General features: G+C 45.3%; 2 protein-coding genes across 15 annotated transcripts; both read right to left on the bottom strand.

The window, feature by feature from the left end:
* Nucleotides 1–74336: 74336 nt before the first annotated feature.
* On the bottom strand, nucleotides 74337–89734 carry Npepl1 (aminopeptidase like 1). Its single transcript, XM_028855786.2, is given in 13 exon segments — nucleotides 74337–74920; nucleotides 75351–75461; nucleotides 75823–75999; nucleotides 76225–76348; nucleotides 76586–76686; nucleotides 77614–77691; nucleotides 82282–82424; nucleotides 85633–85714; nucleotides 86139–86228; nucleotides 88390–88560; nucleotides 88924–89109; nucleotides 89571–89668; nucleotides 89671–89734. Coding segments are annotated over 13 exon segments (1572 nt in total). The 5' UTR covers nucleotides 89720–89734; the 3' UTR covers nucleotides 74337–74758.
* A 215-nt stretch (nucleotides 89735–89949) lies between these two features.
* On the bottom strand, nucleotides 89950–128557 carry Stx16 (syntaxin 16). 14 transcript variants are annotated; one of them, XR_003732982.2, is made up of 11 exons: nucleotides 127661–128557; nucleotides 118106–118117; nucleotides 111765–111872; nucleotides 110765–110905; nucleotides 109740–109905; nucleotides 108773–108864; nucleotides 108209–108352; nucleotides 107150–107230; nucleotides 102900–103046; nucleotides 92273–92350; nucleotides 89950–91497 (listed from the first exon to the last, which is right to left on the bottom strand). XR_003732982.2 is itself a non-coding variant. In XM_037205436.1 (11 exons), the coding sequence occupies exons 5-11, from the start codon at nucleotides 111855–111857 to the stop codon at nucleotides 102942–102944; spliced, it is 822 nt and encodes a 273-aa protein (XP_037061331.1). In that variant the 5' UTR covers nucleotides 111858–111872; nucleotides 111975–112090; nucleotides 112226–112392; nucleotides 118106–118117; nucleotides 127712–127762; the 3' UTR covers nucleotides 100111–102941. The 14 variants fall into 14 exon arrangements, 12 of the variants coding, with proteins under 12 accessions (XP_037061328.1, XP_037061331.1, XP_037061330.1 ...); XM_037205436.1 differs by lacking the exons at nucleotides 89950–91497; nucleotides 92273–92350 and adding exons at nucleotides 111975–112090; nucleotides 112226–112392 and having other exon boundaries at nucleotides 100111–103046; nucleotides 127712–127762; XM_037205433.1 differs by lacking the exon at nucleotides 89950–91497 and having other exon boundaries at nucleotides 92254–92350.
* Nucleotides 128558–144179: the final 15622 nt, after the last annotated feature.

The raw sequence follows: 144179 nt of genomic DNA, 5'->3' as shown, positions 1-144179 counted from the left end.
GTCTTAGTGACCCTCAGTGGCAGCATCAGCTCTGACTGGCTAGGATACCCATGGCAAACTGATCTCCTGTGTTCCTGGAAACACCGAGACGTCACTTGTGCCTGGCCTATGCATTCCCCAGGTTTCTTTGCCTGGAGAGATTCTTTATCATCCTGCCTCACTTCTGGGGAAGTCACCTCCAATCTGCCATAGGCATTGTGGGAAAAGTTGGTCCTAGACTCTGTGTCCTTCTTTAGGACTTCTGCACCCCACCTTGCCTGGGCCCCAACATAGACAAAACTTAGACCGATCCCTCCTTGGGTCTCTGCTGTTCAGGTCAAGGTCTAGAACACAACAGACTCTCCAGGTCTGGCAGTAGACTGGCTGAACAGCTTGCCATATTCTTCATTGATCATGCAGGAATAAATTTCAGGCCAGCACCAGCGATTGTGAATTCCAGGTGGGAAGAGTCTGGAATCAAAATTCATGAGGTTCATTTTTTTTTTTTTTTTAGAATGCCCTTTGATGCAAATGTAATCGATTGGTCATCAAAGGTTTTAAAAAATGATGTCTTTGGGGTCCAGAGAGGTCACAGGGATGATAATGCAAAGTTGTTGTGGGCCAGCCAGGAAGGAGGAAGGGACAGGCAAAGGATACTCCAGGGAGGGAAGAGATCTCTGCAGTCCTTTCTGCAGAAAGAGAGAAAGAAAGCGGCTGACTAAGACAAGAGTTATGATGGACATTCAACTTTGTTCTATCCCACTCATTCAGAAAACAGGAAGACCCATAGCTCCCTCAGAAGAGCTTCTAAAACATTGCCAGCCAGCAACTGGTTCCTTCCAAGGCAAGAATGATGTGTAAACCAGGTTTGACATTGGCACATTTTTCTTGCTCGGTGCGGCAGCCCAAATTGCTGTTCTTAGGTTACCAAGTTAAGCTAAGAGGTGTTATGTAGACACTCTGGGAGAGAAGGCAATTGGTTCTTTGAATTTGATTACTTGTTTGAAAATACTTTACTCAATAGAGAAATTGTGAGCGATTGAGCTGCTTTGCAAATCACATATATTTTTTTAAATGCATCTAGGGAGTGCCCGTTAAACGGAAAACCTTGTGGCTGAGTGCTCAGAAAAGTGAAAAATTGTTCCCTGTGTAGAGTTTGGAAAAACTGAGGGTGTTTTTTCTTCTTACTATTGGTTTTGCTCAAGGCAGAACTACATCTGCCCATCCAAGGCTGCCGGCTGTTCCTCCCCAACTTAGAAAGGCTTTCTTCTCTTCGCTCCCGTGTGTCCCGAGGGACTCTGTGGAGGTGCTACAGAGTTTGTGGGAGCCTGCTGCTCAATGAAGCTGATCTTCAGTGACCTTTGCTCTGCACCAGATGGCCATGGCTAGATGCTCTGCTGTCTTCCTGAACCTCCTACAGCCCCAGTCCTCTCAATGGCTCTCCCATTGCATCTCCTTTGTGGGCCATGCTTCTAGCACAAAGGTCCTCAGTGTAATGTTGAGGAGTACTGATACAAGGGGGAACTTCTCCAAGTCCATCTCCTGTCAGTAGACCCCAACCACAGACCAGGCCCTCTGTCTATCAACATCACATGATGTTGGGTCAGCATTGTCACATGTCCAGAGCTAGAGCTGAGGGATGCACTTGGAAGAAGAGACAGAGAATGCACACAGCTTTCCAACAGAGTGCTAGCTTTCGGCAGTCCTGAGGAGCAATTGACAGGACCTCTGTAACATGAGTCTTAAAAGGTCTTTTAATAAAAAACCTGGGGACAGATTCTGGGGTAAATGCTGAAAGATCAGAGAAGCAGAGTAAGCCACAGCCACCACCTCTTACCTCACTAACTCCTCAGCCTGAAAGACCTTTAGTTCCTGTCTCCTCAAGCCTTATATACCTTTCTTTGCCCAGCCATCACGTCCTGGGATGAAAGGCATGTGTGCTTCCCAAGCAAAGGCATGAAATATCAAGTGCTGGGATTAAAGGTGTGTGCCACCACAGCCTGGCTCTGTTTCTCTCCTAGACTGAGTTAATCTCATGTAGTCTAGGGTGGCTTTAAACTCACAGAGATCCAGGTGGATCTCTGCCTCCTGAGTGCTAGGATTAAAAGGTGTGTGCCACCACTGCCTGGCATCTATGTTTAATCTAGTGGCTTGTTCTGCCCTCTGATCTTCAGGCAAATTTTATTAGGGTATACAATATATTACCACATTCCCCCTCTTTTGTCTAAAATAATAAAAGATTATAACTAATATAAGAAAAACTATATACAGTAAGTATATACAATATATACAGTCAAGAATTACATTAACAATGTTCAGTATATTAACATTTGACAGATTCAGAGAAAATACTCCATTATTTATCCTATTTTAGTGAGTTCAAAATGTTGTACCTAATTCACTTTCTATCCTAACGTGTATTACCAACCAGAAACTATCTTTTGATGTCTTTCAAACTTATACACTTTACACCTCTTTCATGAGTTTCTTTTCTGAATTTGTTAACAAGGAAAACTATAACTACAACTATCTAGTCTTGAACTCCCTCAGAGACCCAAGAAGGAAGTAGTATTACCTAAGTAAACAGGAAGTGCAAACAAGCGACTTCCAAAAAATGTGAGAAATGACAGAAACAGCTGGCTGCTTGGACAGTCACCCAAGTTTCTTCTGCAACATTGAGGGCATCCATCTTTGGTCTACAGGTTTAGCATATCTGACAGACTCATCTGTGAAGCAGGGTTTGCTGAAGGGCTGTCCTACCTTGTCTTGGAAAGGTTTGGCAGTCCTTTCTTTTGTGCCCTACTTGCCCATTTGGACAGCATGCTGTCAGCAGTTGAGGCAAGGGCACTTTCTTGCCCAATGGCTAACTTGCCACAAAGAAAGTAAATTCCAAAAGGAGTTTCTTTGATGTCCATCATCTTCTGTGAAGTAGATTGGTGCTGCCAGGAGCAGACATATCTCATTGTCATTTAAAAAAAAAATAATCTATATTATTAAAATATCTTAAATGTCATATTCTGTAGATCTCTAAAGTGTTTGAAGATGATCTGTCTATCTAAAATATTATTTCTGTTTGACCTTAAAATATACCTAATGTGACTTACAAGTTTGATTGTAATGACTAACTACTAACTTACACTTCTTTATATTCTAATTAGTTGGTAATAATAACTTGTGAGGATTAGCAATTTACATTACATTGTTAAATTAACTGTATAGGTACAATACCTTGAACAAGATTAGAAATATATGTACAGTATTTTCTGACAAAAATAATCTCAAATTTGTATCAATATGCAAAATTTGTAAACAACATACCAAAATGCAAGTGTAATATATTTAAAACCACCAGCAGTTGTTTTTTTTAAAGTAGATTCAATAATCTACCTTTTAATCTTACATCTATATTCCTGTTTTTTCTTTTCAGAGTAGATTCAATAATCTACCCTTTTATCATATCATTTCTATACAATACATTTCTATATCATATCCCCCTTTCTTCTTTTAGAAAAAGATGGACTATGATCAATAACAATTTTTAACCAACACCTGAACAATGACAAACATCCATAATCCATTTTTTGGGGAATGTGGGCCTAGTTTTCTAGGCTACTTCCTGCCGATTAGGGGTGCTAATCTTATGACAACACAAAGAAAATTTAGGATTATGGTCAAGTGCTGATTGGAGTAGTCTGTGAGGCTGTATCATCTTAGCTAGCCATCTCAATATTGTCCTGGGCAGTCCAAAGCCGATCTTTGGGTAGTGTTTGTAAGCTTAATGGCATTGTTACTGCCCTGCTGGAATCATCATTGTGGGGTCCCATCATCTTTTTAGAGTCACTGTTAGACATGGTCATGGTTTACTGCAGAAAATCTTTTTCCTGGAACATTTTTTTCTGGATGATTTGTCCTTTTTCTTCAGATGTCTCATTTGTCCAGTGTTCTTTAGATCCCTTAGCTGGATGCCTTCATTCTCCTGAAAGACAAAAACAAAACCCTTTCCCAACCCTATCTTTGAGGAGGTTCTAAATCTAATCTTTATCATTTTTGATTTATGGTTTCTCCTGAATTTTTTGTTCTCTCTTCTATAGCTGTTCTGTCATCCAGAGCAGCGTGGTTTCTTACAATAAGCATTAGGTTCTTTAATTGCTCTGAGAAGGCATTTCCTCCAGGATGGCAGGAAAGGACTGAACTGAATTTGACATGGGGATCTGTAGAGGATTACCTTGACTATCCCTTGTTGATCTATATTCACTAATCCAATGTCTGCCCTTACCACACCTTCTGCATAATCCAGAAAGAAGGGGCATTCTACTGGGATTATTTCTAGTAAAAACATTGATTGTAGAAATGCCCTGTTTACAGTCCCTTTTTAGGTGACCATTTGATGTTTCAATTGTTCTTCAAACCTCTGGGAATCATCTCTCCTATCCAAGCATCATCATAATCACGAGATTCATGTATCTCAGATCCATTCCTCCAAGGGTGCTGATCTTGCCTTTAAGGGCCTAATTATCCCTTTGCATTGTGCATTAGCATTTTCAAAAGCCAGAGATTTAATTATTATCTGTCTGGCTTCTGAATTTGGTATCATTCTATTCACTGCTTCTTTGTAAGAAACCAGTGAAGGCTTCTTTTGGTCCCTGTATAACTTTTGTAAATGACTCAATTTTCTTTCCTACTTCTTCAATTTTGTCCCAAGCATTCAAGGCTGCCGTTTGGCATAACGCCAGGGTGTGATCATCATATAAAGATTGTCTTTGTATATCAACATAATCGCCTTCTCCAAGAAGTTGATTTTGGCAAATTTAAGTACCTCTAGCCCTACTCCATTGTCCAAAGGTCTTAGCCTCATCTTTCTACCAGGTCCTCCATTGTAACTGGGGACCAGCCTCTAAGTCTGCTATAACCAAATCTCTCCAGTCTTGAGGGACAATTCTATTACAAGTTGACCACGAGTTTAACATCTGCTTCATGAAAGATGAGTGGATGCCATATGAGACTATTGCTTCTTTGAATCTCCTCAAATCTAACATTTGCACAGGAGTCCTATAAGCTCTTACACAACCTTAAGGATATCTACCACTGGGTAGTTCCTGTAATGTTACTAGATAGATTAAGGTTGGTTGTTTGAAAGCCTTAGGCTGTTTCTCTGTAACCATATACTGCAATACTGAGATTGGTTCACCCTTAAATTCTTCTGTTTGAGTCTGAATATCTCTATGATCTGTTTTAACAAATTTTTCTAAAACTTTTATCTTGGCATTCATATTAGCCAACTTTTTAAATGATGAAACAATAATAACCAAACAAATAATATTTATAATTGACATTACATCTATCCCATCAACATTAATTATACTCTCATTTAATTGTTCCATTTTCAGACCATCATTTGTATTATTAAACATAGACCAAATTCATCCATTGTAAAAAATGTTTCCCATTTTATAATGTGGGAATGAACCTTTTTTTACTAATTCCTCCAGCTGACTCACTAAATCTGCTGACAATGAGGATTCAGATGATGGTGTGGCAACAGCCTAAGGAGGGGGCTCAGAGAAAGCCAGAACCCACCGGGAGAGGAGAGGAGTGAAAGAGCCCTCCATCTGCAGGGGATACGTGTGCAAAAGTGGCTAACTCCCATGGCTTTTGGAGCCCAAAATCCTATTGAGTCTGCTGCAGAGAGGCTGCAACAGAAACTTAGCCAGTGGGTTAGGGAGACTGGCCCAGGTGGGATGGAGATTCTGGCCAAGTACAGCTTGGGCCTGAGGCAAGGACGGCAAGGCCACAGGCAAGCAGCGTTTTTGTGAATTTGTGCCCCACAACCTGGATGCCAGATGTAACATGAATCTTAAAAGGTCTTTTAATAAAAAAACAAAAAACAAAAAAAAAACAAAAACCTGGGGACAGATTCTGGGGTGAACGCTGAAAGATCAGAGAAGCAGAGCAAGCCACAGCCACCATCTTTACCTCACCAGCTCCTCAGCCTGAAAGACCTCTAGTTCCTGTCTCCTCAAGCCTTATATACCTTTCTTTGCCCAGCCATCACGTCCTGAGATTAAAGGTATGTGTGCTTCACAAGCAAAGGCATGAGATCTCAAGTGCTGGGATTAAAGGTGTGTGCCACCACTGCCTGGCATCTATGTTTAATCTAGTGGCTTGTTCTGCCCTCTGATCTTCAGGCAAATTTTATTAGGGCACACAATGTATCATCACACCTCCTTGGTATCTCACACACAGTAGGCATTCAGAAATGCTTGTGGGCTTATACAATAGCTTTGGCCATGCATGCTTCTTTTAAAAAAGTTTTTTGGCATCATGGACATAATTTACCACTAGTCCTGTCTGATTCCAATGCAACATTTGTAACCTGAAGACAGCTCATCCCTGAAATTAATTAGAGCAAAGGATAAGTACCAGCCAGTGGGCTCTTTTTCCTGTCACACCATTTTTATAAGACCATCAGAATGAACTATGGCCCTCCCAAGCTGTCACTGCCCCTCCTCAAGAGCTCTAGCCAGGGAGGGAGGACGAGAAGTCTCCTGGCTCTGCTCCTTACTTGAGGATCACTAAAAGCAGCCCCAGGGGACAGGTCTTCCTCTGTCTAGTCTGGCTTTCTTTAGGCTCTGAGACTTAGCTTTGCAGAATCAAGCAAGGACATTTTTGTAAAGAAGAGTCCATGGCATTTCAGAGGAAGGGATACCCATTGAAAAGGCTGAGCTGTTTTAAAAGCCCAAGTGGAACTCCTAATCACACAGGAAACAGATCTGCTTTGATTTACTGCTATAGCCAGATGAAATTTGATCTTCCCAAAAGCTTTTCTGGAACACAACCCTTTGTTAATAAACGTGGCCAACACAGAGGGTTGGTTCTGCAGAGCCAACTGGCTCTTTCTCAGACATCCTTCATCAGAAGACACTGGAGGCCAGGTCTTATCCAAGAATGCAAAAAGAGGGGGACCCAGGGCCCTGATTGCTCTGCCTGGGTCCCCAGCTGGAGTCACAGCTCCTGCCTTCATGCTTGTGAGGGAAGGAGGATGCTCTTTGGTGGATAGGTGGCTTTCTCCCATCTGTACTCACACCTACATTAGTAATCCACCAACGCGCTCTTCCTCCATGAGGCCCTTGGTCATTATCAGGGTCAGCACAACCTCCTACTGCCTCTGAGTTTGTTCTCAGGATTTAAGCTCATCTTCCCTCCTTGATCTAAGCCTTCAAGGCTCTGCTACCATTTACAGCATAGCTTTCAGCTCCACACCACAGCTAGGGTCAGAGGAGGGCACACACTCCAGGGTCCGAGTCCTTCTTTCCAAACCAACCATTTTGAGAAGATGAAGTCAGGCTGGATTCTTAACTATCCTGAAAGAAAGTATTTACATTAGGACTTCTACAGTTGAACTCCCTTCTCAATTCTTATGGGCCAATGAACATGTCTTTTGCTTAAAGAGTTCGAGGGTCAAATCAGGAAGCTTTAAGATGATCCCTTCCCAACTTCTAATTTTATAGGCATTAAAAGTAAGGGGCCCAGGTCTAAGTCAAAATTTCATATGTGAATTTCACACAAGGCTCCCCCTGCTCTGAGAACAGGTGGAGTGTGTGTGTGTGTGTGTGTGTGTGTGTGTGTGTGTGTGTGTACCAGCTGTCAGTATGTGTGTGTGGACACCCATTGTCCATCCCCAAGGCCATGGCTACCTCTCTGCTTCCTTGCCCTCCTCCAGACCCTGGTACTTTGGTGCACAGCTGGCCACAGGCAGTCCTTGAGAGGTCCCTCTAGGCATAAAACTACTTATCTGGCTGAAAAACTTGTGCTTTTAGAAGTCTGGGAAGCAAGAATTCAGGGGTGGCACCCCAAAATAGCATCGGAGAAGCTTTGGGTAACATCGTACATTGAGCCATTCTCTCCCTTGGCTTGGCAAGTCAGCCTCCCCGTGTTTGGGAACCCATCAATATTAAAAGGAAGGGACTCTGCAGGGCCTTCCATTGCCAAAGGAAACAATGCCATTTTTTTGAGCATTTTCAGCATAAAAAGACAATCTCTTATACTCACTCCCTGGCGCCTCGCCTGTAAGGGAGGGCAAGCTGGAGAGCTGTCTTCATCGGCCTGCCATCCATCAAATTGATTTAGCGGGCAACAAACGTCAGGACAAATTACAAAGAGAGCTATTGCTCAAAGAAATTAAAAAAAAAAGGTGACCCGCCTTCAACAGTGTCATCTGGGGCCAGCTTACGGCTCTGTGGCAGTTTCTAGAGTGTTCTTTTCATCTCTAGCCTCTGCAGGCACCCATGTATTTCCTTCTAAGGGCGCAAGATTTGCCTGAGCACCTGGTGTTGTAGGGCCCACCTGAGGACCTCAGGCATTGCAGTGACTTGACCTTTCTGTCTCTTCTTTAGTTCTCCAAGTCACTCTCATAGTCAAACTTGCTTCGTGGTGTGGATTTTTTTTGCTCCAACCAAAACGCACTGTGGTGGCACCAGGTAAAGAAAAGCCATTTTCTTTGCCTCCTATACCTGAGGTTGAGGAGTACAGCCATACCCTTTGCCATCTTCTCCACCAGAAAGGTGCATCCACCTGGAGCCCCAGTCCATGCCCTGCGATGATGTCCTTTGCTGGTTCCTCATCATTTTGTGCATGTGTGTGCCTTTGTGAGTATGTGATCATGTGTATGCCTGTGTGTCCATGCACATGGAGGTCAGAGGTCAATGTTCTTCAGGATTGTTTCTGAAGACAGGGTCTCTCTGTGTCTTGCTTTGCAGCTTACTAGTCTCTACTAGGTGTCAAGTGAGTCACAGGGATATACCTAGTGCTAGAGTTACAAGCATATGGCATCAAGTTGGACACTTTATGTGGATTCTGGGCCTCAAACTCAGGTCCTTGTGCTATTAGGCAAGCACTTAACCAGCGGAGTCATCCTCCCAGTTCCAGTGAGCAGGGATTGGCCAAGATTAGCAACTGTCCCTCTTGTTAAGACAGGGAAACTGAGATACCTGGCTGCTGCTGGAGCCCCTTCTTTGCCCAAGGACATCACATGGTAGAGGCTGATGAATAAATATGTTTTTGCTGCTCGGTTCCCTAGTTGAATGTGTATTGGTCTGTTTGTAATTGCTGTTCTGAATTACCTGAGTGTGTGTAACTTTCTACATGATGTTTGTTTGGCTCATAGTTCTGGAAATGCAAGGTATCCAAAGCAAGGCTTCATCTAGTGATGGGTTTCTTGCTGGCAGCGTTCTGAGGTACTACAGGACATAGGAGAGTGAGACACTTAATGTGAGAGCTCATGCGTGAGTGTGTGTGTGTGTGTGTGTGTGTGTGTGTGTGTGTGTGTGTTAAGACCAACAATTCAATCATGAGACTGTGCTCTAATAACCCACGATCCCTAATTGTCTCCCTCCTAACACTAAGTCAGATGAACTGTCCCTACTCCCCCTTCACACTTCACAAATGGGGTTAAATTTCAATACACGAACTCTGGGATTCCAAACCATAGCTGAGCATTTCCTGTTGAAGTAAAGTTTTGAGTCTTCTAGTTTCCACCTTGTGCCCTGCTAAACTTCATGAGCATTGGAGCCAGAGTTAAATTCCTACCCAGCTCTTTGCAGTGACCAACTCCAACATAACAAATTCTTCCTTATCATCTGCTAGCATTCAGGGCTACCTCCAAGGCTTTCCTCTGTGGAGTTCCAGACATGGTCCTTTGAGATCAGAGACACTGAAGAGCAAGTTAACAGCCTGAGTCCACAGGGTGGAAGTTGAAAACACAGGGTACCAGTCCCTCCTTCCTAGCTTGAGGGAGGGAGGAGAGTGGATGCCAGCTGGTGAGCAGTGGTGTGTGTTTGTGGGGATCCCAGCTGAAGTCACTTCTTGAAGACTGCTCAGGGGAAGGCCTTCCTCACAGAATCTTCCCAGGAGTCTGTATGACCCAGGATCCAGAGGATGGAACCTACTGGAAATTTTTCCATTCATCCAAATGTCAGTAAGAAGATGCTGAAGAAACAGCCGAAGAAAGCCAGAAAGTTGGATGTTTTCAAGTAATGGAGAGGAAAAAAATCAAGGGAGAGACCTTCCCTTGGGAGCAATGCATGAGGGAATTGGGGAAACTGAGGAGAAGGGAGTCTGCCTCTTCATTTACAATGCTAGACTGCTGGTACAGTGGGAGGGGCAGCAGAGGACAAGGTCTGCTCCATGGATTTAGTCTACACACCATGGTGCCGGGAGCCAAATCTCAGCCGCTGTCCCAGGAGCATCATTCTTTCTTCTTGCTGATGTGCATATAGGACTGTGGGAGACCATGGGTTTGCCTCTGCTTTAGCCCAGGTAATTTTCAGCCTATACTTGCGTCTCAACTTTTGTCCATCCAGTCCTTTTTCTACCTAGCTGGTTGTCTTTGTGTCCACACAACCAAGCCCCCTTTCACATTCTAATCTTTCTGTTTATCTAACTATCCATCATTTCTTGACCCAACCACTCTTTCTTTCTTTCCTCTTCCTCTTTCTTCCTTCTTTGCTTCCTCTATCTACCCAAAACATCCAGACATCCATTCTTGTATCTGTCTATCCATGTATTTATCTATTCATCATCCAACTACTTACCTATATGCCTTCTTATCTACACACCTCTCTTCCTGCCCTTCCTCTTGCCCATCCATAGGATAGATGCCCTATATCTCAGATCATCAGACATGCCCAATGTTCTTTCTCATTCCCAGAGCTGTTTTACCCTCATGGCCACCCATGACATCCTTGTATAATGACCACCATTTGTCAGGCAAAGAACCTGGTGGTAGAGAACTGGCTTAATGACCCCTAAGGAGGATTTGAACCCAGTACCCATCCTGCCACACTATACTCTCTTCAGTCTACACCTGTTTTGTCTAGAATGAGACCTAGGGTCTGTAGCTGAGCTAGAGAAATTATGTTTGGCTGTAGTCATCAATTTTATGAAGATGGATATTCAGGATAGAGGGGAGCCAGCCCTTCCTCTGAAGGTTATTCCCCCACGCTGTGGTGGCTTTCTCCAGTGCTCTATGTAAATACAGAATAGGGAGAAAAGAATGTGTGTGTTGTCCCCAGCTAACCTATCAAGCCAAGATTCAGCTATGGCATCTTCCCAGGCTCTTCCAGCCAACACTGAAATATGCTTCAAAAGTGGGGTATGATCTTGCCCCCCTGTCTCCACAAGACCTTGCATATTGTCCCACCACCCAACATAGATTGCCTCTATGGACAGCACTACTCCAGCCAGGTGCTACTGTCTCCCCCCATGTTCCTGGAGGTGGTGTTTAAACTGCCATCACCTTCTTGGGGTGCTAGGCTTTGGTAAGTGAGAAGCCCAGGCCCACACTTCTCCTGGGACTGCTGAGCTCAGCACTCTCCTCCTGCGAGTCATTGCCCAGGACCCTGGATTCATGGAACTGCAGGTTTCCTTGGCTGCTGGGCAGAGGCGGGACGGCCATCAGTTATCCTTAATAACTGGGCAGACGACAGGACAGCGTTGCCCTCAGCATTCTTAATAGCACTGAGTGGTCACTCGCTCTTTTCAGAAGAGCAGTTCCACCAACTCTATTACCGAAATGGCTCTTGCCTTCCGTGCCCTGTCCAAACTGCTGCTGTGGTATTGTTTTATTGCTTCTCTGAAAAGCATCTACTAATTAAGGTGAAAGCCGGATACGAAGGGCTGGGGCAGTGGTCCAAAGAATCAGTCCTGCACTAAGCTGGCTGTGGGTGTCTTCTTGGGGCCTTTCAACTGTTGAATCCTCCATAGCTGGGGTTCCTGTCTCCTTTGAGACCTTTGAGCCTTGGAGCCCCCACGAATCAGGATATTTGATAGTCAGGACACAGCAGGGAGAAAAGACCTCACTGCCTAGAAATGGTCTCAGCATACTTATCTGCACACAGCACCAGAAGGATGGTGGACAAGGCAGAGTTCCCTCCAGCAAAGGGTCTTAGGGCCTTCTAGCCTGTGTCATGGCTTCAGGAATCTGCCGATGGCAGTCGTGGAACTCAAGGAACTGAGGACTCAATCTAGGAAACAGGACGTGCACAAACTCCAGTTCCAGGAAAGGGGGTCAAGCAGAGTTCAGGGGTACAAAATGGATAGCTATTCTGATGAAGGCGGGGTGGGGGTCGGGGGCTGATCCAGGTGATATAAGAACAAGCCCTTAAAGGCTAAATCAAAAATGAGACTGAGACAAAGACAAACAGAGTACGAGGGACAGAAAGACAGACAGACACAGAGAAACAAAGAAGCAGGCGTGGAAACACAGAGAGAAACAGAAAGTGCAACTAAAATTTGCCAGTAATTTTGGGAAGCAGGGAGAACACTTAATGCATAGAGATCAGTAGTATGAAGCCAGGGGCAATGGAAGAAAATGCCCACATCCAGGTCAAGGGTCAGAGACTGGAAATCCACACTAGTTGGTGTTTCTGCTATAGAGGGTAAGGGACTTGAAGATGGTAGGGAACAGGAGTCAGGGAGATTTTCTGTGGCCACATCCCAGCCCCAAGTCTCAGCTCCTTTCCCAATCCATTTCCTGACCTCAGTGGAAATACTGAGGCCCTACCAAGCTGTGCAGAGAAGCCCAAGGAGTGTCTATCAAGCCTCATAAACACCAGAGTGTGGGTTTTTGACAACCACCCGACACAGCCTTAGCTGTACAATTTCTGCCTCCTGACCATAGAGGGAGGTGTCTAGGACCATGAGGGAGATGTAAAGGTCTCAGCTGAGGAATGATGGCAGGCTTCAGGTGACATCAACCTGCCCCCTGTGCCTGGGGCTCCAAGTCCAGATTTAGGGTGTCAGAGACATAAACCTCTCCGACAGGTGGCCCCGGGGCCTCGTCAAAACTTCTCTCTAGTAAGAGCTATGACAATGGCCTCTCAGGGGCTCACCACTCCCCAGCTCTGCCTGACGAGCCTCCTGCCCATTACACAGTCCCCACTGGCCCCCTGAGAAGGATTTAAAGATCACCTTCATACTGAATTAGGAGCTAGGCGGCTGGGTGTCAGGACGGGTTGGTTTTGGTCCCCCCACTGCTGTGGCTTTGGCTGCTGAGCACACACAGCGGAGGGAAGAGAGACATTGGCCCTTTTGAGGGAATTCAGAAGGATCTAAAGTCCCCAGATTCTACCTGCTAGCCAACTCACCCAGGAAATAATGGATTCTCTTTTATGTTTCACCTCAAGTAGTAATTATTCTTGAAAAATCACTCTAGTTCCCCTCTGATTTGACCAGTTCAGTGAGCTCCCAAGAAACCTAGAAGGGTGAGTATGGATGCTTCCTTGTGCACTGGACAGTCAAGAATTCGCAGCCTTTTCTGGGTTTTCCAGGAGGAAGAACCTCAATTATGTAGCTGTGTCCAATCTAGTACCTGGGGAAGGATGTCTCTTTTGACCTGTCTGCCTCTCAGCCCAGGAGGGCCTCCCTATACGGATCCTCGGCCATTCCTTTTTGGTCTTGCTGAGAGGTGACCTTCGATGCATCTGGCTGTGGACTGCAAGACTGCAACAGTCAGGCAGAGGAAAATCTGCGCAAGGGTCCGGACACTCCTAAGAGTGTCAGCCCAAAGCCTTTGGACCACATGGAGTCAAGCATGGTTTTGAATGCAGCCCAACACAAAATTGCAAACGTGCTTAAAAACATTATAAGATTTTTTTTTGCTATTGTTTTTATACATGCATGTATGCTCACACATGCGTATGTGCATGTCCACTTGTGTTCAGATACATGTATGTATGTGGAGGCCAGAGGGCAATCATGGATGCTATCCTTAGAAATCGCAATCCACCTCTCCCAAGACAGAGTCTCTCAGTTATTTGGAATTCACCAAATAGGCTGGGCTACCTGGAAAAGGAGCCCCAGGACTCTGCCTTTTTAGCACTGGCATTACAAGTACTTCACAACACCTACAGTTTCTACATGGGTTGTGAGGTTGGGATTTAGGCCCTCAAGTTTATGAGGCACATTCTTTGCCATCTCCCCAGCCTGGGACATATAGATTTCCCAACCTATGGCTTCCTGTTTCATTTTATTGATGTTGGCTTGCAAAGAACAGAGTTCTTAACCTGATGAACAATGTGGCAATATTTCTTTTGTGCATGTGTGATTAATGGTTTTGGAATCCCAATAAAAGATTGGTGAATTTTTGCAAACCAAGAAGCAAAATGTTGCCACCCCCCATGGGTTACCCCGTGCACCCCCATTTGCCAACCCCCCAGTCCTAGGTTGACTGCCATCCCACCTCTCACATCAGTTATCTCTACCTGCTTTTAATCAGTCATTCTGCTTTGTTTTGGTGTGAGAGATAGAATGTCAGAACAAAACAAACAGTATTTGTTTTATTTCCAATTACACGGTTAGAAAGAACATGTTTTTAAAATGGGCTTTCTGGAGGGATAAATAATATGTTACTTCCTCCCAAATATTTTGACATTATGTTAATCGACTTTTGTTTATTACCTTCTTTTTGTCTGATGATTTATTTTGTGTTGTGTTGTGGGTTTTGTTGGGGAGCAATTTTGGAGCTTCAAATGGAGTGTATGATGCGATAATGATGTTAACTGAAGGCTGAGTAACAGCGCGGCATCGGAGAACTTTTTATTGAAGCAAAATTTGCATGAAAAATTTACAGATAAGTGTACAGTTTTATGAGTTTTGAGTTATGCAAATAGTCACGTAACCACAAATGTAATCAAGATAGATAACCTTTCTGTTTGCCAGAAGGTCCTCTCCTGCCTCTCCCAGTTCATAATCAGACTGTTCTAATTGTGGCCTCCATAGATCAATCTTCCCTGGTCCTCCATATACATGTAATCATAGAATAGACACTCATTTGCACAATGCATTTTTGAGATTCGCCTGTATTATTTTGCAGACTTGGTGAATGTTCTTTTTATGCTGGGTAAACCTCAGTGTGAATATATATGATTTATTCATTCTTCTGTTGACAGGCGTTAGATTGTCTCGGCTTTGTGCACACACACCCGTCCTCGCTTTCCTCGAATAAACTGCTCATCCTGGAGTTGTTTCATAACAGGGGAACTGTATGTTTAACTCTCTAAGAACCTTTTCTAAGGTGGCTGAATGGTCTTACACAGCGAGTTCCAGTTACTGCTGGTGTGTGGGAAGCTTGCTGCTCACAGGTGTGAAGTGGCATCTCATTGTGTTGACTGTTTGAATTTCCCTGAAGGCAAATGGCACTGAATGATTTCAAATGCACTTGTCCATTAGTGTGTCTGCTCGTGAGAAGTGTCTATTCAAGTCTTGTTCTCTTATTTGTGGCTGATTATTGAACTGTAGGGTTCTTTAAATATTGTGCATGAAGGTTCTTTGTCAGGCATGTGAATTACAAACCTCCTCCAAACCTGTGGCCTACCTTCTCCTTTTATTCCTGTTGGCTTTCCATGAATACGAGTTTAAAACTGGGTGTCTGGCCTGTCCATATTTCCCCCTTGTGACTAACATTCTTGGGGTCCTCAATAGAAATTTTAGCCTATCTCAATGTCAAGACAATCCTCTATGTGGTGAGCTGGAGGCTTTGCCATTCAGGGTTTTCACGGTGGGTCTATGATACAACCGTCTTAAACTGACTTTAGTGTGTCAATATGAAGTGGGAGTCACTCAGTATTTTATAAATACTTTTTTGCCTAGTTTTTTGGCTCATTTTCTTCAAAAGACTTTCTTCTCAAGTAGTCACGACACCTTTGTGAAAATGGGTTCACTGCATAGAAGACAGCAGCCTCTGGCATCACCACCCTAACTCACGCTCTCTGCTCATCTGTGATGGAGGACCACATCCATTTGATCATGGCACCCAGTAAGTTCCAGGTCACTGAGCTCCCTTTAAATTGTCCTCATCTCCATTTATATTTTAGAAACAGCTGTCTCTTCTGTGAGCATTCCTGGTGACATTTGGATTGGATTTGTGGGCAAACTGTGAAAACAAAGTTCTGCTGGGTTTGGTGACCCCACTTGTGATCTTAGCACTTAGGAGGCTGAGGCAGGAAGATTGAGAGTTTGAGGCCAGGCTGGGCTACAGGGTGAGTGAGCCTCTATCTCAAAAAGCAAACAATCACTCAGTTAAATCAGGGGAGAATGTGCCTGGTAATAGCATTAGACCCAGATCAAATGCTTATTTGCCATTTATATCTCCTGACAATGCATTCTGCATTTCTATACACAGATCTTACATAGCTTTAAAGTTACATATAAGTAGTTTGGCTTTAATACTGTTTATAAATAGACTTCTTTTTCAAAATTTCATCTCCCATTATTTTCTACTGGAATAAAAAATACAATTGATTTTATACATTTACTTTGTATACCATGATCTTGTTAATTTGGTTACTCATCAGGACTCGGGTCACTCTTGTGTATCCTGTAGAGATTTCCATGTAAATAGTCACAGTGTCTATAAGTACATAGGCTTTTAGCTTTTCTTTTTTTTTTTTTTTTAAGACTTTAAACATTTTTTTTTAAAACGATGCATTGCTGTCTGTAGGTATTTGCATGTAAGTGTTGGTGCCTGTGGAGGCCATTAAGATGGCATTGAAGTCATGGGTGGCAACCCAGTGTGGGTGCTGGGAACTGAACCTGAGTCCTCTGCAAGAGCAGCACAAACTTTTAAGCACTGAGCCATCTCTCCAGTCCTGAACCTTTCTTTTCAATCTTTATATGGTTTTAATTTTTCTTGTCTTATTACACTAGCTAGAATTTCAGTACAGTGATGAACGGGAATGATGCATAAAGATATCCTTGACTTGGCCCCAGGCTTAGGATGAAAGACTCCAGAGTTTCAACAATAAATATATTTAGAATTTTTATTAAATGTCTCATCAGATTAAAGAAGTTTTCCCAACCAAGTTTGCTGAGAATTTTGGTCATGAATGGGCACTTGAAGCCAAGAGTGATTGTTCAAGCCTGACACTTTTTTTGTACCTTTTGAAATGGTCATATGGTTTTGCTCATTCATTTTGCTCATAGGTAGCCTGGGGAAGTAGGCCAGTTAGTAGGAGTGCTTGCCTGGCATGTGCAAAGCCCTGGGTTTGATCCTCAGCAACTACAGGTGTGGTGATTCAAGCCTGTAATCAGAGCACTCTGGAGAGAAGCAAGAGGATCAGAAGCTCCAGGCCATCCTCACACTCAAGTCTGAAGCTAGCCTGGGATACATGAGACCTGTCTCTAAGCAAACAAAGTTTTCTTCTTATGGTAAATTGGATTGGCTAACTTTTGAATGCCATGCCATCTGTGACTTCTTTGAGGAGAATACAATAACTATGTATTATAGTTGTATCACTTGATTCAGTTTGCTAATGTTATGTTAGGGATTTTTATGAGAGGAGCTGATCATGCTTGGTTTGGGGATCTAAATTATACTGATTTTCTAAGATGACCAAGAAATCCATTCTCCTAATTTTCTGAGTAAACTTGTCTTAAAGTTGTATCTTTCATTCTTTATGTTTTTAATAATACTCACCAGCAAAACACTTTGGGGCTATAATTTTCTTGTAAAGATTCAATAGCAAATTCAAGGACTTCAATAAATTCTGAATATCTTCTTTAGTGTTGGTAAGTTGTGTACACCGAAGAGTTTTCCTACTTCATCTAAATAGTTGAGTTTATTGGCATAGAATGTCTTATTATTCTCTTGTATTGACATCTGTAAGGTCTATAGTAATGTCTCCTCTTTAATGTCTGATGTTGGCAACTTGTTTCCCCCATTTTTCTTGAGTGATCCTGCCAGAGATTTATGGAGATATCCTTGGCATATAACAAATGCCACATGGATAAAATATATGATTTGATAAATACTGGTTGTTTTCTTTCTATTTTGCTGCTGTGATAAAACACTCTGACCAAAAGAAATTTGAGAAGGAAATGTCTATTTGGCTTACACTGCCAGGTCAACAGTCCATCACTGAGGAAAGCCAGTGTTCAAGTACAAGCTGAATCAGAAGTTATGGAGGAACACTGCTTTCTGTCTTGCTCTCTGGTGGTTCATAAGCTGATGCTTAGCTAGCTGTCTTATACATCCCAGGATGACCTGCCTAGGAATAGTTCCACCCACAGGAGACTCTCTTGCAACAATTAACAACCAAGACAATCCCCACAGACATGCCAATCCAGTCTAGGTTTTCCATCCTATGACTCTGGGCTGTGTCAAATTGACAATCTCAGCTAACTACAATACTGACATACTATAAATGCTGATAGCTGAGAAGCTAACACCACAATCAAGATAATGAACATTGATATTACCCAGGATTCCATTCTTCCTCCCACCATTTCCCTATATCTATTGATTTAATCTCTGGAAATATGGATTTGCACTTCCTAAAAATTTGTATGGATAAAACCACATAGTATGTATTGTATGATCATTGTCTGTCTTCTTTCACCCAGCCTATTGATTTGGGATTCGCCCACATTGTTACATGCATTGTGAGGAGTTTAATAGTATTATATTATAAAGAAATATCAAAATTTGGGACTAGAGAGATGGGTCAATGGTTAAGGGCAATGGCTCCTCTTCCAGGGGACCTGAGTTCAGTTCCCAGTACACAGATGGTGGTTCACAACCATCTGTAACTCCAGTTCCAGGAGATCCAATACATTTTTCAGCTTCTGCAGGCCCCAAGTATGCATATGGAATGCAGATACACATATAGGCAAAATATACATAAAATAAAAATAATAAAGTTAAAAAGAAGATGTACCAATATTTGCTTCTTCAACTGTCTTATAATGAGAGTTGTTACAGTCTCCAGGTTTTTCCCCCCACAATAAATAAAATTGTTATTCATATGTAAGAACTTATATGGTTATGTTTTCATATCTCTTGGGCAAATATTAATGCCTTGCAATAGATTCACTCTGTTTATGGAAGACTGTTGTTTAAGTTTTGTTAGATTTTTTTTTTTTTTAATGTGCATGAGTTTGATTGCATGGATGTAGACACACCTTGTGTGTGCAGTGCCCCTGAAAGCCAAAAAGGATGTAAGATTCCTTGGAACCAAAGTTAGAGATGGTTATGGGCTGCCACGCGCTTCTGATGACTGAACTTGGGCCCTCTGCAAGAGCAGCCGGTGCTCTCAACTGCTAAGTCATGTCTCCAGGCCCTTGTTTAACTTACACGACTACAGATTTCTATCCAACTATTTTCAAAGTAATTAAAATTTCAAATTCTCATGAGCAATGTGTGAAGTTTCAGTGCCTCCCATATTATCAACATTTTACGGTTAAAAATGTCATTTTAGTAGGTATGTAATAGTATTATTTGGCAGTTTTAATTTTACAACTGCCTATCGATGAATGACGCCAAGCAGCTTCTCATCCACGTCTCTGACATCTATTCATGTTCTTCAGTGGCCTACTCAAATATTTAAGCTAAGTTAAAATAGCCTGCTTTTTTTTTTTTTTTTTAATTAATGAAGGGTCGGAGGCCTTCATAGTGTGACTAGAAAGCACTTCCGGGGGTTGGAAAGCTAGCTGGCTTAGCAGCCAGAGAAGTTGCTGTTCTTGCAGAGAACCCAGTGCCTGCATCTGAACCCTTGTAGCACCAGCTCCAGGGAACCAGGGAACCAGTGCACATACACACATGCAGGCAGACGCACATAATGAGCAAATCTTTTTTAAAAGGGCTTTCTCGGTTGTCTGTTTCTCAAATATTTTCTACTAGATTGAGGACTGCTTTGGCCTTTTCTTTCTTATTTTTAAATATTATTTTTTTGAAAATTTCATTAAGTATGTAATCCATCTTCAACTTCCCCCAACTCCCCTTTTGGTTCCCTCTTTAATATATTATCCTTCCAGCTTTAAGTCCTCTCTTAAAGAATATTTTATGATGTACTGAGTCCAATCAGTGCAGCTCATATGCACTTCCTGTGGGGTTAGCCACTAAGGTGTGGACAACTACCAGTGGCCATCTCTCAGAGAAAATGACTCTCCCTTCTTGTGGCAGCTGCCAACCGACAATAACTCCTCAGCTGGGAACCTCTCCTCCTCCATGTTGGAATTTTAAATTTTACTTTAATTATTTTAAAGTCTGTGTGTGTGTGTGTGTGTGTGTGTGTGCGTGCGCGCACGCACGCGTGGGCACACGTGCATGTTGGTGCAGATGCCCACAGAGGCTAGAGAGGCATCAGGTTCCCCTAGAGCTGGAATTACAGGTGGATATGAGTCACCATTTGAATTCTGAAAAACAAGCTCAGGTCCTCTGTGAGACTAACAAATGCTCCTAATTTGCTGAGTCACTGCTATAGCTCCATGCTGGAATTTTTAATTGGCTTGATCTTGTGCAAGTAAGCACAGTTGCCATGAGTTCGTGTGCCTAACATCCACGTTATTGTTGTCCAGAGGACAACATCTAGCAGCCTTCCTCTCCGCCCTCCAGCTCTTACACACTTCCCATCCCTGCCTCCATGCTGCGCCCTGAGTCTTGGGAGAGATGGTTGATGCAGATGTCCTATCTATGGCTGAGCACTCAAAGTTTCTTATTTTCAACAATTTGACGGGATCTGAGTTCCTACATTAACCACTACCCACTACAATAAGAAGAGTCTCTGCCCAAGGTTGAGAGATGCACACATCTATGGATGGAAACATAAATATTTAGAAGGCAGTTTGATAATATGACCGTTTAGCAAAACAATGTAGAAGAGTTCTCCCTTAGGACCCATGGCTTCCCTAGCCATGGATTTGAACCATGTTTACAATACCAGGTGCAAATTCCCTCCCGTGGCACAGGCCTCAAAGCCAATCAAGAGAACAACTGGTTACTATCAAGAACAGTCTTGCTGCTATCATACCACTGGGCACATAGTGCGGGGAGGTTGGTTTGGTTGCATGGAGGGTCCACTGCTGGGTAAGACCATCTGTTTTTCTCCCCCCAGCAGCACGGATAGCACCTTCCAGCACGGTGGAAGCTAGCCAGCGGGGAGAGCTTTCTGGTCAGCTGAGGTTGGTTTCTCTGTGTTGCGGTGTCTCCGGCAATAGGGTCTCACCATATGCTTATGATGGGCAAACCAGAAGCAATGGCCACAGTCTATGTTAGTTCGGTGCCTTTGGGGCCTCCTGGACCCATAATTTAGAGTGAGGTATCCCATGCCTGGCACTGGGAGTTTTCTTTAAAAGTCCTCTGTCCTTTGAGAGCGACATTGTCCACCCACGTGGGTACCTTTACCCAAAGGATTTGTTGTACTTCTAGTTAACTCAGAAACTGCTGGGGTGAGCCGGGCGGTGGTGGCGCACGCCTTTAATCCCAGCACTCAGGAGGCAGAGGCAGGAGGATCTCTGTGAGTTCAAGGCCAGCCTGGGCTACCAAGTGAGTTCCAGGAAAGGCGCAAAGCTACATAGAGAAACCCTGTCTCGAAAAACCAAAAAAAAAAAAAGAAAAAAAAAAGAAAATTGCTCTCACCCTGCTTCAACCTTTAGCTCCCAGCAGCCTCTGGCTGCTCTTTTACGACACACCTGTCCTACTCTCCCCTCGGAGAATTTTCACTTGAGTTCTGAGATCATAGGTTCCTGTGTGACTTTTCTTGCACACTTCATGCTGGCTAAGACTTCTGCCTTTCCAGGTCCCTGTCCCCATCACTCCACAGCCAGCCAGAGCCCTTGTGGCCACAGTGCCCCCCTGCCCTGCTTTCATTTCATCTGTATCCTACGGTCGCCCTTCCTAAATGCATGTCTGACTTCCTGGCTTCTACATGGACTCCAGCATAAACACACACAACAAAAGATTTGAATCCAGGACCTACATATGCGAAGGAACATGTGGGGTTTGTGTTTGGGAGCCTGGGTGACCTTGCTTAGTATAATTTTTTTTTCCAGTTCCATCCATTTACCTGAAAATTTCATTATTTCACTTTTCATTACATCTGAGCAGCACTCGGCTGTACATACATGCTGTCTCTCCATTATCCTTCCATCAGTTGATGGGTATCTGAGCTGCCTCCATTTCCTCGCCACTGTGACTAGAACAGCAATCAACACAGACGAGCGAGTGTCTCTGGGTCGGATATTAAGTCCTTTGAATGTGGGCCCAAGAGTGGTACAGCTGGGTCACACAGCAATTCTATTTCCGGTGTTTTGAGAAACCGCCAGACTGACTTCCAAAGTGGCTGCGCTGGTTTGCACATCCACCAACCGTGTATAAATGTTCCCCCTTCTCCATTTCCACACCAGCATTTCTTGTTATTTGTATTCTGACTGGGTGAGATAGAATCTTGAAGTGGTTTTAATTTGTGTTTCCCTGATGGCTGAGGATGCCAAGCACTTTTTGTTTCCTAGACATTTGCATTCTTTTCTGTGAGGATTTTCTGTTCAATTTCATAATAACTGAGTTGTTTGTTTTCCTATATACATGTATATTGTATATTCTAGATACTAATCCTGTCAGATGTGTAGCTGGTAAAGATTTTCTTCCACCTGCGGGCTGCTCTTCTCTTGCTTGACATTTTCCTTTGTGGCACAGAAGCTTTTTCGCTTTCCTGAGATCCTGTTTGACAACTGCCTTATTTCCTGTACTACTGGGGTCTGCCTCAGAAAGTCCTTCTCTGTGCCTCTCAGGTGACATGAACTCCCTATTTGTTTTTCTAGAAGTTTCAGAGTTTCAGGTCTGATTTGGTGTCCTTGATCCTTTTGCAGTGAGTTTTGAGCAGGGTGAATGTTCACCGTCACCTTCAGTGTCTGCCTGCTGACACCAGGCTTTGCCAGCCCCATTAGTTGAAACTGTCATCTCTTCTCCAATGTGTATATTTTTGTGTGGCATCTTTGCCAAAGATCAGGTGACTGTATGCGTCTGAAGTTGTGTCTGGGTCCCCTCTTCTATGCCATGGACCTATGAGTCTGACTTTATATGGGTGGCATGCTGTCTTCAGCTCTGTGGTGCTGTAGTTTAGCTTGAAGTCAGGTTTGTAGACACTGCCTTTAGTATTCTTTTTGCTCAGGAGCACTCTAGTTATTCCTGGTCCTTTGTGTCTCCACATACATTTTGAGATTCCCGCCCCCACCTAGTCTGTGAAGAAAGACCTTGGCATTTAGAGAGGACTGATATCGATTCTGAAGATTTCGTTTGAAAAGATGGCCATTTTCACAATGTTAATTTGTCCAAGGCCAAGCATGGGAGTCTTTCCCTCACCCGGTGTCCTCCGTGGGAGTCCTCCCCTCACCCGGTGTCCTCCGTGGGAGTCCTCCCCTCACCCAGTGTCCTCCGTGGGAGTCCTCCCCTCACCCAACATCCTCCATGGGAGTCTTCCCCTCACCCAGTGTCCTCCTCAGTCTCTTTAGTTACTGTCTCAGTGTTTGCACTGTAGAGCTTTTTGGAATTGTTTCAATTTATTCCTGGATGTATGCGTGCCTCTGTGTGTGTGTGTGTGCATGTGTGTGCCTGTGTGTGTGTGTGTGTGCATGTGTGTGCCTGTGTGTGTGTGTGCATGTGTGTGCCTGTGTGTGTGTGTGTGTATGTGTGTGTGTGTGAGTGTATGTGTGTCTGTATGTTGTGTTCCCTAATTTCCATTTCACTTTGTTTTTCACTGGTACACGGAAAGGCCACCGACTTTGTGTTGATTTTGTTTCCTGCCACTTTGCGACAAGTATTCATCAGCTCTGAAAGGTTTTTTGGTGGAGTCTTCAGGTTTTCTTATGTATGGAATTATATCATCAGCAATTAGGGAATAATTGATTTCTTCTTGTCTCTTTGCACCCCCTTTTCCCTCCCCCATCTGCATTCCTCTCATTTCCTTCTCTTGTCTTATTACTCTAAGATTTCAGACATGATGTTGAACAGGGGTAGAGAAAGTGGACAAGCTTGTCTCTTCCTTAACTGGGATGTTTTGGGTTTTTCTGTATTAAAGATGGGGTTGGAAACAGGATTGTCATAGATAGCCTTTATTATGGTTTGCTATGGTCCCTCTGTCCCTAGTTTCTCATGCCTCTTACCAGGGAGGGGCACTGGATTTTGTCAAAGGCCTTTTCTGTATCTAAGGATATGATCCTGTTATGTCTATCTCAGTGAATTTATATGATAAATAATATTGATTGAATTAATGTACATTGAACTATTACTGCATCCCTGGAGTAAAGCTGTCTTGGTCCTTAGGAACGATCTTTTCTGATGTGATCTTGAATTCGGCTTGTCTGTATTTTATTTAGAATTGTTGCATTTTGTTCAGCAGGGAGACCAGTCTATAGTTTTCTCTTTTGTGTGTGATGTCTTTATCTGGCTCAGTTATCAGGGTAATACTGGCTCCATGAAGGGAGTTTGAATGTCCTCTGCCTGTCTCTTTGTAAGGAATAATTTAAGTCATAGTGGTGTCAGTTCTTCTTTGAAGTTCTCAGAGTTCTGTGGTAAATCTGTGTGGCCCTGGGCTCTTTCTAGATGGAAGACTATGGCTGCTTCAGTCTCATTACTGGGTATGGATCTGTTTAATGTATGTATTGCATCTTGCTTTAACTTTGGTATTTTGCACACATCTAGAAATTTATCCACTTCTTTTAGATTTTTCCAGTTTAGTAGAATAGAGGATTTTGGTGGGTTTTGCTTGGTTTTTGTTGTTGGTTTTGTTTGTTGTTTGTTTGAGACAGGATCACACTATGTAGCCCGGCCAGCCTGATACTTGCTATGTACACCATTTTGGCCTCAAATTCCTAAGAGAGCTGCCTGCCTCTGTCTCCTGAGTGCTGGGATTAAAAGGCAGGAGCCCCCAGATCCTGACTTGGGGGATAGGTTTAAGGTATAAAACTCTGATTTTCTTAATTTCGTGGTAGCTGTTGTAATATTTCCCTTTTCAGCTCTAATTTCATTAACTTGGAACTTCTTTCTTTAATTTGTTTAAATTGGCTAAGGATTTGTCAATCTCACTTATTATTTCAAAGAAGCAACTGTGTTCCATTGACTCTTTGTGTCGTGGTTGTTCAATTGCTTCTACTTCACTAGTTTTAGCCCTGATTTGGATTATCCCTTCCCATCTACTGCTTTTTAAGGAATCATATTACTTACCTAAAATGGTGTAAACATTTTAAAGTTTTTAATTATTTCTTTTATTTTTGAGATTATCTTATAATTAAACCATCTCCCTCTCCCCTTTCTTCTCTTCAAACCCTCCCTATACCTGTTCTAGTTTTCTTTCCAATTCAGAACTCATCAATTGATTATCTAATTGACAGACAACCCTGATGGTCAACCCTGAAATATATATATATAAACAATTATACAGACTGAGCAGGTTGTATTTATGTATTTAGGAACACACATCCCACCACTCACCTCCACCACCACACCACCACCACCACCACCACCACCACCCACCACCACCACCACCTCCCCCCCACCACCACCACCACCTCCACCACCACCACCACCACCAACCACCCACCACCACCACCACCTCCACCACCACCACCTCCACCACCACCACCCCCCCCCCCCCCCCCCCCCCCCCCCCCCCCCCCCCCCCCCCCCCCCCCCCCCCTCCACCACCACCACCACCACCACCTCCACCACCACCACCACCACCACCACCACCTCCACCACCCCCCCACCACCACCACCACCTCCACCACCACCCACCACCACCACCTCCACCACCCCCCCCCCCCCCCCCCCCCCCCCCCCCCCCCCCCCCCCCCCACCACCACCTCCACCACCTCCACCACCCACCACCACCCACCACCACCACCTCCACCACCACCACCACCACCTCCACCACCACCACCACCACCTCCACCCCCCCCCCCCCCCCCCCCCCCCCCCCACCCCCCCCCCCCCCCCCCCCACCACCACCACCTCCACCCACCACCACCCCCACCCCCCCCCCCCCCCCCCCCCCCCCCCCCCCCCCCCCCCCCCCCCCACCCCCCCACCCCCCCCACCACCCCCACCACCACCACCACCTCCACCACCACCACCCCCATCACCACCACCACCACCCCACCACCTCCACCACCACCACCCCCATCACCACCACCACCACCAACCACCTCCACCTCCACCACCATCCACCACCACCACCACCACAACTGTAACAGTAATTAACAATCTTGGTCATTGATATCTCTCAGTATCAACTGTCTCAATTCCCCAATAAAAAGACACAAACTAACAGAATGGGTGTGAAAACAGGATCCATCCTTCTGCTGCATACAAATGAACCTAAAAAGCAAGCTGGTGTGGCAGTTTTGTTTGATGGTTTGGGTTTTTTGTTATTGTTTTTGTTTTGTTTTGTTTTGTTTTAAGATAGGGTCTCTCTGTGAATCTTTGGCTGCCCTGGAACTCAATCTGTAGACCAGCCTGGCTTCAAACTTACAAATATCCACCTGTCCCTGCCTCCTGAGTGTTGGGATTAAAGGCGTGTGCCACCACCATCCCGCTTGGTGTAGCCATTGTAATATCTAAAAAAATAGACTTCAAACCAAAATTAATCAAAGGAGATGGGGAAGAACACTATTCATATTCATCAAGGGAAAAAATCCACCAAGATGACATTTCAGTTCTTAGCATCTGTACCCCAAACACAACGGTATCCACTTTTGTAAAAGAAACACTAACTAGTACAGTTTAAATAACATATTGACCTTCACACACAGATAATGAGAGACATCAATACCCCATTCTCACCAATAGACAGGTCATCCAGACAAAAACTAAACAGAGAAATACTGGAGCTGACAGACGTTATAAACCAAATGGGCCCGACAGATACTTACAGAAGATTTCACCCAAACACAAAAGAATATATGTTTTTCTCTGCAGCTCATGGAACTTTCTCCAAAATTGACCACATACTTGGATATAAAGCAAGTCTCAACAGATATAAGAAAATTGAAATAACTCCCTGCATCCTATCAGACCACCATGGGTTAAAGTTGAATATCAACAACAGCAGAAACAACAGAAAGCTCACAAACTCATGGGAACTGAACAACTCTCTACTGAATGAAAAATGGGTCCAGATGGAAATAAAGAAAGAAATGAAAGACTTTCTAGAATCCAATGGAAATGAATACACAACATATCCAAACTTATGGGACACAATGAAAACAGTGCTAAGAGGAAAGTTCATAACAGTGAATGCCTTCATGAAGAAATTGGAGAGATCTCACACTAGCAACTTAACAGCACACCTGAAAGCTCTAGTACAAAAAGAAGTAAGCACACATGAGGAGTAGACAGCAAGAAATAATCACACTGAGGGCTAAGATCAATACAATAGAAACAAAGAGAACAATACAAAGAACCAATGAAACAAAGAGTTGGTTCTTTGAGAAAATCAACAAGATAGACAAACCCTTATCCAAATTAACTAAAAGGCAGAGAGAGAATATCCAAGTTAACAAAATCAGAAATGAAAAGGAGGACATAACAACAGACACCAAGGAAATCCAGATAATCATACTTTAAAAATCTATACTCCACAAAATCAGAAAATCTAAAAGAAATGGATAATTTTTTTGATAGGTAACACTTACCAAAGTAAATCAAGATCAGACAAACAATTTAAATAGATCTATAACCCCTAAGGAAATAGAAGCAGTCATTAAAAGTCTCTCAACCACAAAAAAAATAATAAAGCTCAAGGCCAGATTTTAGAATTCTACCAGTCTTTCAAAGAAGAGTTAATGCCAATAACCCTCAAATTATTCCACAAAATAGAAACATTGATAAATTAATTTTATGAGGCCAAGTTACCCTGACCCAAAACCACATTAAGACTCAACAAAAAAAGAGAATTGCAAACCAATTTCCCTTATGAACACAGATGTAAAAATACTCAATAGTTCTTGCAAACTTAATCCAAAACACATCAAAAAGATCATCCACCATGATCAAATAGGCAATCCCTATTAAATCCAAACACAATACCTTACAGATCTTGAAAGGATAATTCTAATCTTCATATGGAAAAGCAAAACAAAACAAAATAAACCTAGGATAGCTAAAACAATCCTGTACAATAAAAAAAAAAAAAAAAAAAAACCCTGCTGGAGGTATCACCACCCCTGATTCCAAGCTGCACTACAGAGCTATAGTAATAAAAACCTTATGATACTGGCATAAAACCAGACATGCTGATCAATGGAATCAAACTGAAGACTCTCAAGTGGTTGGGAAATATTTAAAACGATGTTCGATTCCTTAGGGCTTATAGATCTATTTAAATTGTTTGTCTGATCCTGATTTACTTTGGTAAGTGTTACCTATCAAGAAAATTATCCATTTCTTTTAGATTTTCTGATTTTGTGGAGTATAGATTTTTAAAGTATGATTATCTGGATTTCCTTGGTGTCTGTTGTTATGTCCTCCTTTTCATTTCTGATTTTATTAACTTGGATATTTTCTCTCTGCCTTTTAGTTAATTTGGATAAGGGTTTGTCTATCTTGTTGATTTTCTCAAAGAACCAATCCATAAATCCACACACGTATGGACACCTGATTTTTGATAAAGAAGCCAGAAATACACAATGGAAAAAAGAAAGCATCTAAAACAAATGGTCAGCACTGGTCTAACTGGATGTCAGCATGTAGAAGAATGCAAATAGATCCATGTCTATCACTCTGTACAAAACTCAAGTCCAAGTGGATCAAAGACCTCAACATAAATCCAGATACATTGAACCTGATAGAAGGGAAAGTGGGGATAGTCTTTAATACATTGTCACAGGAGACAACTTCCTAAATAGGACACCAATATTGTAGGCACTGAGATTGACAATTAATTAATGGGACCTCATGAAACTGAAAAGCTTCTGTAAGACAAAGGACACCATCAATAGGACAAAGAAGCAGCCCTACAGAATGGGAAAAGATTTTTTTTACCAACTCCATATTTGATAGAGGGCTAATATTCAAAATATATAAAGAACTCAAGAAACTAGTTATCAAAAAGCCAAGTAATCCAATTAAAAAGCAGGGTATAGAGAATTCTCAACAGAAGACTCTCAAGTGGCAGAGAAACACTAATAACAATGTTCAACATCCTGAGCCATCAGGGAAATATAAATCAAAACTACTTTAAGATTCCATCTTACATATGTCAGAATGGCTAAGATCAATAACACAAGTGACAGCTCGTGCTGGAGAGGATGTGGAGCAAGAGGAACACTCCTCCATTGCTGGTGTTAGTGCAAATTTGTATAGGCACTTTGAGAATCAAATGGCAGTTTCTCAGAAAATTGAGAATCAATCTACCTCAAGACCCAGCTATACCACTCTTGGGCATATACCCAAAGGATGCTCCATCCTGCCACAAGGACACTTGCTCAACTATGTTCATAGCAGCTTTATTTGTAATAGCCAGAAACTGGAAATAATCTAGATGGATAAAGAAAATGTGGTACATTTATACAATGGAGTATTACTCAGCTGTTTAAAACAAACAAAAACAAAACAAATCAAAAACCCAAACAATCAAAACCAGACATCATAAAATTTGCAGGCAAATGGATACAACTAGAAAAAAATCATTCTGAGTGAGGTAGCCCAGACCCAGAAAGGCAAATAAGGTATGTACTCATTTATAAGTGGACATTAGCTGTCATGTAAATGATAATCAAGCTACAATCCACAGACCAGAGAGGTTAGGTAAAAGGAGGGTGCTTGTGGGGGCGTGCATGGATCTCCCTGGGAAGTGGAAATAGAATAGATTTTGCAGGTAGCCTGGGGGTTGGATGGATGGGAGTGGGGGGGACCAGGTGTGTTGGGGGGGAGATAGGGTGGAGGGAGAGAGTCCTGGGAGAGACAGCTGGAATTGGGGGACATTTGGAGGGCAGCATGGAAATCTAGTGGACTTGAAATTCCCTGGAATCTATGAGGGAGACCCTAGCAAGGACCCCTAGTAATGGAGAATATGGAGTTTGAACTAGCAGTCTTTTGTAGTCAGGCAAGTCTACCAGGGGAGGGCTGGGGTTGCATTCAGTTTAGTTGTTGGCCAAGGGTGTCCCTTGGAGACCCCTAAACAACCCAGGCTGATGCTAAGACAGTTTTCACTCTGAAAACTGACAGTGGTGCCCCATTGTCAAGGACAACTGTAACATGAATTCCTAAATGGTCTTTTAATAAAAATTCCCAGGCTTGATATTGGGGTAAATGCTGAAAGATCAGAGAGACAAAGGAACAAGTCACAGCCATCACCTCTTACCTCACCAACTCTTCAGCCTGAAAAAACAACAACAACAAAAAAACAAAAACCTCTAGTTCCTGTCTCCTTATGCCTTATATACCTTTCTCTGCCCAGCCATCACTTCCTGGGACTAAAGGCCTGTGTGCTTCCCAAGTAAAGGCATGAGATCTCAAGTGCTGGGATTAAAGGTGTGTGCCACCACTTCCTGGCTCTGTTTCGCTCCTAGACTGAGTCAATATCATGTAGCTCAGTGTGGCCTTAAACTCACAGAGATCCAAACAGATCTCTGCCTCCTGAGTGCTAGGATTAAAGGAATGTGCCACCACTGCCTGACCTCTGTGAATCGAGTGACTTGTCCTGTTCTCTGATCTTTAGGCAAATTTTATTAGAGTACACAATATATCATCACATATAACATCTACACAGCTCATTGAACATAGAGAGTTTGAGCTGGTGCCCGCGTGGATTCTTCATTCCTATGTTCTAGTCTCTTTGGTGCAAGGAGATACTCTACAGACTACCAAAAGAGAAACCTGGACACCAACCCAACCACAAAACCCTCAATCTACAATCTGTCCCGCCTACAAGATGTGCTGGGGCAATGGTGGCTCAGAACTTGTGGGAGTGGTCAACTCCAATGTCTGGTTTGGTTTAACTTGAAGCCCACTCCATGAGAGGGAGCCCATGCCTGACACTGCCTTGATGGTCAGGAACCAGTGACTGGATAGCCCAGAGACCTAGGGTGGAACCAAACACTACTGGTCAAAACTAAACAAACAAATAAAAGCAATGAAATGATTCCTAACGCTATTCTGTTATACTCCTAGATTTGTTTTTTGTCCACTTGGCATCAGAGAGGTTTCCTCCAGCAGCAGACAGGAGTGGGTGCAGAGACCCCCAGCCAGGCATTGCACACAGAGAGAGTCTATCTAAATTGGCGGTCTCTACCTGGTCTCTCCCCTTGGAGCTTGGGAAACCCCAAGGAAGAGGGGGTGGAAAAATTGTAGGAGTCAGAGGGGTTGGATGACCCCAGGAGAACACAGCCCACTGAATCAACTGAGCAGGGCTCCCATGGGCTCACAGAGACCGAAGTGGCAAGCATGGGGCCTGCATGGTCTGCACCAGGTCCCCTGTTATGGCTGTTAGCTTGGTGTCTCTGTGGGACTCCTAACAGTGGGAGCAGATATATCTCTGGCTCTTTTGCCTGCGCTTGGGACTCTTTTCCTCCTACTGGGTTGCCTTGTCCAGCCTCAACATGAGGGCTTTTGTCTTATGTTATTATAACTTGTTTTGTCATGTTTGGTTGTTGTCTCTTAGAGGCTTGCTCCTTCCTGATGAGAAACAAAGGCAGAGTGGATCTGGGAGAGAGGGGAGATGTTGGGGATGCTGGGAGTGGAAGGAGAGGACATTGTTTTATGTATTGTATGAGAGAAGAATCTATTTTCAATAAAAAGATACTAATTTGAGGTCCCACAAAAAATTTATATAGGTTCTTAGCACTATAAACTTATATCTTAGAACCACCTCCATGGTGATCCATAGGCCTTGTTGCACTGTGTTTTCATGTTCATTCAACTCTAGAAATTATCTTTTTTGTTGTTGTTCTTCATATTTCTTCTGTGATTCATTTATCATTCAGTTTTGTGTTGTTTAGTTTCCATTAATTTGTGTATTTTCTGTAGTTTCTATTGATGCTGACATCTAGCTTTATTCTATTGTGGTCTTATAGAACATAGCACATTATTTCAATTTTCCTGTATTTGCTTTGTGTCCTAATATGGGATCAGTTTTGGAGGAAGTTCCGTTGATTGTTGAGAAGAATATATATTCTGCAGTGTTAGGGAGGGATGTTCTGTAGATATATGTTAGGTCCATTTGATTTATGATACAATTTAACTTCCATGTTTTCTGTTAGAGTTTTGTCCAGCTGACCTGATAAGAGTTGGGTATTGAACCCACCATCACTGTGTTGGGATTAATATGTGGTTTTGGACCTAGTAGTATTTGTTGCAAATGGGTACACCTGTATGAAGTTCATAAATCTTCAGAATTGTGAAATTCTCTTGGTTCCTGTCATGAATATGCAGTGACTTATCTTTCCTGACTAGTTCTAGTTTGAACTCTACTTTGTCAGATATCTGAATAGTGTTTGTTTCCTGGTTCCATGTGGAATACTGTTTCCCACTCTGACTCTAAGGCTGTCATTGAGATTGAGGTGTGTTTCTTGGAGGCAGCAAAAGGACTCTGTTTTCAAATCCTATCTGCTAGTCTGTGTCTTTTTGTTGGAGAATTGGAGATAATTAACATTCAGAGATATTACTGACATGCATGTATTAATTCTGTCATTTTGTTGATTTTTGTGGTGTTTTCTTAAAGATCTTAGATCGATTACCCTGGTACTGTAGGGATATAATCTGGGTGAACTCTTGGGTGTGTTTATCATCTTCATACTGAAGCACTACTGCCAATATCCTCTGTAGAGCTGGCTTAGTGGTAATAATTCCTTTCATTTTCTTTCTTTCTCTTTTTAATCATGGAAAGCTTTTGCTTCTCCTTCAATTTTGATAGATAGTTTTGCTGGGTATAATAGTCTGGGTTAACAGTTGTGGGCTTTCAGAACTTGGAATAAATCTCTAAACACTTTTATGGCTTTAAAGTTCTTGTTGAATAATCAGATATTATTGTGATTGGACTGCTTTTATAAGTGATTTGACCTTTTTTCTGTTTTCAATATTCTTTTTTCATTCTGTTTTTAATATTTTAACTATACTATGTGCTGGAAGCTATTTTGGTGTTTTATAGGTTTCTTGTACCTGGATGGACATTTCTTAGAACTTTTTCTTCCATGATTTTTTTTGTTATTCTTCCTCTTATTCTATGTCCATGATCCAAAAGTTATATCTTTTCATAGTATCCCACAGCTCTCTAATGTTATAAATTTATTTTTCTAAGTTTATCTTTAATTTTTACAGTATGATCCAGTTCCTTGTTTCCAGTTTTCTTGTTTCCCAGACCTTATTTTCCTCACAACCACGAGCAACATGGCTTTCCATGTAGGTTTTAATTTTCATTTTAGGTTTTCACTTATTTGTTTTGTTGCTGCTGTGTGTTTCCAGCATCATTTTAGTTTGGCTTCTTCTCAGCGATTCTATCTCTTTGCTGAAGTCTGTTTTTATATCTTGGTTGATTCGCACATTTCATTCAGCTCTTTGCTTTTGTGATCTTGTGCATTCATGTCTCCTTTGAATTGTTTGGACAAAATTGTAATTAGTCTTTTGAATTCTTTGTCTGGGACGTCTTTGGGTCATTTCTTTAGGGGTCATCATTACGAGCTTAGTAATTTGTGGAAGACATGTTGTTTTGGTTTTGTCTTCATTTCTGATCTGGAATTTACATACCTGGGGGTTTTTCATCTCCTTTTTGTTCAAGTCACTTTTCTTTTTCAGCCAAAGTCTTCTCCTAAATACTTCAAACACCTTTGCTGAAAGAATATTCAGGAGGGAATTAATTCATAGCAGGAATGAGGTGTCATGGTCTTGTATTTAGGGCTATAGGCTCTATGCCATGTCTTCTGCATGTGAGCTACTGTCTGCTACCTGAGGCTGAGGTATCTAGGTGCCTGAAGTGTGCTTCCTCTGGCACTGTGGGCTGGTTCTGGGCCTCTAGACAACGAAGGGCACCTGTAGAGTCCCTAGTAGCAGACCTGGCCTTTTCTTAACAGTATCTTTTCTTCACTTGTTTTAATCAATAGATAATCATTATATAGCAATAGCTTTTAAAAATAATTTATATATTTATGAGCATTGATTGGTGTTTTGTCTGTCTGTATGTCTGTGTGAGGACGTCATATCCTATGGAATTGGAGTTACAGACAGTTGTGAGTTGCCACACAAGGGTTCTGAACCACACAAGGGAATTAAACCTGGGTCTTCTGGAAGAGCAGCCAACATTCTTAACTACTGAGCTATCTCTCCAGCCCCATATAGCAATATCTAATAGTTTAATTTTATTTTTCTATTAAAAATTTTTAGCATTTTTTTCAAATGGTTATCAGTCAAGAAGAAAGGAAGGAAGAAATAAAGAATCAGCATGGGACCAGCAAGCTCTATTAGTGTGTACTTGCTGCCAAGCCTGATGTCCTGAGTTAAATCCCAAGAACCCCCATAGTGGAAGGAGAGAATTAACTTCCACAAGTTGTCCTCTGACCTCCAAATGCATGCCATGGCATGTGCACCCACACAAATACAAACATGTACACAAAATAACTAGATCCAAATAAAAGAAATAACAACTGTATGTATTTGAGGAATGCTGTGTGATACACATACTATAGAGTGATTGATTAAATTAGGTTGAACAACATGTCCATTGTTACACATACTTATTGTTTCCTTGTGGTGGGAACATTAGAAATGTACTCTTTAGCAACTTGGAAAAAACAATGTATTATTGTTAGCTATCATCATCATATTCTATGATGGACCACTAGGACCAATACTTCCTATTTGCTGAAACCATGTATCTTTGATTAACATCTCTCCATTCTCCATACCACATCATCCTCTGGTATTCATCATCCTATTCCATACCTCTGAGTTTTATTTTAACTTTTACCTGTTTACTTGTTTGTGTACATGTTTAGATGTCAGGGGACAACTTGCAGGGTCCCTTCTCTCCTTACATCATGTAGGTTCTAAGGATTGACTCAGATCATTTGACATAAATTAATAATATATATTTATTGCAAGGTGGTCTATTTTTATTTATTTTGTATATTTATTTATTTAGATACTACTGGACATAACTGACTCAATAGGTCTACACAGAGAGTCAGTAACTTCAGAATCACAAAACCCCCAAAACTCACCCTCATTTTACAAGACCAGTATTACATGCTACTGAAAGTGTACTAAAATACAACAAAAAGAAATCTATCAATTTCCTTTATGAATAATAATACAAAAATCTTCAATAAGTATTAGCAAACTGAATTCAACATTTCATTCAAAAAAATCCTATTACATGATTAGGTTGGTGTCATTCTAAGAATATAAGGGTAGTTTAGCACTTGCAAATCCATGGATATAATACAGCACACAAATAGAATCAAGAACAGAAAACCACCTCATCATCTCAACAGACTCAGAAAGGTTTTTGACAAAACTCAATGTTTTTTTTTTTTTTTTTTTTTTTTTTTTGCGATAAAAACTAACATTAAAAAAACAAAAAGCAAAAACTGAGACTAGGCAGGGCATGGTGGCATAGAGTTTGAATTCCAGTACTTGGGAAGCAGAAGTAGGAGGGTCTCTATGAGTTGGAGGCCAGCCTGGTCTACATAGTTCCAAGACAGTCTGAGCTACATAATGAGAACCTGTCTCAACAAAAACACTCCACCTTGAACAAACTTGGGAACAGATAAATCAAGACCTCAAGCTGCAGTGTAAGGCTACACACCTGTGTGCGTATGGGAAGCACAAATTGGACCCAGGGTTCTTCACAACAAAACAAAAACTACAAAGGGGACATAAAGTTAGGAGGAAGATGTGGTGAGGATACTGGGCACACAGAGGGAGGCAGTGGTTGATAGATTTGACCAATATACATTGTATAAGTGTGTGAAACTTCCAAAGAATAAAAATATTGTTGAAAAGATCAGAAGGATCAGATCTTAAGTGTATAGATTCTGTGCACAGCAGAGATAAAGACAAAGACAACACTGTGCTAAATGAGGGGGAAATTAAAAGTATTTCCTCTAAAATCAGGAATGAATCAAGCTTGGCCACTTGGTCTTCATTTGTTCGGTGTAGGCCAAGCAAGAGAAAGAAGCCAAGGGTTACTTATAGGAAGGATGCTAATCACTCCTTTTTGTAAATGATGGAATCTTACATTGAAATTAACCTACAGAAAACACTTATCTCTAATGAGCATTTTAAGCAAAGTTCCAGGATAAAAGATCAAGGAAACAAAATCAGTAGCTCTTTATATACCACAAACAATCATGCTGAGAAAGAAATCAGGAAAATAATCTTTTCATAATGGCCTACAACAAGAGCAACAAAACAAGCCTGGTAGTAAAACCACCCAAGATTATGAAAAGACCTCTGTAATGAAGCCTACGGAACACCAAAAAAGACACCAAAGTTGAAAGGAGGCCCATGTTCACAGATTGACAGAGCTGATACTGTGAAAATGATTGCGCCTGATGATGCATTCCACTTCAAAATTTCAATTACGTTTTTCACAGAATTAGAAAACAAATCTTAAAATTCACATCAAAGCATGAAAGACCCCAAATAACTTGAACAATTCTGAGCAAAAAGGAACGATACTGGAGAAATAACTCAATACCTAATCTCCAAGTATACTATAGAGCCATAGTGTACACATCTTGTCCCCTTAACAGACCTATAGGCCTGTGGAATAGAGTAGAAAGTACAGAATTAGTTGGTGTAGCTACAGCCATCTTGAGAAAGATGCTACATAAATACAGCCTCTTCAACAAATGGTGTAAGAAAACCAGACATCCATACGTAGAGGAATAAAACTGCATCCCTAAGTCAATTCAGAATGGATGGGCAGTGATGGTTCAGCGGTCACAAACTGCTTTTCAGAGGTTCAGTTCCCAGGTCCCACATCAAGTCACTCACAACTGTTTGTAACTCCAGTTCCTGGGGATCCAGTGCTCTCTTCCAGCCTCCACGGCAACCACACACATGTGGTGCACATACCTATGTACAGGCAAACACTCATACAATAAAGAACAATAAATAAACATTTCAAAGAGATTTGAAAATGCAAAACTACTAGAATGAATTGCACACCCACAGGCCTTGCAATGATATCCAGTTGAAGGGCGACTGCCTAGCAAAGTTCCAGTACCACAGGGACGAGACAATCTGCAGAATGGGAGGAAGTCTTGGACTCTCTCTGGCCGTGGATTAACACACAGAATGTATTTCTTTAAACTAAAGAATAAATAACATTATCAACAAATGGGTAAGTGAGTGAAAGAAAGAGTTCTCAAAAGGAGACATGTAAACAGCCAGTGGAGAAGGAAGAAAACGTGTGATACCCTTAGCCATCATCACCAGGAATCCTCCTCTCCCTGCCAGAACGCTGCTGTCCAAAAAACAATAAGTCACAGAGACTGATGGGGATGCAGGCAGGGTGGAGGATGAGGGGAGCTACAGTGGTGGTGGGAATGTAAATTAGACCAGCCACTGGGGAGATCGGTATGCACCGGCCTCAAACAAACAAATCACATACAGAATTGCCTGATGATCCAGGCATAGCACTTCTAGCTATAAGGGGATCAAAGTGGCATATATTACAGGCACCTGCACATCCTCGTGTACTGAAGAACCAGCCACAGTAGTTAAAGTTATGGCATCAGCCTAGATGCCCATCAATAGATAGTGAATGAAGAGCTAAGGTGTGATGGTTAGTTTTTAATTAATTTTTTTGTTTGTTTGATCAGCTTGACACAACCTAGACATACATGGGGAAAAAGGAATCTCAGTTAAGGAAATGCCCAAAACAGAGTGGCCTGTGGGTGTAGTATGTCTGTGGGGCCTTGTATTGATTGTTAATTGACACAGGAGAGCCCAGCCCACTGTGGGTGGCACCATCCCTAGGCAGGTGGGCCTGAGCTGTATAAGAAAAATGGCTGAGCAAGCCTTGGGGAGCAGTCCACTAAGCAGCATTCCTCTGTGGTCTTTGCTTCAGCTCCTGCCTCCAGGCTTCCCCTGATGGATGGTAACCTGTAAGTGAAAATAAACCCTTGCTCCCCAAGTTTCTATTGGTCAGGGTTTTTAGCACAGCACCAGAGAAGTAAACTGGGACATGTGGTAAATATAACAATGGACAAAATCATGTCATTTTCATGAAAACAATGGATTGGAGGTTACTATGGTAATAAAATAAGCCAAGCCCAGAGGGACATGCTATTGAGCATGTCTCTGTGTGTGAACACCGTGGTGCACTCCTGGAGGTCAGAGGAGAACAAGTCAGTTTGTCCATCTTGCTGCATCAGGATCCAGCTTGTTTCTGTTGCCACACTGTGCATTCACCAAGCTCGCTGTCCTGGGAGTCTGGCTTTTTACTCAGGCCATCAGGCTTGAGCCACATCCAAGGCCCCTAGATCACCTTCATATACACAAAGGTAGGAGGGCATTTGGGAGGAACAGGGGACCCTGGGAAGGGACTGAGAGGGCAATCGGAGCAGGTGTGGGAAGGTTCATTTTGTGCGTGCTTAGAATGTTGTGATAAAACCCATTATTTTATACAATTAATAACTTTAGTGGAGAAGAATAAAATCCAAAGTTGTTCTGGTGTCCTGGAGTTTACCTCTTTACCAACGTTTGGGGTCATGCCTATTTTACTGTGGTCTTTCTGATAGGTGTCAGGACGGCTCACTGTGGTTTGAAGTTGTGTTTTTTTTTCTTTCTCTCTCTCTTTCTTTCTTTCTTTCTTTCTTTCTTTCTTTCTTTCTTTCTCTCTTTCTCTCTTTCTTTCCCTTTTTTTGTCCTTTGCTTGCTTGCTTTTTTGTTTGTTTTTTTTGAGACAGAGTTTCCCTGTGTAGCCCTGGCTGTGCTGGAACCCACTCTGGAGACCAGGCTGGCCTCTGCCTCTGGGAGTGCTAGGATTAGTGTGCCACCAGCCTGGTGAGTTACATTTAAGTTGATTTTCTTGAAGACAAAGATGTCTGCAGCTTCCCAGAGACGAAGTCCCTCCTCAGAGCTCCTCTCAAACGAAGCATCTCTTTGTCTTCTGCCCATCTCCTAATTGAATTGTTTCACTGCTGAAAATTCTTAATGTATGATCAGTACTCCTCCTTTTGTGCAATGTAGCATTTACAAACATTTCCCCAAGGTCTGTACCATGAACTTTCACTCTCCTAAGGGGAACTACCTATACATTTTTTAATTATTTATTTTTATTTTATATGCATCAGTGTTTTGCCTGCATATGTGTCTGTGTGAAGGTGTTGGATCCCCTTGAACTGGAGTCACAGACAGTTGTGAGCTGCCATGTGGGTGCTGGGAATTGAGCCCAGGCCCTGTGGAAGAGCAGCCAGAGCTCTAACCACTCTCCAACCCTGCTGCTTGTAAACTTTGATTAGTTTCAATTTACCAAGTTATCTTTTCACAGTTTGCTTGGCTCTGCCTGTCCCTAGATTGTGAAGATATTTTCTTGTGTGTTTTCTTTTTTTAACCTTTAAATTATATTTATTCATGTAGGGTGTGTGTGTGTGTGTGTGTGTGTGTGTGTGTGTGTGTGTGTGTGTGTGTGTGTGTGTATGCCATAGGTCAGCTTGCAAGAATTGGTTCTTTCTTTCTCCCATTTGGGTGCCAGGATTGGAACTCAGTTCCTGCGGCTTGGCAGCAAGTACCTTTATCTGCCAAGCCATCTCACCAGTTCACTGCGACGTTTTCTATGAGTCTTAAGCTCTATGTTTTAAGCCTCTATGTTGGATTACTTTCAGTTAAGATATAGGTAGATATTTGTATTCTTTTCTAAATTAAAAAAAAATTGGGGGGGGGGGAGGTGGGCAAGATTGTCATGGTATGTGTGGATGACAGAAGGTAACATTCAGGAACCAGTTCTCGACTTCTACTACTTGGGTCCTGGAGATCCAACTCTGGTCCCCAGGCTTGGTGGCAAGTGCCTTTACTTGCAGTCATCTTGCTGGCCCTAGGTATTTGACTTTCATTGACCCCTGTGTTTTTCCCTCTACAGATACCACACTATCAGCTACTGCAGCTAGAGTGTAAGCCTCTGACAGACTCATTCCTATTCTACATTCGGCTTTACTAAGCCTGGAATTTTTATGTAAATTTTAGAATATGCTTGTCTGTATGTAGAAAACCTTTCCAGGATTAAGTAGAAATTATCTTAAATCCAGAGACGATGAGCTGGAAGAGTAGCTCAGTGGTAGCCACAAAATTAAATAAAATAAACCTAGAGATTAAATCAGGGTGATTTGACATCTTTATTCTATTAATACCTTTGCTATATCCATGAATATAGTATACATCTCAATTCAGTTAGGCCTTTTTATTTTTATTACTTAGATTTATTTTATTTTTATTTATGTATAAGTGTGTGGGTGAGTGCAGATGCCCACTCAGGCTGAAAGAAAGCAGTTGTGAGCTATCTGATGTCAGTGTTGAGAACTGCACTCAGGCTCTCAGGAAGGGCAGTGTGTGTTCCTAACCACTGCGTGGCCACTCCATCCCCTTAGTCAAGACTCAGGTTTCTTCCTCAGCATGACTCCACTGTGGATGTCCTGCATCCACTTTGTTAATTGAATGCTTTGTTTTTTTATTTCTTTTTCTTTCTTCACTGCAGTAGCTAGAACTTCTAGCATTCTGTTTTGTGTCTTCCTTTTTCTTCCTTTTCTTTTTTCAGAGAGGGACTCACTTTGTAGTTTGGGCTGGCCTTGAATTTACTATGTAGACCAGCCTGGCTACAAACTCACAGAGATTTGCTCGCCTCTACCTCCCAAGTGCTAAGATTAAAGATGTCCACCACCATGCCTGGTTTACTTGTCTTATTCTTAATGTTAAGAAGAAAGCATTCCGTACATTCTTATAAACCAATAGTGTGGTGGGTTAAATGAGAAATGCCCCCAACAGGCTCAGGGGTTGAACACTCGGTCTCCACTTGTTGACACTGTTTAGGGAGGTTTAGGAGGCTGTAGGAAGAAGGATACCACTGGGGTGACTTTAGGGGAATATAGCCTTTCATCAGTTCCAGCTCATGCTCTACTTTGAGTTTGTCTTTGCAGATGGGAGCACTCAGCTTTCTGCTCCAGCCACCATGTCTGCTGCTTGCTGCTAGGCCTCTGGCCATGGTGAACTCTTGTGCCTCTGGAGCTGTGAGCCACAAAAAAAAAAAAAAAAAAAAAAAAAAAAAAACCTTTCTTCTATAAGTTGTCTTTGGTCATGGAGTTTTAGCAAAGCAATAGAAAAAGAAAAGAGAAAAAAAAACTAATACAAATGGTAGGCGCTCAAGGGTTTATAGTTGCTCAGTACTGAGTGAAGGCAATTCCCTTTCAGTCCTAGTTTACGGAGGGCTGTGTGTTTGTTTGTTTTGTATTGTATGGTGAATGCATGCTGAATTTTGACAAAGCCTGTTCCTGACATGCTGAGATAATATGGCCTTCCCCCTTAGTGTCTAAATTCTAACTTCAATTTGATTGAGTTGATTGATTTTTCTACAATTAAGCCACTTCTCATGAATTGCCTGAAAAAAAATTCACCTAACCATTAGGTGTTATCTTTAATATAAACAATAATACACACCCATATATGTGTATGCATGTGCATATATTTTAAAGCACATATACATATGTATTTTTACTACTTATATATTTGCATTTTTTACTCTATTAGGAATCTTTACATCTATGTGTGTGAGAGATACTATTTTATAGTTTTATGTTCTTAGCACAGATTGGTCTGTCTTTGGTCTCAAGGCAATGGAGGCTTCATAGGATGACTTTGGAAGTTCACCTTCATCCTTTACTTTCAGGAGGTTTTTTATGTTTTGTTTTTTGTTTTTTAGTGTGTGTGTGTGTGTGTGTGTGTGTGTGTGTGTGTGTGTGTAATTTTTCCCCCTCCAATGTGTGATAGAATTTACCATAAGCCATCTGGATTGTGGATTATCTTTGTGGTAATTTTTAAGGAGGTTTTTTTTTTAATTATATGCATGCCTGTGTGTCTGTGTTGAGGCATGTGCATGTGGCTACTGGTACCCGAGGAAGCCCAAGGCATCAAATCTCCTTGGAGCTAGAGTTAAAGCGGTTGTGAATAGCCCAATGTAGGAGTTGGGAATCAGACTCAGGTCTTCCGTAGGAGCAGTGTGTGCCATCCCTCCCGCCTGTGATAAGGTTTTAAAGTACAGTTCAGTTCCAATATATGTATCAGTCACCAGGATGTCCACATAACACATTGCACTTTTGACCAAGCTTTTGTACTTGGTGTCCTTTACGTTATTATTCTGTAATGGTGGAGTTTCTCTAGTTCTGCTCAAGATAATTAATCTCTTGTCTGTTTTTCTCCGTGACCAATATGGCCAGAGGTTTTTCATTTTATTTGCATTGTCACAAATTCATCTCTTGCTTTAAGAGTCTTGATGCTCCTGAACTTCAGGTTTAATTACATTCCTAGTCTCATAGGTTTCAGTAGACTTAGGTTTTTCACACTTGTCGAATAGAGGCATCAGATGCCTAACATTGGTCTTTTAAGGTTAGCTATATCTCCTAACCTTAAGTCATTTTAATTTTTATTCAGTTCAATATTTGACTCTTTCTCTTGTAATTTCGTTTTTAACCCACAGGCCATTTAAACGCTTTTTAGTTTTCCATATTGGGGCATTTCCACATGTCATCCCTACTGACTTCTAGGTCCCTTGTGTGTAGATAGCGAACTCCAGCTGTCTGGAGCTGACAGTGTTGCTGGATCCTTCTGAGCATCTACCAACTGTGTCTTGGTTTACTAACTAGTTTATTGGTCTACTAGCTAGAGTCTTTGTTTCCGGTTACAGAGGGATGGACATTGAAATACCATTAATCCTGAATTTGCCTATTTCTCTTCCTAAAATCAACAGTTTGCTTTTTGGATTTTGAAGCTCTGTTATTTGGTACTTAAATATTTGAGGTGGTTTGGTCCCCCCAAGGAACTGTTCCTTTTGTTGTGCTGAAGCTAGCCTTGTTGCCCTGTGGGGAGGTCACTGCCAGTGCTATTCCTTTTCTCTGTTCATTGCTAACCCTTCATGGTCACAGCTCCTGGACTGGGGAGAGGCTCGCTGGGTCTGAGAGCTTGCCACACATGCACCAGGACCTGCGTCTAAGTCCCCAGGATCCAGGTAAAACTGGGTGCTGCAGTGCATGCCTGTAATGTCAGTGCTCCTGCAGCAAGAAGACTTCTCCAGGGAACTCCAAGCTCAAGAGGAGCTATGTGGGTGTCCAGAGAGGCCAATACTACAGAGACTGGGACACCCAAGGTTATTCTCTGGCCTTCACCAGAGCACGGTGGTAAACACGTAATCACTCTTGCATACCAATGTCTCTCACACAAATTTGCACACACCGGATATACTCTCTCTCTCCGCGCGCGCGCACGCGCACACACACACACACACACACACACACACACACACACACACACACAAATAAAATAAAATAAAGTAGATCTCTTGAAAAGACTTTGAGTTGGGCATTGTTTCTATATTTTCTTCCAAAAATGTTTATTAAATTTATTTATTTTATAAGGCTGGGGTTGGCATAGCATGACACACGTGTAGAGGCCAGAGGAATTCTTGTAGGAGTTGGCTTCTCTCTTTCCAGCATGTAAGTCCCAAGGATTGAACTCAGACCTTAGAGCTATCTTGCTGGTCCAGTCTGGTATGTTTGAACGGCTTACATGTTATTTCGTGGCTTACTTATTTTTCATTTCCTCTTTCCTCCTTTGTGGTTGGAGAGTTTCTAGGCCACAACACCAGGGTTGGGAATGTAAAGAGTCCAGGGGTTTCTTGAAGCTTGGAGAGTGGCTAAGGTGGTAGAAACATGTCAATCTCTCTCTCTCTCTCTCTCTCTCTCTCTCTCTCTCTCTCTCTCTCTCTCTCTCTCTCTCTCTCGTGTGTGTGTGTGTGTGTGTGTGTGTGTGTGTGTGTGTGTGTGTGGTCTACTCATGCTTTTGGAGGTCTCTGTTAGGCATCTTCTTCAATTCCTCTCCACCTTGGACTCTCTCACTGAAGCCAGAGCTCACCCATCTGCTAGCCTGGCTGGTCAACAGGCTCCAGGGATCCTTCTGTTCACCTCCCCTGCACTGGAATACAGGCGTGCATCACCTCACACAGTTTTTCCCATAGGAGCTGGGGGCCTAAACTCCATTCCTCATACCATTGAGTCGTCTCCCCAGTCCTCCATCACCACTGTTTTTAACAACTGAAAAGTAGTAGCTTTGTCCTTAGGTCAGCCTCTGGCCTTCTGGTGGAGAAAGGCTCGTGTGGTCCCTACGGGCAACGTGTCTTTTCTTCTAGCTGCTGTCAGCCTTTCCTTTGTCTTGGTTTTTCAGCTCTGGGGCTGAGATTTTCTGCTCATGTTTTTTCTTCATGTTTATCTCTTTTTGGTTGTGATGATCATTTGGGGTCTCAGTGATATTTTTCATCACGTTCAATAGAGCTTTAGCTATTTCTCTTCAAACTTTTTTCTTTTTTTTTTTTTTTCTGTTCGTGCCTGGGCCTCAAGCTAACTATATGTGTGCTCAGTTGATTGGAATCACCTGGCTGATCATGGAGACACGCTCATTTGCTGTACTATTGTCTGTCTCTACATCTACTGACCTTTTCTTCGCTATGAAAGCACATTTGATGATCATTCTTTTGACATGTTGTGCTTCCCAGCTTTGGAGCTCTGTTTAGTCTTGAGTTTTTAAATTCTCTCAAATTGTGGCCAAACACACTCGGCAAATCTCCCACCCAAACCTGTTGCTGGGTACAGCTGCACAGCACTGAGTACACTCACAGAGCTGTGCTACCTCCCACCATCTGCCCACAGATTCTTTTTCATCTTGCAAACCTGAGTCTGTGCCCAGTTTTAAGTGTTTGAAAAGCTTAACTCCCGTCTCCTGGGGCGCCGTTCTTCCTCCTGTGCGCTGTAAACCTGACCGTCATGACTAGGCGATCGGAACAGTGTCTGCCCTCCTGTGATTGTTTACTCTGCCTAGCGCGCCATTCTCCTCTTTCTAAAAGAGGAGCCACGGTCTCCTTCTTTTAAGGGAAACAGTTATATGGACAGCACAAGCTGCTGTCACTAGGTTATTACATTTTTAAAAAGGGAGCCATGAAGTTGAGCAGAGAGGGGAGAGGAGGGATGGATCTGAGAGGAGTTGATAATAAATATGATAAAATACATTGTAGAATTAATCTTGAAGAATTAATAAAAATATTTATTTTTAAAACATGTTATAAAAGAAGATATAAAGCTAATTATTTTTCTAGTTCTACCTCTGTTGTGGATTTTGCTGTTGTTGTTGTTTTTGTTTCAGTGGTGGATAAGTGCATAAAAATATATTTGAAAGTAAAAGTATAAAATCCAGTGTGAAGCTCCACAGCTTCAGTTCCAAATAGCTGCTTGAACTGTATAGAAGTTCACAGAGCTGTCTAGTCTTTGGGTCTGGTTAATTTCAGTGTGTGGGTTTTTTTTTAAATGTGCATTGTTGCTTTTATAATAAAATTTAAAATATCATTTTAAATTAATTTAATTGAGCAGTGTGTGTGTCAAATTCAAGTGTATGTGTATGAGGCAGAGGCCAGCATAGGAATCTTCCTCAATCACTCTTCATGTTAATTTTTGAGTCAGGGTCTTTCCCTGAACTGGAGCTCGTCTATTTGGCTGGGCTGGCTGCACAGGAGCCCTGAGATCTGTCTCAGCTTCCCCAGGGCTGGATCAGAGGCACTCAATGGCAGTGTGGGTGCTCCAAATCTGAATTCAGGTCTTCACTCACAGTAAGCATTTTATCTGCCATGCCAGCTCCCCACACCCTGCATTTCCTTTTGAAAGCATGCTGCCCACGCATACTACATTTTATTTTATTAAAAAAATTAAAGTGGAGGCTGGAGAAATATCTCAATGGTTAACAATACTCACTGCTCTTGCAGAGGATCCTAAATTTAGTTCCCAGTACCCACTTCAGGCAGGTCACAGCCTTCTATAACTCCAGCTCCAGGGGGATCACACACCTTCATCTGGCCTCTGTGGTCATCTACATTAATATGCACACCCACATGTGCATGCACTCACACATACACACACATACACACACACACACACACACACACACACACACACACACACACTGGCAGGCAGAGGGAGGCATATAATTAAAAATAAATCTAAAATGCATTTTTAATTGTTCTTCCGTTGACAGACAGTTGAATGCCGTTCACTTTGGGTTCCAGCCGTGAGCTCTGTGTGACACTGACTTCAATTCCGTGTTTCAAATATTCATCCTAATATAGAGAACCACGCCAACTGTACGTTGTAGCCCTTGAATTCTGTACCCTCACTAAACGAATTTAGCATTCTGGGGCCTTTTTTGTGGACACCAGTGGATTTTTAGTGTTTTTTTTTTTGTTTTTTGTTTTTTGTTTTTGTAGACAAGCAAGTCAACTATCAATAAGCGCAGGTTATTTCCTTCTTGCCAATTCTTTTCTATTTCTTTTTCATGCTCTATTGCACTTCCTGGGGCCTTCAATTTTCTCTCTCTCCGTTATGTTGCATCTGTCTTTAAGTCCACTGACCCCTTCTTTTGTCATTTCTGCCATGAACATTCAATGAATATTTCACTGGAGGAGGCTGTTGTTGAGGTGAGAAGCCAGCCAGTACGCCACAAACTCCACAGCATCTCTAGCACTACCGCTTCCAGATTCTGCTTCTCAGCTGTGGAGTGTCCATTTGGACTTGATGATGTTTTTAATTTTCTAAACTTGTGAAACACACAGAGGAAGCTCACTGTCCTAGCCCGCTGATGTACGAAGTTCTGTAACATTGAGTGCCTTCACGTCACCCTGCTACCACCGCCATCTGTCCCCAGAGTTCATTCTTGCCTTGCAGTATTGACGCAACTGTATCGTGCTGCACAGAAGTGTGGACAGTCCCCATGGCTTTGTTCCTGGTGTTGAAGGGCTGCGGCCTTCACCACTAAGTGTGATGTCAGCCGCGGCTGTCATAGTTACCCTTCAGCAGGCAGAAGGCTTCATGACAAGGCACCTTCTTTTCACAGTTTACTGAGATATTTCCATCATACAGGACATTAAATCTACCGGGTTCTTTTCCCTTGACCTGTTAAAATGATCGTAAGGCTTTTCTTATTTAGTAGGCTGAGATGACAAATGGCATTGATTTGTTCTCTAAAGTTGAACTGCTTTACTTTTCCAGGACAAGCTGCACTAGCTCACAGTGGGATCCTTCTTGTGTATTGCTTTGTTGTTTTGTTGATGCTGTTCACATATCAGTCCATGAGGTATAAGGTGATCTTTCATTTTCTTCTTTTTAAATTACTTACTATCATGTGTGTGTGCATGATATATATGTGTGTGTGCACCATGACGGTGTGTGTGGAGGTCTGAGGACAACTCTGTGGAGTGGGTTCTCTCCCTCGGACCTTTACCTGGACCCTGGGGCTCCTACTCGGGGTACCATGTTTGTGCAGTGCTTGCCTCTGTGTGCTAAGCCACCCTGTTGGCCCAGTTTCCCAGTCCTTTACTTGGAAAGTTTTTAGCTTTGGTAACAGAGTAGTTTAGTACTGGCATTGTAACATGAGTTAGAATCTGAACTCCCCTGCCTGCTTCTTATTAGAAGAATATGGATAGAATTGCTGTATGTCTTCCCGAACAGAACTTGTGTTTATGATTCACTTTCCAAAAACTAAAACCAAAATTCTGGCTAGGCGGATTTCATAGGCAAATCCCACCAAACACTTAACAGCAGGTTTCCTGCACCATTTGCTGTCGATGCTGCCTTTTCATCAATGTGTATTTTTGGCAACGTTGTTAAAATTCAAATGGCTGTAGTTATGTGGCTTCGTAAACCACCACCCGCCCTGTTCTGTTCCACTGATCATGAGTCTGGTTTTGTGTCTTCAGTACTACGGCTCTGTAGTGTAACTCACAATCAGGCATGTTGAGACCTCCTCAGTACTCTTTGGTGGAGGATTGCTTTGGCCAGCTGGCGTCTCTCATGTTTCCATATAAATTTTAAGATCGTTTTGTCTGTTTCTGTGGAGAATGCCACTGGAATCTGATTGGATTGTATGAATCTCTAGATTGCTTTTGATAAGAGATCCATTTCACAATTATTTATTCTTTCAATCCACAAACATGGATCTTCCCATCCTCTAGTGTGTCCCTCATCTTCTTCAGGGTTTTAAAGTTTCACTGTAGATGTCGTTCACATCCTTAGTTAGGTTTATTCCAAGAGTTTTTATATTTGCTTTGTTTTATGGCTATTGTAAATGGATTTTTTCCCCTGATTTCTTTTCCAGTGTGCTTGTCATTACGATATAGAAACCAGTGGTGGTAAGTGTTAATTTTGTATGCTGCCCTCTTGCTGAAGGGGGTTATCAGTTCTAAAGGCAGATCCTTTAGGATCCCTTATGTATAGACTCAACAGCTGCAAATAGAAATATTTTGACTCCTCCCTTTCCTACTTGTATCCTTTTATTTTCGATTCTTGTCCTCTTGGGTTAGCTAAGCCTTCTGGTACTAAACTGAATAAAAGTAGAGAAAGTGGACAACCTTGTCTTGTTTCTGATTGTAGTGGAAATGTTCTGAGACTTCCCCCATTAATATAATGATGACTGTAGCTTTGCCATCCATATACATCCTTTATAATGTTGAGATATGCCCATATACATCCTTTATAATGTTGAGATATATCCATATACATCCTTCATAATGTTGAGATATGCTCATTCTGTTCCAGGTTCCTTGAGGACTTTTAATATGAAAAGATATTTGATTTTGTCAAAAATCTTTTCTGCGTCTATGGAGATGACCATGTGATTTCTGTCCTTGGGTCCATTTATGTAGTTAATGAAACGTATTGATTTACATATATTGACCCATCCTTGCATCTCTGTAACAAAGCCAAATTGATTGTGGTAAATGATCTTTTTTTGGTGGCCTCTTGAATTCAGGTGACAAGCATTCTGTTGAGAATTTTCTTATCCTCTGTGTTCATTAGGGAGCATGCTCTATAATTTTCTTGATTGTTGTCCCATCTTAGTTAGCTTTTGGCATCCGGCTAGCACAGTTTCACACAGAGAACAGTCATGTTGTTTCCTCTCCTGTGGAGAAGCTTGAGGAGCGTTCGTGTCTGCTCCCCTTTGAATGTCTGATAAAAATCCACCAGTGAGTCTATTTGCATCTGGACTTCTTTTAGTCAGGAGATTTTTAATAACTGTTTCAATTTCACTGCTTGTTATCAATATATTTAAATTGTTTGTCTCCTTTTGGTTTAATTTTGGTAATACATGTATCTAGAAATCAATCCAATTCTTTTACAGTTTCCAATTTAGTGGAATATGTATTTTTCGAGACAAGACCTAATAATGTTTTTAATTTCATCAGTATCTGTTGTAATGGCCCCCTTTTGTTTCCTGTTTTATCAATTTGGGTCTTCTCGTTATTTTAGTTAGTTTGGCTAAGAGTTTGTTAATCTTGTTTCTCTTATTTAAAAAAAAAACTTTTTCTTTCATTGATTCTTTGTATTTTCTTTTAAACTTCTGTTTCATTAATTTTTGCCCTGATCATACCAATTTTTTTCTTTCTAGTGACTGGGACTTTCTTTCTCCTTCTTCAGGAGCTTGAAAGGTATAACCTCAAGGATTTGATTGTCATCCCTTTTATTCTCTCTCTCTCTCTCTCTCTCTCATCTTCTTTTTAAGGAAAAGATTTTTAACTTTAAAACATTTTTCTATTTATGTGTGTGTATGTCAGAGTGAGTGAATACACATGTGGCTGGGTGTATAAAGAGACCGGAAGAGTGCATCAGATCCACTGGAGATGAATGTGTAAGTGGTAATGAGCAGCCAGGTGTGGGTACTGGGAACTGAACTCAAGTCCTCCGAAGAGTGGGACTTGCTCTTAACTTCTGGGCGGTTTGTCCATTCCCCTCTGGCTTATTTTGTTGTTTTTAGTATTTTTTATAATTAATACATGTAAATATAAAACAGCACGAAGCCAGATTAGCCAGACCTAGAGTTTATCGTTCTTAGCAAACTTCAACAGTTGGAAAAGATCCATCCTTCTCAGTGAGCTACACAGTTAACAGCAGCCAGCCTGAAGCCACGGAATTCCACACTAGATTGTACATTCCCACTACCAAAATATTATTTTATCCAACACAAAATATACAAAAGCCCATGACAGATTTAAAACTAGAAAAGCAATTAACCTTATCTCCTCTTCCACGACTCAGATGGCCTTCTTCATTGCCTACATATGCTCATTCTTATTCTCCTTTCTGTATGTTCTATTGTACCCACAAGAACATTTATTTATATATGTGCATCTCGATATATACATATACACAGGCTAGGATTTACATAGGAAGGGAACGTGCAGATTTTTGAGACTTTGTGACCTATCTTAACATCATACATTCTAAGTCCATCCATTTTTCCTGCAAGTTCTATGATTTCACTTTTCTTTAGAGCTGAATAGTATTCCATTGTATATACACACTGGATTTTCATGATCTGTTCATCTGTTAGTGGAACACTAGGGTGGCTTCATTACTTTGCCATCTTAGTTGGGTTTCTCTTGCTGTAATAAACATCATGATCAAAAGCAACTTAAGAAGGAGAAAGTTTATTTCATTTTAGAGTTTGTAGTTCATCATCCAAGGAAGTCAGGGCAGGAACTCAAGACAGGAACTCTGGAGAACGCTGCTTCCTAGCTTACTTCCTCATGGCTTGTTCAGCCTGCTTTTCTTGTAGAACCTGGGACCACCAGTCCAGGAGTGGCACTGCCCATATTGGTTTGAGCCCGCCCACATCGATTATCAATCAAGAAATGCACCACAGCATTTTCTTAATTGAGGTTGCTTCTTCCAAAATGACTCTAGCTTGTGTCACGTTGACATTAAACTTACCGGCACACTGCTGTATTCACTATAGCAGCAATAAGCATGAGTGTGCAAATATCTCTGTGGAAGGATGGGAAGTTCTCTGATTATATGCACAGGGGTGAAATATGGTAGTTCTATTTTTAACTTTTTGAGAAATCTCCAAACTGATTTTCATAATGTTTGTATTAGTTTGCACCCCCACCAGCAGAGAATACGGGCTTTGCTTTTCCCACACCCCTTCCAGCATTTATGATCAGATTTGTTGATGACAGCCATTCTGAATGGGATGAGGTGGTTTCTCAAATAAATTTTAGTTTGCATCTCCTTGATGGCCAGGGATATTGGACACTTTTAAAGATAGTTATTGACCATTTGTGTTTCTTTTTCATTTTTCTCTTGAATGCTGTTTATCTGGTCTAGTTTGCCCATTGGTTGATTATCAGTTTTACTTCTTTATTGTTTAATTTCTGCCATCCTTCACAAGTTCCGGATGTGAGCTCTTTGACTGAGGTATGACATAGAGTTTTCTCACATTACGCCGGCTGTCTTTGTGCCCTGCCAATGGCTTTTTTGGCGTGCCAACACTGGTATGTGTGTGTGATCCAGTCTGCTGTTAGTGGCGCTGGTCCTGTGCAGTCGCATTCTCTTCAGAAAGCTCTTGCTTTCCCCAAGGTCTTGAGTCTTCTCAGTTTTCTTCTAGAAGTCTCAGTGTTTCAGATTTTAAGGTCATTGATCCATTTTGAATTGATTTTTGTACAAGATGAAAGATCTGAATTGAATTTCATTCATCTGCCAGTAGATCCCAGTTTTGATAGAACCATTGGTTAAATGTGCTGTCTTTTTTTTCCCAAAGTATGTTCTTCGACACCTTTGTAAGAACAAAACAAAACAAAACCAACCAAGTGGGTGTGCATTTGTTATTTTATTGCTGGGCCCTCTATTATGTTTCATTGGTCTATGTGTCTGTCTTTATCTCTATAGCTCTGTAGTATAATTTGAGGTCACTTATTGTGATATTTCCAACAGTATTCTTACTGCTTATGATTATTCTGGTTATTTGTGGTCTTTTGAGGCTCCATATGAATGTTTGAATTGTTTTTTTCTAAATCTGTGAAATATGACATTGAAATTTTCAAATGTTTCACTAAACCTGTAGATTAATTTTGGTTGTATATCCATTTTCATAATATTAAGTCTGCCAACCCATGGAATGTCTTTCCATCAAATTGTGTCATCTGTGATTTCATTTTTCATTGTCTTGCAGCTATCATTGTAGAGATCTTTCTATACTTTGGTTAGGTATGTCCCTAAATATTTTTTTGGATTTATTTTGGTTGTGAGCCTAGCCTTTAACAGCTGAGCTGTCTCTCCAGCCCAATTTGGAGTTATTTTGAATGGGATTATTTTTCTAATTTCTTTCTCTGAGTGTGTATTGTTGGTATATATGAAGGCATATACATTATACATACATACATACATGCACACACACACACACACACACACACACACACACACATATATGTGTATGTATCCAGTGATTTTATTGTGTGTGTTGATTAACACATTAAAGAAACCTCAGAGGGGGTATCAAAATTTGTCAATATCGCATTAAGGAATGACAAAAATTACTTCCTTGTAAAGTAGTTTAACCATTTAAGAATGAGCCAAAATTTGAATTTTGTACTTCTCTCCCTGTGTATTCCCATCTGCCTGCAGTTTGTGGTTATTTGCCTGTCTATAACCTGTCTGTCCTGTGTGTTTGATTGGTCCCTTTGCCTGTCTTGCTGTGCCTTTCTTTAACAAAGGGCTTTGCTGAACAGTACAGAGGACATGGTATAGGAAAGAGCAAGAAATTCTTCACCAAAATCCTTAACAGGGAAGGCGTTACTTATCTGACACCAACTGATATACAATGTCACTCAAAGTCTCAAGCAGATGTTATCAACCTATATCCACACATTGCTCCCAACAGTTATGAAAGTGTTGTTTTATGGGTTGTACACATACATACACACATACACACAAACACACATACCCATGTATATACATTATTCTGGGTCAGGGCATGAAAGAGTACATAATTTAAGATCAGAGCTGTGTATCAAGCTTATGTCCTAAAATTGATGGCATAGGAAATCCAAAGCACAAAGCACTGTTCTTATAAAGGCAGATTGAACTTAAATAGTCTGAATACACAGTAGGATAGCTATTAGATATAATCTTAACTTATCTCAAGGTATATCATTGACTTGGTGGCAATGTCTGGATAAAGTTCAATCTTTTTGAAGGCAGAGACAGTTTTAGAAAATTGTATGCCCACGTAAATGTTTATTAGATCCAAAAGTTTTCTAGTAGATTCTGTATGATATTTTAAGAAAAGAATTATGCCTTCTACAAATAGGATGGTTTGATGTCTTCCTTTCCTGTTTTTATCCCTTTTCTGCTTTTCTCTTGTCTAATTGCTATAGCTATTACTTTGAATACTCAAATCACATAAGAGGAGAGAAAGCATCTTCGTCTTATTCCTGATTTTAGAGGAAGTAATCTCAGTTTACCTCTATTTACTATAATATCGACTATTGGTTTGTTCTACACAGGCTTCTTCATTATTCTGAGATGTGTCCCATCTGTTTCTGAAATCTGCAAATTTTTACCACAAAAGCATGTTAAACTTCATCGATGCCTTTTCAGCATCAATTGAAATGATCATGTGATTTCTGTCCTTAAGTTTGTTTATATGGTGTACTGTATTTATTGATTTGTGTATGTTGGGTCAACTTAGCTCTTCTGGATGAAGCCCAGGGGGTTGTAATGTCTAACATTCTTCATGTGTTTCTGAATCCAGTTTACAAGTGTTTGGCTGAAAAACTTTGCATCTTTGTTCATCAAGGAAACAGTTGGTGTCTCCTTTGTTGCTGATGTGTCTTCTCCTGGTTTGAGATGAGAATATTACTCTGCCTCATAGGAGGAGTTTAGTAATGTTCCTTTGCTTTCTGATTGTGGAACAAGTTAAAAAGAGTTGGTATGAGGTCTTCCTTGAAAGTCTGATAGAATTCAGCAGTGACTGCATCCAATCTTGGGCCTTTCTAGGGGAGGCTTTGATGTCAGCTTTGATCACATTGCTTGTAATGAGTATCTTTGAGTCTCCTATATCTTCTTGGCTTCATTTTGGTAAATTATATGAGGTTAGAAATTCTTCTATTTCTTCTGAGTTACCCAGCTTTCTAGAGTTTAAGTTTTTCTAGTAATCTCTAATAATGTTTTGTATTTCATTGGAGTCTGGTGTAATAACACCCTTTTGATCTATAATTTTGTTAATTTGTGTTTTCTCACTCTTTTTATCAGATGGCTAGGAGTTTGTTAATGTTATTAAAAATTATTTTTAAAACCCAACTTTTTGTTTGGTTGATTTTATACATAGTTCTTTTAATCTCTGTTTAATTAATTTCTTCCATATTCTTTTATTTAATATTAATAATCTATTATTTCTTGCTGTCTATTGTGTTTGGAATTTGGTGCTTGTTTTATAGATCCTTGAGATGCATCATTAGGTTGTTTATTGGTTGTCTCTAGGGTTTCTTCTCATTTGTTTATTTTTGTTTTTTTTAATATGAGCACTTCCCACTGTGAAGTTTCCTCTTAGAGCTGCCCTGGCTTCATCCCCGAGATTCTGATATGATGTGTTTTCGTTGTCATTTTGTTTCTAGTAATTGTAAAATTTCCTCTCAATTTATTGGATGACTTACTATTTATTCAAACATATGTTGTTTAGTCTCTGAGTATTTTTATGTTTTCTGTAGTTTCTCACTGTTGATTTCTACTTTTATTTTATTATGGGCTAATAAAGCACAAGTAATTGTCTCATTTTGTGTAATTATTTTGTATCTGTTGAGACTTAATTTTTGTCCTATGATATGATCAGTTTTGGAAAAGGTTCCATGTGATGCTAAGAAAATGTATGTTCCTTATCTGCTGGGTGGGATATCCTGTATATATATCTATTAAGTTTATCTGTAGTATACTGAAGCTCTGCAGTTTCTTTACTTGTTTTTGGTTTGGAAAATCCATCTAATTATAACTGGAGTGCTGAAGTCCCCACGGTCAGTGTGTCAGACCGCTATGGTCTTTCACCCTTTAGTGTGTGCTTTAGGTTGGCAGGGGCTCTGATACTTGATGTGTAAATGTTCACACTGTTATATCTTCTTGATTAACTGTTCCTTTTGTTAATATAATATCCCTTTTTATCTCTTCTGTTTGGTGTTAGTTTGAAGTTTACTTTGTTTGGTACTAAGGTAGCTATGCTTGCTTGTTTATGTTTTCTGTTTGCCTGCAGTTTGTTTTCCACCTTTTTATCACATTTTTGGATAACTTGGCAGCTAAGTTGGTTCTTGTATTTTAATCCAATCCATTTGTCTGTATCTTTTTAGTTGTAAGATGAGGCCATTTGCACTTAAGGCTGCTATAAAAAGGACATTGCTATTTCATATAAGTTTGTTAGGTGATGTTCTGCTTTATTGAATTATTGATATTTCTTTTTTTTTTTCTCTTGTATTTGGTTTGAGGGTTTGCTGAGTGTTGGACATGGTTGTTGTTTTTTCCCCTAAATCCAGTTTGTTGGCCCACTATGTTCATAAGATTTACACTTTCATAGTCACGTGAAGCAGTCGATCTTTCTTTTTCCTCCCTATAAAGTATTCAATTAAGAATTTTCTGTGGTGCTGCCTTGGTTGTCATGAATGGTCTTATTTTGTGTTTGTCTTTAAATACATCTGTTTCTCATCAACTTTGAAAGACAGCTTTGTCGGGGACAGAGTTCTTGGCCACAGTGGTTTCCTTTCAGAGCTGGGAATGTTTCTTTCCACACCATCAGCCTTATGGTTGCTGATTAAAGCTCTGGGGTAGTTCTGATATTTCTGCTGTTGTATGTGAGTGACTCTTTTTCCATACTGCTTTTAGGATTATTTCTATACTTTGTATTTTTGACATCCTGGTTATAATATGTCATGAAGAGTTTCTTATTTCACGTCTATGTGGGGTTCTGTGTACCTCTTACATTTAGATGCCTGCTTTTCCCCATAACCTTAGGAGATTTTTCTGCTATAATTTAACTAGCCTGTCTATTCCATCTGATTTTACCTCTACTTCTTCTAGACTTTAAATTCTCAGGTTTGACCTCTTGAATGCATCCCAGACTTCTTGAAAATCTCGCTCATGCTTCTTTTTCCCCCTTATGTATATCTGTCTATATTATCATCTCAACTTTATCTTCCATCCATGAAATTCATTCTTCTGCATGGTCTTGTCCATTAATTTTTTGAAAAATTTGATTGAGCATCTCTTTCATTTCAAATATTTCTTTTGCTTGTTTTCAGTGTTCCTGTTGCCTTACAATGTGCCCTCTGACCCCTGTGGAGCCAAAGGCCCGCTCCTGTGAAGTCTTGTCTTTTTGGTTGTAAGTCTTAGCCTTTAAAGGCTGAGCCACCTCTACAGTCTGGTTCTCTGCTTTCTTAAAGTAGGCATTTACAGCTATAAACTTGTATCCCATAGGTTTTGGTAATTGTGATTTTATTACCATTTTATTAAATTCTGGGGATGACTTCTCCAAAGACCCATTCATTGTTCAATCATTTTTTGTTGAAGCCCCATGAGATTGTGTATGTTCTGGGGTTCTCTTGCTGTTGACTTAGGGTCTTATTCTACTATGATCAGAAAAACCATAAGGAATTATTTCAGTTTTTCTATATTTGTTAAAACTTGCATTATATCCTAAAATACAATCTATTTTAGAGGAAGTTCTGTGGGCTGCTGAAGAAAAAATATTCTACAGTATTTGGATAGAATATCCTGTAGACATTAATCATTTGGGCAATGATTTAATTCAGACATTTCTATGTTTTGTTTTGTTTTTTTTTTTTTGGTTGGGATCATCTGTTAATTGGTGAGAGTGAGGTATTGAAGTCACCCACTATGATTGCGCTGGGTCAATCTGGGATTCTATCTATGGTAATATTTATTTTATGAAATTGGTGGTACTTGTATTGAGGCATATATGTTTAGAATAGTAATATCTTCTTGGTTTATTGTTCCCTTAATCAATATGAAATGACTATCTTTCTCTCTTCCCACCAGTTTTTGTGTGAAGTCAGATATTACAGTGGTTTCCTAGGTCCATTTGCCTGGAATATCTTTTTACATCTTTTAACCCCAAGGTAGTTAGTGTCTGTCCTTTGTGGTAAGCTATATTTTGTGAAGGTAACACATAGATGGTCCCTGTGTTTTGATACATTCTAGTAGTCTGTGTCTTTTGATTGGCGAATTGAGATCACTAATATTTAGAATTGTTGAAAGTTGTGTATTGATTCTTGTCAATCTGTTTATTTTGTAATGGTTGGATTGTTTTCCTTTGTCTCTTGTTTAGTCTGACTTGTTCTTTCCTGTGGCCTTCTTCACGGAGACTCATTTGTTCTTTAGTTTATAGGATTCTTTCCAGTGTCCTCTGTTGAACTGACTTCGTGATCACAAATTCCTTTGGTCTATTTTTATCATGGAAACTTCTTAATTTTCCTTCAAGAGTGACAGATAGTTTTGCTGGGTATAGTAGCCTAGGTTGGCAAGTTGCTGTCATCTTCCAGACCTTTAAATACAGCATTCCAGGCCCTTCTGGCTTTCAAAGTCTTAGTTGTGGAATCTGGTGTGACTCAGTATCTTACTACTTTCAATGTACTATTTTTGTTCTCTGTATTTGGTATTTGAAGTGGTTGTCAATCTTGGTTGTCAATTTGACTACATCTAGAATCAACTAAAATTCAAGTCATTTAGCATAACTGTGAGGGTTGTTTTTTCTTTCTTTCTTTTTTTTTTTAAATCAGAGTCTTTATTTGAGGTGGGAAGACCCACCCTGAATCTGGCTATACCTTCTAGTGGTGACCTGCATAGAAGGACACAGAAGAAGGGAGCTCCTGCTATTTGCCTGCTTGCTGTTTCAATGGCGCGTCTGTCTATCCTGCTGCTGCAACCTTTATTCAGTCCAATGTCTTCAGGATTCTAATTCAGACTGAAGACCAGCAGCTCTCTAGGAATCTTCTAGGCCTCCAGCACCAGACTGGGGCTGCTGAGACATCAGCCTCATGGACTGTACGAGGATCAGATTCTCAGCATTTCCACTGTGAGACAGCCATTGCTGGACTACCTGGACCACAGCCTGGAGCCTGTCTAATAAATCTTTCATTCTATCAATTCTGTTCCTTTAAAGAATGTTTTAATTATAGCATGAGGAGGGAAGGATCTTTGCTGGTCCTGTCTGTTTAGTGCTCTAAATACCTTCTGTATCTGAATTGGCATCTTGTTTCCTAATCCTGGGACATTTTATGCTTTAATTCTTTTGAAAATATTTCCTATGTCTTTAGAATGAGATTCTTCTCCATTTTCTATACCTATGACTCATGCAGTTTGTCTTTTCAGAGTTTCCTGTATATCTTGAAAATCCCATTCTTTTTTTTGTCCTTTAATTTATTGGACTGTTCCTGTCACCCATCCAGTCTTCAGATGCAAATATTCTGCCTCCTCCTTGACCCATGTCATTACTGAGATATACCAGTTTCCCACCACAGTTTTTTCATGGCTTATTATACTTTGTTTCTAGCATCTCAGATGGATTTGCTTCATTATTTCCATCTCTTTGTGGAAGTCCTCTTCGGTATCATCTGCCACCCTCCTTACTTAATTCAGCTGTTTGTTTGTGTCTTTGAACATACTTATGAGCATCATCTGAGTTCTCTATCTGGGATTCAATTATGTTGTCTTGGCTTTTTGTGTTTCTTAAGTTAATGAATTGGGACTTATGAACCTGATGCTACTTCTTTACTTGGCTTAACTTTTTCAGCTAATTTTTTCAGTTGCAGTATTTGCAATGTTGTTATGGGATTCAAAGGCGGTAATTCACAAAATAATTCCTCAGTCCAGAAAGCCCCCAGTATCTCATGTAATAAGCTGTATAATATCCTCTGAGTAGGGTATTAACTTGAACATTCATAATTGTTTGGTATTGTCACAATAGCTAAGTAATATCAGTGACCTCTTAGACATAAAAAAGAAAAAAACTGGAAGAGGCTGGGAGTAGTGGTGTACTCCTTTAATCCCAGCACTCAGGAAACAGAGGCAGGTGGGTCTCTGTGAGTTCGAGGCCAGCCTGGGCTACATAGTGAGTTCCAGGACAGCCAGGGTTACACAGAGAAACCCTGTATCAATAAAATGACTGGAAGATGAACAACCAAGCATAGTATAGCATGCACACAGATTTTAGTTAAGATTAGCAGTGGGAGGGAATGGGCAAGTGAGGATAGGATAGAACAACCTTGAAAGGATGGGGTGGGTAACAATAAGAATCAAGTACTAGATAAACTTTGAAGAGAAAAAAGACAGAATGGGTAAAGCTGAGAGAGGAGAGTTGGGTACTGTTGGGTCTACAGATTTTAGGGACTATTAAACTATGCAAGGTTATAACTAAGAAGTAAAAGGAAGAACTAGAGATAGCTCAGTGGTTAGAGCACTGGCTGCTCTTCCAGAGGTCTCAGATCCAATTCCTAGCAGTCACATGGTGGCTCACAACCATCTGGAACTCTGACTTCCTCTTCTAGCCTCTGAGGGTCCCAAGCACACACATGGCACACAGACATACATGCAGGCAAAACACTCGTAGACATACAATAAAATAAAATTTAAAATATTTGAAAGAAGTAGAAGGAGGAGGACAGACAGACAAGAGAAGAAAGGAAGGGAAAAGGACTGAGGGTGTGTGAACCGAGGCAAATGATGAAGAATACTGTAGGTAGGCAAGGTGGAAAAACATGAGAACAATCTCAAAGTAACTGAGCAACGCACAAATGAAGGCAATACCATCATGAGCTGTACATGTAAGAGCAGAAGGTTGATGCATTCAACATAAGAGATGAAAAGCTTATCTGTGGGATTAGTTACTGGCACAGCTGCAGAGATGAAAGATGAAGTTCTCAAATCCCTCTGCTTCCAGCAAGTTCTATGTGGTGCCGTGTGGCAGAGGAGAATGAGAGCTGTTAGTCTCCCCAGTCTGAGTTTTTTGTGGAGCTCTGGGAGCTGGAGGCCTGCTTCTTGGTGGTTTCTGGCCCTGAGCTGTCCTCTGGACCTTTGGCATGCCCCTGTCCTGCGGGATTCCCTGATCCTTCTGCTTTCATGGGCCCTGAAATGCTCTCTGGCCCCCTGTTGTTTAATTTTTAAGTACTTTATATATTCTGAGTATTGATCCCTGTCAGAATTGTACCTGGGAGAGATCTTCTTCCCTGTGATGTCTGTTCACTCTGGTAATTGTCTCCTTTGTTGTGGGGGGCTTTTTAGTTTGATCCGAGTCCATTTGTCAATTCCTGCTATTATTCCCTGAGCAGCTGGAGCCCATTCAGAAGGCAGCCATCTATCCTGTGTCTAGAGGTGTTTTCCCACAGTAGTTCCAGAGTTCTGAGTTTATATTAAAGTCTGTAATGCCTTTTGAACTGGTTTTGGTACAGAGTAAAGAATGGGTTGGTAATTCTGCGTGCAGATATCCAGTTTTCCTAGATGGTGGGCTGAGGAAGACTCTGGCCCTTTTGGAAGACATCAGCAGCTATAGTGACAACTTAGCAAGCAAGGTACTTGCTAGGCAAGCATGACGGCTTGCATCCGATGCTCATGAATGGTGGTGTGTGCACAGAACCCCAGTGCTGGTGCAGAGAGAAAGAAGGACTCCCCAGTGCACTCTGGCCAGTCAGACTTGCCTAACTGGTGCGCCCCAGGTCCCAGGGGCTGCCTCAAAATAAGGTGGTGGCTCCCAGGAATCACATCCAAGATTGACTTCTGGCCTCCACAAGCATATGGACATATACACATGGGCATGTATACACACACACACACACACACACACACACACACACACACACACACACAGGCATCCTCACTCATGAAAGGATTAGATAGCTAATTCATTTCTAGGTCCTCTGTGCTATTCCTTCAGTCTGTATGTTTGTTTTTGTGATGGTACCATGACATCTTTGTTCCCATAGCTCAATATTATAATTTGAGGTCAGACATTGAGATCTTTCCTTTATTGGTCTCTTGTTCAGGATTGCTTTTTCAAATTCTGGATCTTTTGTGATTCATTTTAACTTAAGATTTATTTTTCTAGTTCTGGGAAGAATATCTTCAGAATAGAGGTGATATATTATTGAACCTATAGATCCCTTTTGATCATATAGCCATTTTCATAGTGTTAAGCTTTTTATATTATAATTATTTTCTTTTTTAATGGATATTTTGTCCGTATACCACCTATGTGCTCAGTGCCTATGGAGGCCAGAAGTGGGTGTGATCCCCTGGGTATAATTCCAGTCTTATTCTGAATTTTTTTGTTTAATGTAGGCTCTTAAAACTATAAATTTCCTTTTTCAATTGTCTTCATTGGCTCCCAAGCTATGGAAAATTGTGTTTTTATTCTCATTTAATTCTTCCTTGGTCCACCATCATTCAAAAGTATGTTATTCAATCTCCCCATGTTTATATTGTTTCAGTAGTTAATTTTACTATTGATTTCTAATTGTGTTCCATTATGGTTTGATAAAATACAAGAAACTATTTCAAGTTTTTTTTGTTTATTTATTTTTTTGCATTTGTTAAGACTTTCTTTATGGCCTAAAATATGAGAGTTTTAGAGAAATTTTTAGTAACTTCTGAGACAATTGTACATTCCTTAGCGGCTCAGTGACATAGTTTGTGACCAGAAGATGTCTTTTAAGTCCGTTTGTTCTCTGCTGATATTTAACTCTGTAGTTTCTTTGTCTTGGTGATCACCCTTCTGATGAGGGCAGGGAAGTGAGATCACTGACTCTTACTATGTCTGAGCCCATCTGCGCCTGTGTGTCCAGTAGTATTTTGTTGTAAGAACTCGGATGCCCTGCTACAGCTCTATCACCCTGAATGTGCCCGATCTTGTCTGAAGTTGGGTGTGCCAACCTGCAGTGCCCAGATGCGTACACTCTCATGAACTTCACCACTGTCCAGCGTCTTTTGGTTTCTTCTCTGGCCTCTGGTTGTCCACCCTGGTCTTCACTCACATCCCAGACAGCAAACTTCTCCCTCTTCACTGTTTGCCCTGCACCTCCCCCAGCGCATTCTTCCTGGGCTTCCCTCTGTGGTCTCTGGCCCCTGTCTCTCAGCAGCTTGCTTCCTACCTAAGCAGGTTTGCATCTGTGAATGAATCTAAGTCAGACAGACTTCCTAGGTTCACAGTGATTCCTGGCGATGTCAGTCACTGGGCCAGTGAAAGCAGAGTGGCCTTCGGGCTTGGTGAACAGGGTTCCTGTTTCTTCCTAACCAAGAGATCTGACTGCCAGCCCTCTTCCAAAACAAGTCCCCAGTCCCTTACCAATGAGCAAGACTGGATTTCAGGGCACCCTTTTTCTGGGATCTTCTTGGTGGACGGCACAGGGCTCTCCTGTCTTAAGCTTTATTTTCACGGGGACCAGCTGTATGCTTGGGTGCTCCCTTCTTCTTTGCTCACAGCCTCAGAGGGGGGTTCTCTTCCATCCCACTGTTTTGCTTAGCACTCTGTGCTAGGGTCCGTTGTTGTTTTTTTTTTGTTGTTGTTGTTGTTTTGTTTTGTTTGTTTTTTTAATAAATGTACCTAAAGTTCAGTATTTCTGGACTTCAAGTGGCCTCTGTCTACGGGTCTTTGCCCTCCGTCCTCTTCCTCCACATTCCCACTTCTCCCTCTAGCCACACACTTGCGGCAGCCTGGAGACGTGCCTGGCGCCTCATCGCTCCCACCTTCCCCCTTTGCATCCATCCTGGAGCGAGTGGTTTTGCTGGGTCTGGAACCCTGAGTGGACAGTTTCATGCCATGTGTTGGGCTGTGACAACCGTTCTCAGGTAAGGAGTCTGAAATTCTTCCTGCTGCTAAATGCAGAAATTTCTTCTATCTGCTTTCAAGATCTGCCTCTGTCTTTCGTTTCTGCTAGCCTCATTATGACGTATCTGCACGCTGGTTTCTTTGACTTTAACCTGGCTGAGCTGTCTAAGCTTGAACTTGTGTGCTGACTCCTTTCACCAAATTTGGGGAAGCTCAGCAGGTGAAGACGTGTAGTGCACACTGACAAAGAAGCCAACAGACTCTTGTTGATTGTCCCCGGACCTCCATGTGTGTGCTGTGTGACACACACATACACACACACACACACAATAAATAAATGTAATAGGTTTTATTTTTTGAGATTATCATTATTTCTCCCTCCAAATCCTCCCATATACCCCTTGCTCTCTTTCAAATTCATGAGCTCTTTTTTTCAATAATTGGTGTGTGTGTGTGTGTGTGTGTGTGTGTGTGTGTACTCCTAAGTACATAAACATAATTTATTCAGTCCGTATAAATGTTGGTATGAAGACTATTTCTTCAGCTCTCAGCATTTCAACATGGCTGCCTAAACATGAGCTGAACAAGGGTAACAGCAATAGGCAAGCTAACACGGACATGGGAAACCTCATAAGGGCTCAACCCTACATAAAGAAATTTTAAAGAAAAATTGGGACTGGAGAGATGGCTCAGCAGTTAAGGGCGTGCACTGCTCTTGCAGAGGACCTGAGTTCAGTTCCCAGCAGCCACATCAGGGAGCTCACAACTGCCTCTGACTCCAGCCCTGGGGGATCCAACCCCTCCGACCTCTGTGGGAACTTGCACTTACATAGACACACAGAGATAAACTTAATTAAAAATAAAATTTAAGAAAAAAGGAAAACTATTTTTTTGCATCACTCTCTTTCTTGAGTTCAGGGACAAGAACTAGACACTCCAGCACTGTCCCGCAAGTCCTGGAGCCACTCGCCTCCTGAAACAGTTAGGCTCCCTCTCAGTTTTCCAGACCGGACATTTCTGTTGCTCTTGAGCCAGCTCACTACTCTGTCCCCCACCTAAGTGGTTTCTAGTTAGCCTTTGATTTTGGTAATAATTTGTCTTTTATAAAAATTGTCAAGATGAATACAGTTCATTTCTATCTATCCCTCACACCACCAATTTCTCTCTGGTGCTGACGCCCATGCCATGATGCAACATGATATGCCCATCAACGCTAATGCTGCTTGATGCCCTTGGTGACTGTGGTGCCTTGGAAGACCCAGACTCCAGTCCCTGCAGAGATTACACTAATTCTTGTACACTCACATCCTTTGTCCTTGTCACTGGCCCAGGATGTCACATCACAGTCAGTGGCTCTCTTTTCTAGGTTTTCTTCCTTTCCATTTATGTCAAGATTTTCAGTGTTACCTAAGTAAAGATGGCACAGAGGGCGATTTTCATTCTTTGGTAATCTCAACATCCAGACCACCTTGCAGCAGCTTGGCTGCCATTTGTTTCATTTGTCTGTCTTGTTGTTTGGTGTTTGCTAGTTTGTTTGTTTGTTTGTTTGTTTGTTTGTTTGTCTTGTCGGTTGACTTTCTTCTTGATAAACTGAGTAAAGTTCAGTTTTTATCCTGGATGTTTGTGTATGGTGTGTAAGAAGAGTGGGTCCTGTTAAGCGTTTGGAGAGTATAGTTTTCTCTTCTTCCTTCAGCTCACTGTCCAGTTCCCTCTCTGGTTCCTCCTCCTCCCCCACTCTCCTTACCCCTCTCTTCTGCCCACCCCTCTTCCTTTCCCTTCGATCTGGCACCCAGTCCCTTTCCCACTGCAAGCTGCCTGTTCTCCAGTGTCAACTGTGTCCTCACTCAGAGACTAGCCTGGGCTTGAGTGATGCTGAGTGTTTTCGTTCAGACCTTTGGCCTCCAAGTGCTTTGGCATTGCATTCGGGGCCAGAAGAACAGGGCTCTTCTGCTAGAGTCCAGCTGTTCCGCACCAGGCCGCGGAGCATCTCCAGGGGCAAAGCCCAGGCAGCACTGCTTCCCCTTGTGTACCCGTCACTCTTCCCATTGTGTGACAAAAGCAACTGAGAGGTCAAAGTGCTTGTTCGGTTTATGGTTTCCAGGGGTACTGCCCAGCATGTCAAGAAGCCGCAGCAGCGGGAGACCGAGGCATCTGATGGTCCTGTAGTGTCATCAGGAAGCCAGCTTGACCACAGCCCAGGAGATGGTGTCACCCACATTCAGGGTGGGTGTTCCCTCTTCAGTTAAGCCTCCCTAGAAACACCCTCATAAATACCCACAAGTGTGTACCCATGGTGACTCAGAGTTCAGTCAAGTTGACAATGAAGACTGACCTTCACATCTCAGTTCCCTCCTTCAGTCCAGTAGCACTTTTAGGCAATTGGCTTTTCTAATTGTTAAGAGTTCACATTTGTTTCTGGTTTTCCAACAACCATTGACACAATGCTTGGCCCTTGGGGGTCTCCTGAGAGGTGCAAATGTCTACTATTTTCTCCAGTGACAAGAGAAAGGGCTGAGTTGTGAATAATGGAGTCATTGGGGCAATAATCACATGGCCAGGGTGTGGAGGAGCCTCGAGGGGGTGCAGAACAATGTCCTAGCGCACGCTAACTGTGCGAGATGTAGAACCTACGTTACCCCACTGGCTCCTGTGTGTGAAAATGGGTTCCAGGTACCTGGGTAAGTGGGGACAGCCTTTGATGTGACGTGCGGCCTGGGCTCCTTCACAGATGTGGATTCTGCCAAGCTCTTCTCTGCTCACAACTCCTCGAAGGCTTCTATGGCTCTCAGAGTGCAGCTCAGCTGCCTCTAGAGTCCACCTCCCCAGCTCACTGCAATCCTTCATGCCACCCTTTCTTCCAACTCCGGGGCCTCTGTGCTATCCCATCAGCCTGCCGCTGTCTTTCCTAGCTGCAAATACATCTCCTTCTTTCTGGATGGATTTTCTCTATCTTCTCCATTTAAATTTGTATCTCTGTACTTTTAGCTTAATCAGCTGGTCCTTAAAAATAATTAGGTGTGTATGTGCGTGCGTGCGTGTGTGTGTGTGTGTGTGTGTGTGTGTGTGTGTGTGGTACACGGATGGGCACCTGTGTCATGGCAAGCGTGTGGAGATCAGAGGACAACTTTGTACCGTCAGCCCATCGCCTTCGGCAGTGACGTGTGCTCCAGGGATCAAACTCGGCTTATTTGGCTTGCACAGCAGGTACTTCTGCCCACTGAGCCATCTTTCCAGCCCACCAGCTGTCTAGTCTTTGAGTGATGTCTCCAAAATGTCCTCATCATATCACCTACCAAGGTTTTGGGGAGGCAGTCGCAGACTTTAGTGTCTTCATTTGTGTGACATTTTGATGAGCATCCATTCCCCCTGCCCCCACCCCGAGAGCTAGGCTATGACCATCCTGTAACTGGAGATTATCTTTTCAACATTGTCTCTTGGCATCTGACACTGAGGAGGAGTAAGATGCATGCTTGTCGAATGAATAAATAAAAATGCATTCAAAGGTAAGGAGAGAGATGACGCAGGCTTCTCTGCTGTCTCCACATCTGCCAGCATTTATTTATAGCGTGGGAGGAAAGAGGCCCATGATGGCTCCCGACCACAGAAGGATATGATGCCTTCCTTTGGGGTCTCAAGGAGCCGTGTGTGGTTGTCTTGTTTGGTGTTCCCAGGGCTGAGTGAAGGCCAACTGGAGGAAGCAGGGCAGAGGGACAAAGGTGGGTCATCTGCTGAGAAGGGAGGAAGCTGAGACTCAGGCACTGGCCTCTGGCCCCCTGGGCTTTCTTTCCCTCCCTGCTTCAGTAATGTATCTCTGGGCAAGAAGATTTAAACGTTTAGCCAGCACAGAGTGGATGCCTAACACATGGAGAAGCAAGCCACAACAACACTGGTCAAATGCTCAGCCATGCCAGAAGGGAGCCCCGGAGATGCCATGTCAGGTGGGGCCCGCCTTGGCTGAAAGGGTGTCCTGTCCAGCCCAGCTACTGTGGGTGAGGAACAGAAAAGGTGTGTTCTGTGTTAGAAGACAACACCCCGACAGATCACCAGACATGCCACACAAGTGGAAGACTTGGGGGAAACTCCAGGTCTCAAAGCTACCAAGATGATAGGGGTAGTCAAAGATCTGCTGGCCTCAGAGCCATGTCTTCAAGTTCCTACTTATCTGTTCTTTGTATGTGTGTGTTCATGCCTGTGGCATGTTCAGGTATGTGTGCACATGTGCATGTGATGCGTGTGGAGGACAGAGGTCAACCTCAGATTTTGTGCCTCAGGGTCCATTGGTCTTCTTGCTTGTTTTTTAAGACAGGGTCTCTCATTGGCCCAGGGCTTGCTCTTTAGGCTGGGGTGCAAGAACAGCCCGTCCCCACCCCTAGTATTTTAAGTTCATGCCACCTCACCTGGCTTTATACCTGGGACCAAACTCAGGTCTTCATGATTGTGTGGCAAGCACTTTACCAGCCCCTATGAAAATATCTGATTTTTATTGTGGTAAAATATACACAACATAAAGTTTACCATCTCGCTCAGTTTGAAGTGTATGGGTTTTGAGAAGACTCATGCTATCCCATCCCTCCCGCCCTCCTCCAGAACTCCATTGATCCTGTTCAGCTAAAGCGCCATCAAACCAGCTCTCCCTCCTTCCCCCCCTCAACCCTGCAACCAGCCTTCTGGTCTCAGCTTTGCACCGATGAGTGGAATGGTGACTGGCTTATTTCACGCGTCGGAACGGCCCCAAGGTTCATTCTAGTCGTTGCTTGGGTCCGGGTTGCCTCCTCTCTCGGGACCACTCCACACACATTGTACGGGTTTGCATTTACTCCCTAGCCCTCCACACCCACACTACTCGCTCCGTGCTTAGCTACAACCATGGGCCTACACACCTCTCTCTATATCCTTGCCTTGGCTTCTCTGGAGACGTGCTCAGAAGCAGAACTGCTGTGTCATGGGGTAATCGTACTTGAACTTTTGAAAGAGCAGCAGGCTGTTTCCCTAGTGCTCACGCCACGAGACATACCAGTCCTGCGTGACGGCTCCAATTTCCCTCCAGCCTCATCAACATTCATTATCTCCTGGGTTCCTTGCATAGCAGCCACCTAATGGGTGTGAGCGTGTATCTCACTGTAATTTTGTCTTGCATTTTTCTAACCATTAGTCACGTTGAACATCTTTTCATACGCTCATTAGCCGTTTGTGTATCTTCTTAGGAAAAATGTCTATTCAACTCCTTAGCCTATTTCTGAATTAGGCTGTTTTCTGTTGTTGCTGTTTGGTGGAGGCTTTGTTGTTGCTCTGCTTTTGAGATGAGCTCCAACTAGGTAGCCTGACCTGGCCCCCAGCTCGTGATTCTCCCACCTCAGTCTCCAAAGGAGCTTGAATTACAGGTGCCTGCCATTGTGTCCACCTAAATTGGTCTGTCTCGCTTTGGGAGAATAAGAATGGGGAGAGGAGCCAAGCCTTTGTGTCTGCTAGACAATGCTCCGCTACATAATTTGAGTTATAGGTGTTTATGTATTCTGGGTCAGTCCCTTATTAGATATGTAATTTACCAATGTTTTCTCCTTTATACTCAGTTAATAGTGTTTTGGATATGTGTATTTGGGTGTATGGGCGTATGTGTGTGTGTGTGTGTGTGTGTGTGTATGTGCGCGCGCTCCTGTCGGGAGGTGCATATGGAGGATAAAATCAACATTGAGTATGTTCCTCTACTGCTCTCTATCATATTTTGGGGGGAAGACAGGGTCTCTCACTAAACCCAGAACTCACTGGTTGACCAACATGAGCTGTCCATCAAGCTCCAGGGATCTTTCCGTCCCCAGCTCTCAGTGCTGACTGCATTTGTACGTGGAGCTGACGATGAACTCTGGTTGTCATGCTTGTATCAAGCACTTCCCCTCTGAGCCCAGCCCCAGCCATTGTAGTCCTTTTTGATGCACAACATTTTAGAATTTTCACCAAGTCTACTTTTCTTTTTCTTCTTCTTCTTCTTTTTTTTTTTTTTTTTGTTGTTGTCAGTGTTATTGAGGTCACACCTACCTCTACACACACTAGACATCACTACCAAATGATGCCATGAAGCTTTTGTAGGGCTTATGTACTTTACAGATGCAGAAACTGAGGCTCAGAGCCCGGGGCCACACATAGACCATCCTGGGTATTTGCTCACTGGTGTCTCGGGAAGTGCCATGTCTGGCCACACACAGTCTGGTCCACTGGCCTCCCCCACCCTGTACAGGGTGAAACAAATAGTAAAGGTTGTGAAAGGAAAGCAGATCTTGTCGTGCACGGACTGTGCCAGCTCTGATGCCCCTTACTCCACATACAGGCACCAACGATCTGTGTGACCTTGGCCCTCTGCAGATGCTAGACAGGACAAGATCAGAGCAGATAGCCAAGGGCCTGGCTGTCTAGTAAGCAGAAAACTGGTGGTGGCATATTAGTTATTCTTGTGACAGCTCATGGTACTCTATGGTTGGAATAATGACAGTCTCTGAGGTAAGCCCTAGGGTTCTCATTTCCACCAGACAGCCCCCCTGAACACCACACACAGCTTCCTCCGGCCTCCAGCAAGGCAGTTTTGGCTTCTTTTGACAACTGATTTCTAGGGCTCAGGATGGGAAGACATTCCCAAGAGAGGGGTCTGTGGTTCAGGGTGTTTACATGCATGCAGGTGGTGCCTTATAAATGTTGGTGAATGAGGAAGCTAGTTCCATGCCATTGGTATACTGAATGGCACACTGGACTAGGTATTGGTACGAATCTCACAGAGATTCATCCAGATCACGACAGGAAAGAGGCATACAAACAAGGAAAGGTTTCTGGGGTAGAAGGAAGAGCTCACCACCCCCTCCATTACCCCAGAGCAGGACAGGGCCAGCCAACAAGAACAGAGACTTATGGCTGGAGGCACCTTTTGTTCTGACTGTGGATTGGGAGTAAGGAGCAGGCTTCTGAGCCTTTTAAGCCGGGAGGTTTGAGTTTGTTTTCCTGACTACAGCATCCTCCCTGGATTGATCTCCAAAAACCCTCAGGACCACAGCAGGGCCCAAAGGAAGCCAAAACAGCCTTCGGATCAGACATGGATATGGACAGGTCATCTCCTCTGAGGAGTGTTGGTTTTACCCATCCTTCCCTTCAGTCCCCCCTAGCAGTGCCTGGACCACAAACCCCAAGCCTCTGGGGGTGGAGACAGCTCTGGGCTCTGGGGGACCAACCTGGAGGCAGCTCCCCCCTCCCCATCTGAGCCCTATCTTGGAGCTTCGCAGCAGGCCCTGTATCTAGGCCCAGTGTGGGGGCGGGGATGGAGTGAGCCAGCTGCAGGGCTTGTCTTCCGAGAGCTCAGAGGATGACAGTCCCCCCACATGTGCGTGGGGCTGGTACTTTTCCAGAGCTTTTAAATGCATTATCTTGTTGGAGGCTCATTTGAGGCAAGGACTCAGAACAGACTGGAAAACAACTAATTTACTGAGTCCTGAATGGAGAGGAAGCTGAATGCAGCATGTATTTTTGCTGAATCTCAAACCAAAACAACCTTTTGTTAAAGAACAAACAAATAAACAAAAATGCTGAACGCTAATTCGCCAGGGAACACAGTCTGAACTGGAGCCCCAGGCAGACAATCGCAGCCGAAAATTCAACAGGCGTTTACTGGGCTGGAGGGGCCTGCTGGGACCAGGCCAGCACCTGGGTGAAAGCTTTGGGGGCATAGCAACATGTCCTTGCAGGCAGGGCACAACCTTCCCGGAAGCCCTCCAGCCGGGAACTCACAGGAGATGCTAGCAGATGCTTTAGGTGTGGGCTCTGCGCAGGGGGGAGGGGCAGTTTGGAGTGGTGCAGAGGGATGTGCCTGAACAGGATGTCCTCTTGGGAAGGGCTTGGAAGAAAAGGGTTAGGGACAGGTGTCTGCTCTTACCAGTCTCTGATGGAATCACAAGCAGACATAATCGGCAGTGGAAGTGGGGGAGCTAATAATTCGCTGGTTCCTTTGGCCCCCAACATCCCCTGTAGAAATAACACTCAGTTGCTTCCCATCTTAAAAAATATTTTTGAATGTGTTTGTGTGTGTGGTGTATATATTTGTATGGATTCATGTGTGTATACCTGTGTGCATGTGTGTGTATGGGGGGGGGTGAGAATATGTGGGTACTTGTGTGTGTTTACGTATAGAAGCCAGAGGTTGACATTCAGTGTTTTTCCGCGATTGCTTGTCTACTTTAATTTGTTAGATCTTAACTTGTCCCCCACTGATTTGCTAGACAGGCTGACCAGCAAGCTCCAAGGATCTTCATGTCTGTACCCCTCAGAGCTGCTGTGCCTGGCTTCCCCGTGGGTGCCATGCATCTAAACTTGGGTCCTCTTGCTTGCATGGCAGACACTACTGGCTGAGCCCTCTCTCAGCCTCTCTCTCTTCCATCTCAATGAGCCTCAGAGACCACTTCAGCACTCCTAAAGGGCATAGACTTCTCCCTAAAACACTCATCATGTCTTGTAAGGTGTCATTCTCCTGCTGTAGTCACTTTGAGTAGCCCTGGACCTTCCCAGGTTCGAGCAGCAGCAGCTCATTTGCAAAGATGCTGGATCTGGCACTGACTTTGCTTGGTTTCCTCCTTGCAGTTTGAATCTAGTTTTGAATGGATCTGTCCTCTGGAGATACTGTGCTGGAGGTCTGACACTCAGCACAGCCATGCTCGGAGGTGATGGGATGGAGAGGTGGTGGGATCATGAGGGTGATAGATAGCTTTCATTGTCAACTTAACATAATCAAGCATCATCTAGGGAGAGTCTCCATGAGGGATTATCTACACCATGGGGAATGGTCTTAAGAGTTGAATAATTTGGGAAGGCACAATCTACTGTGGGTGTCACCATTCCCTAAGCAGGGCATCCTGAACTGGGAAAAGTTGAGCCATTGAGCTGAGTACAAGCATGCATACATTCATTTCTTTCTGCTCTGGACTGGATGTGATGTGACCAGCTGCTTCAAGCTCCTGCTGCCATAACTTTCCACAGTGGTGGACTGTAACCAGGAATTCTAAGCTAAAATAAACCCTTTCTCCCTAAGCTGCTCGTTGTCAGTTATTTTAGCAACAGAAATGGAAGGAGGCAGGGCACTAACTCTACTGGTGGATTAGCCACTGAGGAGCTCCTGCCGAATGCTCCTGTGGTGAGGCCTGGCAGTCAGCAGCAGGCCTTGAAGGACATCTCTTCTCTCCCTGCTTTCCAGCTGCCGTGAGATGAGCAGCCTCCACAGCTATATGCTCCCACCAGCTGCCTTGTATCTGTTACAAACCAACGCAATGGGACAAACTATAGATGGGACCCTCTGAAAGCATGATGAACACTCCCCCTTTCTACTGATTCCCTCAGGTATTTTACCACAGTTGTGGAAAGCCGGTCAATGCCCCTTTGCTGGCAGAGAGAGAACTGATTTGGGGGGAGTGACTTCTTGTGGTTCTGAAACCTGAGTGGGGGTACCTTCATAGCTGTTGACTATACCCTTTTCATATATCCACTCCCTCAGGCTGTAGCATGGAGATTGGCTGGCTGTCTCCAACAAGGCAATGGTCCAGATGAGGTGCTTAGGCCCATGGCTAGGGGGACAATCCAGACACTGGGTAATTGGGGGCACAGGAGTGTCCAGAGAAGGTGAGCTTGGGTAAGGCACCCTGGCCATAGAAACCATGGCTTTCAGCTCACCCCCCACCCCACCCCCACCACTCCATGCTTCTAAGCACCTGCAGGTCATTTGCACTGCCCCATAAAAGGTCTAAGTTATGTGTCTCCATGTTCCCTTAGCACTGGAAACACACAGGCTCCTGTTAATGGCTCTGTCTAAGGCTCCCTAAGTTAACGCACAGAGGAAAGTCTTTCTTCTGTCCTCTCTAAGTCCAGGAGAAGCTGGCCAGCTCCCAGCATGGAAGTTGAAGGTTCTACTCCCTTCTTGGGCATGTCAGGACTCTACTGTGGTGATGGCAGTAATCACCACAGCCCAGCTCACTCAGAGCACTTCTTTTGTGGTCCTCAGGAGTCAATCACCCCACTTTTCCACAGTTAGGATACCCTGCCTAGGAAATGGTGCCATGAAGGGTAGGCTGTGTCTTCCCACAGCATTTAACTTATTAAGACAATTCTCCACAGACATGCTACAGGCCAGCTCAGCATAGACACTCCCTCATTGAGACTCTTTTCCAGGTCATTCTGGGTTGTGTCAAGTTGACAAACCAACCATCCTCCTCATGATGGTGGTGATGGTCAGGCTGGCTTTGCACATCTTCCTCATCCACACTGGGAAGCCACGTTTCTTCTGTACAGCTCTCCAGAGCCCAGGCTGACATGACTCCAGGGGTGTCCATCTGCCCAAATAGTTGTCCTATGATTCCCACTGCTGGGGTTCCAGCAGAGCTTGGAGAAGCAGTTGTGCCCTTAAGTCCTTTGGCCCTGGGGCAAGCAGAGCCATAGGCTCACCCCCGGAAGCCTCAACACTGGGCATACCATCCTGGCCCTGGGCCTGCAGCTGGTCCCCAGCTGGGTCCCCAGCCCTGTAGCTGCCTTTGTGCCCACACAAGGGAGACTCAGTTCCCCTGCTGCTCTGTGACCCTGCTTCCTGTGTCCACACGGGCATAGCTCCCTGGCATGAGGAAGGGGGAGTGTTGGTGCCAGCTGCCCCGGAGAAGGAGCCAGACCACCTCGGTGACCCCTGCCTCCTCTGGGGTGTCACTGGGGGAAGCTGGTGAGAGCTGTCTACTGCAAGCAATTAAGTGAACTAATGACCCATGAAGGCTCCTGCCCTCCAGCCTGGCCATGCCTCTCCCCGCGCAGAAGCCCACAGCTTCTCCCTCATTTGGCCACTGCCCACAATGACTATTAATTGCCAAGCAAGGTTTCTCATATAGGGCTGGGACTTAGGAGCTGGCTTTGACTTTTCAGGTCCACCTAGGGCTATGTATACAGTAGGTAGTTAACATTTGCATGGCCATCGCACCCAGAAACAGGACACCTTCTTTCCAAGGCAGAAGAGACCTGGAGTCTTAGGACGCCTAGGCTGGAGTTGTCATGGACTTAGGACGTCCCAATGCATGCAATCTGTAAACCTACAGCCAGGCTCTTGCCTCATCACCCTTCAGAGACGGTGGAGGAAGCCCTGTCCCTACTCGCTGGGCTAGCCCTGATCTCTCACAGTCACACTGGGATGTACTGTGTTGGAAGACAAGGGGGAGCAGGCAGTTTTCGTCTAAACTGGAGAAAGCATACCCCCAGATACCACGAGGCCGGCCTCCCCTGCAGCCCAGATGTGGTTTACAGACTCCGAACCCTGGCTGGGCTCCTGGGAGTCATAAGTGGTTTCCAAACCAGGCCCTCTGTGGCCTAGTGCTTCTCTGGTGGGAACTGGGAAGATGCAGGTTCAGAGCTGAGGAAAGCCATGTCCACCCTAATATAATATATATAATATAACAGAGCCTCACAGAGCCATCCCACAGTCTGTGGAGACACTGGGAAGACCAAAGCAGCTGGCCGACAGGCCTAGGCCCGAGGGCTGCTGTCCTCTGCCCCAGACTCCAGGGCTCTGGGCTGCAAAACCACCTGGCCATCGCAAGACCAGATGAGAGTCTACGGGCTGCTGGGGGCAATTCCGCCCCTCAGCCCCTGACAGGCTCCTCAGGGTTATCAGACAGGGGAGTAGGAAAACCAGGAGCAGAGGCAAGGGTATGTTGTGGTCATATTTAATTCAACTTCAAGTGAATTAACTCACAGAATGGAGCCTCTAACAGCCAGTCACATCTACCAAGGCATGGGCTGGCCGGGCACCCCAGTGAGCCGCAGCTGGAGCAAGGGCCTGGATCAGGAAGTGCACTCACCACAGAGGTGACCTGAGGTGGTTCTAAAGACCAGGTGGGGGTAAGGGACAGTGAGTGTGCAGAAGCTGACTTAGGAGGTCTGTGACAGTCTTCACCAGACTCCACCAAACCCTAAGCTGTCTTCTAAGAGAAGAATGGCCACTCCCATCACCACATGTTACAGAAAGGAAAAGCCAAACTCATCTCAAGATCTAATCTCTCAAATACTTAAAACCAGTCAGCCAGTGCAAAATGAGGTAAGGAACCCGTGTCACCAGGTGGAAAGTAGCGCTCACACGAGCCTGCGTCTCTTGGAGTCACGTCCCACATCATCACCCTGCTGGGCATCCACCTCATAGTCCAGTGGGGAAACCAGGTTCAGCAGTGGATCCTCGGAGGCACGGCCAAAAAGTGCCAATAGCAGGGCCACACCAAAGCCCGTGGCTCGCTCTCCCTGTGGACAGAGAAGGTGGAAATCCTAGGCCAGGGAGCACCTTCAGGCCTCCCATATCCCTCTTCTCCACATGGAGGGCCTAGGACATGAGGCTGTGTCTTGGGCCTTCCTGAAGATGTCCTGACATGCCAGGGCCAACAGAGGAAACCAGGTGAGTGGAAAGGCCCTGGCGAGGCTGGCTGGGGGACTGCACCAGAGCAGCAGAGACTAGAGGTCAGGGAGACCACAGCTGGCTGGAGGCTGGCCACAGACAATCTGACGCACAACACAGAACCTTTCTGATGATCTCAGAAGCAGCTCTGAGCCAGAGGGGCTCTGTAGGGACAGGATAGGAGGGAGGGAGGAGCCCAGGCTGTAAGGAGGAGACATGATGTGTCTGGCAGGAGTAGGTATATGGCCTGGCCTTGAGAAGCATCCCTGAAGCACTTACAGCATGCACTGGAGCTGCGATGTCCAGATGGACCCAGACCCCAGGCCAGTCAAATCCGATGTGTGAAGCAATGAAGAGGCCAGCGCAGGAGCTGGGGCTGTTGTCTCGGTCCTGAGGACAAGAGGGTGACATCTGGTGACATCCTGTTCCCAGCAGTGGGAGGAGTCTACCCTTATCCCTCAGCCATAGGCACAGAGGTACCTGCTGACCCAGATGACTGAGGAGGGCTCTGACCTAGAACAAGGCGTCTACCTCCCCCAGGACAAGGGAGGCCCACAAAGAACCTGAAGGGGCAACTAAGTCAGACTCCAGTGTAGAGTCTGTTCATCGAGCATGTTCAGTGAGTGTGTCCTGAATAAAGTCACACCTCACCTCTGTACTGCTCCTGGTGCCTGGGGATACTGGTCTTCTGGCTCACAGACGCCCCAGGGGCACAGCTCTGCACACCCGTGCAGGCAGGCCCCACACCTACCGCCACTGAGTTCTTCATGTCAGCCACAGCTGAGGTGAACTCGCTGAAGTGCAGCTCAGGGCAGTAGACCAGAGGGTGGACCAGGTCCCCGCACTTCCGGCCAGCCTTCACGCAGGCCACCTCCCACTCGGCACTGTTGGTGAGCACGGCTGCATGGTACTTCCCTGTGGCAATGCCCTAGGCAAAGGACACAAGAGAAGCAATCATACCAGGGAGGACAGAAGAGAAACACAAAAGGCAAACGCGGAGCAGCAGACAGACAGACAGACAGACCACGGAAGAGGCAGGAAGGAGGGCAGAGAAAGGAACCCTGAACAACAAGCAGGCAGAGCCCAGCCTGGTTCTCACCTGCCAAGAGGGGTCCAGGCTAACGGGGCGGAAGGGGTGACATGTGACACTCACCTGTGCTCCAGTCAATGTGGCCATGTCCACGATGATGTCAGCTCCCAGGTCTTTGCAAGCATAGGACACGCCATCGGCTAGCACCAGCCTGCCTTCGGCATCTGTGTTGTTTATCTCTACGGTCCTAGGTGGGACAGAGACCCTGGTTCAGAAATGCAGCTCTCCAGAGTGCCGAGTGACCCCTTTTGCTATTGTAGCTCTTCCATCTCCATGACATGTGCCCTCCCCAGGAGTGTGGCAGGTGGGAGGCAGGGTGGGTTCTCCCACACCCTGGGTTAGGCTCAGACTGACTTAGCCTGACTCTGGGAGGAAGCCAACAGTCTAAACAACAGTTCCAGAGCTGAGAGAGGGCTGTCCTTACTTTCCTGAGTACAGAAGGTGAATGTCATCAGGCCTGGTGGCATTGGGGCCCACAGCATTCTCAGCCAAGCAGAACACAGCATGGAGGTTATCTTTGAAACCCTGAGAGGAGAAGCAGGTGAGAGGTCCCATGGTAGACCAGAAGCCCTGGAAGGGGAGAGCCAGGTGCTCTCAGACCTGTAGACAGCAGGAGACAGACTGGGGACCTCAGGAGCAGGAAGTGGAGCTCAGGACTGAAGATGCAATTTGGGAAATCCCTGCTAGAAGGGGCAAAGCCCTCCAGAGCCCAGACCATGCAGCAGACTTCACTACACAGCACATGAAAACCTTGAATTTGAGACAATCCTCTTGCCTCAGCCTCCTGATCATCATTCTTACCCCAAACAATTGCTACTGAGGACTGGCAGATGACTTCAGTTCCTCAGTTCTTCCTGCCAGTGGTCACCCTCCCTCCCCCATGGCAAGAACCACCACTGTGTTCCTTCAGTGAGACCCTCCACTGTGGCTGTGGGGACTTGGGTGTCTTGTGGGTCAAGTAAGTCACTGCCATTGCTGTTCATTCTGTGGCTCTCACTGAGGCACATTCCTCTTCAAGAGGATGGAGGGGAAGGCCAGTGCCGAGTGGACATGTGAGTTACCCAGGGAGGTGACTCACATGTGTGAATGTGTGTGGGATACTTCTACATGGGGGAGGGGTCCTCTCAGCACCGTAAGTCACTGGTTGTAGCTTCTTGTAGGTCCAGTACCCCTCACACCCACCAGTGAGTACCAGCATCGGCTGGCACCAAGTCCAGAAGAACCCATTGCTGAGCATTTCCTTTCTAGCGTGTCTTCAGTACAAACCAACAACAGGACTTCTCCAAACAGGTCCAGCCATGGCTGCTTCCTTCAGAGAGCCTTTGGCAAGCTCCCTAAGCTAGCTTCCTACTCAACAACCCCTGATAGGCTCCATGGCCAGGGAAGTGAGGTCCTGGAGAGAGGAGAGTCAAACAGAGTCTGAAGGAGGAAAACCAGAACTCTCGTCCTCACCTGCTTGATGGCAGCTCTGAAGGCTCCCAGGATGGCTGCGGCACCCCCACAATCTCGCTTCATCCCTGGCATAGTGGTCTATGGTGACACGAAAGGACCAGGAGAGAGGGTATGAGTCACGGGAACAGGGACGCAGCTGGCAGCAGACTCTCAGGCTCCAACCTGCACGGCACGCCAGGGCTCTCTGAATGCCCTACAACCACAAACCTGACCACCCAAAGGGGATGTTCTACCAAAGCAAGAGGAAGTAATGTTCAGAGATGGTGGTGATAGATGTTTTATTTCTGTGGAGTTTTAGAGCTATCAAGCAATAGATAATAAGATAGAGAGAGATCAAGGAGCTGTCCATTGGCCAGATTCACCATGACCGGGTTCAGAAGCCTGGACTCCATGCCAGCTTGGAAGCCTACACTTGGGGCCTCTGCCTTCTTCTCCACCCAAACATCATAGAAACTGAGACTCACAAGGAGTCACCCAGCCAGCACCTCAAGAGGCTTGGCCAGGCTTCCCAGTGGCAATCAGAACTATGGGTCCCACCAGGGATATGGAGCCCTGGAGGTGATGTGTTTGCCAATATGCCATTTGCCTGTGTTCCCCACTTACCACAGGTTCCTGTTGTGTCTACTCTGAAGAGGGATATAGGTAACTCCAGGCTCATGCCTATCCCATCTTCCCTGAGCATAGGCTGACAGCCATCCTGTGAGTGTCTCTGGCTTCTAGGAGTTGAGTCCAACTCTAGTCAGTCATAGTGTGCTGACTGCCTTTCCCTTGGCCCCTCCATCTCCAGTCACAGTGAGGGTACAGCCTACATAACGTCCTGCCCACTTGTCCTCTAAGCGAGCGCCCTGGACCGCAGCCCTCCTGCCACAGACGCTCACACTCATCCTGGCCCGCTCCCATTTCTCCTACAGCGAGCCCTTGAGGCCACCTCCGCTCAGCGTCACTTGCCCACCCCTGGAGCTTTCCCGGGGAGGCCCAGGTCTGTGCCAGCTCTTCTCCTTGCACACCTTGGTCACCTCTTATGCTGTTGCCATCCAACCATCAGTAGGGGGTCTCTCCACCCTACTAGGTTCAGTTCCCTGCTGGGTCTAAGCTGTAGCCCCTGCCACCAATGTCAATGTCGCCTCCTATGAACTGTTTATGTCGTTACACATGTTTATGTCGTATAGGCTTCCAACTCAAACTGACACGTTCATATTTTAAATAAAAACAGGTCCTCAGAAGTAAGAATCTTGGCTTGAAGTGTGGGGAGTGGTTTTTGAAGTCCTTCTTGTATTCCACGAGGCCTGGATTTTAGCTGGAAGTATTTTTGGACACAGATTATGCTGCTTTCATAATTACGCCAAGTGAAAAGGACCCAACTTTCTGACCTAATCAGTAACCAAGCACAGGCCTGTGGAAATGAAGAAATGGCCCCGCAGGCCTGGCAGTAAACCATTTCAAAGTGACCCACCCAGAAAATGTCTCTGATAGCTGTCCATGGAACACGGTGTGCCCTGCACAGGTGTGACCTCCTAAGCAGAGCGCCAAGCTCGCAGACAAAGCTCGGCTGCTCACAGGAGGTCTCCCGACTCGTCCATGTCACCTCTGTCATTACAAAGGAAAAGGTTCTCTATGTTAAGGTGCCATGTGCCCTAGTCACTTGGACACACGCACAGAAGCCATGGCTGGTGGAAGTGTCAGAGCCCCAGGTCCAACAGAGGCTTCGGCTGACAGTGAACGAGGACTGACTGGCTTCCTCTTCATGCATTCCAGCAAAACCAAGTCATGGCGACCTCTCCATGAATCAGTAATGCTAAGTTTGGAAACTCTCCTGGGGCTGGAGAGATGGCTCAGAGGCTAAGAACACTTACCGAGTGGACCAAGCTCAGTTCCCAGCACCCGTACGGTGTCAGAACCATCCATAGGCTTGTGTGTGGTGCACAGACATGCAGGAAAAACACTCACACACATAAAATAAATCTCCAAAAAAGGTAAAACGCCTCACCTGCGGGTGAGTCACTGTCTACTGCATGATGGCATGTCTCTGCTGCCTTTTCCAGGTCAGTCAGAGCACAGGGCAGCCACAAGAGTGACAGGCCCAGCAGTCCCTGCCTGAGGCAGCAGAAGAGATAGTTTCCAGACGAGGCAAGACACAGTAATAACAGGGCGAGCCTCCCTGGTAGAGCAAGGGGCAGCATCACCCCAGCTTTAACACGAGCTCTCCCGCACAAGGCAGAACTTGGAGAAACCTGTGTCTGCCACTTGACAGCCTCCCCCGGCTCAAGGACTTCTCTGATAAGCTGACGGTGACGTCAAGGAATATGAGGTTTCTGGTAGAAGGAAGTACACAAAAAGGCAGCTTCTGCACAGCTCTGTGTGCTGACAGCCTCCAAAGATCTACCCATCACATACAAGACAGACATCTGAGCTCAAGGCAGCTCACTTACTGCTTCGGGCCCCACGGCAGAACAATCATTCAAAAACACCACTTGTCAAGTTTGGGTAGAAGAGCAAAGACTGTTCAGGGCCATGGGCCATGCCTCCTCCTTGCTGCCATTATGAAATGTGCAGCCAGACTGTCTGGATGCATCCCCACGGTGACAGCCGGCTCTCGGCACAGGCAACGCAGGCTCCTAGGTGCCCCGTTAGGTCCCCATGAAGGAGAGATTGACAGAATGTCCAGTGCCACACGTGGAACCGTTTCTCATTTGAAAATCATATTATCTTCATCACATTTTACTATTCATGGTGTATTTTTTTCAAATGGATCCCAATTTTAATTATCAATTTTAATTTACTTCACAGGACCTACAGGCCATAGCCAGCATTACCAACCACACCCACTTGGGATCAGTACTTTGTAAGAGTGTAGAGAGGTCAGGAGGGATGTCTGAGGCCTCCTAGGACCTGCCACTCCACTGATTCCAATCTGCCACTGACCTCTTGGCAAACAGAACCAGGAAGGGTGGTGCAAGTATTCCACACGGCTTGCTCTTGGGGCACTACATGAGCTCATGCTCCCTCTTGCTGCACTGAGTTTTATGCCTGGCCTTGAGAGGGGCTGTGGAAGCATCTGCAGGTCAGGCCTGGGATATTGTGTCGAGCCCTGGAGCCTCACTGTCCAATCCCCATGCCAGGCTGAGGCTCGGAAAGCACCCCTGGTTCACCCCAAATTGGAGTGAAATGTTTCCAAGGGTAGGGGACAAGTGGGTTGGCTAAGAACAGCCAGTGTGCCACCATGGCCATTGTGTCTACCACATGTTTGCAGGTTAGTGTGACCACAGGAGGACAAAGCTGGTACCTCAGTGTTGGAGGCTGGCCTGGACCCCTGTGCTCTGGCAGCTCTTTCGTTACCCAGAGTCTATGGCCTGCTGGGAGCTACACGACAGAGACAAAGTGAGAGGAGCTCAGGCCCAGTGTTCCTCCTGAACAACAGGAGTTACAGCCACACCAGAGGGACCCGCCTGCAGAAGCCATGATCTGTGCTCTGACCTACCAACAAGCCCATAGCAAGAGTAAGCAGGAGTTCACCTCCCACCAGAGAGAAGGTAACTGCAAAGGGCAGCACTCAGGGTTGCTAGGCCAGGTGCAGGGCCAGGTGCAGGGCCAGGAGCATGGCCTGGGTGGGGTTTTCCAACAGCAATAAAGCAGCTACCCTGCTTCTACTTGATGTTGGAAACTAAACACTCTTCCCCCAAATCTTCAGTTGCTCAAAGTTTCAGCAGTTTCTGGGGGCTCCTGATGCTATAACCGTATCAACATCGTCTTCTGCACTCGCCCGGCTTTATGGTTTCTCGATTTACCCTTAAACAACAGTCTGTTTTTTGCGGTTTTAGTAAAAGGGCCTCTGGCCCTGGCAGACAGGCTCAGCTAACCACCCACTTGTGAATGCTACAGAGGGGCAAGACTGCTGAGCTGCCTGCAGAGCTGGGACATCTAAGCCTCAGTCACGGCAGACGAGAAGCGCGTGGCCGAACCCAAAGTCCTGTTCTCTATTCTCTGCAAGTCTTGGAGGGTGGTGTTTGAGACATTTTGACACACAGATACGTGGAGGCTGTTAAAATGGATTTCAGAGATCTGAGCACATGGCCAGCACTGAAAATTCTAGAATGTGAACTAGGATTGTTTTTCAGGAGCCTCTGGTATCAATTGCCTGGGGTGACAGAAACTCCTCAGAGTTAAGTAACAGTGTTCTGGGGTTCTGAGCAGGGACCCACGAACAGCCTTGGTTCCCATGTGTATTCAACACAGACATGTGTAGGTTAGATGAAGTCAAATTCCCAGGATGAGAGAGACCCGGACAAACTTCTTTAATACCGCAGTCCATTAGCAATTAGCAGAGCCTGCGATGGAAGCTGTTTTGTGGGTTTTATCCCTATTAAAATACATTAATGATATTTGAGTGTTAATATGCTGCCACTCTCTTTATTTGGACTGGAATATTTTTCTTTTCAAATTTTTCAACTGGCAAGATAATATGTGTGGAATTCAATAAAAGAGAGTGTTTGCTATTGGGGTTATTTTTAAACTTGTATTATTAGTTCCATTCCCTGAGTAGTCCTGGAAATAATTGTGTTGGATAGAAGAGGAGGGATTTTAAATAAAACAATCGCCCACTCCTGATACCTAGTGCATTAGGTACTCAAACACGCTGGTCTGAACTGCACCCCAAAACCCACATCTCACCTTCCCTTTGATGCTGAGGCCACCGGTGTCATAGACGATACCCTTGCCCACCCAGGCAATGGTCTGTGTGGCCCCATCAGGGGTATGGCTGAGGATGGCCAGAGCAGGCGGGTGGAGGGCAGCTTTGCCGACCCCATAGATTCCTGTGCAGGGAAAGGGAGAGTGTGAGGTGTATACTCCCCAGCGGAGACTTCCGGGGGCCCTGCCAACTCTGGTTCTAGCTGGCCCACACCTCCCTGCAGAGCAACCCTGGATGGATCTCCCTTCCCCCTCCTGCTAGGGGCCAGTGTGGGATGGGGGAATGCAGATCCATTCCAACATCTAAGACTGCAAAGGATTGTTAGGCAAGAAAACTCGCTGAGGGAAAAACATATCGTATTGTGCCCAGGAGGAAGAGAACAGGAGTACAGAGTGAGAGGCTTCTTGGATGATGCTTCAAGGCCTCTCCCGCCCACATGGGTCCCCCCACTCTGATCTTTGAGTCTTCCTTCTCCAGCCTGCTCCCACGGCCTTTGCAACACCACCTCCCTTGCTCACTGCTTACATGCTCCAATTTCCCAAAGAATGAGGAGCTTCTTGAGCACAGAGGCTATACAAGGTACCCCCGCCCAAACACTTTCAATCATGGCGAGGGTGAAAATGGCCATCTGAGAAACTCCTACCCATCAGGCAGGACCCGCTGCAACTGCTAAATCCTGAGAGAAACTCCGTAACATAAAAGGCCTCTGCCTCAGTGGTCAACTGGTCCACGTGTGGGGGTTGGCTAAAGCAGCTGGCCCCCAATGACACCACTCATGAGCATTTGGACCCTGCAACCCCCTTTCCCTTGGATGAGGTGGTCCTAGGGTCTCATCTGTAACAGCACTCAGAAGCAACAGGGCCTTCTCAGACGAGGTGGACATCTTGCTTGGTCATGGTTCACAACTCTGTCCCCAGACACCTTGCTCTGAGGTAAACACTGGCCACATTGTGACTAGCAGCTCCCCTCAGCCCCAAGGCTAGCCAGCACTCTGCAAGAGCTTCTTTCCTGGAGTCTTCACACAGCTGTGGCCAGGAGAAACCCTAAGTCATCAGAGGGTTGTGACCAAGAGAACTGCTTCCTGAGCCTGGAGGGACTTGGACCTTAGAAAGGACTTGTTTCATAGTCACAGACAACTGTGATAAGTGACCTTTTCCTGCTCAGTCTAAAAGCACCTCAAGACAGCCAAGTTTTTCCTCCAGTTCCTAAGTACAAAGAGATCAGAGAAGAGAGAGACATGCAGGTCAGGACAGACCCCACTGCATGGATATCACAGTAAAAATATCCTATATGGAGAACTGCTGTGGGATGGTCTGTATGTCAAATAAAACACTGATTGGCCAGTGGCTAGGCAGGAAGTAGGTGGAACAAAGAGAGAGGAAAATTCTGGAAAGCAAAAGGCTGAGACAGAGAGACACTGCCAGCTGCCGCCATGACCAAAAACATGTGAAGTCGCCGGTAAGCCACCAGCCACGTGACAAGGTATAGATTTATAGAAATGGATTAATTTAAGCTATAAGAACAGTTAACAAGAAGCCTGCCACGGCCATACAGTTTGTAAACAATATAAGTCTCTGTGTTTACTTGGTTGGGTCTGAGCGGCTGTGGGACTGGCGGGTGACAAAGATTTGTCCTGACTGTGGACAAGACAAAAAAACCTCTAACTACAAATGGCGCCCAATGTGGGGCAAGAGTTTCCACCTAAAACCTGAGAAAAAAGATTCTAAAACGAAGCTAAAAACAGTTCCTAATTGTCTCTCTCAAATGAGTGACAGCTGCCGGTTTGAGCTACTGGCGGGTTCCTAGCGTGCGAGCTCGACCTACAGTATGGCTCTACAAGTGACACATTAAGCTGCGTGGTGGATTTAGCCTTTGCTAGTACAAAACAAAAAAAGAGATTTCTGGGCTACATGCTACAATGGTAAAAGCATAGACCCACTATTTCTGAAAATTGATGGCTCCCAAAGCTGGCGGAAAACGTACCACTGCCATGTTAGAAAGCTAAAGTGGGCGGAGCCAACAGCCACAGTGCCAGTGCCTTTTCAGTCTTAAAAGGCTAAAGTTTAAAGCAATAGGCTCAAGGTAATATAAAACATAAGCCACATAAAGATGGCTACCACACAGAGAATCTGGATTATGTTCTCTTTGATATTCATAACTGAAAAAAACATTTGATTACAAAAGCTGTTGAGTTATGCCAAAATGTATATTTTAAAGGTACCTTGACTTCAAAATTTGGCTATAAGGATATGTTGCTTTAAAAAAGAGGCTCTGCTTTTGTTTCTACAGAGAGCCAGAGACTATGGATTTGTTCCAGATTAAGATACATCAGGTTTGACCAGCCAAGACCACCTAAAAGGTCTCTGATGACACCATGGCCCAGATGATCCAACATCCAAAACAGTTTCAAGACAACTGGCTCAGACAATACAGCCTCATGGACTACTCCATGATTCTAAAATTTTCTTTGTGTCCCCTTAAGATACAGCGCCCCCCTCCAGCAGGAAGTAGTAAGAAAAACTACGCCCAAATTCCCAAATATACCAAACTAACTTTAAAAATGTATAAAAGTTAAAACCTTCCTTTTTAAAAAAAAGAAAAGGGGAAGTGCTGTGGGATGGTCTGTATGTCAAATAAAACACTGATTGGCCAGTGGCTAGGCAGGAAGTAGGTGGAACAAAGAGAGAGGAAAATTCTGGAAAGCAAAAGGCTGAGACAGAGAGACACTGCCAGCTGCCTCCATGACCAAAAGCATGTGAAGTCGCCGGTAAGCCACCAGCCACGTGACAAGGTATAGATTTATAAAAATAGATTAATTTAAGCTATAAGAACAGTTAACAAGAAGCCTGCCACGGCCATACAGTTTGTAAGCAATATAAGTCTCTATGTTTACTTGGTTGGGTCTGAGCGGCTGCGGGACTGGCGGGTGACAAAAATTTGTCCTGACTGTGGACAAGACAAAAAAACCTCTAACTACAGAGAACACTATCCACTGAGATGCCAAAAAATGGCCATGAATTTGTGTATTCGAGGAACAGAAGGCCCTGCTGAGCTGGCTCTGAGCAGGGGTGTGGAAGGCAGGAGGAGATAGGCAGGAGAAGGACTTGGGTCTAGTGGCTCCCAGCATCAGCACCAGAGCCTGGAAGGCTGCCCTGTCTCCCCCAGGGATGCTCTGCCTCCCAGTCCAGTCTTGGCCTGGAACCAAGGCTGATTCCCTTCAGGTCCAAGCAGTATGAAACCCTGTACCAAATGTCCCCACTGCTAGCCCTGCCTCCCGGGTTCCCCCAGCCTCCCTTGAAGGGTAACAGCTGTGGGAGGGCAGCTCTACGCACCTCCAAATCCTCTGGTCTTCAGCTGCTCATCCCGGATGATGGTGGGGGTGATCCCCAGCTCCTTTCCAACTTGAGTAATCTCCTGGACATATTCATGGAAAAACAACATGAGACACATGAAGAAGGCTTGAGTCAAGGCTAGGCTGGGACTCATGCCAAAGATGAGTCTGTCCATGGCTTCGTGGTGGGAAAGGAGCCACTCAGAGGCCAGCAGCTGCACCTCTCATGATTAAGCTTGGGGGGAAGGCTGGCTCTGCACATTCAGCTTCCTGAGCTGGTGGTCCCCGTCCTACAGACAGCCCCAGCGAGGCTCCATCCTACCCATGCACTCAGCTGAGGATGCTGACCTTTTGGAGAAAGATGGACTCTAGAATCTGATGGAAACAACCCTGGGATTTCTGGGCACAGAAAGCACCAACTTCAGGCTTCCTTGGCCTCTCCTTGTGGTCAGATGGCCCTCTCCCCACGTCAGCTTGTCCCTCTTCTAGAAGGAGAAGACCACGAACCTCAAGGAAGATGTCTGTGTTCATCTCATTGCATGGAGTGTCCACAATACGGGCGGCTAGCCGCACAGCTTCTGCGGCATTGGTTAAACACTAGGAAAAAAGAAAGTTCATCACTGGGACCCGGGGACAGGGTGGGAAGGAGTGTCCTTTCCTCATCCAGTTCTCCAGGGACCAAAGACCTCAAAGACGTAAGACTCTAGGAGAATGCCGTGGCTGCTCACAGGCATGGAGGTAGCAGGTGGGAGCAGGAGCTTTGGAGATCACCCCAGGGTGTTGAGGGGTGCTTCCCATGAGCACCCTGGAGGCACAGAGGTCTACCACCTTGTCTTCTTTGTCACTGAATGGCCTACTGGGGCACGACTATGGAAGGAACCGGACCAAGCTCTGTCTTAGGGAACTCATGAGTCTCAGAAGACCAAGGAGAAAACAGACCTGAGATCATGGACCCCGCCAGACCTCTGGCCCTGTGCTGAGAAGGACAACTCAGAGACAGCCCAACAGTGACTGAAGAGGTCTGTCGAGGGCAGTGTGGTCCCATGTGTGTCTGCAGAGCCAGCACCGCCCTAGAGCCCCGCTGCCCACCTTTCTCTGCCATAGGGCCTTCCTCTTAGCTGACTTGAGCATACCTCTACCTCCATTTAATCTCATGTACCCAAAACCTCTGCAGCCAGGGACAGCTGGCTACGTCAGTGCCTCTGTGCTGGCCGGAAGAAACAGATATTAAGGGGCTGGCGGAGGCGCAGGGCAGCGGCTTGAAGTCCATCATCGCCTCCCCCGGACTGGTATGTCAGGAGGGCAGGCGCAGGTCGATTCTGCCAGCCGGCCGCCGCCCCCGCTGTCTGATCACCACAAGAGCCACTGCCTGTCCCAGGTAATTAAACCTCGAAGGCTCCGAGCAGAGACCTGGGAGCTGACAGCTCAGATATGAGCTGTGCTGGTGAGGCCCCTTCCACCTGTCAGCAAGCGGCGGCCTGCGTGGGATGTGTGTTGGGCCGAGGACTGGCCTCAAGGGAGGCAGGGATGACCCTGCAGACCCTCCACAGGCACAGAGCTCCACAAAGCAATGAGTGAGAGGGAAGAGAATGGAAGCCTTAGTTTCTACATGACAAGAAAAGCAAAGTCCATTCGCTCTTCTGTACGTGTTTACGTGAGGCCTGCTACATGTCAGGCAATGTGACAGACACCCTCTCAGGTGACAGGGGGCAATGCCAGCGGAGACAAGGGTGAAGCAACAAGTTGAAGTCCACAGGACCCAGAGCTCTAGGCCTGGGGGTTGAGGGGACACCTTACTGGGGAAAAGGAGGAGGCAGCACCGGGTGTCCAGACATGACCATGCCCGGCTAGTTGAGGGATGAGGGAGTCTGCTGTGGGAGGGTGGGAAGCAGGGAAGGGATGGAAGTGGCCAGGGCCAGCAGTGTGCAGAGAGAAGGGAGGGCCATGCTCCAGGCTAGGATCTGGAAGAAGGTGAGCCTGCAGCTCCAAAGGAACTCCCCAGAGACAGGGACACACATGGTCTCAGTGGCCACTGCCAGGTGAAGTCCGGAGGAAGCCGACACCTCCCAGAGTGGAGACAATGGGGAAGAGAATGCAGGAGGTTGAAGGCAGGCTGGGGAGCAGCGGAGGGAGCGGGGCTTGAGAATTGGTGGGCATGCTTCCAGGAGGGATGGCCACACGGTGGCCATCAGAAACAGAGAAGGGGCCCAAACCAGGTTGGGTGGGTGGGTAGAGAAAGGAAGATAAAACAAGCGAAGCCACCAGGCTGTTTTCAAGAACACACAAAGCTGATTCAAGATGGCAGAGGCAGACCCCGCCTTCTCCCTAACTCTCCCAGAAAGACAGAGGACAAAGCCCCCAAGCAGGGGCTGGCTTGGGGCTCAAGGTGACAGCCTTCCTGAGACCAAAGTGGAGGGGCAAGCTAGTCTCTGGCTGTCGGGCGGGAGTGCCGCCAAAGCAGTGGGCTTCGAGGGACGGCAGCTCCGCCGACGGACATGGGTGGGGATGGTTTCCGCCTGCACAGGTCGACTTGGGCTTCAGTGAGAAGACACACATCAAAGTCCTCCCCAACCAAGGGTCAACTGCACCAGGTGCTGAGCAGGTACTCAACTAACACCCATGCAACAGGACAGGAACCCACACCACAGCGCAAGAGCAGCCTGCAGCAGAAGGGCCTGCTGCATTTTGGGGAGCAAGGGATGGGAAGCGTTCTCTCCACCTGAGCTCCCAGGAGGCAGTGTGCCCTCTAGACACCCACTTGCAAGGTGGACACTTCCACTGGGCCATTGTCTTGTCCCACCAGGAAGAATTCCACCACGACCGTCCTCTTCTCTGTGCGCCGGGATGCCCCTGAGCGGTGTGTGAAGAGTGGGAAGGCCCGGGCCAGGGCACAGGCAGAGGCGAAAACCTCGGGCTGTTCACAGACCATCTGTAGTGAGAGAGGGGGGGGGGGGGGCTGAGGCTACAGCGGGAGGCCACCGGGACTGTCCCGACACCAGCGCTACAGTGGACAAACCCAGAGCTCCGTGACCCACAGTAACCTGAGGCTACGTGAGAAAAGCGTCTGCCACCAGATGTGGTCTGCTCTCTCCCAGACACAGGAGCAAGGCACAGACATAAGCCCAGGCCTCAGTAAATCCAAGCTGACCTCTCTGATTTGTCGCGCGAACTGATCTGGTGTAAATCACTTCGTGGCTGAAGAGTTAGAACGGGAGGTCACATGGACCAGCACGCTCTGCCTGAGGTGGGCCCCTGGCTCTCTGAGTACACCGAAGGGCGGGCCAGCACTCACCAGGACACACCGGTGGCTTCCAGGTGGCAGGCAGGTTCGCACAAGCCTGGTGATGAAGTGGGCAGCGGAAGGGCTGTTATGCCGGCTCACCCTGGAAGGCAGAGCCGCCACGGTGGCACAGTTCAGGTAGAGGGGACAGCTGTCCGTGGGGTTGGGGTTGAGCGTGGCCAGAGCTGCCTGCCAGAGCTAGATCAGAAAGGAGACAAGGGACGGGCTTCAAAACGTGTTGTGGCAGGAGATGCCCTACTGGCCACGCCTGCTTGTCTACAGCACCCTGGCCCTGCCACCCTCGTGGGGCTGCGCCTCGAGCTGGCAAGGCCTGTCTGGGGACCCTCTGCTTCAAACACTTGGAAGCCCGCCTCCTGGGCCTCGGCCAGTTTCCACGGAAGCGGGTCTCGAGGCCAGAGGCCACGCGAAGGGCTGCCACCGGGTTTTCTGGAAGGCCAGGCCCGGCGGCACGGATGCAGACGGCTCGGCCTGGGCAGGCCGGCGATACAGGCCGGGCCTCGCAAGGCCAGGGCCTCCGGGACAGGCGGCCTGGCCTGTGGCCGGCCTGCGCCCGGGGCCCGGCGGGGCGCGCGGGCTAGGCGGGGCCTGTGTCGCGGGGCCTGGGCTTGGCGGGCGCATGGCGGCCGCGGCCCGCTCACCTCCTCGGTGACCCGGGGCTGCAGCTTCCCGCGGACGTGGCTCCAGGGCACGCGGTGCAGGTGTTGCAGCTGGCCCAGCAACAGTAGGGGCCGGCTCTGGGGTCAGCGTCCCCGGCGCTCGCTTGGAACTGCAACCCCACGCTCGCCATCTTCCCCCCGCCCCCCGCGCGCCCCCGGCCCGGCCGCCCAGCACCCTGCGCCCCGCTCCGGCCCGGCTCGGCGCCGCCCAGGCCCGCCTGGCCTCGGCGCCCCGCCTTCGCCGCCGCCGCTGGGCCGCGCCGCCCTGCAGGGCCCACCCGGGGCGCGAGGGGGCGCCGGCGGAGGCGGGGCGCGGGCCGCACTGCGCCTTCCGGGCCACCGTTGGGGTCGAGTGGCGCGCGAGCCCCTGGAACGGCTCCAGCCTTCCAGTAGGTTCCGGGACACGATGAAGCCTTCCTTGCCAGGGGCGGCCGTGGCTCCTAGGCCAGACAATTAGGCATTTTCAGGTACCCCCGTTTTCAGCGTAGGCCGCCTCCTCAGCCTAACCCTTGGCAGGAAGGTCACCGAGCAGCAGTGCGAGCAAGCTGCTCCTGCAGCCTGCACTTGGTCACCTAGGTCGGGGAAGAAAAGTTAGCAGTGTGGGGACGTTATGGGAAGTCATTTGAAAGGAGCCAACACTGCCCAGGTCTTGACTGCTCCTCCAGACATGGTGCTGGCACCCCTCAGTGACCTCCAGTCTTATATGTCACTCTTGATCTGAATTTTTTCTTTAATAACAGTCGTTACAAGTAGCAACACGGGATGGCTCAGCGAGAAAAAGGCCTGAGTTCTAACCCTGTATCTAGAGGGAGCAAACCAACGTCCATAAGTTATCCATTGACCAAGAGGCACCCACTCACACCCACAACCACACACACACACACACACACACACACACACACACACACAGGCAGAGAGAGACAGACAGACAGACAGAGAGAGATAGAAAACTATATAAATAAAAGATTAACCTAGCCGAGCCAGATTCATAGCAAAGCATTCCATACCGTTGACCTTTCAGTCACCACCCACAAGCCACCTATGGTGTCCTCCCCCAGGTCTGAAGGGTTCTGTGGCAACACACAGGTCAGAGCAGGCCAGCCCTGAAGACAGGCATGGAGGGGACGTCACAAAATAGTAGCTGAATAAGCAGAGGGAATTCCTTTGAAACATTAGCTTGCCTGACACAAGAGTCAACGCTAATTGGATCTTATTTTCTTGAAAAAGATTTTTTTACAGCAACTGAATGTTTTCACACATTTGTAAGGGTACTAAGTGTTCCTTGAAGATCTATCCTGATTCTAAGGTGTTTGCAAATACAGTGGGAGGCACAAGGCCTCCGGAGGGGCCGAGACAACTTGCAGTCTGCCTAGAGGGTGGCAGGGTCAGCTGATCCTGTGAGCAAAGTGGGACTTCACAGGCCAGTTCACAGCAAGATGTTCCCTGCAGGAATGACACTGGGGGTGGGGGTGGGGGTGGGGGTGGACAGACAAGATGGCAGAGTGAAGAATGGGAGCCTGGAGGTGAGCAGGGAATCTACTCACTCTACAGATGCTACAGACCATAAAGAGATCCAAGAAGCATTTCAGAGAGGTTGGGAGATGGGCGGTGTAGGAAGTATTTGCCATGCAGGCATAAGGGTCTGCGTTTGAATGCCCAGTACTCATGTAAAAAGATGGGCTGTGATCCCAGCCCTGAGGAGGCAGAGGCCGGAGGATTCCTGGTGCTCACTGACCAGCTAGTCTTACCTAATTGGTTAACTTCAAGTTCACTGAGAGACGCTGCCTCCAAAAGAAAGGTGGGGTCTGTGGGTAAGGCACCTGTCGACAAGCCAAGCCTGATGACCTCATGGGAAGGAGAGGACCAACTCGGATGGGTTGTCTTGGACCTCCATGAATACTGTGTCACACTTAAGCAAAAACACAAACACAAAATAAATATATAAGTAACTGTAAAGACAAAAATCTGCCCCCAAACCAAACAAAAAACAAAGATGGAGATTCGCTAAGGAAAGACACCTAAAGTCAGCCTTTGACCTCTACATGTACACACACACACACACACACACACACACACACACACCCACACACCAGTATTTCAGACAGTAGGGCCTGGCAGCCTTGTGACCGCCAGGGAGTGGAAGGAGGAGAGAGGTTACTTGAAGGTCATATGAAACACTTTCAGAACCCGCCCCCAACCCCCCCAGAATTCATGAATAGAGGAATGACCTCTGTGAACCACAAAGATGAATGAGGTGGGTCAGTTCAGCCAACATTTATTGAACACTTACTACACACAGATCAAGGGGGAGAGCTAGATGTTTCATATGAGCAAGGATTCTTGATTCCTTGTTTTACGCCACACACCCCCCCCCCCCCCGAAATTGAAGAAATCCAAACCAAACAAAACATTCCACTTTGGATGCCCACAGATTTCTTCAAGACAGCACATGTGACAGATCCAAGTTAAGTCTCAGGAGACCACTTCCCCTCTCCCAGCAGATTTCAGACACTAGCATAAAGAAGACGGGGCACTCGGTTTAGGTACATTTTTATGAAGGTGTTAATCCATGGCTCGGGATACACCTTACTGTCAAGGGAAAATTCAACCTCTACTTATTACTATTATTTTTTTTTTCTGAAAACAAATGGCCAGACCCTACAACCCAAGATTTTGCAACTTACAATTTTGATGACTTGAAACCAATTCCACACCCGGGCATTCAGCCGCAGTGCAGAAACAGCCGAAAAGTGCAGAGGCTTCTGGAAGAAAGCAGAGTAGAGTCCTCAGCAGTTGCTAAGTCACATTCCGGGACATGGCCGTTTAGACTGATCCACAGGTTTTCTCAATGCTCGTTTCGGGCATCTTCACTTCCCTGTCATATACACAGTCACATATTTATTTATTTTGGTGCTGGAGACTGAGCCGCAGGGTCTCAGCATGTTAGGCAAGCGCTCTGCCACTGAATCACATCCCTTCATTTTTCATTTTGAGACAGAGTCTCAATATGTCACTAGACAGGCCTTAAACTCATCTCTAGCCTAGGCTGGCCTTGAACTTGCAATCCTCCTGCCTCCGCCTCCTCAGTCCAACAGCAAACATCAGTTTTGAACAGTCCTAGGCCGTTACCTCCAAGGAGAACACTAGTGTGTGAAAGCTGAAGGGTGTGGATGGGAGGCATCACACAGCCACAAAATCCAGACACCCAGTCGCTGGGAGAGGACTGAGCAGGAAAGGCCCTGTGGCCTGGGACAGACCTTTGGCTTGGGTCTTGAGGGATGAACTGAAGTTTGCTGGCAGTCTGATCCTGCTTCAGGAAGTAACTGTTCATAGGGTGCCCTGGGGTGGCAAAGGACACAGTCCACTTGGGACATCTGAACTCACATGGCTGGACCCAGTGTGTGCCTAAGATAATACTCAGCCATAGGGCTGTGCTTGTCCTTGGACACCGGTGGGAAGAGCCTCAGTTAGGACTCAAGTGAGATAAGAGCAGACTGACTGCTGTTGGCAGTGATCTACAATGCTAGCACAAAGGAAGGGGAAGCCAGTTTCTGGTCTGCTGATCCCCGCTCCATGACACTTTCCTGTAGCTACCAGCCTAGAAGGGAGCCCAGACCAGCAAAGACTGGAATGCTTCCGTGACCTCCCTGAGTGCTGCCTCAGGCTGTGATGTCTGTCTTGCCTCTCTGCACCATGTCCTGAGTTCCCTAAGATGAGGAAATGCCTTGGCTACATTCTGTAACCGGTGGTACCAGACGGTTCACCTCTGCTCACACCAGAGTCCCCTGAAGAAAGAGGAGCTCACTGTTGTGGAAAACACATTTCTCTAGAATATTAAACAAAAACAAAAACCTTCACTAACTATGGGAAGTTAAAAAACTAGTACAATGAAAACACTTTTGTGCCCTTCAGCAAGACTATGTATGTTTATAATCTGTACACAGTACATATATGTGAGCATATTCTTTCCTGCACTGTTTCAAGCAGATTGCATGCACTTATCCCTGTGAACCTCAGGCTGTGTCTTGAGAACAAGGACACTGGTTGGACCATGTCATCCCAGCAACAGCCATCGAGACCCCTGCAGAGTGGACAACAGTGTCCTCTAGCACTGTCTTCCTCGTTGTCCTCAGACATCCCCCGTGACTTCTGCCTTTAACATCCAGGATCCAAGCAAGGATCAGGCGTTCCATTTGGCTGTCAGATTCTCTAGTCTCCCTGAATCCCGAATAATCCCCATTCTGTCTCTCACAAGGCGGCCCTGTCACGTAAAAGGCCCTCCAGTTTGCATCTGTCTGCCTCCTCGCGATTAGATTTGGGCTAAAAGTGTTTGGCAAAAACCTCTTTATGCTTTCCACTGTCCCTCATGAGGAGGTACAGGATCTAAGTGTCGATTACATTTGGTTTAAGTGGGGTCTGAGGGATCTCTTCATGGTCAAAGTACAGTTCCCTTTTATAAATGACAGAATTAAAAGGCAATGTCTGCTTTACAAGCCAAGTTCTGCTATTCATAACCTCCATTTCTGTCATTCATTTTTATAAAAAAAAAATTTTGGAGACAGGGACTCATATAGCCTAGGATGTTCTTGAACTCATTCATGTACCTGAAGTTGACCTTGAACTTGTGATCCTCTTGCCTGTTCTCCTAGGATGCCATTATCGGCATGCTAGGCAAGCTCTCGACCAGCTGGACCACATTCCCAGTCCTTACTCCCTCACGCAGCAGCAGCAGCAAAGGGCTCTGGCTCACACTGGCCTCGTTTCCTCAGAGACGAAAGAAACTAACCATGATGTTACTGTTAATGTGGTGTTCTGAACCCAGGCGCCAGAACAGACATTTGTTTTCATCCACTGTGAGGGGTACGGCGTCTCCCCTGCTAGAACCTTTCTCTTTTCCTCAGGGGGAAACTGAGACCCCCTCCCAGGGCTGGAGGGACACTTTGGGGCTGCCAGCATGTCCTGGTGTTCAGTGTCTTCAGTGTCAGTGGCGATCCAACCCTAGTCCTGTACCAGGTGCAAACAACGGTCCTGTGGTTTCAACCTGGAGCTGTTATTTCCAGCTGTTTCTGAGCAGTGGTCTCCTTCTCACTCCCTGGGACTGGCTACATCATGTAAATCCAATAGAGAATGAAAATGCAGAATTTCTATCTCCAAAAGCAACAAGGCAGGGAACTGAACCAAGCATGAGGCCCTAGGGCACCAGCACCCTGCTTCCATGTCCTTATTGAGCACTCATGGGTATTTGCCTGCCTGTCTTCAATACAGTTGCTCAGGCTGGTAGCAGCCCTATTGAACTGGTTCACCTGTCCATCTAACACATCCTTACAGGTTTGTTTGTAAGTTTGGTCTGGAATTATAAGATGATTAGCTCACTCTGTCCCTTCTTGCCCAAATTCTAGCAGCCACTTTTCCAGGATGCTGTGGCTCCTTTGGGTAGCATTGGGACTGGCTGGTTGGTTAAGTGGGAGCACACTAGATCCCACATCCCTACTTGCCATGGGGTCCTTGCTTCTGGTCCTTTTGTTGGGCTGAGATGGACCAACACAGGACACCATGGACTTGTAGACTCTTTCCATCCTGATCCCTCTGCAGGATTCTTCCTGCCACCCACCTACCCTCCCATGGATGATCATTTGCTTTTCAACAACCATAAACAGCACCAGCTCTATTCCTGACCACACACTTGCCACTTCTTTATTCTTTTTATGCTTGCAGTATGCCCACCAACATGTCAGGAATTCATTTCTGTGTGGTTTATCTGTGACAGGCACTTAGGTTCATGTTTTTGTTCAGGTGGAGGCTTGCTCTTCTTCCTTCTTGTTCTATTTTCTTTTCTGAATACATGAAACATTTATACACCTCAGAAACCCTAGCTGTAAAAAGGAATGCTCCAAAAGGGGTCGTTCCTGTCCCAGCTTCTATTCATCCCTCTCCCCCACAGGTAGCCATTTCTATTGGTTTCTGGTTTTTCTTGCCTGCCTCTTCTTTGAGAAAAACACAGCTATGCCCATGCATCTTACACAAAAGGTGCCACACAATCTTTGGCACTGAGCTTGAAAAGCGCGTGTCGTGCGATCTCATCTCTTCGACAATCTGCACTCTCTGCCGTCAGAAGGACGAGAGAGAACGTGTTAATAACAGCGTGCTAGCAGAACCATTTATTACCAAGCTGAACCTGGTCCTTTGGATACTAGGCCTTGGGACTTGCGGAGAAGATGAGGGGCCGAGCTAGTCCCTGAATTAGCCTCCAAGCTCAAGGCAGCAATAACCCTCATGTCTCAGGAACTACATTCCTATTTACCTCCAACACCAGCACAATTATTTTTGTAGTTGCAAAAGTTTTCGAGGGCATATTGAAGACCTAGAGCCTTGGGACTGGGAGGTTGCAGGAAGGAAGAGGGAAATGATTAACAGCAACTACAGTCCCATATTCCCTTAAGCAAACTCAACCTGTGAACACGGAGACTTACAGAAAAGCAAAATGGGGGTAAATGTTTATTCTGATCAAATCTTTTCCTGAGGAAAAACCTTCCCCGGCAGGGTCCTGTTAGGAGGCGGATTTCTCCAGTGTATTGAAGTGACTCACTGCAGCCTGCGTCACATTTACTTCCCAAACACCCTTGTGTTTATTACACATCTATCTGTGCTAGCCGACGCAGACCTTTCAAAAAGAATCATAAATCTGTTGCTGAGGATTTGGGCAATTGGGTGGTGTAAGGAGAGGGTGGGGGAGGCAAAGAGCTAACCTGAAATTCTTTGTTGTCTGGAACAGTGAGTAATGAGAAGCAAAGTCAATATTTTCTTCTCACTGAATCTGGAAGGTCCCTTATTTCAGGCTGGTTCAAAGTTATGGATGGAAAATTCTGGGTCCTGGTTCATAGTTATGGATGCAACCTTCTGGAAGGGCCTTTATACAAGGTTAGTTTATAGTTATGGATGCAACATTCTGGAAGGGCCCTCATTTCAGAATGGTTCATAGTTATAAATGGAAAGTTTTGGAAGGTCCCTTATTTCAGGCTGGTTCATAGTTATGGATGGAAAGTTCTAGAAGGTCTCTTATTTCAGGCTGGTCTGGTTATGAATGGAGCTTACTGAAATGCCTTACATTACAGTGCAGGCTGAAATGTTAGGTCTCAGCCATTTATAAAACTTGACTGACATTCTAGCCCAAGCACAGAAAAAAGCATTCTACTCAGACTCATGGTTTTTCCAACATCTTCATAACATAGTAACACTTAAAACATTACCCATGAGAACCTTAAAAGGGCATTTTGAAGCCTTTTCCTTCCCATGCCAGGTACACTCAGTAAATATGCGCTATAAGGTGCCATTTTTAAACCAGGATTTATTTGTTGCGTTAAACTCAGTAGCACATGAAACTAGATGACACCAAATCTTCAAATGAGAGGCTACTTTCCATTTCCCAGGACGCTCAGGGCCACAGACCAGGAGGCAGCCTGGTGCTGTGACCCACACTGCTTAGGGAAGGTTCTGGAAATGTGAGGGGAAGGCATGATGCAGTCGGCAGCCCGCTGGGGACTCAGAAAGTCTGGGTCCTGCTCTGCTGGTCTGTCTGTTATGCAAACAGACAACATCTGCCTCCATAAGGCAGGCGTGAGGCTGGAGTTCTGTGTAAATCTAATTATGAGCATGGACCGAAGGCGCTGTCACTGTTTAACTCATCCGACCTTTTAAATGGATAACCAACCTTGAGGCTTAATTGGATTTAAAAAAAAAATCAATTTCTAGCCATCACATAGTGTTGAAATGAAGTACCACATTCTCAGGCAATTGTAAAATCAGGTCTGCCCGAGACAATTTTTTATTATTTACAACTTTAAAATGACATTCTCCATCTCCGTGAGCATTTTGTGCACACCTAGGCCTTTTGTAAACAACGGCGAGCTCACACGTCCGTCCGCACACGAGGCGAGGGAGCGGCGCCCATCACTCCTCTTCCGCTCGCTCGGCAGCAGGCCGCTTCACCGGCAGCAATCTCTCCGCACCAATTACACAGAGCCGCGCTGGGGTAATGGCTCACCGCTGTCTGCAAATCTCTCTGAGCTGCAGCCTGGCATCATCTTTGTAATAAGAAAAACCCTTGAGGAAGCTTTTTACCAAATCACTCTTGACCATTAAATCTTTCTTGAAGAAGGTCATTTAATTTTATGGAAAGAAATGAACAATTAAAATGGAATAAGCAGAAAGGAGTGCTGGTCTAGAAATTAGGAAGCTGACAATTCCAGTTCTGAGTTACACTGGCCTTGTGACCATGGCACATCTGGGCATGGGTCTCAGTTTCCCTGTCTGGAAAAGGGGAAGGCTCAGTGTGGGAGGGCGTTCTTTGTCCCCCACAGTGGATAAAAACAGAGGTCTGATGCCCTGGGTCAGAACACTAAGTTAAAAAAACAAGCATTTGATTCCCTCAGCATTTCCTGGGAAAATGAGACCAAATGATACAAACAGGGCCCTTGGCCTCTATCACATCTGTAAATGAGAAACAGTGATTACTAATGGTGGAATTTGGATGGTTAGCTTAAAGCAATTATAGAATTATAGTTGACAAACAGAAAATGCTAAACCCAGTGGTCTGCTTTAACGAAGCCTGATTTCAATGTGCATTATCAAATGGAGCCTTGTTTAAATAGCCCATTTTTGCCAGATTATAGAATGAAAGTGGAGGACCACACAATTATCTCAGTATTCAGGACAGTCCAGGGAGCTCATTTGCACAATTGGACAAATGATTATTTTCTTTTGCCCCAATTGGCCAGATAATTGTGCAGGAGTCTCTGCCATTTGGCTCTGTGGAATGTCCTTGATGTGGTAAGAAAATCCAGCACAGCCAGGTTTAGCCTGTCTGAGGGTCTGGAGTTGGGGACTAGATGCACACAGCTGGCATCCCCCAGTCTAAGTCTAAGCCCCAAATAGGAAGCACTTCTACACGAGCTGTCTACATGCCCACTGGTGCCCTCATTAGCTTGTCTTGACACCCATCAGCTTGCAGGGTCTGCTTTCCTTCAGTTTCAAAACAACTAAACAAAAACATCAGATACAAGGTTAAAGGTGCTGTGTGGGTGGTCAAGAGAATTCAGAGAGAACCCAGAGGTTTCAAAGGGCCAATAAACACAGAAACACACAACTGAGAACCACACTTACATGCACCGAGCAGAGCTAAGCTCCCAAATACACATCAGACGAAGCAGAGCTGCCTCCTTAGAAAAAATTAAATCCTATTGTGTAGCTACAGATGCTGCTGTCCCCTCTTTACCCACCTAATAGCAGCCCCCCCATGAAAAGGTTTCCTCACATTCCCATATGGCTGAGATACAAGGGACTCTGACTATCAAAGCAAGGAGGCAAGCTGTTAGGGCATTCACATGCCTCTGGTTCAATAGGTAGGCTAGCTATGACGTCACAATGGCAAACACATGAAGAAGGCTGCTCTTATTTCCCATACGATGTTCACCACAATTAGTGTAGTGACTTCACACACAGCTAGTCCTCCGACAGTCAAGACAAGACTCAAAGGGGTCACACACCTCTACTGCCCACCAACCCTGACCCGGTGCCCAAGTCTCACAGCAGTGTGCTTAATGGCAATGTCCAACTGTATGCACACACTCTTGTGCGACCATTTGAAGCCCAGATCACCAAAGACTCCATCGCAAAGATGACTGCGTTTCCATTCTAGAGCCACCCACAATCCTGCATGGTAGCACTTGTCTGCCTGTAATCCCAGCACTTGAGAGGCAAAGACAGAGTCACAAATTCAAGAGTAACCTGGACTACCTTGACCCTGTCTCAAAAAACATACTCTCCCCTCACATCCATCAGTCTACCCATTTCCAGGCCTTCCCATGTCAGGAGGGAGGGCTTGAGCGGCACCACTCCTGGATTCAATTCTCTAGCCTTATGGCAGACGGGGCTAGTTAATGGTTGATGAGAATGGAGGGGCCGTACAGCAGAGTGCAGGACGCCATCTGTGGCTCACTTTCTGGGGGAGCACTCACCATCATGACCACCAGTTTGCCAGGACTCACGGGCAGTGATAGCAACCCGACTCGGGCCCTCCATCATGTCTCTCCCAGATATGCATGTAAATGAACATCAGCATTCTGCTCTGGCCTTGGAGGAAGACCTGGACATTCCTAGCAACAAACATTGTCCCTCATGTCTGTCATACCACACTGGAGGAAGGCATTTGCACATGCAAACCACTTTGGGCACAATCTGAAGATTGCCAAACATGCTCACATAAAGTGTGTTTTCATAAAGAAAAATAATTATCTGCCTTTTATGTGGCTTCCCTTTTTGTATACTGGAGAGCAAACTGATTGGTCCCTTTGCGGGTCTCCATTAGATAGGCAAATCGACTTTTAGACACTGAGGCAGAGGCCTCAGGAACAAAATAAATAGCCATGGCCCCAAAGATCCCAGACATGGCCAGACCCTCTGCTAATACAATACATTTGAACAAAATATGACCCCCATCATTAAAATGAACACTAAGAATGCAGGATGCTCTTCATCTGTGAGACTGCTTTATTGTACAAAGTTTCCAGTAGCGGTGAATTAGTTAGGACAGAAAAAAGTCATTTTGGATAGAAGCGCTCCACTAATTGCTTTATTTAAGCACACAAGGCAAACAGTCTTATCTGGCCAATTAGGTTGGAGGGTTTTATTACCTTTAAGAAGCCATTAGCTGGGCTGAAACACTGCGAGCACTGTGTCAAAACAAATAAATAACGCTCTCTCAATTAGCGGAGCGCGGAACATCCGTTCAATTAGACACACGCTGCTTCACACAGTGGCCCAGCCAGCACCCCAACACTACCTCCCCCCTCCAGCCACAGACAGACAGATGGACAGCAGTTTTCGGCTAGTCTTAGGAAAGATCAGGGGACCCAAAGGACCAACACTTCTCTCTCCTTCCACCCCACTCTACAGAAGTCACCCAGGACAGTGGAAGGTGGTGTCCAGGGGTTGGGCTTCTTCCCCATGGTGCTTCCCAGGCACAGGGAGAGATGTGATTGTCACCTCCGCGGCTAGACTGAAGGGCAGGAGGAGCCCATAGACAGTGGCTGTCAGCAGACAGAAGAGTCCTCTTCCAAAATCAATTATCCTGAGGCCCCTACTAGGACATTGGTACTAACTTCTCTTGTGTCCTCACAGGTTTCTAATCTTTCCCCCAAGACAGGCTCAACCCAAGAGAGCAGTGGGGTCCCCGAAGAGCTAGTGCACAAGGCTCTGATCCAGCTCCAGGATGACCATCAGGGTGGCTGGGCCCAGACCAGAACCATACTGTCTTCAAGCAGAAGGGGACAGACAGTCCCTCTTTCCACAGGTCCTTGGGACAATTTCTAACCAGAACTGTTAGGTTACCCAGAAGGGTTGGGGAAAAACTACCTCCCCCCTGGGGAAAAAAAAAAAAAAAAACTCTATTCAGGGAAATAAATAGAAATAAATGGTGCTCCTTTCTTAAAAGGTCACTTTTCTTCAAGGCTTTCACAATGACTCAGCATGCTCCACAGATTGCTTGAAGCAGGCCTCCTAATTTGACCAGTCCACCCAGGAGCAGCTCGTCTGTGGGAAGAGGCCTGTAGGATTCTGAAGTGATGGGGTAGGTGCTGACTCCCCTTCCCAATGCTCCCTACTATGTCACCAAAGGATCTGGTAAACCTCTGGACCCCAATATCCCACAGCCTGGGCAGGGAGGCTGAGCTAATGGTAGGTCTGCATGAGTTAGAGTTTTGAGCCACCGCTTCAATGATATCTGTAATACATACATTTGCATATATACAAATGGAACTGTGACACACTCAACAGTCCCAGACTCTTAAATAATGGAACTGTGACACACTCAACAGTCCCAGACTCTTAAATAATGGAACTGTGGCACACTTAACAGGCCACACTCTTAAATCATTTAAGAGAGGCAGAGACAGTTTTAAAAAGACTACTAAAATGACAGCAGTGTCAATGAAGACGGCAAATGAGATACTCACACCCTCATTTTCAAAGCTCCGTCACTGTCCACATCACTCTAGCTCTGCAGAGCACGCGAGCACCAGAGTTAACAAGTAAGTAAACAGAACCTTACTTTGGCAATCTGATATGTATGTGATATGTGCACTCACACACACACAGAGCACACTTATCTACACATAGTGCACGTGAATACACAGAGCACGCATATCTACACATACACACACATACACACACACAGCAAGCATACACATAGGGCTCTCACTGTCCTCAGGAATATCCCTGCTTTCTGGGCATTGCTAAGTGACAATGGAAGAGTCGATAAATCAAATCATGGGGAGAATATTTTACTTTGAAATGGAGTGATGTTTGGTTAATAATTCGAGATCCACTAATCCTAAATGGGGTGACCCATTTAAAATGGCCTCTGTGTAAATTTACAGTTCATTAAATGGAGTCAGGTTTGGACAGGTCATTACGTAGCTAGAATATAAGTAATGGACTGAGTAAGGATGACTGGAGACACACTGGCTCAATCTAGTTCATGATACTGTCAAGCTTTCTTATAATGTGAGGTTGGTTCAAATGGCCAACTCTCTGATTCAGGAGGTTTTGCTTAGTAACCGCTCTTAGTTTACAGTAGAAAATACAGTGCAAAATTCTGAATGAGGAATACGCTATTTACAATTGATTTAAACGCATGAAGCTGGTTTAACTGGCCCGTCTAAATGTGTTAATTAACATCAATGATGGTTTCTTATTTTTCACACTTTGTTACTCTGATCGTTAACAGTGATGGAAAAGCTAAATTAAGTTAATGGGGAATGGATTATAAATTCTTGAAGGACTTCTTGGTTTGTTTTCAGCTGGGAAGATGAAGAGGCATTCTGCCTCTACTCATAAATTTTTGGTACCAAACTTCTTAAAAACCAGATGGTTAAAAAAAATTTCCTAAAACTTAGTTAACATGCTGCTCAGACATGAGTGCTAAAAGTGAGCACACACACACATTACACTGGTGCTCAGCACTGCCTGGAAACCTTCATTCACACACATCGTACTGGTGCTCAGCACTGCCTGGAAACCTTTTCTCCTCTCGCTTTCTAGAAAACATCTTTATATGACAGCTGGTCACAGGGCCAGTCTCCTCAGCAACAGCTTCCAGTCCTTAAACTCTGGACAGAGATGGAAACCCACAGCTGAGCCTGCTGCACTCCAGTCTACAGGAGGGGCGTCCACAGGAAGGTCCACTGCCCGTTGCTGGGCCAGTGGGCTGCATTCTGTGGGCAGTACAGCAGTGTGGCGCCAGCGAAGCCCTCATACCCAAGGAATCCATGCAGTAGCAGTCTCAAGAACTTGGCGCCACTAACGAGACTTTACGCCGATGAGGACCACAATGAGGACTACGATGATGACAACCAGTATCAAGATCACGAGCATCTTCCGGTTCTTCTTTTGGTACTGCTCTGCCTACAAAAGAGGAGGGAAGGTGTCATTTTTCCACAGAGAGCATACAAGCCTGGCTTCTACAGGATGGGCTTATATCTGCAGCACAGGACAGGCCCCACGGTTAGACCTTCCTTCAGTGCGAACCACCAAGACCCTGAGCCATGTCCCTGCGCCCAGGACAAATGTGCATTGTCTTTCTTCCCTGTACAGGAAAGGGTGACCAGGAAGCATGGAACCAGTGGCCCTAAGAGGCCATGTCTCTACTTCCTCTGCTCATTGTCTGAGGAAGAAATGGCCAAATGTGCCCATCTGTGTTGGTTTAAGAGCTACCTGAGGACCAACCTTGTCCTTACCCTGGGACCGACGGCACACAGAAGAGCTCCCAAAGCCCCATCTGCACACCTCCCCGACATGCAGCACCCAGAAGCACTGCCCACCTGTACCCACCTCTCCTCCAGAAGCACTGGGGAGCCGGCCCCCATCAGTATGTGGTGGTACAGAAACACTGACATCCTCACATGGCTGGGGACTGACACAGACCCCCAAAGAAGGACAGCAAGCAGGAAGAGACTGGGAGCTTAGCATCCACCACCCACCCAGAAAGGCCCCTCCTCACCTAAAAACAGGACAGGAGACCACATGGAGAGCTGGCCAATGGGAGCAACTCCTAAGTCCCAGCTGCCTTCCCATGGTGTGGGCTGAGGACAGCCCCATTCTTCAGGGCAACCTCAAGAACCAAGGAGCCAATGCAGACCACATACTGAGAAAACTCTCCAGTAACGTCAGACCAAGAGAAAAGTGTGGTGGTATTGTGTTCCCCAAAATATTGTGTACCTTAATAAACTTATCTGGGGTCAGAGAACAGAAAAGCCACTAGTTAGGCAGTGATAGCACACGCCTTTAATCCTAGTGTTCCAGAGGCAGAAATCCATCTGGGGTCTCTGTGAGTTCAAGGCCACATTGGAAACAGCCAGGCATGGTGATTCACACCTTTAATCCCAGGAAGCAAGCCTTTAATCCTAGGGAGTGATGGTAGAAAGCAGAAAGGTATATAAGGCGTGAGGACCAGAAACTAGAAGCATTTGGCTGGTTAAGCATGTGGCTGGTTAAGCTTCAGGCTTTCGAGCAGCACAGTTCAGCTGAGATTCATTCTGGATGAGGATACAGAAGCTTCCAGTCTGAGGAAACAAGACCAGCTGAGGATCTGGCCAGGTGAGGTTAGCTGTGGCTTGTTCTGTCTCTCTGATCTACCAGCATTGACCCCAATAACTGGCCTTGGGTTTGATTTTATTAATAAGAACTTTTAAGATTCCTGCTACATCTGGCGCCCAACGTTCGTGTTACGAATTCATGAAAAAGCTGTTTGCCTGTGGCCTTGTGAGCCCCAGCTCAGGCCCAGGTTACACTCAGCCAGTTGTGGTGGTGCACGCCGGTAGGATTTGCTGAAGGAGACAGAGGCAGTAGGATCCCGAGTTTGAGGCCGGCCTAGGAGGCTTGGGAGAAGCTTTGGCCCGGACTGAACCACAAACAGTGGTGGGACCATGGAAGCAGTGGCTACTGCTCCACGTTGCCAGCTCCTTCTCATGGTGTTGGTGACTGCGGTGATGCTGCTACCTGGGACGAAGGGTTTACTGCTGCTGGTTCAGAGAAGAATTGCCAGGACCATCGTGTTACAAGAAAGCATCGGCAAAGGGCAGTTTGGAAAAGTTTGGCAAGACAAATGGTGGAGAGAAATTGTGAAGATTTTCTGTTCTAGGGAAGAATGTTCATGGTTCCGAGAGACAGACATATATCAGACTGTGATTGCTCCAAACCACAGAGGAGGCACAAAAAGAAAAAGTCTGCATGGAACCATGACCACACCTAACAGCAACTTTGAAATCTTCAAAAGGACTATGGTAAAGACATTAAGTTGATTAACACCACGGAAAGATCTGCTTTGGACTACAAACTGCTTAGGACAGTTTTGAGATGGCTAGCTGAGATGATCCAGCCTGACAGACTACTTGAACAAAGACTTGAAACAAGCCCTGAACTTTCCTATTATGCAGAGACTGGACAAATGATACAGGACTTGATGATTAACCCAAAAATTTTCTTTTCAAGATTCCCTAAAGATATCTTCACCCCTAGAAAGCAAAAAGAAAAAGAGAATAAGATATGAGATAGATCATTGAATCTACTCTGAGAAAAAAAGATAAAGAAATAATAGGATAAATAGGTAGGTCATTGAATCTACACTGAAGAAAAAGGGGAAGATATAAAAATGACAAAAGGCAGACTACTAAATCTATTATGAAAAGAAAAGAGAAAGAATATGGATATGATAAGATAAAAAGGGAGATTATGGAATCTACTTTTAAAAAGGAACTACTTGTTTTAAATAAGATAAGTAATGAAAATTTTTTGGTCTGAGTTTATCAGATGTTACTGGACTGGACATTGTTAAAATATATAATGGAGTTTTTATCTGAATCTGTCAAATGTTAATGGACTAGACATCATTAATGTAATTTTTGGCTGTATATATTATATATACTTATTAGATAGTTTTTCTTGTATTAGTTATAAGCTTTCTTTAATTTTAGACAAAAAGAGAGGAAATGTGGTGGTAGTGTGTTCCCCAAAATATTGTGTACCTTAATAAACTTATCTGGGGTCAGAGAACAGAAAAGCCACTAGTTAGGCAGTGATAGCACACGCCTTTAATCCTAGCATTCCAGAGATAGAAATCCCTCTGGATCTCGTGAGTTCATTGGAAACAGCCAGGCATGGTGACTCACACCTTTAATCCCAGGAAGCAAGCCTTTAATCCCAGGGAGTGATGGTAGAAAGCAGAAAGGTATATAAGGTGTGAGGACCAGAAATTAGCAGCATTTGGCTGGTTAAGCATGTGGCTGGTTAAGCTTCAGGCTTTTGAGCAGCACAGTTCAGCTGAGATTCATTCTGGATGAGGACACAGAAGCCTCCAGTCTGAGGAGACAAGACCAGCTGAGGATCTGGCGAGGTGAGGTTAGCTGTGGTTTGTTCTGTCTCTCTGATCTACCAGCATTGACCCCAATAACTGGCCTCGGGTTTGATTTTATTAATAAGAACTTTTAAGATTCCTGCTACAGAAAAGCTTGCCTCAGACCCAGTCCCTCCCATGGAGAAGATGTCTCTCCTCCTGTGTCTGCATCACAACACAAACCACATTTCCTAGGTATGACTTAGGAAACTCCAGGACTGATAGGCAATTCAGCAGCACCTCAAACTACAGAACAGGAAGCTCAGGAAGCTTCAGCTTGTGAGACACAGGCTGGCGCCTCCATCACTCTAAACACCTAAGGAAGACTTGTCCCTGGTCTGTGAGGGGCAGCACAGGGGAGGCAGAGCTGCTGTGCTCAGACCCTGCAACCTGGAACCATGAGGAGACAGATGGGGGGTTCTGCTTTCAAAAGAAGAACATGACTTGGGAAAATGCTCAACCCACAGCCAGAGGTGCCAAATGACAGGGAAGCAGACAGGACTGATCTGACCTGTTAGCAGAGCCGGCTGCATTCCCTTCACAGGAGGCATTGTGTCCAACCACACACATGACGCTCGTGTTCATGAGCCCATTTCTCATAGGATTTCTACAATGATTTCCATTGACTTCTTAAAAAGAAATTTAACAAACATGCAACCCCCATGAAAGAGTATAACCCTCGTCACCAAGAACACAACCCACCTCACTTCTACAATCATTGAGAGTGAAACAGGAAGGGATAATTCGATTTTTACCCTTGTTGACAGTCCTCCACCAGCAAGTCATCAGAAGTGAACCCCAGCACCCTAAGTTACCAGCAACAAGCAGATGGCCTCTCAGCCCACACCAAGAGAAGCCAATCAACTGACTTCTAACAAAACTCAGAAAGATAAAAAGCAAGAAAGAAAACCCAGCCCACAGAAGGATCCCAGCCTTGCTGCCCTCTCGGTGAAGCCTGCCTGACAACCAGACTAGAGCATGATAGCAAGCCTCATAGCTGCTCCCATTTACACCCCTTTGTGTCTTGGGTTGAAGACGTGTGACAGAAGAGAACCTCCTAGGAATTCCCAAGATTCGATAACAGTTCCTAAAGACCCAGCACAGAGCACGTTGGTACCTTGTGAAGCTGTTTCAAGCCATCTTCGGTCTTGACACAGGACTGTTCAACATTATAGTCAATTCTGTCAAGGACTGTACCCTGAGTAATAAGAGACAGTACAGATGGTCAATAATTACAGCTAGGGAGACTGAGGGCCAAGGCCTGAGACATGCATATCACAGACCTCGGGCCTCATTCCAGAGCAGTGTCTGACCCCAGGCAGTGCAGGCACTCTGCCGAGTGGGGCGGTGTCAGCTGCAGCAACAGCAGAGTGGCTCTCAGCGTCTATCACTTCTATAGCTAGGCCACCTTCAGATGCACCAGGGCTGAGAAACCCATCGCAGGAGTGGGCTCTGGGAAGCCAAGGGCCATGGCTTTCCACTTCTTGCTGCTTAAATATTGGGATTTGGCAGATGGAGAATACCAACTAGGTTCTACCACCATGGCCAGGCTGCTCCAATCACTGTCTAAAATGATAACTTGGACCTCAAGGATAGGTTATTAATCAGTCTCTTCCTGGTTCCTACAGGAAGCACGGAGAAAAGATGGCAATTCACTGGGAAACACGGCAGTTCATCAGCTGGCTCTGATGGTGCCTCAACGCTCTACTCTGTAGCTAGTTTCAGGGGACCAGGACCCAAACAAATCCCTGCTGGCAAGATAATAAAAATGCCCTAATCAGATTGTACCAATGAGCAACTATTTAATTCCACTTAAAAGCTGTGGTTCTAACAGCCATTGCACAGTGCTCTGCCACTATCAGAAGGGAATCTTGTACAATGGCAGAATTAGGCCAGGCTTGGTCAGAGTCCACCAGGCCTCCAAAGCATGCACGCACACAAGTATCTTTGGGTCAGAGGAGAAAACATTAGAATTCCTATTCCTTTGTTCTTGCAGTTTTAAAAAAAAAAAATCAGTAGTTTCACAGGAAATGACAATAGCCTATAGTACCTGCAAACACACACCCCTCCAGACACATGCAGTGTGAGGAGCACATGTTTAAATGTTTTCCCAACTAGAGGACAGGATAAAAGGGCCATAGGGAAGGACGGGCGAGACACCCCACAGGACACACACCTGCTCCACAATCATGGCTCCCAAGTCCCTGAAGATTTCACTGAGGTCAGAAATGGACTGTACAATCTGACGGATCTCCCGCTCTCTCTCCTCCACCATCAGTGTGTTCTGCTCTACCAGTACCAGTTGGTCATCCGTGAAACCCTGTCCCAACAAGAGTCGCCCGTAAAGAAAGGTGTGGTAGGCAGTTCAGACAACAGTTAGGGAAAACCAATTCTGAAAATATTTGTATAAAGCATTTGGCAACAAGTAACTTACTTCCTTGACAGGAAATAAATACCCCAATCAACAAATAGCATGGTGTGTAATACAGTAGCTGAAGTGGGGGTGCAGAAAGAAGCTACATGTGCAGCCACATGGGGCCCAGGGATGGCTTTGTGTAGCTCAGGCTCTGGGACGCACACTGCAGGCCCTCACTGTGACAACTGAAGGGAAGCACAGCATGGCTATCCTGCCTGTGCAAGGGCTACTTGGCAGACACCAGACAACAACCGCCACTCCCTCAACTGCACAGGAGCAAGGACCTTAGAAAAAGAAGGGGCAGATGGGAGTCTCATCACATACCTGACCATACAAAGCAGCATCATCTCCATCCTCCATTAGTGGCACCGATGTGTCAAAGAAATGCTGTGATCTTTCCTCTCGGTTCTTCATGCCTACCAGACAGGGGCCCACTTTACTTGAATGCATATGGCTACTGTTCCACCAATTAAAAAGGCAATCTAAAGTAAAACCCAACAGCAAGGGGAGGCCCCCTAAACAGGTCTGAAGAAGCCCATCTCCAGAGGGAGGAGCCTTGCATTAAAGCATTGCAAGAGCATGCAAGTGTTCAGGGCAGTCACTCTCTAAATGCCCAATTCACTGGATGCCAAGGCAGGACACAACCATCTGAGACTCTTCTAACTGCTCTTATAACACACTAACACAAAACCAGTATTCTCTCCTGGAGCACTCTAGTAAGCACTCTGGTCAGATTCAGCGGCGGTGGGTGAGGGCTGGGGGGGGAATTAAAACAGACATGCATTGCAGGTTGTGGGGAGACGGGAGCAGGGTCTCAGGAGCAAGTGGGGTTTTATTCATTACAAAGATGGCAGAGAGAAACGCAGTATCAGGGGGAGCTGATGCAAGAGTGTTTGTACCCTACTTTCAAGCCCCAGGGGTCATGTACATATCACTTTGTGGAGGAAATGGCTCTTATATGTGTGTCATCAGAACTCCAAAGCCCAACATCACATCACAACAAGCCTTCTTTTCTAAATATGCTGTGACTTTCCAAGTCTGTGGACAGCCAGAGCTGGATGCTATTCACCTGGACAAGAACTGTCAATACCACTGCACCAGGAGCCAGGCCTTCCCTCCTCAGCAAGGGTCTCCTGGGGAAGCAGCTTCCTCTTGTTCAAAAGGTGTGAATGTGCCTAATTAGCTGTTAACAACGAAAGGCAAGGGCTGGATAGAGAACCAGGCCCAAAGGAGGAGAGAAGACACAATGTTTCTTACTCAAGAGTCCCTCAACAGGGCCGGCAGCACTCACGTTTCAGGTAGCCGGACTGTGCGTGCCGGAAGCTGGTGGACAGCTCCTGCAGGGCCTGTGCCAGGGAGGCCACCACGTTCCGCAGTAGCCGCTCTTCCTGCTCAGAGCAGGCCCTTCGTGCCCGACTGGGCAAGGCCTGCACGGCACGCTGGCACCTGTGGAAGAGCTGAGAGAATAGCTCTGGCTTACATCGAGAAGCCTCTCCTAGCCAAGGCCTCTGCCAGGGGTGCCCTGCTCTGCAGGCTGGTATGCAGGGTTGGGCTGGGCCGTGTGTGTGTGTGTGTGTGTGTGTGTGTGTGTGTGTGTGTGTGTGTGTGTGTGTGTGTGTGTGTGTGTGTGTGTGTGTTGGGGGGGTGGCCAGAGGTCATGTGCACCCTGAAGCCCTAACTGACTTCACCCTCTGTCTGTACAATGTCTATGCTGTGCTCCACTCTGCTCCCCTCACTCACTGTGTGCCTGACACTCCTTGACTTCCTACAGGAGGAGCACGAGGCAGGTACTGGTGTGGTTTTGTGCCCACTTTACAGATGGGATGGCTGAGTCAGAGACTGAGGGAGAAACGTTTCATGGTGACTCAGCTAGAGAGAAGGCTTCAGACACTTGGGTGTCTACTCTCAAAGTAAGATGGCGACTTAAACACAGTCACACCACCTAAAGGTTAAACTGGGTTTCCAATAAAATCCCCAAGATGTCTTCTTACTGAACTGTGTTTCAGCATAAATTTGCAAGTCCTGGTGTATCATAGCAATTATACATTTTAACATCAAATAATCCAATGCATTACTATGCTGAGTCTAATTCTTACACAATCAAACACATGGTGTCTACCAACAACTGAGAAACAGCGCCCATACCTCCAAGAAACCACACACATGTGCTGGCAACTCATAGACCTTGGGCTTTTGCAAGTCCCCATGAGGGCTTTAGGCTGGAATATGAAAGTCCAGGACATCATCTGCTGGGTTCAGAAAAGGGGCTCTGTGGCACTGGAGGTGGCCGTTCAAAGGCTGGGCTTGTGTCCTCACCTGTGTGATCTCTTGGGTGGTTATCTCGATGGCATGCTCTTCCTCGCTGCTGTCGTCCAAGGTGGGTCTGTTCAAATGCTTGTCATGAAGGCTGGCCAACTCCTTCATCTTCTGTTTAATGCGGCCAACATCATACTGGACCTAAACAATGGAAGTCACGAGAATCCCACTCATGCCTGGCAAGTATCCTTCTGCATTCAAGATGGTCAGCTACGCCAGACTCTGCATTCAGTTGAATTTGGTGGCTTACTGACACACAAGTAACTTTTTAAATTCAAGTTACCAGAAAAAAAAAAGCAAAAACAAACAAACAAACAAAAACCCCCACAAAAAAACAAAAGTAAGATGCTCAGTGGTTAAGAGCACTTGTTGCTATGGTAGAAGATTGGGTTCAGTTCCCAGCACCCACATGGTGGCTTACAACTATCTATGTAACTCCAGTTCCAGGGGATCCAATGTCCTTTTATGATCTTCACAGGCACACACCTGGTACACAGACATACACGCAGGCAAAATACTAATACACATAAAATGAAATATGCCAGATGGTGGTGTCATATGCCTTTAATCCCAACACTCGGAGGGAGAAGCAAGTAGATCTCTGAGTTCAAGACCAACATGGTCTAGAGAGTGAGTTCTAGGACAGCCAGGTCTACACAGAGGAATCTTACCTCGAAAAACCAAAGCTAACAAATTAATAAATAATTGAATAAACTCATTTAAAACAAGCACACACTCTTCCTTATTCCATGGTTTTTCATTTTTTCCTATAATTCAAGTAGTTGCTGCTAATGTTAAGTCCAAGTAATCTAGACAGACAGACACACTCTTATTTTATTATGTGGTATATAAATGAATAAATTCAAAGTGAGAGTGTGTCTGAGGTTACAACTTTAACTGGAGCCAAACTGACTCATATGGTAGATATTTTGGCGATGTTGTCATCTAAACTTAAACAAACAAACAAAACAAAACACTTAGAAACTATCATTTAACTTACTTCATCTACTCCATCCACCCATTTGGGAGGTGACCGCTTTGTCACACCAATTGCTGCTTCTGGATCTAAGCTGATGCCTGACACCAGTGCCATGCGGTCATCAGCAAGCTACAGGGAACGATGGACATTGAAAGATGGTTAGAGGTCAGTTAGGACATGGACCCCCTACTGTCCCGGAGAGGACGTGGAAAGGCAGGAGAAATGACATGCCTGTGTTACAAGCTTGCCTCTGACACGCTAGGGTCTGAACTCCATTCCTATCTTTTCATGCACCAGTTCTTAACTTCCTTGGACATCCTTGTGGACGCGCCTCTGACTCGATTTGGCTACAGAAATGTAATGAAAATGTCAGAAACCCAGCTCCTTAGCAAGTGCACTAAGCCAGGAGAGCAGGAAGCACAGTGAGTGTGCTGGCGGGACAGCAGCAGGGACCGCCACTGAAACCACGGTGGGCCAGTTACCTCAGTCACAAGACCACGAACCACATGTTAACATGTGTCCAAGAACTGCTCGGAAGGGTTAACTAGACTGTGCGTGGACCGCAGCCATCCTCCAGTCTCAGCGCCGCCCTCTGCACACCAGCCATTTCTTTGCTTCAGCTGCATGTCCACTGGCTGTACTTCCCTTACTTTGAAATGACAGAAAGTTTTTGTTTTTTAAATTTGAAATTCCAGCGAGTGGGAGGGAGATCACAGGCTGGCCTGGTTATTTATTTATTTTGCCTGGAGGCAATGAATGGATTTGAAAGGATCTAGAAGTCCTCCAAAGCACAGAATTTTTAAATGCTAATTCAAAAGACCCAAATGATAACCAAAAGACAGTGGTCAATAGACGCCCTCACAGACAACACTTTGTGAACTTGCTGGGGCATCCTGCAGCACTGGGTGAGCAGCATCTACCACCTTCCCTCCTTGCAATCATGTGCATTTATTTTTCAATGCATCTGACAAATTCATATTTGCTTACCTAACAATAAAGAAGCAAATCTAAAATTCTCACAAATGAAGGGAAAACTCTCTCTCTCTCTCTCTCTCTCTCTCTCTCTCTCACACACACACACACACACACACACACACACAACCTTAAGGAACAAGCCTCTGATCCCCAAGAACAAACTCACTCAGACTCCAACTGTCGTCTTCAGCACCCCACACACTTCCGGTAGCCTGGCCGCCACCTACCCCCAGCATCCAGCAAGGGCAATGATGATGGAAATGGACCCCAGGCCTGGGGGTTGGGACCACATCCACCACTGTCCACATCACCACTGCAGGCCCACGTTACATCTATGCCTGAGCTAATGGTGTGTCCTTCATATATGTGCTGCAGACTACAGGTCCTGGAGGTTCTCAGCCACCTTAAGCCTTCACTAATGGGAAGTCTTCATGTTTATGATTTTAATCCTCAAAAAAAAAAAAAAAAAAAAAAAAAACCTAGCTGAGCTGAGAAACCTTATTTCAATCATAAATACAGAATTGAAATACAGAAAAGTTAACCAGCCTGCCTTAAGGCACCATGCTACTGGTAATGGGGCAGATTAAAACCTGGGCCAGCTGATTCCAGAATCCCCACCCCATTCCACAAGCTTGCTCTTAGCAACCCATGCAATACAACTGCAGTTTACTAAGCAAATCAACCAGGACAACAGGGTACTAAATTGAGACAATAAAGGAGACCCAGGGCTTCGGATCTTCCTATAGCATCTACACAGAGGCCGGAGAAGGCTCCAGTACTCAAGTGCCAGTCTGCCCAGGCCTGCCTTGCTGATCACTATGGAAACAACCCCACTCCACGGCCACCAAGAATGTCCTTGTCGGGGGGTGGGGGGGTGGGGGGTGGGGTGTACTGATCAGACAAACCTCTGGCTTAGCCCTCAGCTCTGGCCTGCTACATTCTTTAGCAGATCTCGACAGATTCACTGCTACAAGGGGTGGAACCTGAATACTCCAGAATACCACACAAAGTACAACTTTAAATTGTCACAGTATCTACTAATGAGAGCCATAGAGCTTAATTTCCAATCTGCATTATTCCCACGTGTGTTTCAACAGAGAAAAGTATTGACTCGTGAACAAAACAGGCAGTGCTGTTCTCACTGTTTACAAATGCACGTAAAACTGGAAGATGTGGAGAGATGGTATCTTTAAATTCACCTGGTCTCTCACTAACATCATTTATAAGGTCAGACACCACAGATGAGCATCCAGCTGAAGCGGACCACACAGTTTTAAGCAGCTCTTTCTTTTATAAGAGAGGTGTCCCCATCCAACTGTACATCAAGACTGAAGTTGGACCACTCTCTCATGGGTTCTATGGAAGCTGATAAACTAGGAGACCTCAGGAGGGATGGGCGCCAGCCTGCACAGCCACTGCGGCTTTCTCACGTTGCACCAGGACTGCAGGCTTGCATGTGGTCAATTATTTGTCCCCGATAGAGTCTACGGCCATAGCTCATTGTGACAGAAAGCCTGTTCTACTGAGAAGAAAAATTCTATGTCTCTTACTGGTACAGGTTTGTAATGTGTAGCACATTGTGTACTACTGAAAAAGAACATGTGTTTTGCGAAGGGAAAACAATTGAAGATAACGTCAACTATTTGAAATGGGAACAAACAGGAACATGAAAATGTTTCTTACGGGCAAAATAAATAATCACCCTTTCAACTTCCCGAACCTCCCTCCCCTTACCAACACGCTGGTGTGCTACCCTGAGCTCACGCTGGTCTCCAGGCTGCTGTCCTTCCCACAGACCTCACTAGCCATGCTTCTCTTCATCTATCTTCACCAAATTTCAACTCTCCCTACTCCTAAAACCTGACATGAGTTAAGGCTTTTCTTAAATAAACTTGTATTTCTGAAGTTTAAAAAAATAATAATAAAATCTATGTATTTTTATAAACAAGAAAAATGTTATATAAGCTTCACATTTATTTGAGAATTAAGAATTTAAGAACTCTTTTGTCTTTGACTTGGGGTTGTCCCCCAAGAGCCACAGAGGACACAGTCCTACCTCTGAGCCCTGTTCTTGAGCCGAATTCAGAAACCCTTGACAGTGCTCATACCAGTGTCTGGGTTTCCTGCAGGTGTCTATCACCCTGTCTAAGACAAATTCCTGACCTAAGGAAGAAACACATACACACCCTGTTTTACAAATCCTGCTGCTCCAAATCACAGCTTTGCATGCTAACAACACCCCATTGCATGTGTAGACTCACGCAGTGAGATCAAGGAACAGTACAGAGATCTACACCAAGCTCAAGAGTAGAACTAGAGCAGCTCTCACAAGCAGCCAACTGCATGAGCACTCAACATTCAAGAGTCCAGAAGCGACACTACAAACCAGCCTGGCAACTCTTGCAAGGGCTGTGGATCCTGAAGCCAGAGCACAAGGACAAACAATGTGGTCTAAGAAATCTCTAGGCTCAAGGAGGGGTGAACAAGCAAGTGGATAGAAGAATCTAGAAGTCACATCCAAATTATCTTCATCTGAGATTAAAAATTATGCTTTCAGGCCTGGCAGTGGTGGCACACACCTTTAATCCCAGCACTCGGGAGGCAGAACCAAGGTGGATCTCTGTGAGTTCGGGGTCAGCCTGGTCTACAAAGCAAGATCCAGGACAGCCACCAAAACTACAAAGAGAAACCCTGTCTCAAAACAAACAAACAAACAAACAACAAAAAAAGCTTTCTTCTCATTATGAAGTTACTGAAAACACTTTCTGGAATGGAAGGCACCAGAACAGAGAACACAAACCTTGGGAATCTCATGCACTGTCTTGATAATCTCACTAATTCACTGACTCTCCTTCATCAACATACACAAGCTAAAACACAAAGAGAAGCAACCCTGCCCATCACCATGGCCCTGAACACACTTTCAGACTGCTCAAGGCCACAAGGGCTAGCTCATAGGAGTAGGTGGTTTGGGATCCTGACATTTATACCTTATAATTTTTAATAGCTTCTATCTTCTGGAAGACTATCTGTCCAAGGCAGAAAATGCAAAGACCAGGCACAGAAGACAGAGGAGAGAACAGATATTGTCCTGGACAACACTGTGTATGGAGAATGGCCTCTTCCTTGGCCAAAACTCTATTGCATATTTCCTGAGCAGAATGGAAGCAGTGTCTCCAGGGTCCTCAGCCTGAGTAGGAGAGTGGCTAACATGTATGCCTGCAGGACTACCTGTAGGGAGTAGGGGCTCTCAGATCCATGGCTTCATGCCAGGATGCCCAAGTGGCAGATGTTTACTACTCCCAGAAGACACCACTTTGAAGCCCAACCTCCCTCAGTAAAGCGAGCCTCTGGACACCTTTCTCAACAACATCCCTAGTTCCTCATTCAGCACCTGGCACTTCACAGTAATGAACACACAATTATAATTAGCTGAATGAGTCAACAGTAAATGGGTGGAATGAATGGATGAGGTAAATAAAGTATGCTGCACATAATTCTGGAAGCTACACTTCATGAAGAACATGATGGCGCTGGGGAAAGAGGAAGTGAAGCGTGCAGAGCCAAGAGCACGAGGGCAAGGCTGCTCAGCACACCGCACTTCCGCCAGGGCCCTGTGCACAGATGCCAAGCACAAGAAAGGCAAACAGGGATCTAATGTGCTGGTACCCATCTGTGACCCCAGGACCTGGACTGCCAAGAGCTGGAGACCAGCCTAGGCTACATGCTGGCCAAAACCCCCAGAGAAACCCACAAGGGTCTGCAAGCTCCTCCCAAACATAGCCAGTGACTAGAGGCTGCCCCTACAGCAGGGACTAGAGCAAGCTGCTCATGAGGGCTGGCCTGAGGTGTCAGAACCACTTACCTGCCCTCCCACAATCACACCCCTTTTCTCAGCTGCAACCTGCTCAGCAAGGAGGCACATCCTGATGTCCCATGGGTGTCCACAAGGGTCTATGTGTCAGGTGAAACCTAGCAGAGGTTTCATCAGCAAATCCATCTCCATCTGCTCTGCCCCATGAGACCCACCTACTAGCTTCACTGTGTAGGAGCAGAAATCTTACATCTTCCTCAGCCCAGGCTGGGTGCTAGCAGTGAGGATCCTGGGTGGGACAGGAAGGCCTAGCCCCGGCTACCTAGTCATTGAGCTGCAGGCTGGGGGTGTGTTTTAACAATGCTTCTTGCGACAGTAATGATGCAGGCCAGTGGTTAAACACGTGTGTACAGTAGGATGGGGGTCAAAAACTGAAGCTTTCTTTTCACCCTATTCTCCTCCCAATCTCAGGAGGGACCACTGTTAATGGAATCCCATGTATCTTTTCAAACACATGAATATGGGTTATTCTTCTAAAAAAAAAAAAAAAAACTAAAAAACTAAAAACAAAAAAGGAACAGGAGTCTATCACCATTTGCACCCTTTATCCTTCCCGGCTGACCACAGGGCAGGAGGCTCATTCCCCCTAGCCCTCATGGTGGGATTCACATGAAGTCATGAGGATTAAAGAGTTCCACTTTTCACTTGACTGGCTCACAAGGAAGGATGCTTGAGTGGTACAGTGTGTTGGCATCACCAACTGTGAGTTTAAGCTCTTCCAACATATAACTAGAGCATAACCAGGAGCTGGCACCTGCAGGATTATAAAAGGAGGAAGGGATCCTGACCTCTGATCTGCCTTTCTGTACAAAGCAGTCTTCCCTCAGAAACGCTCTCACTGCCCCTTCATCGCTGAGACAGAATGAGACACTAATGTGGTCAGCAGCGGTGTCCCGCCCGCCCGTCTCCTGGCCCGTTAGCAGGGCTACTGAAATCATGTGACATGGATGCATACTCTCCTCACCTTCCTCGGGAGACGCTGACAAGAAACGAAGAGGCCAAGCATGTGCTGTCAGGAAGGTCAGAAGTGGTCCCTGCAGCAGAAGCCGAAACATACAGTACCCTCACTTCATTAGGAGCACGAGGGGCTAGCCAGATGGCAGCAGCACTTGTGGCTCCATCCCTACCTGCTCGAGGCTGTCATCAGATGGCCTGCCCCCCTATGCTCCACTTGAACCACTATATCCCCTTTATCTCAGAAGTCAGGAGCCCAGGTCATCATCCTGTAAGCAGGCAGCTTGCTGCCCAGGTAAGTAACTCTCCCCTGTGGCTGCTCCCAAACTGAGAACCTTCCCAAAGAGTAGACATGTCTCCTAAGCATCCTTCTAGGTCACCACTTCACGTGGTGTGAACACTGGCAAAACATGAAATCAATACACTCCATACAGTAATTCCAATCTACTCTACATGTATGCCAGGGCTAGTGTCATCTATATGACCAAAGACTGCAAGAAAACAGTGTTTGATAAACTAAAATCACCCAACACACAAAAATCCCCAAAGCACACAGTACCTCGTCCAGCTCCTGTGGTTGTGGTGTTGCCGTCGGGCCGTCCGGGCAGGAAAAGCAGAAAGGCATGGGCAGACAGACACACAAGGCCATCAGGTGAGGAGACACGTATCAACATACTCAATGACTACAAAAGCAGCCCTTAAAAGGTTGCTCTGGAGTCTTCCTTCTTAGAAAAGGCTACACCAACATGTGTTTTTATTTACTGTAGTTCTTTTGGCAAAGGAGGTAATAAATCTATAAATAGTTGTAAAAATTAAAACACATTGCAAACAAGCAAAACATACTTGCTTTGTTTCACCTAAGTATAGTGGTAATTTTTATTCATAAAGATCAATTATCACTTGCAATATCACTTCTAAATTTCCTTAGTAAGACAAAATAAATGCTAAAATATAATGTTACTGTGTCATATAAATGCCTATTTTAACATTACAATCAACTCAGTAAATGCAATGAAATAAAACATAAATAACCTACAAAACTGTCTACAATGGCTGCATTCAAATAATATTGCAGCCACTCTACCTAAGGACTGTACAAATCAAACCCCATGGCCATGGCTCTATCCCCAGTGACGGAGACACCAATAGGAATAAGAAAAAACACTCCTGCATGTGCTGTGATTTGGCACAGCTATGCAGAGGGCTACACAGTCCTGCAAACCAAGACAATGCAGACGGGAAAAGGACCCCCCTTAACCAGTGTGTAGAGGGGGCAAAGGGCACTCAAGGGTTGAATTTCAGTTGAAAGTTAAAGCTTCTTTTTTAGGCCAACGTGAAACTCTATCTTCTGAAGAGACAGTTATTAATGACAGATAATCTAAACAACAAGGTCCTTTTTTTCCTACAGTATCGATCATGGAAATAATTAGTGGTGAATTTCAATAATCAACAGTGTTGATTTTTTATGTTTAGCAGTAAATTAAAAAAAAATAAGTAACATAATTTTCTTATTTAAAGATTAGTAGTACAAATGAAGCTTGATTATTAATACCAAAATACTATCACACAATGCTAGCAAAAAAACTAAAAATAAAACCAAAAAACCATCAAAAACAACAACAAAATCCACACACAAAGTAATCCCACAAGCCCTCTGCATAGAACTCTAAGGAGAGAGCATCTTGGAGCTGAGAGCTGCTGCACTGGTGCACTGCGCTGGTGCAAAGATGCATCACACACACACAGACTGCTGTGGTGGAGGCTCAAGGAGACCACGTCATGAAAACACCTCATTTCATTTCACTGTGCTTTAAAAAGAAAACAAACTTTGTATTTTTAAAAAGCGTAGCAGATCTATGAAGAGAGCGAGCCTGGACATCTTGTGTCAGTATTTCAGAGGCAAGATGAAGGCTGCAGTGGAGCGAGAGCCCAGACCCCTTCAAGGGCCTCCCAGGGCTTCGTCTAGGGAAGCAGCACCATGAGTCACGTCTCTGCCGCCTGCCACCTGAGCCCGTGCCGCTGAGTTATCAGCTGGCTGCACACACCCTCTTCTTTTCATTCCTACAATTACTAGGCACTAAGAGGTGAAAATACAATCATGAGGTTCTAGGATTAAAAGCAAATACTCAAAACAACACTTCAAAATGTCACAGTCACAGTATTTGATGATGGCAAGGATGGGGGCAGCTCAGCTTCACCAAGCCTTTCCCCATGCCACCCTCCAGCCTCTCTACTTTTATTAATCATTCCTGGAATTTTTTGCACATCAGGACTAAATTCAGAACACCACCTTTTCAAAGACCACCCCCATTCTACTTCTTAAAAATCAGGTTTTCAAAGCTCCTGCCACGAAATTACCAGGAAATTTAGTCATTTAGACCTGAGTTAAACATAAGAATCACCATTAGGAGAGACCATAATATAGTCCAAAATAAAAAAAAAAAAAAAAAAGACACCTTAGTACTCATCACCACCTTCTAAAACCTTTATATCATATAAACCAAGGCTTGTGACCTGCCCATGGCATGCAATCAAGCAAACATTGAAAAATTCCAAGTAGCATTTGGAATTTATAGTCTAAAGAACTTGCTACATAAAACTGAGAAGTGGAAACCCATCTGTGTTTGCTCAGGGGTCTGGAAGAGTTGAGCAAAGTGAGCTGGGAGCCCAGGTCTGCGCTATACTGATGTTTACTTCTTCCCTGTTGCTGCCAAAATGAAAGTTTGCTTCACTTTCATCCAACAAAGAACCCTCATTTGAAAGTCAGTCTCCCTGCTCAAATGGAACCTTCCTTCACACACAGAAAAGCAAATATATCTAAAGAGAAATATACAATGATTTCATACTTGGAGCCTACACACAGAGACATAATTCTCCAGCTTCCATGAGCAAGTTAAAACTGACTGTGGATGGCTGTAAAAAGAAATAAAAAACCAGGTTAGCCTACTACAAAAGAAAAAAGATGTAATTAAACAAGTCCTTCCACACCCACTGGGAAGCAGGCAGGGCCACAGTGGCCCAGGTATTTACCCACAATCCCACATTCGTGAGGTGGGTGACAGGGTCAGTTCCTAACTCCTCTACCCATCACTCTTCATCTGAACCATGAGCACCAACTTCATCCAGGACAACACAAGGTCACACATGGAAAAGGCTCAGCCTTGCCAGGCACACAGTAAGCATTCATAAATCTTCACTAATACCACAGTCAAGACTCAGTAAGGACCTTAGGTACCTGTAACCACAATTAATTCTTAGGTCCCCTCCCCCCACAAAGCACACATTTTATTAAAAATAATGTGCTAGTTTCGAACTAATCTAGGAGCACTGAACTCTATAGATTATAATCCATTTATAGATTGTGCATGCTTTTGCAGCAGAGTATAGATCAGGCAGTCAGCACTAACCAAGCGCTCCCACCCGGGTTCAGATTCATCTCAAGATCAAAGAAAACAACAGTCACACTGTAGCAGGAATTTTAAAAGTTCTTATTAATAAAATCAAACCTGTCCATTTTTTTAAACAAGAAAAAGGTTACAAGACATAAAAACGAAACAAAACACCAAAACCTCAGCAGAAATTGTGGAAGACCAGAAATAGGCTTCAGGAGAGGAGTATACATCAGAAAATTTATTTTTCTTTTGTAAATAAAAAAATTAAATTATGTACATATTTGTAGGTTTGTGTACATGAGTGCAGTGCCCATGGAGGGTACAGGATCCCCTCAAGCTTTAATAACAGGTGATTGTTAGCCACCCTGTGTAGGTGCTAGGAACTGAACTTGCATCCTCTACAAGCACAGCCCGCACTTTTAATTTCTGAGCCATCTCTCCAGCTCCTAAATCAGATCTTTTAATCATGTTAAAAAAACAAAAATAGCTAACAAAAACCACATAAATACAGAACATTTATAAAGAGATGTAAATGACTTAAAAAAAAAAAAAAAGCCAAATGAAAACTTTGGATTTGAAAAGTATAACTGAGATGAGAAATTCTATAAAGAGATCAACAGCATTGAATTGGAAGGTTATGTTGAGAATTTCCAGCCTAAGACTGAGAAAAAACAAGAGACTACTGCTTTAAAGGCCTGTGAGAAACATTATCAAGCATAACATATCAGAATTCTGGGAGGAAGGAAGAGAAGGTACAGAAGACATCTCAAAAAATATGATTGAAAACATCCCAATTTGTTGAAACACATCTGTGATGGTTTGAATTATAAGGGCCTCATAGGCTCCTCATATATCTGAGTACTTGGTCCCTAGTTAGTGGAACTGTTTGGGAAGGATTAGGAGTTATGGCCTTGTTGGAGGAGTTGTGTCACAGAGCAGGCTTGGAGGCTTCAAAAGATCCCCACCATTCTCAGTGTCTCTCTATTCACCTTATGCTTATATATCAAGCTCTTAGCTCTAGCCCCAGCCTGTTTGCCTGCTGCCATGCTCCCCATCATGATGGTCATGAACTCTAACCCTGAAACTTCTTCTCTTATAAAAAAAAAAAAAAAAAAAAAAAAAAAAAAAAAAAAAAAAAAAAAAAATCAAACCTGAGCCAGGTATTGGGGTGAACTGGAAGATCAGAGAGCCAGAACAAGCCACAGCTACCTCACCTCGCCAATTCCTCAGCTGGTCTTGTTTCCTCAGACTGGAGGACTCTGAGTCCTCATCCAGAATGGGTCTCAGCTGAACTGCTGCTTAGAAGCCTGAAAGCTTAACCAGGCCAAATGCTTCTAGCTCCTGGTCTTCACGCCTTATATACCTTTGTGCTATCTGCCATCACTTCCTGGGATTAAAGGCTCGCTCTCTGGGATTAAGGACATGTGTCACCATGCCTGGCCGTTTCCAATGTGGCCTTGAACTCACAGAGATCCAGAGTGCTAGAATTAAAGGTGTGAGTGCCACCATTTTCTAGCCTTTGAATCTAGTGGCTGTTCTGTCTCTGACCCTAGGTAAGTTTATTAGGGTGTAGCATGAATCTTAAAAGTTCTTATTAATAAAATCAAACCTGAGCCAGGTATTGGGGTGAACACTGGAAGATCAGAGAACCAGAACAAGCCACAGCTACCTCACCTGGCCGGATCCTCAGCTTGGTTTTGTTTCTTTAGACTGGAGGCCTCTGAGTCCTCATCCAGAATGGCTCTCAGCTGAACTGCTGCTCAAAAGCCTGAATGCTTAACCAGGCCAAATGCTTAACCAGGCCAAAATGCTTCTAGTTTCTGGTCCTTATTCCTTATATACCTTTCTGCTTTCTACCACCACTCCCTGGGATTAAAGGCTCACTTTCTGGGATTAAAGGTGGAAGTCACCACACTTGGCTGTATCCTTGGACAGATAGATTTCTGTCTCTAGAATGCTAGGATTAAAGGCGTGTGCTACCACTGCCTAACTTAAGTATCTAGTGGCTGTTCTGTCTCTGACCCCAGTTAAGTTTATTAGGGTGCACAATATTTTGGGGAACACAATACCACCATATTAGGGTATACAATATTTTGGGGAACACAATACCACCATACCACACAGCACCTTAACCAATTCAGCTTCCCCTTCAGTCCTTCCAAGATTTTGTTTTTTAAATTATTATTTAACTTTATAAATCCATCTAGGTTCCTGAAGCCAACTGCCTGCAGTTGCCTACACAAGGTACTGACTTAACCCTGTGCTTGGCAGACATGTCCAGAAATACTTTTGCACAGTACTGGAGCTGCTTCTATGTATTTTTCTTCAGCAGCCTTGAGCTGACAGCCAAAACTGTTGTTGACTATGGATTTCTCCTTTTCAATTTAAAGGTAAGGCTGTGTGCTTTGGTCAGGAGAAACAAGTATTAAAACAGAACTGCAGAAACACTGTTGAATTGATGGGGCCACCAGAGATCACCTCACTCAAAATCCTCAATTTAGCAAGAAGACAAAAAGACGTCCAAAAAGATTACATCCACAGCAGAGCAGGGCTTAGACTAAATTCCCAGACTTCCATCCATCACTCTCCTTTTATCATATGCTGCCGAGGGATATCATGATGGATGCTCCAAACCTAAGGCAAGACACAGCTCCTCTAAATTACCAACAAGTGCCTTTGGCTTGGACACAAAAATGAAACCCCAGTCTGTTTTTAACAATTAGCTTTACTAATATGAACACACACACACACAAAAAAAAAAACCAGTAGAACTCAAAATTCTAAATGAGTAGAATTTTGTATAGTTGTTGTGCTTTAAAAAGAATACAGAAAAATCAGCCTTCATTCACAGGGAAGAAACTTAAACTATTCGTCTGACCCGGGCCGGCTGAGCCTAGAAAAACCCTCCAGGGAATAAAGCAGCTGTGGGGTCCACATGCAGGAAAAATCAGTGTCCTATGCCGTAAACACCAGGGGACAGACCCTAGAGTGGGAGACAAACTGCTGGCATTGGTAAAGTAAAAGACACTTTAGAAGTAAAAGATCACAGCTGCCAGCATGCCGTATCTATCACAAAAGAGTCCAGCAAGGAAACGTGAGGGTTCCACAAAAAGGGACAATTGGGCCAAAGGGCTTTAGGTCCATTCTGCTCCTTGGGTTTGTTGTTGTTGTTATTGTTGTTGCTGCTGGCTTGTTTTGCTGCTTGAAAGTCCTCCTTAAATCCCTCCTTATTTGTGACACATTTACCCGTACCTAGCCGTAAGGCTATGTGCATACATAGCCTCCTACTGAAACTGTCACCAACAAACCTGTAGTTTTCTCTTCAAATCACTATTTTAAAAGTATGGGCTTATTGTTTTTAAATGTTCAGGCTTCTATTGTGGTTTGTTTTGAGTTGTATGAGATATGCACATCCACGTACTACTTTATAATCCATTTCTGTAGTGTTGCCCTCAAATAAGGATGTGAAAGCTCAATATTAAATTTTTAAATTTAATTATTAAATTTTTAATTTTATTATTTTAGATATTTGCTTTTAATTACACATGAGACAACACACACACTAAAATCATTGTCTAAAGTTTTACCTTCTAATTAGAAATTTAAAATTCCAGGTAATGATTTTTAAAAATTAAATTATCAGGTTTGGCTATTTTCCCTTTAATTATGTAAGTTTAAATATGTATTTACAAATTGTCTCTTTTATCTTATATGACTAAGACAAATACATACTTTTTAAATTTTTATTTGTAATTTCTCCAAGCTGAAAAATGTGCTGAGAAAAATGCAAAGTGGTAAAATGTCCCTGACATATAAATGCATCACTAGATTTAACAATTAAAAATGTTTTGCTCTTTTGCTTCCTCTATTTTTGAGAGCAGAATATATAAAATAAGTGCCATTTTAACATTAAACATCTCCATAGACATCTAATAAAATTAGCAAATTTAATTATAATCATTTGGATAACCTAATATCATCTAATATCTTGTCCATAGTCAAAGCTGACTGATAGTTTTGATTTACCACCCGGTTTTGAAATTTGCAAGTCAAAATGTGGTTTTCAAATTTCTCTGAGCCAGAAGCACGGTATGAACAATGCTGGAGTTTCTAAAAATTGTCTTAAGCACATCTTTTTCTTCAAAATATTTAAAATGCTTTCTTAATTTCCATAAGTTATTTAAAAAAATTGTAATCTCTGTTAATATCTTGACATTCTTGATTATTTTATGTGCAGAAATAATTTGTGGGGGAAAAAAAAACCTTATTTAAAAAAACCTGAAAATATAACACTTAATTTTAAACAGTGATTTATAGCATGCATTTTTTTCATGAACACAATTAAAATATAGAAATGTAGAAATATGTTTTTGTCTTTTAAACTCTAACTTAGGCAAACTATTTCTGTTGGACTGCAAAAATCTGTTTTTTGGAGTAGCCCAAACTGATCACTCAGGTATTTCCATAGACTTGACTCCTTTTAGTCATCTAAGAAAAATGCCGGAGCACAGGCTAATAAAGGCATTCAGCATTTTCAAAAGCATGACATATGAAAACATTTTTAATGCTCTTAACTTCAACATGAATTTTAGTTGCATTTGTAAATCACTTTCAAAAAACTGTCTGAATTTGCTAAATAGATCTGTGCATCTGTTGACATTATCTGCTTTTCCAAACCATACCTATAGCTAAGCATTTTAAATTATTTTATTCCACAAATATTTAGACATACAAACAGATACATATTCAAATAGTTTAACTTAGAAAAACATTTAAAAAAAAAAAAAACAGCTGGACTCAGCAACGCCGTTTTGAAAAGCTGCCTGTCTGAGACACTGTGCTATTAAACTGTCTGAATTAATGGTTAACTTTTTTTTCTCATGTTACCCAAAGGTTCAGGGTGCTTTCAACGTACAGAATTAAATTTAAAAAAATCAAGTAATATCTTTTTCATCAATTAAAATTGAGGCCCTAAAGCTTTAGCATGGGTTTAGTTCCGTTTTTTTTCTCTCTTTTTTTCTTTTTTACCCCTTCCCCATGAAGTAGCATAAAATTAAGTCATAAAGGACTGGCGAGTCTTATTTAATATAAGTGAAGATCTACCAGCTGTATTATTACTTCTCCACTCATTATCTCTCGGCTTATTTCTGGAGACTCCTTTCAAAAACCTTGTTAGAATGAACCAGTTTCCATGCTAAGATTTTTTTTTCCTACTTATTTCTATGTAATATTATTTCTTTCAGTTTACAAATGTAAAAATCCTTCAAATATAAAAAGCCCCTGCACAATCAGAGCCAGTTTTCTATACCTTGTAACCAAAGTTTACATTCTGCATCCTTTTATTCTTAAAACTGCTCACACGGCTTGAAATCCCTTTTCTGTGAATAATATGGCCAAACATAATTTCCACGGTGACTTAAAAAAGGGACAACTGTCTTGGCAACACATTGACAATCACAACACAGAGCTTAATTTTTCATTAGCACTTCAATAAATGATAAAAGAAATAAATGAAAAGCAATACAGCATCTAAAAGGCGGGAAAGGTGCAGGGTTTCACAAATTGTATTTCAAATACAACCTCCTTAGATCTTGGGGTGACTGTTCATTCCCCTATATTCCAAGGCTGCGTCCATTCAATTCTTCCCTTTTCAATTAAAGGTATTACAAAAGCTAACAATATTCGTCTGGTTGGACCATTCAGACCTGTCCCCTATCTGAGAGGGCAGTAAACTGAGGCTCAGGAAGTCAAAGCCTCCATCAAAAACAAACCAAATACAGCAATCTTTCTGGCACAATGCTTTGAAAAAGAACAACAAAAAAAACCCACTACTGCTAGACCAAGTTCCGGTCAATAAAATCAAAAGCCATCTGCTATTTGGGGGGGTTAATTTTCACATCCACATCATGCATTTTAAAAAAGTTCGAATGGAGGGGAAAGCTTAATTTCCTGTGTGGGAAATGGAAAACAAAGTGCTCGGCACCTTGCTGTCTCACCAACATGAACCCCGGGAAAAACAGCAAAGCAATTATTCTTGGGGTGTATGGCTACACCGAGGACTTGGCCATTTGAAGAAAAATGGTGGGAAAAGTACATCTCTCTCTCTCTCTCTCTCTCTCACACACACACACACACACACACACACACACACACCACACACACTTTCCTGGGGGAGGGGGGCGCGCGAGTGCGCGCACTCACACCCCCCCAACTCTTTCCTGGGGGAGGGGGGCAGTTTTCTCTGCAAGGATTTGAGTCAGCTAACCAACCACCTGGCTCAAAGAACCAGTGAGGCCACAGCAGGAGGGCGGGGGGGGGGGGGAACTCCAAACAAAACAAAACAAAAAAAAGGTTGTAGAAAGGCCTAGATTCCAAGTCCTCGTGGTTAAAACATATGTAAATTGAAGTTGCCCGTCGTGCTGTGACGACGGGAGATGGGGGAGGAGGACTAGGAGGCCCATGGAAGTGAAAGGGGTAAAGTAAGGTAGAGCAGGGCTTGATACTGTGGTCCCCTTTGGGGATCGTAGGTGCCCCATGACCCCTGGCCAAGGAACCCTTCCACTTAGTAACACTCCTAATCGTCGTCGTCTTGTTCTTTTTTCTTCCTTTTTTTTTTTTTTTCTTTTTTTCTTTTTAGACAGAGAGACAAACAGAGACAGACAGACAGGCAGAGCCGCAGTGCACACGGTGTGTGTGTCTGGAGAGGCCGCCAGGAGACTCACCGCAGCAATGCTACGTGAATGCAGAGGGCTGGAGGTGGTGTGACTACTCACTTGCTCGGCTAACAGCTGCCGGTTTTGGATGGAATTATTCCGCAACAACAAGAAAGCGTCGGTTAAACGCCTGGTGGCCATGTCTCACCCTTTGTGAACCCCTCTCAGGGTCCCCCACCCCTTTATAGTATTGATTTTTCCCCCCTTTCTTTCTCTAGCTCTGGCCTAGCTGGTCCGCCCTTGCACAGAAACCTCTCTTGACAAAGCCTTAGGCCAGAATAGGCGCAATTTTGCGCTCCGCCAAAGCGCAAAGACCCCTCCCCAAATAACCACTTCGGCTTTCCAATTGTCTGGCTCCCCCTACCAAGCCTGGCTCAGATCTCAAAGCACTTGAATCCCCCCAATCCTTGCGTGGAAATCTAACGTCCTAGAGACCCCTCCCCAATCCGACCGCGGATGTGCAAGCGCCAAATGCACCAATCAGGAGAGAGAATGGAAAAGACCCCTACCCACTCATTTCCTAGGACCGCCCCCAAAGATTTTGGCCTTCTAGCCCTAACTTAGCGCCTGCGTGTCTGGCATGTGGCTCTAACTCCGAGATTTGGTTAACTCTCCTCACAAGAGGCCTGCTCCAAACACCAAAAAGGCCTGAGCCCAAAACTACAAGGGAGCGTCTGCAGCTCCCTCTAAGTCGACTGAGCTTTCTAGGGCTCAGTGACCTGACCCCTTCCTTTCTCGGGTGGCCTGGTCCTCCACTGCCAACAGGCTGCAGGCCTCCACTAGGACCTCACGGCCTGCCTCCCCGGCCTCCTCACTCTTCTTCACCGGCACCCTCCGTCCCGGGACACCGCTGCAACCCTGCCCCAGGGCCGTTTCCGTGCTGTGGTCCCCTCCCCGGCATTCCCCCGGCCCTCTTCCTGTCCGTCCCTCACGGGTGCCCCCCTGCGATAATCATGGGCTTTGTTTGTAACGTTCCGGGAGAGGGATCTCCCTTGTTGCCCTGCCCCAAGGGTGGGAGCGCTCCGCCCTCTCCGGGGTATTTCCCGGGGTGCCCTGTTTCCTTTTTCATAAGTGTGTGCAGGCTTTGGGCCGGGCGTTCTGGCCCAAAAAAAACTTCAAAAACTTGGCCCTGGAGCCCAAAACCACCACTGGGGTCCAGGCAATTGTGAACTTCTAGCACAACTGCCAAGCAGACAGAATGTGGCTCTTGCAGAGCCTAGCCCTGCGCGGGGGCGGAGGAAAAGTGGGAGACGACTGCCTCTGCAGGCCAGGCACGCTCCACTGCAGGCGGCTGGCGCTGCTGAGATGGCTTGGTCTTTTTATTTTTTTTTAACTGAAAAAAAAAAAAAAAAAAAAAAAAAAAAAACCGAAAAACAACCAGGCAATAAAAAGGAACAGGGGGAAAAAAAAAAGCTTGAGCTCCAGGCCTTGCAAACCTTGCTGCGTGCAGTCAGGGGGTCGTCGGGCCCCCACCCTTGGGCGCCACACTGTAGGCAGCACTACAGTGTTGTACTGGTCAAGTGGGAAAGTTCCCTGCTAACTTGGAGACACCCCCCACCTCAGTCCCACTCCCCAAAAGAATTTTATGTTGTGGCTATGCCTGCGTTCCACCGAGCAGGACCTTCGGGTCTCCTCCCAGTCTCTGGAACAATGCATCGGACTCACTGATACTCTGGCTTGGCTTGGGGGAACTCGCCGAACCCCCCCCCAGGGCTGCAGCTGCCGCATCCCTAGAGCAGAGAGGCCTAGCAGGCCGGGTCACCGGCAAGCTCGGGTAACAGACCTATATGTGCAGTGCAGATTCATGGGGTGCATCACCCACAATCTTGACCACAGCTTTGGGGGCTGCATTGGGGACACTTTGGCCACACTTGGGGTCGCCTACGTCTCTCCGACGCCGGCCAAGCAGAGCCCAGAGCCCGGCGCTCCGGCGAGGCCAGGCATAGGAGCCCGGGTGCCTTTCATCTTAAGGGCGCGTGTTTGTGCTTTCGTGTGCAACTAAGCATTCATGTGCAAATGTTCGTGCGTTAGTGTGCAACTAAGCATTCGTGTGCAAAGTATCTTTGAGGTACATAACACAATTAAGGTATGGAAGAAGAATCAAGGTGCCGGCGAGCAGCGGTGCACGCTGATGCCGAGGCTGGTGAGGACCGGCTTCCGCTGCCGAGCTCGGTGCCGACCCCCGAATCCCCTTCCCAGAGCTGCCGACGATCAGCGGAGGCTGTTGCGGGGACGACAAGCAGCTCAGACCCCGCTGGAGGCTGTAGAAACGTGCACTCGGCGGCCCCAAAGCCACAGGCCCCGAGTTCATCTCGTGGAGAGAAAAGCGAGGAAGCCTGTGCAGACCCCGGGAGATAGCTGTGCAGTGAGGGAAGAAAGAATTCGGTTGCCAACCAGCAGCCGACCCTTCCAGTGAGAGCCGACCCCAGTCACGTGGCAAAGCCCCCTCCTCCTCCTCTCAGTGCACACGGCGTTAGTAAACAACCGCCGAGCCGGGCTCAGGCAGGAACATTGGATTAGAAGCTGTGGGCCTATTCTCTCCTCCATTCTCTAGAGCACACATCCCCCCACCTTGCAAAGCAGGGGTTGTTTACTTCTGGCTAGAACCTGATCTTCCTCCTACGCTGGACGGCTGTGTTTTAGTCATCTTTGTACCCACTGCCATCTCATCTGGCTTGTAACAAGCTCTGAATAAATGGTTTTTTAATATGTGCACGAATATTGGAGACCTGAAATTAAGTTCCCAAATGGTCTGACCTCCATCCAGCGTCTCTAAAGCCTTTAGAGCTTTCTTTTAGTGTATGTATTTTAAATATATATGTCTGATTTTAATAATTTTTTGCAATCCGTGCCTGTCCTCCTCTCAGAGGTTATTGTGAAGATCAAATACAAGCACTTTGTAAAATAATTTTACAGATTCTGGGCAAATAATATATAGAATGGTAATTTATTCATTTTCTGCATTCAGGAAGCTTAGCAGAGAAATTTCTGGTGTTGTGTTTCAGCCCACGGTGACGACCCTTTTTGGTGAATCTTAAATATTTATTGTAGGACATTTAGGAAACCAACCAAGCCTGCATCTCTTTGAGAGAGATGAACAGTGTTCGCACATATGAATAATAGAACAAGAAGTCTCTTATCCTCCAAACAGGCACCTCAAGCAACTCCAGAGCCCAGGAACAGGGAGATGGAAGAATGCAGGAGCTGAGCACAGGAGCCAAAAGGCAGCCTGGAGCAGCTAAGCCCCGGCCTCGTGGAGGCGCAGGGTTTGGGCAAGAACTGGTGTTAAGAGCTGGGGAGAAGTCCTGTCTCTCTCCCTGTCTGCGGTCGGTTATGTCCGTGTAGGCTCTGACCCACATTACGGGGGAGCAGGAACGGGGGTGGGGGAGTGTTAAATCATTATATTCCAATGTTCTTAGCTGTTTCATTTTTCTGTCAAGTAGCTTCAGATTTTTTTTTTTTTTTAAGCATTCCCTCATGGCCAAGTATGTGTTACCCTAAAACTGAAATCTACGGTGATGGTTTTATGTTTTAAAAGCTTTCGCTGTGACTCATTCTTGGCCTGGGATAGGATTCTGCAATCCTCCCCAAGCTTACAGAGCTTTGGTATCCTGTTTCTTGGGCTTCAGACCCACTCTCTAATGTTTTGCCAATGGGTCCACGAAGTCCCTTTTGGGAACAAGTGTTCCATTGTCTGCTTGTCATCCTAATCAGTGCCGAAGGGGGCCATAAACATGGACTTTCATTGTGAAGGCAGGCTGGCAGCAAGAGCGGGATCTCAAGAGCAGGCTAGTGGCCTGACAGGATAGGTTTGCAGCACTGTGAGAGTCACACAGCCTTTAGGGAAGAAATTTAAAGGAGACATGCTAGAAAAGCCCTTAATCCTCAGCACAGTGAGCACGATGGGAATCTGTTCCTGTAGCAGTCCGGCCATCTGAAAGCATTGGTTGGGTTCTGCGCTCCCAAAGAGGAAGGCATAGTTGTGGGAACTGAACATCATCCAAGCACATGTCGGAGATTCTTGTTTAATGGTTTGGGAATCCAGATGTGGCTGTAACGTTCCCTCATAGGAAGGGAGTTTAGCTAGTCCCAATGGACACCATTGAGTTTTGACCTTCTAAAAAGGCAGGTGGTCATTCCCACACCCACATGAGCAGCAAACATCCCTTAGCCCAAAGAATAGCTCAGCTGCAGAGATCTGATCGGACAGGCAGACACAGGAAACAGCAGCTTTGTATTCTGTCCACCTAAATTGTTGCTCACAACCTCAAGGGTGTCTGACCCCAGGAAGCTTCCCAGCTCTGCCTTCAACCCTGATGCTTATTCCAGAGCAGAGAATGGCAAGAGACATCGGTTTTGTTTCATGCAGACTTCATTAGCTTTCTGTCCTAGACAATTCAATTCTATAAACATTTCTCAAATCCTACTGGTGGCAGAAGCTAGCTGTTGGTCCAAGGGGCAAACAGACCCAAACGCTTGCCCTCGAGGGATTTTCCTCTCCATTTCAGGTGCCCAGAGTCTAACTTTCATCATGTGTACTTTTCCAACAGCCCCATTACAACCACACGTCTCTTTCCCTTCATCCATCCTCTGCAGTGCAGCCGCTGTGACCTTTCCAGAGCGCAAATCTGATCATGTCACTGCCTGATGGAGGCCCCGAGACAGCTCCCTCTGGCCACAGCAGCCGTCTTCAACTGTCTGCATGAGGCAGGTGTTCTCTCAGCTGGGCTATTGCTAATATTAAGTAATGACAGTCCCCTCTTGGTTGGCAGAAAAAATTAAGCTAATGGATGGACTAGTCTCCATCTTAAGTATTTTCTCTTAAAGCGTCAGTCTCTGCTATCACATGGCTGTATTAGAATATAGTGTGGGAGTTTATCTGATTTATCCCAGGAGGGTTCATTTCATCACTGGTTTGTTTGTTTGTTTGTTTGTTTGTTTGTCCCATTTTTTCTGGCATTGGACTTGTAGGGCCTCCGTTCTGTCCCTCAGCAGAGAGACCCTGGTACTGAGGGCCAGCATCCAAAGCCCTTTCTAACTGGCTCCATAGTATAAGCTGCTTCCACTCCAAGGTATCCGTTAAGAGCTTTCTCTGCAAGGGTGGGCTCTTCCCATTCTGCTTGGGAAATTCTTCCTTCCAGATTTAGCGCCCCCTACAGTCTGGTGCAATAAATGTTTGTGGGATGAATGGGAAGGTAGGCGGATGGGTAGACACATTTCTACATGGAAAGATGAGACTGAATGCATTAAGTACCAGGAAACACTATAAAGACAAGATACCAAGATACCATTCTCTCTGTAATGTGAACAGAGAGAATGGAAGTCCTCAATCTGTAGCCAGTGTGGTTCTTCAGCCACATGGCATCCTCATTGTTCAGGCTGCCTGAGCACTTGGTATCCCTTTTCTAGGTCTTTCTAGAAATGACTTCTTTGCACAATCCAGATCCACTTGATATAAAGCCACCCCCTTACTATGTCCATGTTGTGAGGAATGGACTCTCCTTCTTCAGAACCCACATGTGGTCAGCCTCAGGACTTACATAATATTTAACATCCTGGCTTTTGGTCTCCATGGCCAAACAAGGGACCTCTTTGGAACGGCACACAGCAGCAAAGCATATCTGCATTTCTGTTGCTGGGATGATGTTAACACATGTGGCCTCAAATAAATCAGCTCCCATCATAACCATCGCCCTTGGCAGGAACACGAAGCTTCTGTGCCAAGCCAGGCCTCATCAGCATGACTCACTCCTTGCAATAGAAAGGAAATCATTGTGTTTTCACACTGACAGGTATTGAGATGCAGCCAGCTTGTCAATTTCTAGTTTTGGGGTTTTTTGTTTATATAACCACTGACCTGCTCTGGAAATCTGTGTGATGTGCAAGTGCAGGGCTAGATGCTAGCCTTCTCCATGATGCTACTTTGTCACCAGAAGCTTCTCATTAGCTATGCAGTCATGTGTGGGCCAGCACTCTTTTGGTTGCAAATGACAGAACTCAAATCAAACTGGCTTAAGTTTAAATGCAAGTTCCTTTGACTCAAGTAAATAAAATCCCTAGGCGCAGCATGATCTGGAGGGTGAACAGTGTGTGCTCACTCTTTCTTCCTCTGTGTTGGTTTTCATTCGCAGGCCAGCCTCCCTGAGAGGTGACAAATTGGTATCTACAAAGCTCTGTACTGGTGTCCTATAATATCACACCCCAGCAGGAAGCAGGACACTTATGTTCCCAATGGTTTCAACAAAAGTCTTACAGTTGACTCTCATTGGCAAATCTTGGGTCACATCTTTAGGCCTAAACCCTAAACCGATAAGAAATAATGATCATATTCCCATGTCAGTCTTATGACCTCATGACATAACTTAGGAAGGTAAATGGGCCAGGGTTAGACCCTATCAACTAGTGTGTTAGAATCAAGAAATGGGTGTCCTGTGTTCACATGCAACAGATTTCTGCCTCTAGTCAGTTTTCTATCTACTGTGTGATCTACACATTTCCATCTAGTCTTCCTAGACTCATTACTGATTCTCCTTCATTTTCAGAATCTTTCTCTGGACCAACTCCATGTTTTACCCCACTATCTTTCATCTACTTTTGGTGTAGGAGTCACCTGCCCCTGAACCATCTCCATAAACTCCACCACCACCCTTTGCTTTCCCTCTGTTAAAGGTTCCAGCACACAGAGCTTCTGGAACATTCCACAGGTGTACCATGAGTGTCTGGCTTCTCTCTTGAATGTGTACTCTGTCCTCTATTCCTGATCTGAAGCAGTGGGTGGCCCAATGATGCCCTTACCAGCCTTGCTTTTCCTTGATCCTGACAACAGCTGACATGCTATTCATGACCAGAGTTCAGAGATACTGAGTCTAAATGACCAAGCACCTGTCTGCCCTCCAGTCCATCCACACAGCCTCTGCACTGGTCTTGTCCTCTTTGGCCTGGGAGATTGCAGCAATGATTAATCTAGCTGGACTCCGTGACCCTAGAGCTGGTCCCACAGTGGGATGTTTCCTAAGCCATCTCTTTTCTAAAAAGATCACTCTGCCCACACGTCTCTGATGAGGTTCATCTTCCTCCTGTCGGTAGAAGAAATGGATTCAGACTGCCTTAATAAGCCAGAAGTGTCTCTGCCCTCCCTCCCTACCAGACCCACTTCCAATCTCTCCACACTCAGCTTTTTAGAGCTGATATCCTCTCTTGTGAATGCCCGCCTCGACATTATCCTCTTCAGCCAAATTTCCATCCACCTTTCAAGATAGAACTCTGGTGTCAGCAAGGAAGTGCTTTCTTCCTTCATCCCCACCCCAGCTAAGACTTCAGCCACTTCTCTGAGCACAAACACCGTGGCCACACATGACTTACTGAACACTCTGGCCCATCTTGTATTGGTGTGTTTTGTGTTGTCTGCCTCTACCAGATGGGGAAGAAGTGGAAGATATGCCCTGCTTGGCTTGCTTGCCTCTGAGCTGTGTTTCCTCTGAGGGCCTTCTTCCTGTCAGTAAGTGGCATCTCTAAGCCACAGGGAACTGAGTGTTAATGAAAAGGATGGATGAACCTGGGTGGTGATTTTGTGTCATCAACTGGTACATCTTCTCTTTCAGAGTGGCTGACTCATCCATAGCTGGCAGTCTAAATCAATGTTCACGTCTAGGTTGGTTGTCTGAAATAAACACATATCACTGGCTCCATCTTTCTCTCTTCCCTCCTCATGTTCAGTTCTCAACCAGGTTCAGTGTTTCCTTTGGCCATATCAGCTGTGGCATCACTGTACTACCAAGGTGGGGTGGAGAATCCACTGCATGTCTTTTGATGGAAATAAAGGCCAGTGGAGCAGGACTCATGTCAAATTATGTCTGAAGATATTTCTAGACTCCAGGCTCTGAATAAAGTTCACTCCATCTACTCTGGGCATTCTGTTTCTTCTCCTCCTGGGGTGGGTGATTCCAGGAGCTAGGAATGAAAGGTGCATACTGTGAGCATCTTCTGAAGGGAGGGTTGTCGGGCAAGACCTTGGTTGCTAGGGTGTGAGGGACTGAAAGTGTGGGGCATTTTGGAAGGGCCATCATGGTAGCTCTCCATGTGACTTGGACCTGCTGTAACAACAGAACTGTCATTTCTGCACTTCCTTGGTGTCCCAGGACAACATCCAGTGATCGGTATTGGAATCAGACCCAATCAATGAAGGAACCAATTGCTCTATTGAACTATCGAACAGCTTCCATAATCCCTGTATTATGGGAGATTCCGTAGTATCACAGAGGCGGTTACACTCTCTAAGAACGCACAGTCTAGCCCAGGGACACAAAGCCAACAGACGGGAAACAATTAGCAGGCAATGGAGCTTGGAAAAATATGCTGAAGTGACTACATAGGCAGCGGCAGTGGGGAGAGAATGAGGAGTGTTTCAGAGAAAGCTCTCTTCACCGAGCAGGTGGGGGAAAACCTGGGTGTGAATGATGGGGAAAGGCTTCCAAAAGGGAGAGTGATGCCAGCAGTGATGCTGGTGATGCTAGAATCAATGGGAGAGTAGTGATAAATCTGGGAACTGAGGGCAGATGTGTAAAATGAGGGAGGCAACACTTGGAGCCACTGAGAGTCAGTCACTGAAATCAGCTGTTCTCTGAACTCACGAAACCATTGAGTTCCTACCGTGTGTTGACTAATGTAAATGGTGCTAGGACACAGGAAGGACAGACACACCATTCTCTTACAGTAGAGGTTCAAGATGTTCAAAGGAAAGGTGAATCATGCCATCCTGTAGGGCAGTTTCTTAGGATACAAGAAATAAACAACTGAACAGTTTCAGGAAGTCCCTGAAACTCAGTAGATGCCAGGTTCCTCCTTCCCCAAGCGTATATAACATCAGGGGCTACAGGAAGGCACTCTCAGACAAGCTGAGATAACTAGGTAAGACTCAGATAGGTCAAGCTACCTGGAAAAAGTTGAGGCCAGCTGAGCTGCTTGTGCCTGCAGATTATGCAGGAAGTTCCAGGGTCCCAGCTTTCATGAGCTGTCACCCAATCTGGGGTGGCCTTTGGTGATGCAGCTGTCTTTGAGTTATTTCTGCTCCTGTAAATCACTCCTCATGCATGCTCCTGTAAGTAACCCCAATAAAATCCATTGGTTCTCCAAGTTGGACTTTAGCGGTCTCTTTATTTGGTCTGTTGTGAGCTCCCTATCTGGGGTGAGTAGATGTTTGTTAACATGACAGTGTCATATAACAGGTATGCAGAGTGTCCCTAGAAGCCAAAGGAGAGACACCAGCCTGTGTGTGTTACCTCTTGCTGTGACAAAATAGCTGGAAGTAATCAACATAGACAGAAAATTATTAATTTTCACTCACAGTTTCCGGGATGTTAGTCTATGGTCACTTGGCACTGTTGTTTCCGGGCCTGGGATGAAGCAGGACATCATGGCAGGGAGTGTGCTGGAGAGACCACTGGAAGATCAAGATGAAGGACTGGACTTCAGTACCCCATACAAAAGCTTACCTTCAGTGATCTCGCTTCTGCCAGGCCCCACTCCTAAATGCAGACCAAGGTTTTGGTTTATGGACCTTTGAGGGACTAAGAGTCAAACCATGTTAAAACTTAACTTTTAATGGTTTAGGTGGGCTTCCTGGAGGAGGGGATGTTTCTATGGAGTCCTGTGGAGCACCAGAAGTGAGCTGTGTACAGAAGGCACAGAGACACAAGCCAGGATGTATGAGAAGGATCTGTTGATTATTCTCATGGAAATGGAAACTTTCTGAATGTCTAGTAAAAAGGCAACAAGGTAAGCTCCCTAAGATCTGTCTCTGTGGAACCCCTTGCTAGCATTAGAATAAAGAGGATCTGTGTATTTCTATTTGGAAAGCTTCTGAGGTACAGTATTAAAAAGGGAAACTCAGAACAGGCAGGTTTGCTCAGTGGATGCAGGCACTGTGGCACAAGCCTGAGGACCTGGGTTCAATCCTCAAAACTCATATGTTAAAAGGAGACCATGGACTCCTGGCAGTTGACCTCTGACCTCCACTTGTGCCCCTCCTAAGTAAATACATGTAAAAAAAATTTTTTTAAGAAAACCCAAGATCCAGAATGTTATGTGAGAAAAGAAGAGGTGCATATTTTGACTATGGGGGTGTCCAAGTGGAACAAGAGTCCTCCCAGAGAAGGATGCTGAGAAGTGTGTGCAGATACCAGCTTGACTCAGTCTTGATGTGAGCTGACTCCAAGGAGGTGTTGTGTGAAGCTGGAATCTTTAAAGGTGGTTGAGGCTGGGCTCTGGATAGAGGAAACAGTCCCACAGGCCTACAGATGTTGGCGGTGGGGGCTGGAAGGTAGCAGCAGAAACTAGACCACCCAGAGACTGATGTACCTGTCCCTGGGAGTCACAGAGGAGCCAGGCTGTTCCTCACTCCATCAATTGAGGCTGCCTCAGACCTGTGATGATGGCTGGGGAATGTGTTCTCTTGGCTGGTGCAACTCCATTTCTCCTAATTCTCTTCCTGGTATGTTTACAGTTCAATGGACCACCAGGGACAATCTTGCAAGATGTAGAAGGAAGGGGAGGTGGTGGGCATTTTTGTAACTGACAAGTATTGTATGGCCCGAAAGCAATGTGCACCCCAACAACACCTGCACCCCTCAACTCTTCAGCCCCACAATCCAGGACAATAACAGTTCTGTAGTCCTGGGATCTCTCCACGGGTTGTTCCTTCTCTCCCTGCTTCTCCACCTTTCTCCCAATGGCCTGACCTATGGACCTCAGACATCCACAGAAGTCCAGAGACACATCCTTAGCCAGCTTCCAGAGCTGGCCAACCAGTCTCTATAAACCTTAGCATATTCATTCATTGTACACAGCTCTTATCTCCAATTTCCTGGCGGACACACCCACTGGGGCCTGGGCCCACTCCTAACTCAGAGACGACGAACAAGAGCAGAGCAGCCCTACCATTGCCATACCTACCTTGCCATCTTTTTCTAAGGGAAGAAACCAGAAAGCAAGCAGCCCACAGTGAGGCCTTCAAGAGGCACCACATGCAGTAGAAAGCCAGAGTGTCCACGGTGACCTCTGTAGCTCAGGAGAGCTCTCTGAGCACACGGTGCTGAGGAAAGCAGGGTGTGTCTATGCAGGGGCCATGGAAACAGAAGGCACTTGGAGGGCGAGGCTGTGGAGTGGCATGGGCAGGATGTCTTCGAGGAGCAGGAAGGAGCCAAGCAGGCCAGAGGAGGGAAAGCAGCAGGGAGGGCTGGGAACATGAAGCTGGCTCCAGTTTTGTTGGGCTTGGAAGACACAGGAGGGAATTTGGATCTTACTCTGAGAGCATGCCTGAGGGAAAGCATCTTTCAAAATGGGCCAGAAAAGCCACACAGATTTCTCTTTGAAGCGTGAGTGTAAAATGGTCTCTATCTCTGTCTCTGTCTTTCTCTTGTCTGCATGTGTTAGAGAGGATGGTGGGAGTTGAACGGGCCGATATTCTGTCTGGGCTTGACCTAACGACCTTCCTGCCCACTTCTGTTAGGAGGTCTGGCTCTTTGTTGGCCTCTTCAGAACCCCCTCTTTTCACAGGGTGCAGACTTCCACCCACAAAGGAGCTCTTTCCAGATAAAAGTTTCCTCTGATAAAAGCACTGTGGGAATCTGGGTCCTTTGTGTAGCTTTCCATGTCATTTTCTTAGTAGTTTCTAAACTGGATAATTGAGAAGGGAAGAACTTCCAGATGGAATGTCACAGCAACACCCAACCACTTTTTTTGACACAGAGTCCTGCCCTCCTCTGCTTGGGATCAAAAAAAAAAAAAAAAAAAAAAAAAAAAAAAAAGGGGGGGGGGGAGAAGCAGTGCTGAGGAATTGTGCTGGGCACAGAGGCACAACCATTTCAGAGTTTGGAGACCTGTAGCCGGCAGGCATCTTCCCAGGTCACCATCCCGCTGACTCTAGTTCTTGTTCAAGTCTCCTGGCTGCGGTGCGTCTCTTTGATTGATTTGACTGCCAACTTGATAGGATCTAGAATCATCTAAGAGACAATCCACCAGATATATCTTTGAGGTAGTTTCTAAACTGGGACAACTGAGGAGGAAAAGCCCATCCTGAGGGTGGGCAGTACCATCCCCTAGGTGCAGTCCTAGACTGAAAAAGGAGAAATCAAGCCGAGGGCCAGCATTCATCCTCCTCTGCTTCTTGAATTCGGATGCGATGTGACTAGGTGCCTTGCCTTCCTGTTGCTATGACTTCCCACCATGATGGACTGTCAGCTTGAATGCTGACTCCAAACGAGACCTTCCTTCCTTACATTTTCTTGGTCGGGCATTTTGTCACAGTAGTGAGAAATGCAGCTAATACACAGAAATAACACATTTATAGGACAAACACCTAATGATTGTGTGGTCCAAGGAAAAGTAGCTATTTGCCCAGGGTCACACAGTGGCTTGGGAACAGTTTGAACTTAAAGTCCAGTTTTTGGAAGCAGAGAGTAGCCCTGAACACATCTCAGAGAATTATTTTCTTATTATCTTTCCTTGTCCTTATGAAGACCAGTGTCTCACTGCTTAGCTATCTGGACAACTGACCTCTTCTTTTTTCTTTATTATTATTATTTGTCAAGATCAATGTAGCCCAGGCTAGCTTCAAACTCATAAGCCTCCTGCCTTAGTCCCTCCCAAGGGCCACATCCAGCTAACTAATTGGTGTTATTTTTTCACTTAGGGGTAAAATCACTTGGACCTAGATGTAGTTCGAAAGTGTGGGGTACGGGGTGAAGGTAGGTTGGAAGGCATGACACATTCAGTGAAAAACTTGAGGCCACTGGGTACACACTGTGTCTTTAACTAACACTGGACAGTTGATCGGCAGGTGACCCATGGCCACACATGGATACTGGTTGTATTCTCTGGTTCTGTCCAGACAGGAAGCCCCACCCTTAGAACTCCTTCCCAGGCCAATGGCAGATGGAAGAACTCCTTGGCAAGTCACACTGGTAACTTCTGTCCTTACTAGACTCATGGGTCTTTCCTACAAAGGTACCAGAATGAAATCAGATCACCTCCCCCAATCTTTGACAGGCCACAACCTGCCTTTCTTGCCCTTGTTTAGTTTATCTGCTAGCAAACCATCTAGCACTGTCCACCCCACCCCCACCTCTGACCCAAGGCAGCACTTTCCCAGGGAAAATCAGGGTATTGTTAGCAGCAGACCCCAGCTGCTGAAAAGAACAGGGAGCCCCACAATGAGTTGCTAGCACAGATTTTCTTATCTCCCCTCTGGCACCATGGAGAGCTGTGAGATTGTGTGTGCGTAATTCATTTCTGCTCTGTCCTTACTCAGAGCAAGGGCTGGGCAAATATTTGTTGAGTGAATGAAGGAATAAATGAATAGTCAACGGATGGCTGAACCTCCTGAGAGATAAAAGCAGTCCTCACTGTGGGGATAAAGCCACCACCCAACTGAGTGTCACAGAAGGCCGGTGTGGGTGTCACATCTAACATGATTGGCTTACCTGGTAGGCCCCAGGACCCAGATTGTTAGGACAACAATGTGGGGGAGGGGCATGCAGCAGGCAGTTGTCACAGCTCAAAGGGTGACCTCATGAGCTGGCATATGGAGGACAGACAGGTGGGCTCAGGACAGTGTGCTGTGACGTTAGGGGCTTCTCCTGTCAGATGTGGCAATCCAGGTTGATGGACCTTAGTTTTGGGGAGCCTCTAAGGTATCAGGTGAATCTAGGATAGGAAGAGTCATGAACATGATCAAATCCTTTGCCACTTGGAAGCCAAGCCCTCACCCACCCAGAATGGAGTGCAAAGAAGCTCTTCTTTTGAGTCTGAGTTGGATTGCTGAAGGCCAGCACGACACAAGGTAGAGATGGAAGGCGGCCACCTCTTCCCTGGAGGTGCCAGGGAAGCTGCCAGGCTGGTGTCTTTGTTCCCCATCGGGCTCTCTTGCACCTAGCCAGCATAGTGTTAGACATATGTCGATAGTGGTAGAACCGCAGATATTTTAGTTTTCAAAGCAGGAGGCCCCAGCATGCCTCCATCACAGGACTAGGGCAGTGAAGGGGCCAAAGGTACAGTGTGGAGGTGTTCACAGCATCTCCTTTGCCACGGCCGCTTGGTATTTTCAGATGACAGGCAAATGGGAAATGGGACAAGTTGATGAAACATCCCAGGCTCTTGGTTCATGGTGAAAAGAACACATGAGTTTCCAGGAAGCCGTCCAATGGTGCCTCCCCTTCTTGAGTGTGCATTATCCCTGTGCTCTACACGCTACTGGATCATCTCTGTGAACCTCTTCCACCTTCCCATTTTAGAGGTGAAGGAGTAGCTTCAGCATTCTTGGGGATGTCCTGAGGTCACTCCCTCACTTTTCATTGATGTCATTTGGGAGAACTACTCATTTACCCACAATGGTCTTAAGTAATAACCCACAAAGGTAGGGAGTCAAAGCATTGAGACACTCGCAGAGTGGCTGCTGGGGAAACATGGCCAGCAAGGCACAAGGCCTGTCTCCCAGGACACATAGACATGGAAGGATGCTCAGAAAAGGCCTCTGGAGGAGGTGGTGTTGCAGTAGAGACCAAGAAGCCGTCTAGAGACTGAGTGCTGCAGGCAGAGGGGCCAGGGAAGAGGAAGGGGATTAAAAAAACAAAACAAAACAAAAAAACTGATGAATGGCAAAGGTCCAAGGGTAAGGGGCCGGTAATACCTCTGGTAAAGGACTTGCCTGTGGTAAATACAAACTGGCTAGCGCCATTTCCTATAGGTATGGAGATTAGAAGACAACTTGTGTGGTCAGTTCTCTCTTCCACCATGTTGGTTCCAGGCATCAAACTCAAGTTGTCAGGCTTGGCAGCAATGTACCGTTACCCACTGAGCCACCTCACGGGCCTCAGCCTCTGGTTTTGAAATGCCTGTGGCCCTGAGGTGGACAGAAACAGGAACGTGGGCCTTCCAAGTCTGTGGTGTTAGGGAAAGATCTGGGGCAGACTTTCTTTTCAGCGCTTAGCTGGCAGCTCCCACCTGCTGGGTGGCCTCCTTCCCGCATCCTCGTGAGCAGCTGCCCACACTACTGTTCCAAACGGAAGCACTGCAAAGCCCTTCTCCAGAAGCTTCTACAAAACATCTAGACCTGTGTGAGCCTCACATAAAGGGCCAGCAGTGAGGCGTCTCTGCCCCCTCCCTCTCCTCTCTCCCTTGCTCCTTTCCACCCATTTTGATATGTATTCTGTCTCTGATTGATGCCTTGTCTAATGACTTCACTCTTTCCTCTTGTAGAAGGTTGGTAGGAATACCGTGTGACCTCTCTCCACTCATTTTTATTTTTAAGGTACACCAGGCTACACATGGAGGAATAAAAGAGGAAGTTGAGGCGAGGAAGGAGGGATCCAAGGCAGATAGTGGCTCTGAAAAAGTCCTTTTCCCAGAATTCCTTTGGTCAGTGACCCAAAGTGCCCTAAGTGTGGCCATTCCTAGAGCCCCAGGGAATTCAGTGAGGGATGCTTGGGGAGTAGGCAGGCCAGGAGAACATCTCTGTAGCCCAGGTGTCCCACGTCAGGTGCTGGTGGCTCTTGAGACCACAGAAGTAAGCACCCCTGCCCTTGTCTATTGGACCCCACAGTCTGACCCACACACTGTGCAGTCCCAAGGCTCCAGAGGTTGCAGATGTGCCCTGGAGGCAAAAGCAGCCAGCTAACAAGGTGAATGTCTTATTGTTGGCAGCTTCCTGACCTGGATAAGAAACTCCTGTTATCTCAAGGCTGGAAGCACACCATGAGGAACATATCCCTGGGGCTCTTGACCCAGTGAAATTCACTACAAGGTATTATGGAGCTGCTCACCACTGACCTTCTCACCCAGAACAGTGGTGACAGCGGGGGAGACTCCAGAGTCACGTGGCTCTGTACCCCCCACCCCAGGATGCTGTGAGGGGAGAGAGGTAGAGACTTCTAGAGAGACAGAGCTCCTGGCATTTCCACAGCATCAGGTTCTACCAGGGACAAGTTTGGAGAAAGTCCCCTGGGAGACCACCCTGTGACTGTTTCACTTGGAGAGGAGGAAGGAATTCGCAGTAACCAGAGGAACCCTGGCCAACAAGTAGGCAAGTAAATCAGTCCCACATGTGTGCATTGGCGGCGGGCAGGACCTGTGGGGAACTTTCCCTTCTGAGAAGAAAGCTGAAACTCTGCATTTTCTGAGACATGAAGGAGGGCCTTTGTACCACTAGCTATGGGCAAACATCCAGGGGACTGGGATTTACCTCCTCCTGTTCTGCTGTGGGATGGCCAGTTTTCATTTGTCAGCTTGACACAGTCTAGAACCACTCAGGAGCAGAGTCTCAATGAAGGACTTTCTAGATTAGCTTGGCCCACGGTCTTGTGTAGAGGGGGGTTGTCCTGATTATGTCCATGGAGGTGGGAAGACCTGCTCACTGTGGGTGGCACAATGCCCTGAGTTTCAGTACTGAACTGTATAAAAAGTGAGCTGAGCACAAACATGCACTCATCCATTTCTCTCTGCTCTTGTATGTGGCTGTCAGGTAGACCAGCTGTTT

The sequence above is a fragment of the Peromyscus leucopus genome, chromosome 4 (genome assembly GCF_004664715.2).
Source record: "Peromyscus leucopus breed LL Stock chromosome 4, UCI_PerLeu_2.1, whole genome shotgun sequence".
Lineage (NCBI taxonomy): Eukaryota > Metazoa > Chordata > Mammalia > Rodentia > Cricetidae > Peromyscus > Peromyscus leucopus.
Note: the sequence above shows the minus strand (reverse complement) of the source record. Positions and strands in the feature narration are given on the sequence as shown.

Bases quoted from the DNA above. Each gene is read 5' to 3' on its own strand.
- Stx16 (XM_037205433.1), bottom strand. From the start codon at position 127,792: ATGGCCACCAGGCGTTTAACCGACGCTTTCTTGTTGTTGCGGAATAAT. The intron at 108,865-109,739 runs GTGAGTGCTGCC...CCTGTCTGGTAG, and splicing joins ACAGTCCGGCTACCTGAAAC to GCATGAAGAACCGAGAGGAA. The intron at 108,353-108,772 runs GTATGTGATGAG...TTGTTGGGACAG, and splicing joins ATGCTGCTTTGTATGGTCAG to GGTTTCACGGATGACCAACT.